Here is a 123,214-nt window from a genome sequence, read left to right as displayed (position 1 = left end):
ATGAGTCTTGGTTGGAGACTTGGGTATCTTGATGAGCATTCTCATTCCCCACTCTTGGTCTACTCGACGGTTTGCTACTTGAGAGGTATAGCCCATTGTTTCTCTCAGTTGCATTATATTTATGCTTATCTTTCATGGATATGGATCTTGAGCTATGGTGCATGAGTTAGTTCTGGAGGGTTCATTTGAGAGATGGTTTAGCATTGGTTATCTCCATGTGCATATGTTGTTATGCTGGTTGAGTTTGGGAGATGGTTTTATGTTGGGCATTTTCCTTGGATTAGGAATGGTTATTCCTTGGTGTAGGAATGGTTTTATTGAGTTTGATCTTCTTGTGAGAGGCTTACATCCATGATTAGTTATATGGTATGGTTTGGGTGTTGTTGAGGCTTCTTGTTGGGGTTTTATGGAGGAGATCATACTTGCACAGTTTACATCTAGAGGTGTGTGTAGAAGGACATGATACAGGTTATGATTTGCATGGTTTCTCTGGTCTTGGTTATCTTCCTAGATGTTCAGTTTTTCCTACATTGGATTTGAGATTTGTTGGAGATTGTGATCACTGGTTTGTGCTCATGTATGTCATGTGAGAGATGACATGGGTATTACTTTTTCTCTTTCCTCTGTTGGTTGTGGTGAATTTGGGAGAGTATTGGAGACTTGTTATGAGAGTTGTTCTTACAGGATATCAGTTTATGTATTGTGGATGTCCTTGATACTACATGGATTCACTTCTTTGAGATGTGTTGAGTGGATTGGTTATAAATTTGACATTATCTTTTGCAGTGGGAGCTTCTTGGTATATATGTGGCAGGTATTGCTCTTGAGGCTTGTGATTGCAGGTTATAGATTGGATATGTCGGTGATATAAGATTCACTTGTTATACCTTTGAGGTATGGATAGTTGGATGGGTTTGGCACTTGCTGTGGGTGCTATTTCAGCTATGGATATTTTGACAACTACGGATACATGTGATTACCTTTGGATCAGGTTATTTGTGCTTGGAATTTTAGTTGGTACAGGATTTTATGATCTTCTAATGCGACAGGTTGGGTGGTTTTCTCTTTGGATGGCTTCTATGTATGTCCAGTGGGAGTGGCATAATAGGAGGTGAGATCATTCATGTTCGAGATGCTGGATACTTTGATTTTGTTGCGGGTACCAGGATGGAGCACTTGGTGTATTTTGATCCATGATGGTGGATGTACTAGAAGGGATTGTTCCCTTGTTCATTTATGTGGCTACGGATTGACCCTATGCAATGTATACAACAAGTGGGAGATTGTTGAGATAATGGGTGTTGCACACATTGCATAATATTGTTATTTTATTATTTTATTTTATTATGTAATGTTGTGCCTAGATGGACGTGCAACATTTAAAGATTCCCATGGAATATTCTTGATGAGTTGTATTGTAACATTGTGATAATATTTTATGTAATTATTTAATATTGGGGAAAAGAATTAAATGCCCAATATTAAATGTGGGGTTAGTGGGTTAGGTAGCACATGGTTTTAGCACATGGTTTATGTAATACCACTTGGTGGTTTTGTGGGACTTGCTACTATATAAGCAGCCACAAGGGTAGTTGTTGTAGAAAGAGAAGAGAGAGTGACAAGGAGAAGACAAAAGGCAAGAGTCGAGCGAGACAAGGCTTGACAGGTTAGCCAAGGGAGCATTTGTGAAGGTTGAAAGCATGGCATGGGATGTGTGGATTCATGCTTGTTCACATAGTTTGCTCGGTTGTGGCTATGGCCATGAAGGCTTCCATGGTTGTATGGCAATGATATTTTTTGCTGAATAATACATGATGATGGATGCTTTTGGAGGCTGGGTTTTTCCCTCAATGAAGGTTTTCCAGGGTATATCTTGTGTCACAATTTTGTAGGTATGTTGTCTATTCTCTTGCATGTGGATTTTAATTTTGTATTTATTTTAGATCTATTATGGGTTATGTGGAAATGGTTATATTCTTTATTGCCAAGTTTCCTTACAAAAGGAGGCATGTGTTGATGATGATGGGCAATGCTCAAGGTTTTGGAATTTAGAGTAGAGAAACATAGGGTTCTCAATATTGTGAGGAATTGAGGACAATAGGAGTACATGTTATGTGACCATCGCCACTATTTCATAGCTAGGTCATACCTAGACCATATCCAAAGGTAGATGGTTCATCTCCTTCATATGATCAAGGATATGCCACATTTTGGGACTATGTATGATATATTGATGCCATGATATATATGTATACTTTTTAGGGTGCATACAATGATGTACTATATGATGGACTTTGTGGACCTTGGATGGAATCTTCATTATTTTATGGGTGGGAGGTATTCTTTATTCTTTGGTGTGTATATATAGTTTTGATTAGGTTGGATGTATACATGTTTATGTATCATGTTTATTTTATGCAGTTTATGAGATGCCTATGATTTTATGTGATGCCTATATGATGTTACTAATTTTTATGATGTAGGATGGGATGCTTTATATAATGCTTTTTATGATGCATCATAATACTAATACGTGTGTTCAGGATGTGATTTTGATGTATCCATGTGTGACAATGATTCTAAAATGTGAGAAAATTTATGTATGATGGATACACACATGTTTATATTTCTATTTATATGAGATGTAGATGTATGTATGCTATGAATGATATGAAAATTATTCAATGGTTATATGTGAGATGCATATGGTTTTATGTATTTATTATTTTATTCATATATATACGTTTGTCGATGCTAAACATGTATTATCTAGATGTAATGGAATGTAGAATGTAATGATATTCTTGTGGACCTAAAATAAATGGCAATATAATGATATAAAAGTGATGAACTGATAAAACTAATGATAATGAAAAATGAAAGAAAATATGTTTATATGATAGTAGAATGATATGTACCCGAGGAACATAAATGGAATGAAACAAATGTTAATAGAATGAAGTGAATTTAAAGAAATGAAACTTATGAATGTTAATAAAATGATAATGAATGTAAATGAGATGGTACTAAAAGGACCAATGTACCTAATGTGAAAATGTGTGGAAATTATTTGTAATGAAATGACACTACAAATTTTTTAATGAATTGAATTGAAATGAATAATATAATGAAAATGTAAGAATGAATGGATTTAAATGAAAATGAATGCAATGAAGATGAACAACAATGAATCTATGTCGAAATGTAGTGAATGTGAAATGCCATCACATACACATGGTGTAATGCAACATATCACTAACCAACCATTTCTCTTGGGTAGGGTAGATCACTTGCACAATTTAGACAGACTTGTTAAACCACGTAGGAGAGAGTATATTAGGGATATATGGGGGATTTATCTTTTAAATTAAACCCATAGTATGAGTGGGTATATGGGTAAAATTTTGGAAACTTGTAGGTATTTCAGGGATTTTTGGATAGGATTAATGGGATGTAGGATCGATGTTGATAGGATGATTTTTATAGGGATAAAATGAACTCTTTTTACTGTGTCCTTTTTGTGAATGGGGCATGAGATATAACAAATTTGAAGCTTGAGCATGGGATTTTTCATAAGGAGTGATGGAGGATCATTTTGCATCATATACAAAAGCGGTCATGATAAAAAAATGGAGTTAGAAAGTGATAGAAATTGGAGGAAGAAAAAAAAAAAAAGAGAAAAGAGGGAAAGGGAATTTAGTGTTTTCTGCCAAGATGACTTGTGTCTTGAGGGTTTATTTTATGTAAGGGTTTATTTAATGTAACTTTCTAGGACATCTCCTTTAGGAATTTTGTTGACTTGCACTACACAAGGTGGTATCAGAGAAGAATTCAATCTTGTTGTAGATATAGCTTTTTGGAGTCCTAGATATCTTTGTTATGAGGTAGTAGATTGTGGTTCTCACTCATAATTTTAGTGGACTTGCAAATGGATCTTGATATAAAGAGATGGTTATGAAGATGGAAGGTTGATCTTTTTGAGTAAAGATTGGATTTGGTTGGAGATTATTGTAGAGGGTTTACAAAAATCTTAGAAGATGCCTCCAAGAAGATTAGACCCTAAGATGATTGCAGATCTACATGATGTAGTGGAGAAGAAAATATTAGAGACACCAGCTTAGTTGGAAGCTATTTTGACCAATCAATTTAAGGAAGGGATAGTTGAGTTTTACAGATATTTCTAGAGCTAGAGTCTACTAGTTTGGAAGATAGTGGTTTGACTAGTTAAGAAGATTGTTTAGAGAAGAAGACAATTTGTTGTGAGGAAAAGGTAAACAATGACTTTGATAAAGATAAAGAGGTATGTGTGGTTGGTTTTTATGATCAGTTTGTGGAGTTTGATATGAAACTTGCAAAGCAACTTGTAGTCATTGTTGAGATACCTAAGATTACCGAAGAGATTCCTAACCTTGATGATACTTGAAAGGTGATTTGTTTTCATGACGAATTAGATGGATCTGACATGGAAATTATAAAGCATCTTATTGTGGATGTAGAGATTGTAATTACAAGGATTTGTATATGGTTGTTGATATGGATCTACATTCATATGTTGCTGCCAAGATGATTAAGAATGTACAAGTTACTGTTGATATGGTTGATATAGATTTCCATATTGTTGCTGATGTATATATGGTTTTGGAATCACATCTTGTTGTACATTATTTTTTTGAGGATATGGATGTTGGTACTAATGTGGATTTGGATGTTGCTAGTGTGGATTCACTAGTTGTTGATGTGGTTGAGGATCTACTTGATATTGTGGATCTATATGTTTGTGATTTTCCATTGGTTGACATGGATGAGGATTTACATGTTGCTCTTATTGTGGATTTCAACTTACATATTACTGAGTTGGTTTTGGATGTTACTAACATGGATTTCATGCTTGAGGATATTGTTGTTGTTGGTTGTGATCAATTACAAGGATTATTGGTGAAGCATTATATTTAGTTTGTTCATAGGAGTGAGCATGTTGATTGGGTTGTTGATATTCATATAATTTTGATGTTTGTATAGATGAAGCTGAGATGGTTCACGTGAAGATTTTTCTTCTATCCAGGATTGATCGAAAACCTTTGGTGAAGATGAAGGTGGTTGGAGAAATTTATTTTGACATCAAAGTATGGGACATACTTTTCTAACTACCTGGGGAGCCTGATGTAGGAGCATCTTGTATCATAAATAAAAGGGGATATGATAAAAAAAATAGAGGAGAGAGAAAGAGATAAAAAATAGAGGAAAATAAATAAATAAATAATAAATAATAAAAAATGGAGAAAAGACGGAAAAAGACATTTAATATTTTCTACGAAGCTGAATTGTGGCTTGGTTTGGTATAAGTAGAGGGTCTTGTCTTATCATTATCGAGTTTAGCATGGAGTAGTTGAGAGGAGTGAAGTATAGAAGAGCTAGTAGTTTTGTCTTGGGAAATGAGGAGATTACTTAGTGGCTTGTGAGCACAAGTTTAGCTCTTGTTGGAGGTTTCTACCAGAGTATTATTGTGCTATAGATCTGAACTAGCTAGGGTTTGGGTTTGATATTGAGGGATTTTGTAGAACTATTATTTGCTTTGTATTTGGCCATAACTGGGAAGGCCTTATAGCCTAACATATTGCATGTAATCAATTATTTTATGAATAAAGAGTTGAGTTTGGTATCAGATCTTGTATCTTGTGTTGTATTTCTATCATGTGCTTATTTTTTTGGGGGCTGGGACATATCCTTTGGGGATTCTCCTACCTTGCACTACACCAAGTGGATAAATTTCTTTTGACATCAAAGTATGGGACATACTTTTCTATCTACCTGGGGAGTTTGATTAGGAGCATCTTGCATCATAAATGAAAGGGGGCATGATAAAAAAATGGATGAGAGAGAAAGTGATGAAAATTAGAGGAGAATAAATTTAAAAATAAAATTGGAGAAAAGAGGGAAAAATACATTTAACGTTTTCTTCTAAGCTAACTTGTGGCTTCAGGGTTTATTTAACATAACTTACTAGGACATCACCTTTAGGGATTCTCCTACCTTGCACTAAACCAAGGAGAATCACCATGCAGCTGAGAAATTACTTTAATATAGAAATTTCAAGGATCTCCCAAGGTTACCAAGAAGCTCAAGGCCTTGTTGTTGTCATTTCTTAAGAATCAAAATAGACACACACAAATTACCCCAACATCACACATGAGTCCCAATAGGAGTTAGAGTGGAAACAATATTAGGTAACCCAAAATCAAGTGATATTTCCCAAGTACACCATGTAACCATAATGATCAAATTTTTTGGAATGCAAGGGTTATACCCGACTGACTCACATACAAAAAAGATAAGCAAATAAAAAATTGATCAAGAAATTTCTCTTAGAATACCCCATTTGTAGCACACCCCAATATGAATGACCATGGGGACCTCAAGTAGAGATAGCCAAATTGCTTAGAAAAGATAATAAAAACCAAAATTAAAATCTCAAATAAATAGAAATCAAATTAAAGTGTAAAATCCATGAAAAGTAAACTTTTTCTAGAGAGATAATTAGTAGGACATGATACCAATAGATCAAAATCAAACATTTGGAAAGATATATCCTTCAAGGAAATTTTGGTAGTACCTAGAGTCTAGATTAAATAGAAAACACAAACCTTTAGGAAAATACTTTGATGAATGAGAATCTCACATGAGGAATTTATGGAGTATATAAAAATGAGAACTAGAGGAACTTATCCAACATGAACTAACATAAGACTAGGCTATGTACAATGATACTGGAGTAGTGACTAATAAGTGATATGGGGGGTGGTATAAACAATTAAGTTGACTAAGATATTTATAAGGATGACACTATACATGAGCTATTTACAGAGGTAGAATATTATGTGGGATGTGTTGCATAGTACATGTTGAGAGTGTAGCATAGTGTGATAATGAAATACCGATATAGTACATGGGAAATAATACATTTGGATCTATTTATATTACATGCAAATATTTGGGATACTATCATACATGGTGGATCTTTTGGATATAGTACATTTGGATCTAGATATAATACAGTTTTTGGATACTTCTACAAGGATGGTGATTTGGTATAGGTGTTTCAATCATGCAATGTTGGAACACCTTGGGGATATGGGTAAGTGGATGGAGGAGTAATTTGAGGATTAGGAGTGAGTTGTGATAGATAATGGGAAGGTCCAACTACACTTGGTGCTTATTGCTAGGTTTTCGCCAAATGACCTAGCCAAGGTGCTTGAATTGCCAAGATTTCACCATTGGATGCTTCTTTTTTTGTTCTTTTCTCTTTTCTCTTTTGTCTCTTTTATTTTTGGATATTTTAATTTTTTTGGTACTTTTTTGGATATTTTGATGATATTTTTATACTTTTTTTAAGGACTAGTAGGGTACATTGAGTGGATCAAATGTATAACTTCTTGAGGTGAATGATATTGGTGGGATCATTCGAAAGTTCACCTTCTAAAGTGGATAATCGATATACTCCTAGGGTCTGGGGTTAGAGTGACCACTCCAGGGTAACTCAAGTAGTTTGACCATGTGATGACACTCCCTAGTATGTATCCTGAGTAACATCCATTGATTTTGTATTTACCTTTGGTGGTGTATTTATTGTGAGTTGTTTCTTATTGATTGTATTGTCATTTATTGTTGATAGTCAACTTTTATTGATGAGTTTCAATTATTCACTAATTTTTTTTTTATTGTAGGAGTTATTAATTGGTGATGTACTCTCTTTGATGATAATTTATATTTGTTAATTATTATGATTTTGACATTTGGCACTTGGTTTGGAAATGTATATTCTTTCTGTGATGATATATTCTTTGGTTTTGATAGTTTACTTGTACTTGCTATCTTAATATTGAATTTGATATGTGGTGTTGGGTTGGTTGATTGTCTTTTTGACTTTGGTCATTGTTCTTTGTCAATAGTTTATGTACCCTCAAGGTAGATTTGGCTATAAGGGTTCCTCTCCTAGGATTAATTTGATTACCTATGTGTGGATCATTCATTATCTTTCCTACATGATGGAAGTGGTGCCTGATTAGGTGGCCACAAGGTTGGGAGGTAGTGACTTCTTACCATTGGGTTTCCCCTCAAATTGGTAGTTATTGGATGTCCACAGATGCAACTATTCCTTTATCATTCTTGTTCTTGTCTTGGAAGTTTCTATTCATCAGATGTATCTATGTATCATGTATCTTGCATTTTGAGATCCTATGGGATGTTGTATTGTATATTTATGTACTTGTATATATTATTGCATACCTTATGACAATCTACAATGGATGATGTTATATCTATAGATGTACTTTATTGTATCAATTGTACTTATGTATTTGTTATTCATTTTATGTTATATACATCTTACTTAGAGTAAAAAATTATTAACAAAATGTATTGAAAATGAATCAACATTAAGGAACTCTTGAGGAATGAAATGTGTATTGTAATTGAATATGTGTTTATTGCTTTCACATTGTTACTTTGATGTTGTTTAAGCTTTCAAAAAATATAGTTTAGTGAATTTTTTTACATATTAGTTTTATTTCTTTTGGGGTCCCAAGTGGGGAATTACACTCTTGATCCAAAAGATGATATGACAACATATGGATCTAGCCATGTAGGCTTAAATTCACCCTTCTTTCTTAATCTATTTTGAACTTTCATGTTCTCTTTTAGTACCATGTCACCCACTTGAAATTGATGGGGTTGAAATTTTTTGTTGAAGTTTCTCTTGAGTCTATTTTGATATACCACTAGGTGGTCATAGGCCCATTTTCATTTCTCATCAAGTAGATCGATTTGGGTGAGTCTAGAAATTCTATAATCATCATCATATATTTCTCCTTGCAAATATATAGGCAGGGATGAGTTTTCCACCTCTATGGGTAAGACAATTTTGACACCATAAATAAAGGAGTATGGGGTTGTGCTTTTGGTTGTATGGAATGAAGTGTGATATACCCAAAGGGAAGCATTAATTTGTAGATGCCAATCATGGGAAAAATCATTGGCAACCTCCTTTCAAATTTTAAGGAGGGTTTTATTGGTTGCCTGTGTTTGATTGTTACCTTGTAACAAGTGTAGGCTTGAAAAGTGGTAATGGATGTGTAGGTAGGAGCACAATTCCTCCATATTAAGGTTTTTAAAACTTCCCTAATATTTTTTGAAGATAGTGGCTAGAACACTAAAGTGGTAAAAAATGTGGTAAGGATGAATTTAAAAAACTTAGACTCATGTGGCATTGACAAGTAGTATTACTTTAACCCACTTGGTGAACTAATCAATAGCTGTGATGATCCATTTGTGGCCATTAGAAGATGAGGGTATGATCACCCTAACAAGGTCAAATCCCCAACATAAAAATGACCATGGTGGTGTGGTGGGTTGAAAATGTTGTGTTGGTGCATGTGTTGGGTTGGCATCTTGCTAACATGGTAGAGACTTCTTGACAAAATCACAATCATCATGTTCTAATGTGGGATAATAATACCCAACCCTTAAGATTTGTCTAGGTAGGACCATACCACTTGTGGAAGAATTGAAAAGTTTGGTGTGTACTTCCTTTAGAGCCATAGTAGCCTTGTTTGAGTCTAAAAACCTAGAAAGGGTATCATGATAACCTTGTTGATATAAGGCATTTGCTACAATAGTATAGTGGGAAGATCTATGAATGACTTTTAGACGTTGGTGTTTTGTAAGATAAGGGGAGATGATACCATCTTTGAGGTAAGCATGAATTTCATGGTATCATAGGGATTATGGACCAACCAAGATGCAAACCATTATGGATTCATCATTTTCATACGTAGGATCATGCAATTACTCAACTAAGAATTGATATAGCATAGATTCACATGAAATGTCTAGGAGTGAGTTGATTGTAGCCATTGAATCAACAACCTTGTTATTTTATCTTGTCTACCATCTTTGATGTAGGAGCATCTTGGGTTACCTTTTCATCTTATTCATCTTTGTTTATTTTTCCAGTAAGTGTCGAGTTGTTGTCATTCCCAACTTCTAGTAGTTGTCGAGTGATAGTTGTTGTCCACTATTTGTTGGGTGTTCCTATATGTGTTGAGTTGTCTGGTCTTGGCTGAGCGTCTTCTTTGTGTGCGGCTATTTAGTTTTGGCTGAGTTGTTTAGTGTTGGCCAAGTTGTTTAGTATTGGATGAGTTTCCTAGTATTGACCATGTCCTTTGGTGGTTGAGTGTTCTTTTATGTACTGAGTGAACCTAATGTTTGGTGATGCTCAATTACTTCTTTGATTGAATTTGTTTGTGATTGGTTCCTAGTGTGAGCTAACTTATGTATTTAATTTAGGTTGTAAATTTAATGTAAAGATCATGTCTTGGGATGTGTGTAAACCATTTTTAAGCTCGACCTTCTCTTATGTAAAGATCTAGAATATTTTGTAAGTCATTTTGGCAAGTATGAGTGTTAGTACACATATGTACCGAAATTTTAAACTTGTAGTTTGAAGTCTTGAACCTTTTAGTTTTAGGTTTTGAACCTCTTTGAACTACTTTGAACTTGGTTCAAAGAAATTCAAAGTGGTTCAAGGGTTCGAAGTGGTTCAAAATACAAAACAGTTGACTCAGGAAAGTTCAAAATGCAAATTTGAAATGCAAATTCAGTTTCCAAAATTTGGAGTCCAAAGTATGAAATTTAGATTCACTGGTTTGAAAAATAGAATCAGAAGATCAAGCCCCATATATTTTTTTTCCAAGTTCAGACACATATGATTAATTAGAAGTCTAAGTTCACAATTCAAATTGCATAATTAAAATTGAGTTCAAGAGTCAAGGTTACTCTTACTCTGCTTCAATAGATCAAAGACTTGCATATTTAGTTTACCCTATCAGGTTTTCATGACCCACAATCTTGAATCCATGCACATGGAGTGAAATACCATGTTTCATCTTGAAAATGCATATGATTTTGGTGTTCAGGCATAGTGATTCATCACCCTCAACTCGAAAATCCCTTTCATTGAATGTGAAAAACACATATTTCAATCAACCTCACAATGGAAGGAAACATATATATTGAAAAGGAAACCATGAAATCAAGTGGTAAGTGCATGAGATCAACTCCCTTGGGAGAATACATGGCATGAAATTTTTCAACACTCACTCAAACACGGTCTTGGGTGGAGGCACATAAGTACACATGAAAGAATACAACCTGCAAGCATGGATTCTCTGATGATAGAAAAGTAGTCATATTTCAGGGGTCATATCTATCAATCCAAGCTTTGGATTGGAATAAATTTTGGATATGTATGGAAAAACCTAGTTCTCTACATCCTTTCAAAGACATTTTTTTCAGATTCATTATGGATCAAAAGTTAAAAGTTTATGAGTGCAACACTATCGGATCAGCAATGACAATCACAAATGTAGATGATAGAAAAATAGTCATATTGCAGGAGGTATAACTCATAATCCAACAATTGGATAAATCTAATTTTTTGATATATTTGAATAAAACTAATTATCTGAATCTTCTCCAAATATTTTGAAAATATTATTGACAAAAGGAAAGTTACACATGCTTTAATATAGTACTATTAGAATCATCCATGAGACCTAGAAAATGATGCCATAAAAATGGCTCCTATTTCGGGGGTCATAAATTTTAATATAAATATTGGATTGAATTAATTTTTATATATGTTTTAGAAATTCTAGTTTTCTAAAACCTCCCCAAACAGTTTTTCCATATTAGTCACAGATCAAAAGTTATGGGTTGATGAGTGTAGTGCTGTCAAAATTTCTTATGATTGTCATGAAAAGATGAAAAGACTTTACAACCAGCAAAGTGCCACCTGTCCCAATTTAATTAGATTGTTTGAGACTTTGGAGAGTTATATTTCCAAATTTTTCATTTTAAAAAGTTATAAAGTATGTGGAGATGAAGGAAGAGACAAAACGTTGGAGGAAAAGAAGAGATATAAGATAATTTAATGGGTAATATTTTCAAGAATCAGTTACATAACAAAAAATCAGCAAGAATGTTATTTATTGTAATGAAAGAGACATAGAAGGGGTTCCACTTTCTCTTTTTCTGATTATAGACTTTGTGCTACAGTAGGAAGGGAGAGTTTTTCAAATTCTTTAGAGCTTCTGAGGGAGAAAAAGTAGGGCTTTGATTATTTTTCTGAACTGTGTGTTGGAAAGGGGGGATATTTTAATTTTGAATGTAATCTAGGAGAGGGAATTCATGTTTCCTTTTTAGATAGTTCTCTTAATGTAGCATGTAAGGAGATCTTCATTTTCTTTCACATTTCTAGAGAAGGGAGACTCAGGAGACAATTGCATACCACAACTTTGTATTTGGGTGATTTTCTTTCCACTGATCGTTATCTTTGCATAACTTTTAGTTTCTCTAAATGCATTCAATATCATGGTTTTCTAAATATATTTGATTTCAAAGTGTCTTTAAATCTTTGATTCTTTGCTTTCTCAGACTTTCTTTCTCTTTGTAATGCAGCATGCAAATGGAATTTGTGTCATTTTGTGTTTACATTCTTGTAGTCATTTAGCTTTTCGTATCTACTTTGTGTTTATGGGTAGATGTTGGTAAACCTTTTATGCTTTTTGGTCAAAAGAATCCATATTTAATTCATTGTAAATCATATATAGGGAGCTCTACCTAATAAATTTAGAGGGCACTTACACTCTTTCAATAGTGAAGTGACCCAATTGTTAGTGTTGATTAGTCTTCTTACTTGGGCATTTGGAGTTATTTTATACATTTTCTTGGAGGACAATCTGTTCACTAACAATGAGTAGAGGTGTTCAGGATTAGGTTAAATGGGGGATGGGATATTTTGGATAGAGTACAAAGTGAGGGGAGCTAGAAGAGTTAGAATGAAGGATTTGAAAAAAATTCTAAGTCTGGAATTTTGTAAATCTTGTTGGCCATAACCTGGAAAGCCTCATAGCCAACATTTATGCTAACAATTTGCTGAATTAATAGTATTTTTTGTTCCTTCTCTCCTTGATGTTGTTTTCTTCCATGGTCCTTACTCTATAGGGTGATTAGATTGTTAGGTATGCCCCTAGCCCTAGCTTTTCAATTCCTCCTTGCATCAATCTCTTTATATGACAACAAATTTTCATCCTTTGTTTATCATCTAGGACCTATTTGATGATGATTTATGAATCACCAAAAGTTTATAATTTTGTGATGTTCCATTCAATGGATATTCCAAGTCCCATAATGAGAGCCTCATATTCTAATATATTTTTGGTGCATAAGAATCTTAGCTTAAAGGCTTTGGGGGTGTCGTCACCTTGAGGGGTGACCAAGAATATCCTTACTCTTGATCCATTAGATGTGTAAGATCCCTTAAAATATTTTTGTATGGAGATTGTGCTTCTATCATACATAGATATTCATCAGGGAATTATATAATCAAAGGATGACCATCTTCTAAGTGTGTATCTACCAATTGATCTACATATTGGATGTCAAACTCCCTAAGAAGAATGACCCACTTTGCTAGATTCCCTATGAGAGATGTCTGTGAGAGCATGTATTTAGTGGGCTAATTTTTGAGATGAGCTTTACTATGTGGCTAAGCATGTAATGTAAAATCTTTTGAGTGGAAAAGGCCATTTCCAAGCATGCTTTTTTCATGAATGAATAGTTGAGTTCATATATGAAAAGTCTACAACTTATGTAGTATAATGCACTCTCTTTTCCATCATCATCTAGTTGAGCTAATAGTGTCCATGGGGCTATTGTTGTAGCTATTATGCACAAGATCAATGGTCTACCTATAACTAGTGGAACTAAGATTTGTAAAATTACCAGACATTGCTTGAGTTTTTTGAATTTATGTTGATAGATATGATCCCACTTAAGGCTTTGATCCATTTTTAGTAGATGTGTCAACGTGTGACATCTATCTGCAAGTTGTGAGATGAATCTATAAATTGGTTGCAACTTTCCTTGTAGACTATAGAGATGTCTTAGTGTTCTAGGAGGAGGCATGTCCATTATAGCTTTGACCTTCTTGGGGTTTATCTCTACACCTCTCCTTGAAATGATGAATCCTATAATCTTCTCTAATGTGATATCAAAGACATATTTTTTTGGATTCAACATGAGATGATATTTTTTCAAGATAACCAAAGGTGTCTTCTAAGTGATATAGATGATCCAATTGTTAGAAATAGGGATTACTAAGAGGTGGGGGGGGTGAATCAGTAATCTACAAACTTTAGTCATTAATTGGATATTATTTCTTACTTTAGACCATGCATAACAAAGCAATAGAGCAATGTTGAACAGTAATAGTAACAATGCACAAAGATAACTCATAACTCCATATTTTGTTAACTAGGGAAACCCTAGCCAAGGGAAAAATCTAGTGGGGATGATACCCACTAGATAATATACTTATATATAAGTTCCTTGTTAGAGGATGGACCCTATTAGGAGTAAATGAGAAAATTCAATATAAGGAGTCCCTATTAGAAGACTTTGAATCCCTATTAGGATATTCCAACCCTATTAGGAGTTGTAGTATAGTAGTTGCAAGATGAGCTCACTGCCCAAACATGCACTTCTAATTACAAGAAGATCTCACTACTCAAACAAGTAATCGAATCAAATATAAGTACTATATCTTCTTCCTTGACTGAGCTCTAATCTTTAACTTGATCTTGGATCACCAAATGGCTCATATAAAACTTTTCATATATCACTTTCAATAGTTCACATATAATCACAATTACAAGATATCACTAATCATAAACACAGTCGTACAATTCATACTTCCACACTCTTATCGCAAAATGTCCTTTGCATAAATACCATACCTTTTCACAAATTGCTGCTGGGTTAGTTAAGACCATAATCTACTTTTCCAACTTATAGTAAACATCTAAGATGTCAACCCTAATTGGACAAGGAATTATCTTGTAAACAAAATAATCCTTTCCTTCAATTTTGTTATCTTGTTTCGCTTCAAACAATATTATCTTTGTTTTGTATAGTTCGTATTGACTTCTAAGGTTATACACATCATTATCAACATGTATACTATCTCCATCTAACTTCACTAGTCATAATATGATGTCAGCAATAAGTTATAAACAAAACAATATACTACTGTAAACTAAATTCTATACTTATACAATTTTCTGATTACCAAAAACTATCTTTATTTATGAGGTTTCTTGTAATCATGTACATCATGTGTTGCCATAAATGCCAAAAATTTCATATCACTATTAGCCAAATATCAACGCTCTCCCTCTTTGGTATTGATGGCAAAAAAAAAGGGAAAATTGATTAAGTGACAAAAACTACATCTAATCTATTATAATCTATTATTGTGTTAAGTTTTTATATATGCCCCCTCTTTTGACAATTCAATTTTCTATAATTACCAATTTTTTGCAATTTCTTCCCCTGTAACATCAATGAAAAAGGTCAAAATGTTAGAAATCTATCCAAAACAAAAATGTTGTCCTTCCTTATACTGATATGATATTCATGCAATCATCAAATTTTTCCTTTAGACTATCCATACCCTTAGTCCATGTCTCCTTGGTGGACTTAGGAAAGGTGAGAATTGCACATAAAGCATATGATGCAATCTCAACTGCATTAAGATATGAATACAGGAAGTTAGAATATGTGTCCTTGGCCTTGACACATTCCTCAAACTACTTCTCAACAAAAGATAATTTCAGAGCAATAGATCCTCTAAACTTAGATATCCTCTTCAAAACTTGTTCCTTTCAAAGTTCTAGATTTTGATATCATTGTGAATACTATCCACTTGTCCTTCAAAATCATCTACTTTGAAAGATAGATGCTAGATTTGGTTGGATAAAGCCTCTAGCTCACTCATCTTTCCTTCTATCTAACTATCAAATTCTTTAGTCAGTTTGTATGATAACATACACTTAATATATAGAGTTTTCCCATCTTGTTGGCATTGAACAGGTAACAAGATTAATCAAATAATTCTTGATGTTTTGCCAGATAGTGCTAAACAAGTTAGCATCATGGGAAATCTATTCCTTTGCCTCTACAACATTTAATAAATTGGTAAACTCTTCATCAAATGATTTCAGTACTTCTTGTGCCCTCTGTTCAGGATCTAAATCGTGTGTTGTACTGCCAAGGTATTGCATAATTTGTCACTAACTTCCATTAAGGTTATCTATAAACTCTTTACTTTCCTATTCTTCTCAGTAAGCATTGTTAGGGATGAGATCAAATTTGTTTGATCATCATCATTAGTAGCTAAACTGGAAAGAGAGAGCAAAGTGGATGAACTAAATGGTTTAGTATCATCATCCCTTTGTTTCTTAGGTGCCTCTTTTGTTCTTCTCTCCTCTTCTTCTTTCTTTTCTCTTTCCTCTCTTTCCTTTACTCTCTTCTCTTCCAAGTTCTTCTTCTCATCTTCCTCTATTTTCTTGTTTTCTTCTTCGAGTAACCTTTTTTCCTTCTTCAATTTGTCTCAAATTGTCCTCAATATCCTCGATGTTTGGTTCATTAGGTTTGGAACCACCAAATGGATTAGTATCATCAATGTTAATGGTAACATTGCTTTGATCAATTTGCATAGTGTCATTGCTCACCGACGCTTCCAAGGTTCTAGGTGCTAGAGAAGATGTTGCCTTTGATTTTGTCAACATTTGACTAATAGTAGCCACATTCTTACTTCTTAGTTTATCCTTTTCACCAACCATGAATATAAATTGTCTCAATTTATTCCTTAAGTATGGTGCGAGCTTATTCAACAATATTTTAATTTCTTCTTCATCATCAATCTTGCAAATAGTTCTAAGCATAAACTTCCAAAGTTCTAGATCTTCTTCCCTTGCATGAGCCTTCTTCTGAATGAGTCTATCATAGACTTTCTAGTTAATTATGCTCTCAAGATTCTTCAATTCTAGATTGTTTGCTATGATATATCTCACAGTAGATATATCAATCTGATCCTTTTCAAAATTGTTATACAAATCATAAAACTTGTTAATTTGAAAAAAGTTACCTTCATTAGCAATAGTAGTGTTGATCTTCTCTATCTTCAACTTCCAAGATTGCCGTGCTTTGCTTGCTGATTGTTTTGCTGGAGTCACTTTCTCTGCTTGCTTGGTTTCTTATTCCTCTACTTCTTCATCACTAAAATCAATTGTCAACAATGTTTTCTATATTTTTCCTAGTCTGGTGGCTTGTTGTTTAACCCTCTTGGTCTTAGTATTTACTACTTCCACCAATCTTTCATATTTTCTTTTTGGTTCACTAGGCTAAACATATGATACTACTGTATACAAAACACTCTGTTCTGAAGACGTTTCTACAATAAATACTGACAAAGGTTGAATTTTTAGTATTCCTTGTTTCATCATTTGTCTTATAGCCTCAAATTCACTCTTTTTCATTCCAGCCTCGGATAGTGCCTTCTTCATTATAGACTCTACTTTCTTGTGTGATACCTTCTCCACAGATGCTTGATAAGATAACTGTGTGATCTCATAATATGTACCAAATCTATATTATACTTTGTCTCTATCTAAATTCAACAATAAATCAATATAACCAAATGCTATATCATTATTTAATTCATAACCTAAGGGATCAAGAAATGTTTCCTGAGGTTCCACTGCTTGAATATAGGTATAATTTGTATCAACCAAAATATAAATGTCATCCTTAAATCTGTCCACGATTGCAGGTGCAATTCTAAATCTCTATTTCATTTCATTCTAAAATATTCTCATTATCAGGTTGCCATTGTCTAATATCTTATCTGTAGGATTCCTTTTGCATTCTTCTGCAATCTTCTCCATTATGCATCTATCACTACTCATTATGTCTTTGATTGATAGATAAGGAAATATTTTAAGTACATGAAATAATATGTGATTGATCAATGATTGGAATCCAAACACACCATTCTTTGTTCTCTTGAGCTTTTCTTGGTTTTCTAAGAGTTGCATTCTCAGTATTTCACTAAGATTCATTTGCTCTTTCTCTACACATATCTTATATGCTACATAGATGAATCCTACTGAAAGTTCATCAATCTCTGAACTTGCACAAACAAAATAGGAAATAATTCTACTCAAAAATCTCACATCATCTTGCTTGGTGGTGCTAATCACCATAGCCTTTCCATTATACACTACTTTAGTATAACTTTCAACTTTCTTCTTGACCAATTTCTCACCTATAGGTACACTACCTTGTTTACTAAGACCAGTTACCTCATGAATAAGGTCGGTAAAAATATCAACTATATTGTCTTACATCCATAATTTCCCATCATGTATCCTACTCAATATCATCTATGTCCACTCATCTATATCTAACTCACAGTAGAAGTGATATTTGAACAAGTCTAATTCCCTTAGATATTCAAATTTGGGTTTCATAGTCATGCCATGATTGAAAACCAATTCCATATCTTTGTTCATGATTTCACTACCAATTGATTCAAACTTACTATTCAAATAACTTCCTACATCTTCAAGATATACTACATTGTTTGGAGTGATAAACAACACTAAGTTAGGGTTTCCTTCAGTAGGTTTTATGGAAACAACTTTTAACTTAGGTCTATCCTCATTCTCAACACTACACACTATTGACATATCCATGATTTTATCAAACAAGAACTTTTATTGAACAAATTTGCTGACAAATGATATAATACCTCTTTCCAAAAATAAGGTTTTCTTCAAAATCACCTTAACAAGTTGCTTCTAAGTGATCTTCACTTCAAATGTGTTCATAATGAAGTGAAAATCAATTTTGTACTCTATTTATTCCATCCACTTGAACTTGCATTAATTGCATACTTTGCAAACACAAAAAAGCTGTCATTGTGCTTTGGAATTAGATAACTACTCAAGATCATCTATCCGATCTTCAAATGTCACATGAGGTTTTCCATAGCTATTTTCCATCATGAAAAAACTCTACTAAACTTTGCATCATGAAATTCTCTAAAAAAACATACTTTTCATCTTCTGTTATAGAATTAACCTTTTTTGTAATACCAGTAACTTTGAATTCCTTCATAACTTGTTCAGATGAGCTCCAAATTATAAGCAAGCTTAGGCATAATCCAAATATAACTAGATACACCTTTTCCAAATTTCACTACCTCTAATTTAATCTCTGGATGAAGTTCTCAAATTCTGATGCTGTGAACAAGCTTAATTCAACTTAGTTAAATCAAACTCAAAAACTGACTTTGATCTTCCTATCTCATCATCATCTATATTTTCCTTTTAGATATCTACTTCTTTTGCAAATGCCTCATTAAGTTCTTGAAGTCCACTAACAATGTTTCTATGTTTCTCATTATCTCTGTTGGTTGTGGAGTTCCTTTCATAGTTCCTTCTATCATTTTCGACATTATTTTCATCATTCCTTCTATTCCCAAAGTTTCTTCCATTTTTCCTTCTATCTTTGAAGTTTTTATCCATTTAGTAGTACTTTTCTACGTGTCCAAAGTTGTTGCATAACTAACATATAGCTATGCTACTTCTAGGATTCTACTGATCATTAGGTGCATGACAATTCTGAGCAATATGTCCTAAGTTGTTACACTTATAACACATGATCTATCTTCTGTCTTCATAAGATCTTCCTTCTTTCGATGTCCTTTCATTAGATCTTCTTCTATCTATAGGGTTAGTATTTCTAGACATTCTACTATTTCTTCTATAATTAAGTTTCCTACAATCAATTGCATTATGACCCATACCATGACAATTGTGACAATAAAAGTTTTTAACATGATTAAATGACTTATTAGTACAATCTCTTTCAAATGACCTATTTCATTACATAAAAATAACTTACCTCTAAATTCATACCTAATTTCCTTAGGAGATTCCACATGCTTTGGTTCATCCAAAATTTCAACTTCCTTGTTTTGCTCAATTTCTTTGGATTTTTTAAAAGATTGACTAGATTCAATCTTATCATCAGATTTTTCTTTTTCTTTCATATCTGATCTAATCTTGGGTTTCTTCATAGACATGTTAATTGGATAACCAAGACTAATCTTATCATAAGTAGGTTTGTATTGACATTGAATCATCAAACTTTTCTTTGCTTGAATAGAGCTTCTCAAGCTGCTGCTTGCACTGAGTTAATTCACCTTTCACAATGGTATTGTACTTATGAAGTTCTTCATGATCTTCTTTCAATTTTTCAAACTCATATGTTTTCTTTGCTAGAATTTCTCTTAGATCTACATTTTTAGTCTTCAAATTAGATTCAACTTTGCTAGGATCATTTCTCAAAGTCAATTTTAGATTTGTAATCTTTAATTCATGCTTCAATATCTTGTACTCTATCTTCAAGTTTGAATAATCATCATCACTAGTTCTAGATTCAATAGATTTAGGCTTGGATTTGAGATGTTCATTCTTTTCCTTCAATTGACCAATGTATACTTTGGAGTCTTCATATTTGTCCTTTAGCTTATCTATTTCTTTAGTAAGGAGCTTATCTCTTTCTTTAGTATGAAGATCAATTTGTTCAGGAGCTTCTTCAAGGTTCTTCATAAACTGTTCCATATCTATAGGGATCTTACTCAAGCTATTAAGCCTCTTCAAAGTAACTATGCTTTGATACTTGTTGCCCTTTTTTGCCCCGCCAAAAAATTGAATTTCAATTGCTGCCCTGCCCAACGGGTATTTCCCATCCTTTATATTATTTTAATGCCTGGGAAATACCAAAATAAAATGATAAAACCTTATGTTTTGTTTTGTTGGCCTGCAACTTTCTGCATCGTCAGATCTGGTACAGATCTATGGTGGGTGCTTTCCCACATTCTCCAAATGCATGGTCTTTAAATATTGCAGGAAAGCCCCTTGGCGACACGTGGTTTAGGTGGGCCCATCTTCTCTGAGCCATCATAGATAGGGTAGACAGGGTGGCAGGTCTAGCTAGCAGATCGATTAGTGCCTGCATTCCCACATTCTGAGCCTCGTCAGACTTCCTGACAATGTGAGGAAGTGCTTTGGTGACACACATCCAGGTGATATCACAACAGATGGTTGTAGAGGTTTAGAAGTTACAGATTCTAAGCACCATCCGATGTGATCTAATCAATGATTAGCGCATGCCCAGAAGATAAAGTTGCAGGGATGATAAACAATGCGAGGAAGCACCTGAAAGATACGTGTCCTTGTGAGCCTAAGGAAATACATCATGGTTAGGGTATTAATAGTTAGCATTAACAGTTGGGCTAGCGGTTATGTGACTATCATGGTCAAGATTTTAAGGAGGAGGCATAGTTAGTTGGTCAACTGCGTGTGGAATTTGCGAGGTGGCAGAATGGAATAAACTAATTGGTCCACGTGGCTTATTTTTCTTGCAGAGTTCGGTTGACTACTAATTTTTTCTTATTCATAGGCCAAAGATGAAGAGGGATCAAGTTTCCTCGTGCAATCTGATTCCTATGATGAATTCCAACCACCCTTGAATGAATGCTAATCCTAGGAGAACACTCTATCCCTCCCCAGTTGATACATCTACTTGGTCAAAATTATTTAATGGTACCATTTCTATCTTCTCAGGGCCTTGTTCCAATGAAGATCAGATATCATTGCATCTAGATCTGTACTCAGATAAGATTTTCTTCAGATCTGCATGATTATTCTCTATAAGACTTAATGGTAGTAGTTGTAGAGTAATTCAGTTGGAAAATATCTCAGTTATGCCTGAGCTATAAAGGCAATTTTTGTAGATTTTAAAAAGGTCGAATCTTCTCTGAATTTTCTATTATTGCTCTACAATTTCATGTGTAAATTCCCTTTGCCTATGAACTGTATGACATTCTATCTTATCTCCTTCAGCCATTAATGTGAAAGTGCAAGAACTATTTGCCTCTCCTTGGTGTTTTGTAGAGATTTGTAATCTGCATGACTGTATCTCTTTGGCCTGTGAATGATATATAAGTGAATCTCTCTTCCTTGTGTCATTCATCTAGGTTTTCTGATCTACATGTGGTTGCTAGGTTAAAACAAGTCTAAATGTGTATATCCTTTGGTGTCATGATGGTTCAATAGTGCATGTATGGGTAGAGATTGGTTTGAACACTCTATTTTGGTGCATCACCCCCTTAGATTAGAATAGGTAGATTTTCTTTCATGCATTCCTTCTCCCTTTTCCTCTCTGAGAGTAGTTAGGTGTGCCCTGATAGTAAAGGAATCCTACCTTCTCTGGAGACTCAACCTCATAGTTCAAGTCCCATAGCTTGGAGGTTGTTTCCATATTTCACAAGGTTGTCCTTAGGTAAAAACTTTGGATGTGGGTGCAAACCTCTGTGAAAACAATTTTTGGCACACCTGGTGGGACTATATTTAGAAAATTTCAAGTCTACTGGTGTCAAAAGGAAGATTTCAAGATTAATGCTGAGGAGATAGTACTAGCATTGGTGTTCAAGCCTTCAAGAGGCTCATTCTTCAAGTACTTGGTGACTCTAAGCTTCAAATACATTTGGTTTTAGACCAAAGTTACAGTAATTCATGCCCAAAGCTGAAACAAGGGCATCTTCTAGAGGTAAGTTTTAGTACCAAGAGCTTTCATTTTCAAATCCTAGAAGAAGGAAGACTAGAGTATCTTTATCACCAGTAAGGAGTGCAATAGTAACAAATACACCTGCAAGATCTATCTCTACTCCCCTTGCTGTTAGATCTCAGCCCAGATTACCATCAGCACATATCAATAGATCCCTAGTCTATATGGCATAGCCTAGAGCCCATACTTTTGCCACCTTTAATGGTGGACGTCCTCTTTTGTTGGCTCAAAGAAATGACATACCGATAGCTGCACTTAAAAGCATACCATAATTTACTGGTGAAACTTCTATCTCTCCCTCATAACACATTTAAGAAGTTGCAAATGTCTGCAATATCCGTAGTATTATAGAGGATGATGTTACAGTTAGGCTTCTAGCCTCATCCTTGAAAGGAAAAGCACTGCAATGGTATAGAGGTTTGGCTCATGGTTCTATAACAGATTGAGATGGATTAGGAGCAGGACTATGTAAACACTTTGAGGACAAAAGTGACCATTTGTCACTTTTAGAACAGTTGACTACTATAAAAAGAGCCCCCCATGAATGTATGACTGATTTCAACTATAGATTTCAAAAGACATGGGATAGAATACCTATTTCAATAAAAGCTACCCCTGGTAATGCCTTCTTGCATTACCTTAGAGCTTTTAACAGTGACATTGCCACTACAATCCAAACTATGGGAGGAGATACCTTGCCTAATGCTTATGACATAGCGATAAAGTTAGAAAACATCCTAATACAAGGAGGTAAGCTAGCTCCAAGGCCTCCCATGCCTTTCTTTCCTGATGTTCCAAATCACCAACCAAAAATGGCTCCTCTTCCCACAACTTCCACATCACAATCCCTTGCTCTAGTCCCTCAAGCTTCCATATCTTCAAATGGAATAGATGAAATCAAGGAGATGATGCAATCTATGATGCTAAACATAGATAAATGATTGCAAGGCCAAGAGAAGAAGCTGGAGGATAGTTTCTCCATGATGCAAAAAATGAGCAATAAGGTGGTCACTTTAGAAAGACAAGCTCAAGGTAGCAAGGCTCATCAGTTGCAAGGTCAAACTTTGAACAGTGGTAGGCCTCCAAATCATAACTTTGGGAGCAACTCTTTTGATTAGAATAGGCAGATTAGTCATGCTTCAGCCTCAAATGCAAATCAAAGTAGGGCCATAGTCCCCCAAAACAACATGGCCCAAGATCAGGACTTTTGTCCCTCTTGTAACTATTCTTATGCCTGTTGCATGTGTCAGAAGTTGAATCTTATTTGGCTTTGACCATCCAAGAGCCTATAGTATGACAACCATATAAGGAAGGTCAATTTAAAGATGCATCCTATGTGCAAGGGCAAGGTGATTGTTCCTTTATGAATCATCATGTGGAGGAACATTGTAATGTAAACTAGGATTCCATTGCCCACAATATTAGGAACAAAAGAAGAGCTATTAAAGATGCCACCCCTCCTCCTCCTAATCAGGCCACAACTTCAAATGCAATACCTCATGATCAATCAAAAACTTTTCAGCAGTAGAGGCAAGATAATGGTAGAAGGAATGTAAATGATCCTTAGGTTGTTCCATCTCAACCTCCTACAAATGCAGCTCCTAAGGCTTCTACCAAAACACCTACTATGCCATTTAGTGTGGTAGAACAAATGAAGAAGACAAATGTGAATATTTCCATGTGGGATGCTATTGCTACTATACCCATGCAAAAGAGGTCGCTGCAAAAAGAATTGGAAAGTATTGAACCAAAGGATCAACCACCCAGCATGGAAAGTGCCACTAGCCTAGTACAACCATCAAGGGAGGAAGAAATAAATAAAAAGGTTAGACCCCCTCCATTTTATGTTTCTTTAAACATAGGGGATAAACTAGTCCACAATTGCATGATTGATTCAGGGGCTAGTAGTTCAGTGATGCCTAGGTGTGTTGCTGATGCCTTGGAGATGAAATATGAGCCCATTGTTAGGGATGTGTTATAGTTGGATGGTAGTACTATCAAGACTATAGGGATCCTTAGGAATGTGGAAATGGCCTTAGATGCATGCCCTGGTTGTACTATGACTCAAGATATATTTGTTGCTAAAGTGAAGCCACATTTTTCCATCTGTCTATTAAGAGATTTCACTGCCCAAATAGGTGGTTACATATCTTCTGATTGGTCATATATGTTTTTTAGAAAAAGATATGGAGCTAAAGCTTTGATCAGAGTAGAGCCTCTAGCCCTCCATCATATCGAACCCTACACTCCTAATCTCATCAACATGAATTGCAATATCCTAGAGGTGGATGAGAATGACATAGTGAATGAGCCTACTACTTCCCTAGTAGAGATACCTAATTTTCTCTTAGATGAATGGGCTAATGCATATCAATTTGATCCTATGTTAGAAACACTTGAAACATGCCTCAGTACATATTGTATAATAGAGAAAGATGCTCTAGTCCCCAACCTTGTGGAGACTAAAGGAGATATGAGTGGGATGTGGAGTATGTACTTTGATGGATCAAGGAATAAGAATGGATCAGGAGCTAGCATGATGTTGATTTCTCCTACACAAGTAAGGTACTACTTCTCCTTTAGACTCCAGTTTAGCTGCACTAATAATGTGGCCGAGTATGAATCCTTTTTTCAAGGTCTCCTACTTGCTCAGAAAAGAGGAATTCAAGCCTTAAGTGTATATGGAGATAGTGAGTTGGTGGTCAATCAAGTGAGAAATTAGAATATCACCAGGAATGGTTTGCTCAAGTCTTATAAACATAGGGTATGGGATTTTCTTGAAGGTTTCAATGCATTTAATATTCAAAGCATCCCTAGAAGAGAAAATAAACATGCTAATAGACTTGTAGCAATAGGTGCATCTCATGATGTGCCAGGGAATTTTGAGGAGGAGAAGATGCAACAAATCAAGATGGTAGTAAGGCCTGCCGTTCCTGACAACAACATCCATTGGCAAGTGTTTGAATCTGATGACCAAATTGTAAGTTTCTTGCAGAATGAAGCAAAATTTTCAAATAGAAACTAGTCAAGACTGTAGGACCAATATGGTGATCAAATCATTAATCTTAGTTCCAACAAATTGCCTAAGGGTCTCTTACCTTAGAAAGTGGTTTCAATCCTGATGACCAAGGAAGAGACAGAGTCATGAACCTAGCTACTGATGAAGACGATCACATCCCAATCATGATTGCTGATGGAAAATCCTTAAACATAGGGAAGGTATGTTCTAAGATTGAACAAGAAAGTTTTATTCATCTATGTCAAGAATTTAATGATATATTTTCCTGGACATATGATGATTTAAAGGGTTTTCATCCAAGGATGTTTCAACACACAATAGATTTAATTGATAATGTCAAACTAGTAAGACAAAAATAGAGGCCAATGAATTCCAAAATTGAATTCTTAATGAGAAAAGAGCTATCCAAATCGATTGAGGCCAATATAATCTTCCCCATCAAGCACTCATCATGGGTAGCAAACCTTGTCCCTGTTAGGAAGAAGAATGGAGAAATTAGACTGTGTGTGGACTTTAGGGACCTTAACCAAGCTTCACTTAAAGATCACCATCCTCTCCCTTCTACGGAGCATATTTTGTCCAAGGTCAGTGGTTCAAAGAGGTTTTCATTTCTTGATGGATTTTTTGGCTATAATCAAGTGTTGGTCAAAGACTTTGATAGGTACAAGACTGTATTTACCACCAAATGGGGTACCTATGCTTATTGTAAGATGCCATTTGGGCTAACCAATGTAGGTGCTACATTTTAGAAGGCAATGGAGATGGCCTTCAAAAGCATGATTGAAAAGTTTGTATTAGTTTACCTTGATGATATCACAGTGTATTCAAAGAATGTAGAGGATCATTTTGATCATTTACGACAGGCATTCTTAAGGCATAGAGAGTTTGGGGTATCCCTTAACCCGAGCAAGTGTGTCTTCGTTACTAATCAAGGAAAATTATTAGGACACATTGTATCTAAGGATGGTTTAACCATTGATCTAGAGAGAACAAAATCAATACTTTCTCTCCCCCTTCCTAAACATAAGAAAGGATTGCAAAGTTTCCTTGGTAGGATAAATTTTGTGAGAAGATTTATCCATAATCTTGCTACCATGGTAAAACCCCTTACAACTATGCTCAAGAAAAGTATGGTCTTTGCATGGACCAAGGAAGGGAAAGAAAGTTTTGAAGAGATCAAGGTAGCCATAGCTTCAGCCCCTACTCTCATGAATCCAAACTTTAAAAAGGATTTCATCCTTTATACCCTAGGTGGTGAGTCGAGTGTTTCTACTATCTTGACTCAAACAAATGATAAAGGTGAAGAGGAACCCATAGCCTTCTTTAGTGAAGGGATTAAAGAGTATGAAGACAAATATAGATATGTAGAGAAGCAAGCCCTTGCAGTCATCAGAGCTTTAAAGAAATTTAGACACCTCCTATCTCACAATAAAGTTCATCTATTAGTACCCCATGCCAGTGTGAAAGATTTTCTTTTGAGAAAAGATATTAATGAGAAAAGAGCTGGTTGGATTACTAAAGTGATGGAATATGATGTTGACATCCAAATCACCAAGCTGGTAAGAGGGAAAGGGTTGTGTAAACAGATGATATCATCTGAAGAATCAGATGAGGAAGTTGCTATGATACTAACAGAGCAACATGAGGCAAAAAGTGATGACCCAAGGAACTAGATGGATGATATGAAGAATTTCTTATTAGGTAATGGATATCCTTAGGGGTTAGACAGAACTAAAAGAAGACATTATAGATTATAGTCAATCCTTTATGCCATAGTTGACGGTATCCTTTTTAGAAGAGATTTTAATGGAGCCCTATTAAGATGCATTGACATAGACCAAGCTGAAAGAATGATTAGAGAACTTCATGATGGTCTTGATGGTGGTCACTTCTCAGTGAGAACAACTGTAATAAAGGTCATGAGGGCTAGTTACTACTAGCCGTCCTTGTTCCATGATTGTCATAGGTATGTGAGGAAATGCGAAAAATGTTCTTTCTTTTTTGGTAAGCAAAAGCTCTCAACTCTTCCTCTTCATCCCATTTAGGTGGACCAAACTCTTACTCAATGGGGATTGGATTTCATAGGCCCTATCAATCCTCCCTCTAGTTTTGGTCACAAATGGATTTTAGCTGCTATAGATTGGACAAAGGTAGTTGCATTGAAGGACGCCACATAATCTTCAGTTGTTGAGTTCGTTGATGGAATTGTGACCAGGTTGGGTGCCCCTTCAACCATTATTTTAGATAATGCAAAATCTTTTATAGGAGCTCAAATTTGTGCATGGGCGGTCGACCATAATATTTACTTAAGCACATCCTCAAACTACTATCCTTAGGGCAATGGTTTTTTTGAGTCCTCCAACAAAAACTTGATTAGGATTATGAAAAGAACTACAGAGAATAACCAGAGGTGTTGGCATCAAAAGTTAAGGACTGCACTGTGGGTTGATAGAATAACACCTAAGAGGTCAATAGGGAACTCACCATTTATGTTGGTATATGGCAAAGAAGAAAGGCTTCCAATTTCATTGGAATTCCCATCCCTAAAGTTAGCTCATTAGCTTGAGTTAATTGAAAATGATGCCATGATAGTAAGAATGGAAGAGCTAATGGAGCTGGAAGAGAAAAGAGATCAAGCCATACAGACCCTAGAGACACATCAACAATAGGTAAAAAGGACCTTTGATAAGAAGGCTAGGGTTAGAACCTTCAGAGAGGGTGACTTGGTTTTGAAATGGGATGTAGATAGGGAAAAACCAGGGAGGCACTCAAAATTTGATGCACTGTGGAGTGGTCCCTATCTGATTGTCAGCTGCAAGCAAGCCAATGATTTTCAATTAAGCAAGCTTGGTGGTGAAATTTTTCCTATCCCAGTCAATGGGATCTATCTCAAGCTGTGTCTCTAATAAGTTTTGAAGTTTTGTGTACATATGTAGCTTAGTTTTGTTTCCTGTAATTCCTATTTTCTAAGAAGTGCATGAGCACAGGCTGTCTCTCTATGAGGCAGCCAGTTTTCAAAATTTTGAAGGTTGCAGAGGTAGAGGTTTTTGTGTTTTGTTCCTACAGAGGTAGGTTTAGGGTTTCATGATGCTTTGATTCACATTTTCCATGACTCTATAGCCCAATGGATGTTTAAGGCCACTGATCTTACACATAGCTGGCTTGCGTCCCTTTTGAGTCACCAAAAATGTTGCCATTTTTTGCCTCACCAAAAAATTGAATTTCAATCGCTACCATGCCCAACGACTATTTCCCATCCTTTATATTATTTTAATGCCTGGGAAATACCAAAATAAAATGATAAAACCTTATGTTTTGTTTCATCAACCTGCAACTTTCTGCGCCATCAGATCTGATTCAAATCTATGGTGGGTGCTTTCCTGCATTCTCCAAATGCATGGTCTTTAAATATTGCGGGAAAGCCCCTTGGCGACGTGGTTCGGGTGGGTCCATCTTCTTTGATCCATCATAGACAGGGTGGTAGGTCTAGCTGGTCGATCAATTGGTGCTTGCATTCCCACATTCTGAGCCTCGTCAGACTTCTTAACAATGCGACGAAGCACTTTGGTGACACACATCCAGGTGACGTCACAATAGATGGTTGTAGAGGTTTAGAAGTTACAGATTCTAAGCACCGTCCGATGCAATTTGATCAACAGTTAGCACATGACCGCAAGATAAAGTTGCAGGGATGATAAAAAATGTGGGGAAGTGCCTGGAAGACAAATGTCCTTATGAGCCCAGGGAAATGCATCATGGTTAGGGTATTACCAGTTAGCATTAATAGTTGGGCTAGCGGTTATGTAACAATCATGGTCAAGATTTTGAGGAGGCACAGTTAGTTGGTCAACTGCATGTGGACTTTGTGGGGTGGTAGAACGGAATAAACTAATTGGTCCACGTGGCCTATTTTGCTTGCAAAGTTTGGTTGACCGCTGATTTTTGCTGATTCACAGGCCAAAGATGAAGAGGGATCAAGTTTTTCCATGCAATCTAATCCCTGTGATGAATTCTAACCACCCTTGAATGAATGCTAATCCTAGGAGAACACTCTATCCCTCCCCAGTTGATACATCTACATGGTTAGAACTATTTAATGGCACCATTTCTATCTTCTCAGGACCCTATTCCAACCAAGATCTGATATCATTGCATCTGGATCTATACTCCGATCATATTTTCTTCAGATCTGCATGATTATTCTCTGTAGGACTTAATGGCAGTAGTTGTAGAGTAATTTCAGTTGGAAAATATCTCAGCTATTCCTGAGCTATAAAGGCAATTTTTGTAGATTTTCAAAAGGTCAACTCTTCTCTAACTTCTCTATTATTGCTTTACAATTTCATGTGTAAATTCCCTTTGCCTCTAAATTGTATGACATTCTATCTTATCTCCTTTAGCCATTAATGTGAAAGTGCAAGAACTATTTTCCTCTCATTGGTGTTTTGTAGAGATCTATAATCTGCATGACTATATCTATTTGGCCTGTGAATGATATATAAGTGAATCTCTCTTCCTTGTGTCATTCATCTGGGTTTTCTGATCTGCATGTGGTTGCTAGGTTAAAACAAGTCTGAATGTGTATATTTTTTGGTGTCATGATGGGTCAATAGTGCATGTATGGGCAGAGATTGGTTTGAACACTCTATTTTGGTGCATCACCACCTTAGATTAGAATAGGTAGATTTGCTTTCATGTATTCCTTCTCCCTTTTCCTCTCTGAGAGTAGTTAGGTGCACCCTGATAGTAAAGGAAGCTGACCTTTGCCAAAGACTGAACCTCATAGTTCACGTCCCATAGCTTGGAGGTTGTTTCCATGTTTCACAAGGTTATCCTTAGGTAAAAAATTTGGACGTGGGTGCAAACCTCTGTGACAACAATACCAATTGTTAGAAATAGGGATTACTGAGTGGGGGGTGGGGGGGGGGGGGGGGGGGGGCGGGTATGAATCAGTAATATACAAAGCTTAGTATTCAACTGGATACTATTTCTTACTTTAGACCATGCATAACAAAGTAGTAAATTAATACTGAATAGTAACAATAATAATGCATGTAGATAACTGATAGCACCATATTTTGTTAACTAGGGAAACCCTGGCCAAGGGAAAACCCTAGTGGGGATAATACCCACTAGATAATATACTGATATATAAGTTCCTTGTTAGATGATGGACCTTGTTAGGAGTCAATGAGAAAATTTAGTATAAGGAGTCCATGTTAGGAGACTTTGAATCCCTATTAGGAGATTCCAATCCTATTAGGAGTTGTAGTATAGTAGTTGCAAGATGAGCCCACTGCCCAAACACACACTTCTAATTACAAGAAGAGCTCACTACTCAAACAAGTAATCAGACTGAATATAAGTATAATATCTTCTTCCTTGACTAATCTATGATCTTTAGCTCAATCTTAGATCACCAAATGGCTCATAAAAAACTTCACATATATCACTTTAAATAGTTCACATATAATCACAATTAAAAGATAACACTTGCAATCATAATCACAATCTTACAATTTGTACTTCCACACTCTTACCACAAAATGTCCTTTGCCTAATTACCATGCCTTTTCAAAAATTTCTACTAGGTTGGCTAAGACCATAATCTACTTTTCCAACCTAGGGTAAACATCTAGGATTTTGGCCCTAATTGGACAAGTAATTATCTTGTAAACAAAAAATCCTTTCCTTTAATTTTGCTATCTTGTTTCGCTTCAATAAAGATTATCTCTGTTTTGTATAGCCTGTACTAACTTTTAAGGTTATAAACATCATCATCAACATGTATACTATCTCCATTTAACTTTTCTAGTCATAATATGATGTCGGCAACACGTTATAAACAAAATAATATACTGCTATAAACCAAATTCTATACTTAGACAATTTTCTGATTACCAAACACTAAGTATCTTTATTTTTGAGGTTTCCTATAATCATGTACATCATGTGTTGCCATGAATGACAATAATTGCATATCACTATTAGCCAATTTTCAGTACCAATATATCCAATAATTTTTCCAAGATATCTTCTACATAATCCTCAAGAGTTTTGTGGATTAGGTCATGGAAGATAATTGGCATTTCCCTTTTTCATGTTTCCCTTGCATTCTTTAATCCAAATGACACCATGTTATAGTAATAGAAGGTACCCCATGGAGTTGTGAATTATATCTTATGTTAATCTTCTTTTGTAATGCAAATATGGTTATATCCTAAAAATCCATCCATGAGTGACAACATATCATAATTGATTGTGAGGTCTACAATCATGTCTATATTTGATAAAGGAAAGTCATCTTTAGGATAAACATTATTGAGATACCTAAACTTGGCACAAATATTGATGTCATTTGATGGTTTGGTAGCATGTACCATGTTGGAAATCCATTCTAAATAATCAATAGGTCCAATTACTTTGGTATAAACCATTCTTTCCAACCTTGCTTTCACTAATAGGACTACCTTAGGGTGCATCTTTTGCAACTTCTATTTGATTGGCTTTTCCCTTGGATCTACTACCAAAAGATGTACAAATACTTCCACATCTAATCTTGGAATGGCTTGATATGACCATGCAAATTGACCAATGTTCTCTCTAAGTACTTCAAAAATTTGTTCCTCTTATGGTGCTAGTAAAGATGTTGAGATATGAACAAGCCTTGGGATCTCAATTGTACCAATGTTGATCATCTTTATTTCTTTCATTATTATAGATGACACTTTTGGTTAGTTATCGTGTAAGGGAAGGATCAAATCTCCACCCTTAGGTTCGTCAAGGAGATTTTCACCATCTAATATATCCTTTATTTCTATTTCTTTTTTGATTGAGTTTAGTAGTGTTCTAAAGGAGTTTTCACCAAGATACTATTTTGTTTTCTTATTTTTTATTTTATTTTATTATAATTTTTGTGACTAGATTCCCTCCTCCACAAATATCCATTTGTATCCAATTTTCATATATATAATAATGGTATTTTTACCTTCTTATGTGGTATTTTAGCTCCCATGTATCATAGGAGCATGGCCTCACTTGGATATTTGTCAATATGGAGCATGCTTGATTGGCCCCAACCAATGAATTCAAGATGTAGAAGTGGGAGGTCAATGAGGTTAATGAGTAGTTCAAAAAGTATACAGTGCTCTAGGAAGATGTCATAATGGGTATTGCCATAGGCTCTCTTTTCTACCTCTTCCAAAATATCTTTGACCTCCATAAGATTGTTATGGATGTTAAGGAAAGCATGGCTATTCTTATTAATGCCTTAGACATGGGTAGTCAAAAGCCAAGTCCTTTCTTATTTTTACATTTATATGCTTCTATAGGTTGTGTAATTCCTATTTCCTTTTGGCCTAAGCCTTTGCCTTGATAGTCCCATTGTTTGCCACAAGCTTGTGAGAATGACAATATTTGTCTTTTAGATAATTGAAAAGGCCTTTTTCCTTTGGAGGTGGTTCCTTGTATAACTAGGTGTTTATGTATGGTGCAATTTCTTCCCCATGTAATATGCTATTGGAGACAAATATGCAAGGACTGACATGTTTGAGATGAGAGTTTGTGTGCTATTTTCCTTGATGTGATGGAAACCCTTGTGTATGTGAATCAAGGGGAAAGGAACCAACTGCAAATGCATTTGTGAGGCTATATTCACCACATCCTTGGTGGTTGATATTAATGGTAGATAAGGTAGAGGAGAGCATAGTGTGTGGATTATGAAAAGTGTTGGAAGAAGTGAAGACAAAAGTGTTGATCTTAATCCCAAGACAATGATTATTGTAGTATGCTTCTACTACATTGAACTGTACCAATGGATCTAGATCAACATGGATGGTTATCTTAGTGCCATGATACATAAATTTATGCACTAATGATACAAAGATGAAATGACCTTCATTAGATGAATCCAAGGTCAACCAAGGAGGATATTAAATGGTAGGTTCAAATCAACCATGTAGCACATTATTTCTTGAATAACTAGACCAACTTCTATAGGCAATAGGATAGTTCCTTATGATATTCCTTCAAGGTTATCATATGTCTTGATTGTGATTATTTTGTCCATGATGTCAACCTTAGTGTTCCCTTCCTATTCGATGAATTTTAGAGTATATAATATTAGGGCCAAAAAATTATCTATCATGACTCTTTGGACAACAAAGTTGGCAATCATGATGGCTATACAAAGTGGGAGGATATGATCTAGCTCCAATAACCCAATATCATATAGTTTTATTTCTATATCTCTCATTAATGTTAGACAGTTTGGAATAGAGGATACATTATGTAGATACGTGTCCAACAAGGTTTTTGAATGTAGTGGCATTTATGTTTATGGGGACACAAGATTCTTGGAGGATGTTATTTAGGATTTCCTAATGGAGTGGAATTTTGTGAAGAATATCTAGGATGAAGATTTGGGTTGGTGTGTTCCCAAGATGTTCCAAGATATTGTAAAGGGATCTTGAGGAAAAAACAATAGATGGATCTCAAGTGTTGAGGTAGCAGTCGTAGGTGGTTCTACAAATTTTATTCGACCACGTTGAGTTGTAACAATACATTGTCACTCAGAGAAATTGACATTTATGATGTTGACTAAAAATTCTTGTTTGGATATACAACCAATTAGATAGTTCTAATTAATGTATCTTTCAATGTAATCCTTTTTATCTCAAAAGTTACCTTGCTTGTGTTTACCACTGTCATTGTCATTGCTTTTGTTGTTGTTGGCATGCACCTTTTCTATGTTGTTGTTATGGGGTGGGAAAGAATTTTGGTATATTAGTATGTTTGCATTTGGAGAAGTTTCTTCATTCCCTCGTATTGGTATTTCTTTGCATTCAATCAACTCTTACACACAGTCTTTGAGTTTCATGGACTTGAGAGTGGTGTGTCCTTTTGACAAGTGCAAAATTTAACTTCTTTTTACCAAGGTGGCTTAGGTATGTTGTCATCTAGTTGTTTTGTATCGACGAAGACCACTAGATTTTTTTTCACCATTCTAACAAATACAACATCCAGAGGTTCACTGAGTTTTGTCTAGTGTGGAGTCTAATCAGTCCCTAAGTGGGAGATTGTTAGTTTTTAGTGACTGATTAGGAAAGTACTATACATACTTCATAAATTCTTTGGGGTTGTAGCCCACATATGGCTGACATGTTGTAACCCTAAATAAACATAAAATTACTTGTATAAAAGGGCTTAGGGTTAGGTATTTTTATTAAGTAGGTGATGCAAAATTGGTTCTTGCGACGATATTGAGGTATAAGGGATTACAAATTGTAATTAGGTTGTAATCACTGGATTATAAAAATATTGGACTTGCTTTTTGGTGGACATAGCCCAGGGATTTGGGTGAATCATGTTAAATCTTGGTGTCTTGTGTTCTTTTCTCTGTGATCTATTATTTTCTGATATTGGTTATATTTGCATGCAATTTTTATTTTTGTCCGTGGTTTAATCCTAACAAGTGGTTTTAGAGAAAGGTTGTTTTTTAGTTATTCTCTGGAGGAAAGTCTCACAGTTGAGTGGGAGTCTCACGGTCAAGTGGGAGAAATGGTAGATGAGGGTAAGTTGAGGGTTGATAGGCTTAATGGGCAAAACTTTCAGTTATGAAAGATGCAAATGGAAGACTATGCAAATGGAAGACTATCTTTATCAAAAAGATTTATGGAAGCCATTGGAAGGAAAAACCAAGAATCAGGGATCTATGTCAAATGAGGACTGAGATCTTTTGGATAGAAAGGAACTTGGAAGCATTTGATTATGCCTAGCACCATTGGTGGCATTTAATATTACAAAAGCGAAGACAATAGAAGAGTTGATGAAAACCCTAGCGATACTGTATGAAAAGGTCTCTACTTCAAACAAGGTATTTCTCATGAATCATTTATTTAATATGAAGATGGTAAAAGGTGGATCTATTATAGATCATTTAAATAAGTTTAATACTATTACTAGTCAGTTATCTTCTGTGGGTATCAATTTTGATGAAGAAATTAGGGCTCTCTTGATATTGTGTTCTTTGCCTAAAAGCTAGAATAGCTTGGTAATGGTTGTGAGTAATTTTTTTCCCTGATCTAGTACCCTAAAATATGATTATGTGATTGGTGTTATTTTGAGTGAGGAAAATTGTAGGAAATCCTTAGGTGGATCTACATCTGGAAGTGCTTTGAATGCACACAACTAAGGTAGAATGACTAAGAGAGGAAGTAATTCTGGAAATCGTGGGAAATCAAGAGGAGAGTGAAAGGGGAGGAGGTCTCAATCAAGAGGACCGAACGACTGTTGGTACTATGGGAAACTAGGGCATAAAATAAAATATTGTTGGACTCAAAAGAAAAATGAAGGAGATAAACTAGACAGAGGCAAGGAGGAAAATGTGGTAAGTAAAAAATTTAAAGATGATGCTTTGCTTCTATCTTTATAAAGTATTGATGATTCATGGGTTTTAGATTCTGTTGCTTCATTTCATACTACACCTCATAGAGGTTATTTCATTGATTATGTCCAAGGGAATTTTAGGCTTATTTATTTGGGGGATAATGAACCCTATTAGATTGTTGGAAAGGGAAAAGTTAAAATTAAGTTGCAAAAGGGAATCATTGGCTACTACATGAAGTAAGACATGTTCCAAGGCTGAGTAGGAATTTAATTTTAGCAGGGCAACTTGGTAATTAAGGGTTGTGTAGTTACTTTTAATGATAATAATTGGAAGGTTACAAAAGGTTCCCTTGTAGTAGAAAAAGGTGTGAAAGTAGGCACCTTATATCTTTGTACGAGTCATATTGTTCCTTCTACTTTAATTGTTTCAAAGAAAAATGAATGCTTAAGAACAGTTGCTACAGTTGAGCAAGGGGAACAAATAGCTACTATAAATTTTGATATAGCACTGTGGCACAATAGACTTGGACACATGAGTGAGAAAGGTACGAAAGTAATTCATTCAAAGAATGTTTTACCATATCTAAAATGTGTTAATATAGATTTCTGTGAAAGTTGTGTGTATGAAAAAAAGAGAGAGTGAATTTTGTGAAGACTGGGAAGGAAAACAAAAAGGATAAATTAGAGCTTGTGTATACTGATGTATGGGGACCAGCTTAGGTATCTTTCCTTGGAGGCTCTCATTATTATGTTACATTTATTGATGATGCAACTAGAAAGGTATGGATTCATTTCCTTAGATAGAAATCTGATGTATTTCAAACTTTTAAGAAATGAAAATGCTTGGTTGAAAATGAGACTGGTAAGAAATTAAAATGTCTTAGATCTGATAATGGTGGTGAGTATTGCAGTCATGAATTTGAAGATTATTGCTCCACTAATGGTATTTTTCAACAAAAAACTATTCCAAGGACTCCACAGGAAAATGGAGTGGCTGAACGCATGAATAGGACTATAATGGAGCATGCAAGGAGCATGAGGTTACATGTTGGGTTGCCCTTATACATGTAGGTGGAGGCTGCCAATACTACTATATATTTGATTAATAGAGGTCCCTCTACTCCTTTGGGTTGTGGTATTCTAGAGGAAGTAGGGACTGGTAAGAAGGTGAGTTATTCTTTTCTCAAGACCTTCGGTTGTGAAGCATTTGCTCACATAGATTCTAAAAATAGAAACAAGCTAGAAGCTAAGTCAAAGAAATGTATATTTTTTGGATATGGCATTAATGAATTTGGTTATAGGATTTAGGATTTTTAAAATTATAAAATTGTAAGAAGCAGGGATGTCATATTCAATGATAAAGTGTTGTACAAAGATCTGTTGCAACAACATGAGAAGAAAGAAGATGATTATGTAGTGTTGGATGATACTCCAAAAGATGATGTTCTAGCCATTCCTCATGATGTACAACAACCGCAACAATAAATACCACACACACTAGTGAATGTTAGACGGTCAACAAGGCAAATTAGACCTCTAGAAAGATTTTCTCCATCTTTGTATTCTATTTTATTAATAGATGCTGGTGAACTTGAATGTTATGATGAAGCTATGTAGGTGGATATTAAGATTTAGTGGGAGTCTGTAATGAAAGATGAAATGGACTCTGTGATGAAGAATAAGACATGGGATTTATGCCAGTTGCCTACAAGTAAAAAGGCTTTATAGAATAAGTGGGTTTATAGGTTGAAAGAAGAGGAAGGAGGTAAGAAAAGATTTAAAGCTAGGTTAGTTGTAAAAGGATTTGCACAGAAAAAAGGAATCGATTTTGATGAGATATTTTCTTCTGTTGTTAAAATGACTTCTATCCATACTGTTTTAAGTATTGTGGCTACTAAAGATTTGCATTTAGAGTAGCTTGATATTAAAATAGCCTTTCTTCATGGTGCTTTGGATGAATAGATATATATGGCTTAACCATGAGGATTTGAGGTCAAAGGTAAGGAGAACTTAGTGTGCAAATTGAAGAAAAGTTTATATGGCTTGAAACAAGGACCTCGAAAATGGTATCTAAAATTTGACAGTTTTATGCATGAGTATGGGTACATTAGGTGTCATTCAGATCATTGTGTCTACTTTAAGAGGTTGGATGATGATGACTACTTTATTTTATCTTTATATGCTGATGATATACTTGTAGTTGGGTCTAACATGGATCACATTAAGGGGCTGAAACACTATTTAACACATGTATTTTCTATGAAGGATTTGGAGGTAGCAAAACAAATCCTTGGTATAAAGATTTGTAGAGATAGGAAGAACAAGAAATTAACACTATCTTAAGCTGATTATGTTGAGAAAGTGTTGCAACTTTTTTCTTTGGAGAATGCTAAAGCTATTAGCACACCTTTACCTAGTCATTTGAAGTTTACTAAGGAGATGTATCCCTAGACACAAGAAGAGGAGGATAAGATCTCCAAGGTACCTTATGCTTCAGCTGTAGAAAGCTTGATGTATGCTATGGTATGTACTAGACCAGATATTGCACATGTAGTGAGAGTTGTTAGCAAGTATATGAGTCATCCAGGAATTGATCATTGGAATGCAATCAAATAGATTCTTAAATATTTGAGAGGAACATCCAATAAGTGTTTACACTTTGGGGGTTCTACTACTAATTTACAGGGCTATGTTGACTTAGATTTGGCAAGGGATATTGATACCAGGCAGAGTACTACAGGTTATGTCTTTACTGTTGGTGGGGTAGCCATGAGCTGGGTTTCTAGGTTATAGAAGGTTAATGCTTTATCCACTATAGAGACATAGTATGTTGCTTCAACAAAGGCAACCAAGGAGATGATATGGCTTTAGTTCTTCTTGGGATAATTGGGACACCCTCAGAGGGATAATTATTTGTTTATAGATAGTCAGAGTGCCATTCATCTTGCAAAGAATTCAGCTCTACATTCTAAGACAAAACACATACAATTGTGGTACCATTTCATTTAATCAGTTTTGGAGGATGGATAGTTAACTCTGGACAAGATACACACAGATAAAATTCTAGCAGATATGTTTACCAAGGTAGTGACAAGGGAGAAGCTGAATTCTTCTTCAACTTTGGTTGGTCTTCTAGATTGAATAATGATCAATGAACATCATAGTATAGGGTGGTTTGATCCAGTGGGAGCCCCATGTAGTAGTGGTATTGCTACAGGATCAGTCCCCAAGTGGGAGATTATTATGTTGTGGTCAACATATGGCCGACATGTTGTAACCTTAAAGTGGCATAAAATTATTTGTATAAAAGAGCTTAGGGTTAGGTATTTTTATTAAGTAGGTGATGTGAAATTGGTTCTTGCGGTGGTATTGAGCTATAAGGGATTACATATTGTAATCATTGGATCATAGAAATATTGGACTTTCTATTTGGTGGACATAGCCCAGGGATTGGTTGAACCATGTTAAATCTTGGTGTCTTGTGTTCTTTTCTATGTGATCTATTATTTTTTGATATTGGTTATATTTGCATGTAATTTTTATTTCTGTCCATGGTTTAATCCTAAAACTAAGAGGAGTAAAAACTCAAATAGGATCATTTTGCGCACATGGTTTTTTTCTTGCTATGAAAGATATGGTGTTTGTTTGATTTATGTGCACCTACTATGAGTATACTCATGTATTTTGTTTGTACACCTTCTATTGATATGGTTGTTTCTATTGATAGGGTTATTGTTTCTAATGTAGTTATTATTGGTAATATTATTGTTTTTAATAAGAAATGTTTGTTTGATTTTGAGTGACACCTATCACATCAATATGCTTTGTATCAGTAGTGCCATTAGTTATTACATTCTTATTTTTGTTCAAGTATCTAGATTTTTCATTGGGATGACTATAATCTTGGGTGTTCTCTTTGTACAAATTTATGACGCTAGCTTTAATGAGTCTCTTTTCTAGATCCATACCTTTTTCTCTAACATCTTTGTATGTTTTTTGGTAGTTCATGCACATGTGATGCATAAGTTGTGGATGTGTGTTGTCAATGAGCATTTTAACAATTGGTTTTTTAGACAAGTTGCAAGATACTTGGGTTGTGAGAGTTTTCCACATCTATAAGAAGTTAGAAAGGTTTTTTCCTCCCTTAGTATGGACTAGGTCCACAAGTGATAACTCTGTATCAACTAAGTGAGTGCATTATGCAACAAATATCTTAGAAAGTTCAACAAATGTATTTATGATTCCATATGGTATATGGTAGGACCATTCTAGAGCATGACCCCCAAGACTTATAGGGAATAGATGCATGAATGATACATAATTGTATGCCACTTCTTGAAAATTCATGTAAAATTATTTTATGTGTATTATAGGGTTTCCCTTCCCCCTAAATTTGTCGAATTTGGACATCTCAAAATGCTTTGAGAAGGGTGTTTTTGTGATACATTTGTCAAAATGATAGGGCCATATAGTCTCAAATGTGAAAGTCTTAGCTTCATTTCCCTCTTTGAGTTCCTCAATGACATTCCTCATTTCTTCCCACTCTAGATTTACAAGCGTTGTGGGGAGTGCCCCCATTCCAAGTGCCCCTAGTGTATGATATGGATCTGATGGAGTAGGTGCAAATGGTAGGTTTTGTTGCACAAAGTGTGATATTTGAGATGATGATCTCCCTACTACTTAGAAATGATTCTATGTTTATTGTGAATAAGTTTGGATATACTAATGTGGTGGGGGTAGATTTTGTACATACTACGATATCAATGAGTGGTGCATAAATGAATGGGTTTGTGTTTGCACATATGGCATGTTCTAATGTTATAATTATTGTTGAGGTGAAGGAGGCTGCACATTAGTCTAAGTGGCTATGTTTTTCCCACTATATGATGGTTGTGTATTTGTATGAGAAGATACATGGGTATTGGGTAGTGTAAATTAGTTGATAACAAGGTCAATCTCATCTGTTTCTGATGTGGTAGGTGAGTCTTGTGTTTACTTCCAAGTGGTGGCATTAAAAATTAGTTGGTGATAGGTGGAAGTGTACTTGTTGGTGATGGTGGTGGTTGATGTTACATACCAAATTTTATTTGGGGTGGAATGGGAACAATGATTATGAAAGTAGGGATGCCTACAACATGCATTTGTGATTAACCTAATCCCCATGATGCAAATGGAAATAATGTGGACATTCTTAGATTTGTTTCAATATGGTTGATGGTAGTAATAGATAGTGGGATGGGTTGAAAAATGGGCCCTATAGATAGCATCCCTGTAGTGTATCAGGCTGTAGATTGTGAACCTTGCTGAGATGTGATGGTGGTAATGTAAGGAAACTTAGCAACAAAGAATATAACCATTTCCACATAACCCATAATATATCTAAAATTAAAATCCACATGCAAGAGAATAGACAACATACCCACAAAATTGTGACACAAGATATACCCTGGGAAACCCTCATTGACGAAAAAACCCAGCCTCCAAAAGCATCCATCACTATGCATTATTCAGCAAAAATACCATTGCCATACAACCATGGAAGCTTTCATGGCCATAGCCACAACCGAGCAAACTATGTGAACAAGCATGAATCCACACATCCCATGCCATGCTTCCAACCTTCACAAATGCTTCCTTGGCTAACTTGTCAAGCCTTGTCCTGCTCGACTCTTGCCTTTCTCACTCTTACTCTCTCTACAAAAACTACCCTTGTGGCTACTTATGTAGTAGCAAGTCCCACAAAACCACTAAGTGGTATTACATAAACCATGTGCTACCTAACCCACTGACCCCACATTTAATATTAGGCATTTAATTCTTTTCCCAAATATTAAATAATTACATGAAATATTATCACAATGTTAAATACAACTCATCAAAAATATTCCATGAGAATCTTTACATGTTGCATGTCCATCTAGATGCAACATTACATAATAAGATAAAATAATTAAATATAAAAATATTATGCAATGTGTGCAACACCCATTATCTCAACAATCTCCCACTTGTTGTATACATTGCATAGGGTCAATCTGTAGCCACATAAATGAACAAGGGAACAATCTCTCCCAGCACATCCACCATCATGGATCAAAATACACCAAGTGCTCCATCTTGGTACCTGCAACAAAATCAAAGTATCCAGCATCTCAAACATGAATGATCTCACCTCCTATTATGCCACTACCACTGTACATACATAGAAGCCATCCAAAGAGAAAGTCACCCAACCTGTCGCATTAGAAGATCATAAAATCCTGTACCAACTAAAATTCCAAGCACAAATAACCTGATCCAAAGGTAATTACATGCATCCGTAGTTGTCAAAATATCCATAGCTGAAATAGCACCCACAGTAAGTGCCAAACCCATCCAACTATCCATACCTCAAAGGTATAACAAGTGAATCTCATATCACCGACATATCCAATCTATAACCTGCAATCACAAGCCTCAAGAGCAATACCTGCCACATATATACCAAGAAGCTCCCATTGCAAAAGATAATGTCGAATCTATAACCAATCCACTCAACACATCTCAAAGAAGTGAATCCATGTAGTATCAAGGATATCCGCAATACATAAACTGATATCCTACAAGAACAACTCTTGTAACAAGTCTCCAATAGTCTCCCAAATTATCCACAACCAATAGAGGAAAAAGATAAAGGAATAACCTTGTCATCTCTCACATGACATACATGAGCACAAACTAGTGATCACAATCTTTAACCAATCTCAAATCCAATGTAGGAAAAACTGAACATCCAAGAAGATAACCATGACTGGAGAAACCATGCAAATCATAACTTGTATCATGTCCTTCTACACACACCTCTAAATGTAAACTGTGAAAGTATGATCTCCTCCATAAAATGCCAACAAGAACCCTAAAAAACACCCAAACCATACCATATAACTAATCATGGATGTAAGCCTCTCACAAGAAGACCAAACTCATAAACCATTCCTAAACCAAGGAATAACCATTCCTAATCCAAGGAAAATGCCCAATATAAAACCATCTCCCAAACTCAACCAACATAACAACATATGCACATGGAGATAACCAATGCTTAACCATCTCTCAAATGAACCATCCAAAACTAACTCATGTACCATAGCTCAAGATCCATATCCATGAAAGAAAAGCATAAATATAATGCAACTGAGAGAAAGAATGGGCTATACCTCTCAAGTAGCAAACCACCGAGTAGATCAAGAGTGGGGAATGAGAATGCTCATCAAGATACCCAAGTCTCCAACCAAGACTCATCTAAGAAAAATCTCCTCTCAAGTCCATATCAGGTGACTGCCCCTCAGACTTCCTGTTGAAACCATCAACTGTCCCAACAAATACATCTCTAATCCAAGAGAAATCAGCATCACCACTGTCTCTAAGTATCCATGAGCACCTACAATCAATTAATCCATGACAACTCCAAATGCAACATAGCAATATCATGAAGTATCTAGCTTATGATCAGTGTACTCAATACCAAGAAAATAAACCAAGATCAATGTCAAAGTTCCAACCATGGCCTCAGGAACATAAAAATGACAACATGATCTAACGATCTCAACCAAAGAGATAACATGCTCTACATGAACAAAATTTAACATGTCACAACTCTAAATGCGTATCAAGAGTATACCATGACATAATAATGAAACCATCCTCATACCAAAGATAACATGCCAAATAAAAGCATAAACCACACCTTTGCCAAGAACCCTGTGAGTCCTCAAGATGCAACCATCTCTATACACCATGAAGAAAAACCATCTCCACATACCAGGAAGAACCATCTGCATACACCATGAAGATAACCAAGAACTCCATGAGTCCTTAAGATCTATCCATCTTCACACACCATGAAGATAACCAAGTGCAGCATGCAAATGTCAAAGACGCTTCTGCAGCAACAAGATCTAAGACAAACCTCCAACATCTGCAAACACTCAATAAATATATCAATGCCAACAACTCCCACTCAACCGTGGTACCAAGTCTCCCATGGAATCATAAAATCCATCTCCTATATGAAGATCCAAACCAAACTAGGAACTAATCCTGCACTGTCACCTCATCACTATCACAAGCTCCCACTAAACCATGTATCATAGGTAATTCTAGTATGTAGAATGGTAGATGCATACATAACTTATTGGATGACAATATTTTGGCCAGATGTTTGGGTGATGGTAGGCCCTACAATATTTAATGACATGGATATGGGTTGTGTGAAAACACTACTACTGACATAGATACTAGTAGATGCAACTTTTGATGTATTGGTTTGTTGTGGCATAGTATGGATTATAGATTGTATGATGAAAGATGGGCTATTTTGGGGAATAGTAGTAGTAATTTTTGTGGATGTAGTAGTAGGGTCTATACTTCACTTTCTCTTCTAGGATATTCTAGATCTATGGGTCCCCATAGTGTTGATATTCCAAAAAGTGGATGAGAGGAATCTGCAATAGTGATTGGTGCTGACATTCACCCAAAGTCAAAGCATTTTCTCTTTATGAATTTTATATGATAGTAACTTTACTCTACTTAATGATGGCATTGATGAATGTTGCATTCTTAGATTGATCTAGGTGTTGGAGTTGTTTTCAGGTAAGAAACATATCAGGTGGGTTTAAACCTAATACCACGAAGCATAAGACATGGACAAGCTAAAGGATGAGCTAAATCCTTTATTTAGTAGGGCTAAATCTTAGTTCTAGGCAAACATTAATAGAGTTGTCAAGACTCACTTCACTTTAAGCTCTTTAGGGCCAAGGTGGGAAAACCTTAGGGATTGATCTTATTGACTTGATACTCTTCTCTACAAGACTATTCCGTATAGTAGAAATGGTCAATATTCTTCTATGATTTGCTAATAAAATTCTTCAGCATAGTAGCTAACTACAACCAAAAAGTAGATGCAAATAAGTAATGACCAATACTTTTAACTCTTAGTAAATGAAAAGGTAAATTGATTTTTTGTTATGAATGTACTGCAATTAAGTGAATCGTCAACTTATTCTTGAACTTTTAATAGACTAGTGTCTTATCCAATGGGATATAGAGTCAAAGATTAGTAGATTTTGAACCTTTTAATCAACTTGTGATTAATGTTAGCTTAAAGAATAAATTTGACAATTGAGTGTCAATACACTTAACCAAGATCAAGAATAGGTGCCAAGTGCAATAGATGCCGAAATCTTTAGGTGCCGAGTAAAGTGTAGGTGCCGAGTAAAGTGTAAATGCCGAGTGAAGATCAGGTGCCGAGTAAAGTTTAGATGCTGAGTAACAAAGTTTCGTGTAAGTGTTGAGTAACTTAGTAGAGCAGCATGTGTTGAGCAACAGAAATATTTCAGGAGCTGACTAATCAAAGATATCAGCATAAGAGTTTGGAATCGCACAAACTATGATGAAAATAGTCTTTATAGCCAACATAAGGAAATCTCGAAGGATTTAATGATCAGATCGAATCTTTTATATTTCCTATGTAATTTGCATGCAACCAATAAGAAAAATGATAAAGGCATGCAACCAATCAGCAAAAGATAAGTATTAAGCAGAAATGAAGATTGAATATGGATCATAGATCTAGACCTAACCCTAAATCCTCGAATGTCTTTATAAGGAAGATGATATCTCATAGAGAAGACATGATAGAGAAGGAGATGATGAAGATGATGATATAGAGGGGAAGATATAGAGTGGTTGATATACTATTTTCAGAAGCGAAAGATATCAGATCACAAAGGATCAAGATCAGACGAAGCAGAACAGAGCTAGCATTCAACAATCAAGGATTGTAAACTATCAGGTTCATTTTACCTAATACTTTCTAGCCATTGTATTAGCATGGAAATCCTATGGTGATAGGTTAGCTTAACAGCTATTTCATTGATCCTAGAGATAGGTGATTAAATCCTTTAACAGGGTGACACTTCATGTTAAGTGTTTGTAAATCCTCTAACCAGGTCACTATTGACACAGTGTAAAGCCTTTAACAGGGAAAACCATCAGAAGTGGTTAAACAATATTGCTGTAGTAATTTTTGTGGGTATCATCCCCACCCCAGTTTTACCTTCTTATTCCTGGAGGGTTTCTGGGTTACCAATTTCAGGTGTTATGTGTTATTGATGCATGTGTTAGTTTCATGTTTACTTAATGTATTTACATGCATGCAATTTATTTCCACATAACGGTTTTATAGGAAAAATTTTAGTACTTCTGATTCACCCCCCACCCCCCCCCCTCTCATAAGTACTCTTTCCACATTTGAATATTCCAAAAATTGGTATCAGAGCATTACCAGGTTCTCATAAGGAAAAGTTTAACAGCTTGGAGGAAAAGATCTAGAGATGGAAGCTTTCAAACTTGGAAAGATCATTGAAAAATCAGGTGATAGATGTGCAACTTGCTCTGCATAGCTTGGAGGAATTTAGAATCAATTTGAGAAACTCATTAAAAAAAAAGGAAAGATCTGGCCATAGCTAAGAATGATATACGCTACAAGGAAATTGATACCACCAACATATTTTCCAACGGAGATACCAAAGAGTTTGATGCAGCAATAGAAGAACTGATGGAGAAAAACAAAATTCAAGCAGAAGAGATTAGATCTCTCAAGATGGAACATGAATCACAGGCCATAATGATATGTGAAATTATAGAACAAAAGAAAAGAGTAGTTGATGATAAGGTCATGATGGAAAATGACAAAAGGAATCTTGCAAACAGACTTGAAGAAAAATGTACTGAACTGACAAGGATCTCAAACATGCAGATGGATACACTTGCTCAAATGATGAACCTTCATCATGAACTCAATGTGAAGGACATTGAGATCTCTACTCTGAAGATGCAGAATGAATTGAACAGAGAAAAAGAGGTAGCAGAAAATCTCAACAAGTCAAGTGAAGCCATCAAGTATTTTGAACAGTTGCTGAAAACTCAAAGATCTGCCCATGATACATCAGGACTTGGTTACAATAGCACTGAAGTTGGAGAATCATCAAAAAGTGCTGAACAAAGAAGTGAAAAAGGTAAGAATACTAAACCCACTTGTCATTATTGTAATAAGAAGGGACATACTGCTAATGTTTGCAGGAGCAGAAGATTCAATCAACCAAACACACCCAAGAGTAAGAGTTTCTGTCACAAGTGCAACATGCAAGGACATATGACACAAGATTGCAGATCCAATTTCACAAGGACTCAGAGATTTGATGGACATTGTTATAATTGCAATAAGTATGGACATAGGGCATTTGAATGTAGATCAAAACCTATGTACATCAAATCAACCAGCAAAAATAGAAGGAAAAGAAAGTCATCATCATTGGGATTACAATACCAGGTACAGTTGTCATTATTGTCAAGAATATGGACATACACCACAGAACTACATAAGAACACATTTCAGAGGGAACTACAAAAGATGGTTGAACCAAACCACATGTTTCAGTTGTTTGAAAACTAATCATATCAGCAAAAACTATCCTACAAGATCAAAGGCACCCAAGTCTGAAGAGAATAAAGGCAAAGAAAAGATTGATATTGAAAAGATAAGGGGGAAAATGAACAAGACTTGGAAAAAGAGAGATGAGTGCAATACATCAAGTGAAGGGATCACTTCACCCAATGGGTCAAGTGATCACACTTCATCATACTAAGCATGAGAAGTGTATGGGACTGATATACAAAGTTATATCAGACATCAGTCCCAAGAAAAAGAAGCAATTCAAAGTATAAATCTACATGAAACAAGATGTCAAGATGAAAACTAAATGTTGATGCCGAGCTACCTTTGGATATCGAGTCAAAACTCAAAACAGATTTCGAGCTCCCAACAACGACCGAGCTAATAACCGATGCCGAGTTAAAAAAAAAAAAAAAAAACTCCGATGGAAGTCGAGTAGAAAGGAAATTTAGTAGACGCCGAGTTAGGTTGAAATTTCTTCAGAAGCTGAGTTGGCAGTTGAGCATTTAATGCGATGAAATCAGGGTATATTATCGTGATTTCAATCAGTTTTTTGCATCGCAATCAAGAAGCAAAGCCAAAAAAGGAGCAGAGAAGATCAAGAAAAGTTCATAAGCAATTCGTGAAAGATTCCAACAATGATCTCGTCGATTCAAGGTATTTCTCTTAAGTGCCGAGCTACGTAGGTCTCACAAACTTGTTTGAATTATAAAACCCTAGTTTGGAAAACAATGGCATCCGGGTCAGGAACCACCAAGGGTTTAGAAAGCCATGAAGTTCAGTTGGTCAACAACGAAGTAAAACAACCTGAATTCAAGCCCATACCTGAAGTAGCATACAAGAATGATCCTGCAGGTGCATTATCAGTTATTCCGGATAAAGTTGTTATGGTAGAAGATGTTCGCAGATGCTACAATTGTAAAATTGGTGCCATAGGAGACTTAGAAATTCATAATGCATATGATAAATTATGTGAAAACAAAGTACTGAAAAATGAGTTTTCCATTGTAGAAAGAAAAGGATTAACCAAAACCCTAGCATTTCCGACTATCTTCAAAATAGAATGGGAACAGATAGTTTAGAGCTGAATACATAACGAAGCTTTTTGGTTAGAGTCAGGGCCAGTAAAATTCACCAAGAAAATCGTTCATAGGGTTACTGGTATTCCAACCCTAGATCGGCCAAAGACCCTGTGAAGTGACAAAAGGGAAGTAATTGAGAGAAATACAGGTGCAAAATGGAACAATAGAGGGATGACTATCGACACAGTCACTGATCCTCTACTAGACTTTGCTGTAAGAATTATTTCACACAAATTCTATCAATCAAGCAGATTAAATAGTGTACCTTATATAGCAGTTGATGTTGCATACAAGATAATAAAAAGGGATCACACTTATGATCTGGCAGAGCTCATGTTTCAACAGATTAATGAAAATTTGGGAGCTATAAGGAAGAGCAAATGAGCTCAATGTAAATTTGGATCAGTTTTGATATATATGTTTTTCTATCTGATGAAAGGATTTCCTTCTATAGGGAAAATTAAATGGAATCCAGACAAAAAAATTGTTGAACAAATTAATGGATACATTGAACAGATGGGTTAAAATTTTGATGCCCAAATGACTAGTTATTTTGAGGACTTCAAAAAGTCCATGAAACAAAGAATGAGAATTCCAGTTTCAATGACTGAGAAATATGAAAAAGATATTTTCTTTCTTGTAGATATAGATTATACTTATGTGCAAGCAGTTATACCTAGAATAATATGGCTTAGGCCACTAGGATATGAACTTGATGTTGATCAAGCCTCTGCAGCAATAACAACCTTACTTGCAGAAGAAGTAGACAAAAATGAAAAAATCTTTGGAACTTATGATGTTTTCAAATCAAAGATAATAATAGAGTTGAAGACTGCTTCAACAGTAAAGAAGAAAGAGAAAATGGTAAGACAAATCAAAAGAAAGTTTGGTGTAGAAGAAGAAGGGACAGCAGAAGAAGAAGGAGATGACATTAAAAAAGAAGAAGAAGTCATTCAAGAAGAAGAAGAAAAACTTCAGGATCAGACTCAAGGGCCAGAAGGAGACAAAGAGGAAAGTGTTGAGGTTGAAGTAGCCAAGGAAGCACCAGTCAATAAAAAGACCACAACTCCATTTGCTCCTAAATCCAAGGGGAGGAAAGTAGCTGCCCCAGCACCAAAAAGACCAACCACAAGGGCCACAACTCAAAAAGAAAAAGAAGAGGCTAAAGGGAAGAACAAAGACTCAAAGAAGACTGCTACTGAGTCAAAGAAGAGGAAGTTCATTCCCCAGCCTGAAACAGATGAGGAGGAAACAAAGTCAGAAGACAACAATCAATCTCAAGAGGTAAGACAAATACCCCAGATTGATGTTGATAAATTATGTATAGAAATTAGAAATAATGATTTGAAAGGATTAAAGAATCTGAATTTTTCTAAGCTCACCAAAGGAGAGCAAAATAAATTAGAGGAGTCTGTGTATGCTATGATGGATGAATATAAGCACACACCTCTAGAATTAGATGACTCTATGCCGAGAGAACTGTATACAATCATAGAGGATAAATGGCATTTTTGTTTACAAATGGAAAAAGAAATAAGGGAGTCAACATTGGCAAGATTGTTGCCTGATTTGACTAGAGATCAAATAATAAATGCCATAGAAAGGCATAATAACAGATTCACTCCCAAGTATAGAGCATTCAATATTCTACAGAATAAAATTGAAGAGGTAGTTACCAAATCCACAAGATTGTGGAAAATAGTTTACAAGAAGATTGAAGATGTATATAATGAGGAATATAAGGCAGAAGGAATTGCCAAGATAAAAGAAAAGGGAGCATCAGAAATAAAAGAGAAGAAACTAGTGGAGAAGGAGAGTAAAGGAGAAAAGGAAGGAGATGCACTCAATGAGGAGAAAAAGGAAGAGAAAGATACAGATGAGCCACAAGATCAAAGTATGCAAGACATACAGGTATCTCCTCCTAGTCCTCCTCATGCCACCATCACACCTGCAGATTTCATAAAAATAAAGGATGTTACAGAAATTTCAGTTCAAAACATCAATCCATTAACTGCATAGGATTTGGAAATCCTTGACCAATCATTTTTAGTAGCAAAATTAAGTTCAAATCCTATATTGGTCAGTGTTGATGAATTACAGAATCTAGAAGTCAAAGCAAAAGCAAGGGTAAAAGCACAAATTCCACCTTTGATCACAAAAACTATTGGTATTCTATTCCTTCCACCACCACCTCCACCAAGTATAAGTACTGATACACTCCAAGTGCCAAGTACAGCAACAGGGGAAACAAAAGAAAAATCTGAACAGCCACCAAGTTCAACCCCATCTAGCATTCAAAAAGGGGATACTCAAGCTGAAGAAAAAGAGACACAGAAAAAGGAGGAGACTACAATACAAACACTGGTTGCATTACCCAAATTTGGGACTCCAACACAAACTCTTCAGCAGCCGAGCACAGATGGATTACAGCTGAAAATCAGAACACCAGGCTCGAGTTCATCAAAAGCAGTCAGGAGACTTCACTATGGAGTTCCTGAGCTTGATGAAGAAATTAAAATCCCATATTATGAATCTAGCACTCTTATAGAAGAAAAGATTAATGAAATTTAGAGTGCACTAGACAAAAGAAGGAGACAAGAAGCACTAAGAAAGGAATACAAGCATAAGCGTACATTGAATGAAATTAAGGACATATTCACGGAAGCTTTTTGCTTACAATCTCCAGATGAGTCAAGACCAATCATGGAACAACTTTCTGATATAGTTGACCAGGTGACTAATGAAGACCAGGAAACAAATGTAAAATTACTTGAATGGTCAAAAAAGAAGTTCCAAGGAAAAGTAAACAGTAAAATATCCAGTGATATAGCACTAGCACAAGAAGAACTGGCAAAGAAAGTTACAACAGTTAAAATTGTACTAGGAAACATCTTTTCCCTGTACAACAAGTTGTGTGATTTTTCAACATTCACACAAGACACTAGCCAGAAAATACTGAGTTTGGAAAGCAATCTAAAAACTTCTAGTATGCAACTCCCTACAGATCCAGCTCAGAGTGAGAAGCATTTTGTCCAATCGCTTCACACACAAAGAGAGCTAGCCGTTTTGGCAGCAATGGAGGCGACTACAAAAGCCAAATTGATACAAATGCAATCATCAATTACTCCTCATTTGGGATTACTTCATAAGGAGCAAATAAATGTAGAGACAGTCCTCAGGAAAGACCCCAATCTTTCTTCATTTGATGGACATGTACACCTAGCAGCAGAGATTGCCATCCAACATAAGACATTAGATGTCGCATTAGCAAATTGGGATGCAGCTCTGAAGATACTCCTTGAAGTAAATAGCACATTTTTGGCCAAATATGGCATTTCATTGTAAAGACCCTTGACATAAGTGTCAAAAAAGGGGGAGAATAAGTAATTAAAGAAAGAAGTTGAGTACAGGAATGAAATGATAAGTATAATAAAAGGGGGAGTAAGTATAATAAAAGGGGGAGATAGCAGAGATAGCCAATTTTGAAATTTTGATAGGGAGATAATAGAGATAAGCAAATTTTGGAATTTTGGGGGAGAAAGCAAATTTTGGGAAGCAAAGTTTGAATGAAGGATTAATTACTGAGTCACATGGGTTAAGTGTTTTTGCCACTCATGTCAAAGGGGGAGATTGTTAGCTTAAAGAATAAATTTGACAACTGAGTGTCAATACACTTAACCAAGATCAAGAATAGGTGCCGAGTGCAATAGATGCCGAGTAATCCTCAGGTGTCGAGTAAAGTGTAGGTGCCGAGTAAAGTGTAAATGCCGAGTAAAGTGTAGGTGCCGAGTAAAGTGTAAATGCCGAGTGAAGATCAGGTGCCGAGTAAAGTTTAGATGCCGAGTAACATAGTTTTGTGTAAGTGCCGAGTAACTCAGTAGAACAGCATGTGCCGAGCAATAGAAATATTTCAGGAGCCAACTAATCTAGGATATCAGCATAAGAGTTTGGAATCACACAAACTATGATGAAAACAATCTTTACAGCCGACATAAGGAAATCTCGAAGGATTTAATGATCAGATCGAATCTTTTATATTTCCTATGTAATTTGCATGCAGCCAATAAGAAAAATGATAAAGGCATGCAACCAATCAGCAAAAGATAAGTATTAAGCGGAAATGAAGATTGAATATGGATCGTAGATCCAGACCTAACCCTAAATCCTCAAATGTCTTTATAAGGAAGACGATATCTCATAGAGAAGACATGATAGAGAAGGAGATGATGAAGATGATGATATAGAGGAGAAGATATAGAGTGGTTGATATACTATTTTCAGAAGCGAAAGATATCAGATCACAAAGGATCAAGATCAGACGAAGCAAAACAGAGCCAGCATTCAACAATCAAGGATTGTAAACTATCAGGTTCATTTTACCTAATACTTTCTAACCATTGTATTAGCATGGAAATCCTATGGTGATAGGTTAGCTTAATAGCTATTTCATTGATCCTAGAGATAGGTGATTAAATCCTTTAACAGGGTGACACTTCATGTTAAGTGTTTGTAAATCCTCTAACCAGGTCACTATTGACACAGTGTAAAGCCTTTAAAAGGGAAAACCATCAGAAGTGGTTAAACAATATTGCTGCAGTAATTTTTGTGGGTATCATCCCCACCCCAGTTTTACCTTCTTATTCCTGGAGGGTTTCTAGGTTACCAATTTCAGGTGTTATGTGTTATTGATGCATGTGTTAGTTTCATGTTTACTTAATGTATTTACATGCATGCAATTTATTTCCACATAACAGTTTTATAGGACAAATTTTAGTACTTCTGATTCACTCCCCCCCCTCTCACATAAGTACTCTTTCCACATTTGAATATTCCAACAATTAAAATTGTCGACATTGAACTCTAAGTTTCATTCTTAACATATCTTTTCACAAACCATAAATCTTATCAATTATAGAAAGAAATTACCTAATTTTTTAAATTACAAGCAATCAGTAAGAGATATACAATCTATACAAATTGTATTAAATTGAATGAAATTTGTTCATATAAGTCTCAAGATTATGAATATATGAGAAAGGAAACAAAAATCAAAGACAAAGATATTTAAGGGAAATTTCTTCTAATTGAGATGTTTATAATACTAATAGAGACTCATAATACAACTTAGAAAAAGAAGCCATTAGTACCAAATATTCACTTTTTATATTCAAGTATGCAATAACTGAACTCATTCACATAATCTCAGAACAAATGGACAAATTGAAAAATAAAACATGATAATCAAAAAATTCTATAGATGACTGAACTCTACTCTTCATCTTGGAAATCCATATGTAGGATTGCAACAAGCTACATATGAGAGGAGGGCACATGTCAAAACAAGAATGGATACAAAAATGTGGAAAGATGGGAACAAAAAGGTGAACAAAACATTCTTCAAAAGATCGATCAGAAAAAGAAAAGTAGTTGAGACAGTAAGTGGACATTTATGTCATGCTTTTTGATTTCTTCTTCTTTTTCCTTCACTATCCTTCATGAGAAATATCTCAACTTCTTCCTTCCAGTAGAGCTTTAATTTCTCCTACCACATTTCAAATATAAATTTCCCTTTTTGTGGGCCACTTTGTAGTTTTGACCTCTTGTGATTCATGAGTGGCTTTGGTCCACCTGGCATCCATAATTGCTTTAGATTCAATTATAAATTTATTCAAATCTATTTCTGCCTTAAAAAGGGATCAATTAATTTATTGTATGGACATTAGAAGTATCTTCAAAAATTGACAATGTAGCCTCCTATGTTAAAATGGCACCAAAGGAATTAGACCATTCCTACCAATCTATCATTGTGTTAGTAGCATCCAAAATTGATGGTATACAGTGTTGTATTCCTTGAGATAAAACCTTTAATTTTTGTTGTATAATTTGTAATTTTCTAGTGAAGAAACCAATCAATTCCTTGACTATTTCCAGACCCTCCTTCACTATGATTATTTTGTTAGGAAAATCTAGCTTTTTAGCCATTAGTACAATGAACCTCTCCAAAAATTGTACGTATGGCCCCCAAAGATTAAATGTGGGCAATAGTGATGAAAGTGCCTCATTACAAAATTGCTTAGCACTTTGTAAAGCAATGTAAAAATTATGAGCCTATTGTGACATATTTTTCAAAATTTCAATTCTATGCCTCATCAAACTCTTGAGGACAACTATCCTTATCTCATCTCTCTGTTGATTAGATTGAGCATCAATGCTCATTCTCTTAGGTTTTGTTTTTTCCTCTTCCCCAAAATCATCTGTTTGTGTTGTAGCTTTAGGTGTGTTCCTAGTTGGCTGTTGTTGATCTTCATGTTCTTGTCTTGTCCTATAACACTCACCTACTCTGCCCGTACAAGTTTCTCCCTAAGAGATGTAACTTCATTTTCAAGTGCTTGGACCTTGGCCTCAAGCTCTACAATCCTTTCTTTGTACACATGGCTCTTTCTAAGCTCATCTTTATAGAGCTTTCTTAAATCAATGTAATCATGTATGGACTTAAAAATTCTAGTCTCCATCTCCTCTACCTTGGCTTCATTCATAAATGAAAAATATTTTAATGCCTTAGAAATCTCTGTGCCAGAGGTGCCCTGTAGAGTCCATACAATCATATTACCTTGTTAAGAGCTTTGTACATCCATTAATTTTGGCTTATTTGATGATGGAGCCATACTCCAAATTGCCAGAGACTTGGTATCTATGTTAAAACCTATTCCCCTCTACAATCCATCAGCACCAAATATTTCATTTGAAATGACATTTTCTTTCCTTCTTATTTGATCAAGCATAAAAGCTTGTTCCAAATCCCATCCAGGAACTAATAACATACCACTCCTCTATACAAGATCTCTTGCCTCCTCTAGAGTCATGACTTTACTCTTAGGATCATATGCTTGTAGTTTCTCAACTAGTTCCAACTTCTTGTCATCTGATTCTCTTGGCTTCATCTTCAATACCAACTCACTCTATTTTATCTTGTATAAAAAACTTTTGAACTTAGTAGATTTGATGAATTCATCATCTTCTAGGAATTGTTGGGCCTAGACAATCCTATCATCTAGCTTTGTTGCTACTAGTTCTAAATCAGTGAGTGTACCCTTAGCTACATTAATCCTATCTTGGAGATAGTTCAACCTTAAATTAGCAAAATACTAACTATTGCTAGGTAAAATATGCAATTTCCTCTATTTCACCTTTGTAGGGATATGGGCAATCTTCTATCTCTTATTTCCCTTTGTGACCCATGATACTTTAGGGACATCATCTTCTTCTATCTCTAGGGTCACATTAGGTTCAGTATCGTTTGGGCATGCCCTATCCTCCTCTCCTATAGGTCCTTCAGGCATATTAGCCATAATATCACCATGGTTCTTGACCATCTTCCTAATCCTTTGAGGATAAGGGATATCCATATAAAATCCCATAAATTGGGGATTTTCTCTCTTTAGTTCTCTCTCTACCCTCAAGACATTATCTAGCTTTGCTATCCTGTCAGCTACCTCATCCTCTACAACTATGTTTGGAATAAAATCTTCATGGGGTAATTCCTTGGCGCTAGGTAGGACATAGTTTCTTATCTCCTTAAGGGTGACCCTCATCCAATTGTCAAGATCATACATTTTATAAGGACCAGTTGACAAATTGTAATGATGGAGGAAGGTATGGATTTGGTCAAGGGCCTCTTTTCCAATTGTAAAATCACCTACCCTAAAACATCTACACAAGAAAGTTTCCTTATGCACTTAGGGTCCTAGATACTCCTTATTGACCATAAACAATTGCCATATGAATTCTGTTATACCTAATCTAGGAGGGATAAACTTTGGTAATATATGGGGTGGTTGACAACAACTATAGAATCTCATTAAAGAAAGGGTTGGAAATAAGAAAATGTCCCCCCAATTATGGTCTAGTCTTTTTCCTTTAGGAAGCAGGGCTGGTCTCAAAAGGCTTTTTAAAATCTCAAGTGCCCTAAAGTAACCTAGATCTAACATTCTCATTATTACAACACTAAAATTATTAAAGAATGAAACTGAATTAGAAAAATGATAATTACTATCCCATACCTATGTCCACAACTGAACTGGTAGGTCTCCATTTGCATCTAAAGTATGATCAATGAAATCAAAACTCACATACCCTACATTCTTGAAGAGGATTAGGTGTATCAATAGTGAATAGTGATGGAACTTGAAATCTTTTAATTCTCCACTCTGAGCCTGGGCAATGTTTTCTTTCATTACCTTCAAAATGTAGTTAATATAGTCATACTCCCCCCCATGGTAGGAGTCTTACACATCTCTAGAAACTATGAATTCAGCTCCATAGACCATGTTAGTTCCATCTTTCCCAACCACCTTGTACTCTTTTTACAAAGTAATTTTTAAATTTGTCCAAAGGCATCATTTTTTCTACCTTCTTAGGGTAATCACCCACATTCTTTAAATCCATGGGAATATGTTGCAACATAGATTTCCCAGTGTAAGCCTTGGTATTCTCCTCAAACTTCCTCTAAAAATACTTCAAATCTATAGGTTGGCCAATGGTCCCATCTAATCCAAAAGCTTCAATAAATAATTCACGGTCAAGTGTACATAGAATAGTTCCATCTTTCTTATGGAAATATTTGGTGGCCAACTTATAGAAATGAAAAAAGGGCCTTCATCAAGTCCACATCCACAAAAACTTTTAGGAATATCAATTTAGCAAGGTTCTTCTTCCATGGATTACATACAAGAATCTTCTTCTCTTTGTTATAGTACTACTTGAAAAGCTCAGAACCAGTGAAACTAGGGCACATAACACCTCTTCAAAGAGCATATGGGTTGAAAAAGGCATGGTTGTCTACGACATTAGCATTAGAGGAACTAGGGCAAAGCTTAATCCATTATTCAACAAACCTATTAAGTTTCTTTTGTCATGATTTTCCTACCTTAGAAGTTGAAGTCTTTGCAACCCCTATTTCTGACAATTAAATTTCTTCCACCTCTTTATCAAACATCTTGATAGTATGTTGGTATAATTAGTATGCACTCCACTCTTTATCTTTGAAATAACTATCTATATATTGAAAACTCTACAACAACTCAAAGTCTTTTTCTCTGCAAATGGTGAATTGTAATTGTCAAATAGGAAAGCCTTTATAACTCAATGTATACAAATCAATTTTGATCTTTGCATTGATTTTTAGCATACTTGAAACATAGTATCGGTCCATTCTATCACCGTAGGGGAATGTCACCATTACTATCCAGCAATACACTTTTTGTACCATGTTCAAATTTGATTGTTTAAGAAGCTTATTGTTGTTTCCAGCTCAAAAAAATAACTAGCACATTTCATATTAAAATCAGGTCTATGATCTTACAATCATTACTGATGAAAAGACTCCTCATATTACCTTATAGCTGAAGAAAAAGTTCCTCAATGTTATGAAACCCTTTGAAAAACCCTTATTGAATAGTCAGAAGCCATGAAAAAACCCTTTATGATCTTACGGCTTCTTAGTTGTCATGACATCAACACTATTTTTTTCTTCCTCTACGATCTTATGGTAGACAACTTATGCTTAAATGGTGTAGAATCTTATTTCAATCCATTTTACCTCATGATCTTATGTTCATGATCATCTTATTACTTCATAACATCTCCAACCACCTTTCAAACTCTTACAATACTATAAGAAATTGTTATCCTTCTCTATCGTAGTATCGTGTGCCTTACCTTTTTTATTTACAATCTTACAATCATGGTTTATTCATTATATTGGAGTACATTATCTATTAGCTTGAGATTTTATGATAGACTATCTATCGTAAGATCAAAGATCTCCATATGCCACACAAAATTTAATATAAAATTCTTCTCTGGTCCCATTGGTCCAACTAAGCATCCATTGGCCATTCGTTTCACACTTTGGTCAATCAAAGCTGGACACTTGTCACCTGTTTGACAACATACTATTACTTTTCCTTTCCTTTTACCACCTTGTGATCCTATAATCATAAGTGTCCCATAATATCACACCATCCAATATTACCTTGATGACCTTATGATGTCCATATCTTTGTAACGTTATAATACCTTCTTTCCTTAGTCCGATGTCACAATTGCCCTCCTTGTCATAACATCATAGAAGATGATGTGGAAACTACTCAAATAGACATATGATCATATGATATAAAGAGAATCATAAGATCAAAGAAATTAAATTTCTTATTAATGACACTACAACAACTCACTTATCTTAAGCTTGGGAAACTTAAAAACATTTCACTGCGATCCTCCACTAACCCCTTTGTCATAACATTGCAGAAGATGATGTAAAAGATAAGTAGATTCCTACTCAACAATAAAACCTAGGGTTAGGGCCTAAAATGTGGTTTCTATGAAGATTTCTTGTAATATAAGATGGAACCAAAACCATAGGGCATCAAATTTCACACTTAGGGCAAAAATGAAAAATAATCTGATTAGGGAAAAAACATGTTAGGGTTCTCCTCTACAGATGAAAACAAATAACATATAACCCTAACATTACAAAATTGTTTTTCCTAATAATACATTCACCATAAATTTTTGAAATTTAAGCTTAGTGAAAATATGGGCTATTACCATGAATGTCTCTATGGAAGATGTCGTAGGATGTGAATTCATGATGTTTTCAATGCTAGGTTCTAGGTCCTGAGATGTTGGGTCCTACATGTTTATGGTATTCTCAAGGTTAAGTCATGCACTAGCTCTTCTACTATAGGGATATGGATCTATTTCCTTTTTCTTCCTTTTTCTTTTGCTAAGATGTATGGTTGGTGGCATGAAATGACACTATAATCTAGACGTGGGACACAAAGATGATACAATGGTAGATGGAAGCTATAAGGTAAAGTTTAAGATCTTCTAGTGATGATATGGATTTTTCTAAGGATCAATAGATGATGACCAAAGAGAAAAGATAGACTAATGGCTAAGTATTAGTTCTAAGGACATGATGTCTATAGGACCGTGAGGATTATCTTGGTACCAAGGGTAGATGTAATGTGATATGTGTGGAAGATTTAGGATATGGTAGATCTGTCAACCTATGGTATACTAAATGACCTTTTGAAAGATATGGGATAATCAAGTGTGGAGCCCAACCTATAGAATAAGGTGATGAGGGGTACAAATGACATAATAAACTACCTTGTAAAAGTGTGTTAGCCAATGGATAGTTATAGTGGTATGATGGATGCAAGATATAGGATATGTGGTTGCTATGATAGTGATACCAAAGATAGGATGTGGATCAAGATGTATCTGGATCAGGATTTTGGATATTTTTCCAGAGGATGATGGATCTAACAATGCTTAAAAAGATAACCTATATGATGAATCTAAATACGAACTATATGGTAAACAAATAGTTAAAAGTGTGTGAGGAATCTAAAAGGAATCAAAATGGTTCATAATTGAGTGGTTAATAAGCCTATGGTTTAATCCATTTCTAAAGGCCACGTTGTTGACCTTGCAATTCCAATCTACTTGTAATGCTATTCTAATGGTTTCTATCAATTAGGTCTAGTTTCAAAATTTTGGGATTGGGTACTATTATGTTATGTTATGCCTCTAGTTCTTTGTATGCTAAGGATGACCTAAGATTCACTCTCGTGAACTTTGGTTTTTGTTGGTTTGACATGAGGACTAAAATTTACTATGTTTCTCAATAGGACAACTTTCAAATCAATCGGTGACTATGGTAAGTAAATATTAGCTTAGGTTGGATGACACATTTCTTAGAAATAATCCAAGGTTGTTTTGAATGAATTGGATAACAACCTTTCAACACTTAATGGAAAATTTCTTACTGATAAGTAGGACAAGTAGACAAACAATATATTAAAAGGACAATGCATTAACTTAAGTTGACTAATAGGTTTCCTCATAAATAAACCTAGGGTTGCTGTGAATGAAATTACTAACAACATTTTAGTACTCAATGATAAATTTATTAATTTAAAAGATAGGGTATGTGGAAAAATAGTCTCTCAAAGGACACAACAACTCTAAGAGAGACAAGAAAGTGATCTCTTCTAGCAAAAGATGTTTGAAAATAGAAACAAAAATTGTGTATGTTTTACAAATGCTTTCCAAAAGGTCAAATCATAATGCAAAAGCTTTAGTCACATTATCCATAGGGTCAAATTCATTGCAATAAAATATTGATAGGCTTGCCAAATGGAGCCCTCATGATTGATACAGAAGCCCCATTTCTACGGGGTTGAAAACTCTTGGAGATGAAGACCAAGTAGCCTTATGCCTCTATCAAGGAAAACACATATGTTAGGTAACTTTAGGGAAGCCTTATATTTCCTTGCACTATGAGATAAAATATCATGGATAATAGTGTAGCTACTAGAGTGGTTTGTGATAATGTCTATGGAGTCCTACCAATCAATTTGTACATGTGTGACTCACTAAAGATCCTAGTTGACCATGTTAAAACCATAAGAATATTATCCTACCTCTCACTACCATCAACATGCATTACTCAAGCCTTAGGAATGAAGTGATATTTTTGTTCAACATTTTATTTATATACTAGATGGGAAGTTTATCAACTTGAGGTCATTCTTTAATGGGGACACACTTCCCAAAGGATAGGCCTCTCTAGAAGTACTCCTAGAGTTGTTGCAAATGATCTTGCTAATGACCTTTTGATACACATATCAATTAATTAATTAAATTCTAATGTGCATAAAGTAAATGAGCCCATGGAAGTATTTTTGAGAAATAATCCTCGAAACACACCAATCACTTATTCTTTCCAAATTGAAAATTTAAATTATCTATCTACAATAAAAGACACATGAGATTAGGATGCATTATTAATTCTAAAAAGTAAATGAATATGTTCTTAAAGTAAGAAATTGAAGGTCATATTAATAAATCAAAGGGTAAAACCATAAAAGAGTAGGGAATAAGAATATTTTTTCTTAAATCATTTAAGAGTTGTGTATTATTTTTAAGGCTAACACGAAGTGTGCAATTTGTAATGTTCATAAATGGTCAATGCACTCAAGATTGTGTGATTTCTTTATAAGCCCAAATTGAGATATTTATTGTCATGTTCATTTTCCCTTAATTATTCAAGATGGTGTGAGATGGAAGCATGCATTTTTTATTTGAAGTAACTAAATGAAGTGTAAGTTCAATTTTAACTAAGCTAATGTAAATCACGTTAGTAAAAATAATACCCTTCATAATGAATAAATGCGTTAGAAATTACAAAAAAGTATTCCCACAAGTCAAAAATGCATTCGTGTAGTCAAAGAAGCATTCTTAGTATCAAAGGTTCACATTCCCACAACTTTGAAAATTATGCCAAATACAGGTGAAGAAAAAATGAAAAGGAAAAATATAGACTTGTCAATGAATTCTACATAGAGTGTTCCTAAAGAGGCTTGTTTATGTAGGTTAAATACAACATTCTCACTGGGTCAACCCAAATTCCTACAGAATAAACTCATATTCCCATAAAGGAAGGATTGTGAAGAACTGTTAGAGGTCATATATATAGAAAAATACACATGTTTTATTTGATTAAGTTTGGATCTTTGTTCTTGTAGGTGCAATATAAAATTCCTATAGGTTAGTATGCATGTTCTCACATTTCTTATAATTTTTTTTTCTTGATTGATGTATAATTTCAGATTTGTATATTGGTGTTGTATGATATTCTTCCTATGTGATCAACCTATGAAACATGAAAACACACTTGCAGAAACACTCATAACATAAATGTTTGATTCAATAATTTGTTAACAAAATATAGTAAACAAATGTAGGATGGAGGAATGAACCATGAAATGGGGTCCCACCAGGCGTGTGAAAATGTATGTGGTTGAAACTAGTAGGCAAAGAATACAAATAATAAACTAATAATTGAAAAACTGATATCAAAGCAAACAAATAAGATTGATCATAAAGGAAACCAAACCATAGAATGTAAACCTTGTGTCTTAGTAGCCACCTTGATGCATAGATGTGGTCGAATGATTATCAATGTATACTCAATGGATGCTCAAGCTTCAAAAATGGATGAATGTATTAAAATATGAGTATAGTAATAACACTTTGATAGTGTTTGTCTCTCAAAATATAATTGAAGCAAGGAGGTTGTTGAATGGCTAGGGCCAAGGGCACACCTAACTTTCCAAACACCTTGTTGATTAAACACAACAAAAGAAAACATACAGAGAGTAGCACCAAAGAGAGAGAGGATAAGGACCTTTATTGATTCATCTAATTTTTAGCATAAATGCCCAACTGTAAGGCCTTTTGGGTTACACCTAGATGCAAAAAATACAACTTCAAGATCTATAATACAACTTCAAATTCACAACATCTACTCTGAACTCTCTAAGTCCCCCAACCTCCTAAGTTATACCCTAGACTAAACCAAATACTTCTACCTATACTTGCCAAAATGCCTTACAAGATATTCTCAAACATTACATAAAGAAAGGCTAACCTCAAAATGATCAACACTTATCCCTAGAAAAGATCCCATGACTAAATTCATGATCTAAATTAATTACAAGAGTCAACTCCAACTTTAAAAAAAAAAAAAGGTAACTTGGTCAAAGAAGAACCCAAGTATCTGCAATATAGGTTCACTTGGCGAACAAAGCAATACTTGATCAACATACGAAGAGCTCAATTTATATTGAAGGGACTCAGTTGACACTTGAAGAGCTTAGTTCACATTGAACTACTTGGTCAACATTGCAACTCGACAAGGTCTGAAAGAACTCGGTTAAAACTGCAACTTGGCAAGGGCTAAACGAACTTAGTCATAACAACAACTCAGCAAGGTCTAAAAGAACTTAGTTAAACTGCTAGAATGAACAAAAAGTGCAGGATATAAGGAAACTTAGGATGCTTCTGCATTAGACAACCATGGTTGAAAGAAGTGATTCTCCTAAATCATGCAAGTATCACAACTTGAGTTGAATCCAACTCAGATTGAGAAATTCATGTATCATCTCAACTAGCCTTCTTCCACTTCACCAAATACTCATAGTAATATTTTCCTCTTGTACTTTTACCAACACTCTAATCCAGTACCTGTTCAACCTCTTCAATCCTACTTCTTAGGATAATCATCTGATATAATAACTTCATCATCTGACTCATGATATACAAATTAGTAATACTGAATACTTCAACTTACTATATGTTCCAATAGGAAATCTACATTTCTTCAAATGAACCATCACCTCATCATCAACTTATTCTTTAATTACTTTGTTCCAACTTCATCTTTACTTCCTTATGCAAAGACTCCATAAAACCAACAAATTCTTTCCCTTCAACACTTCTCTTCTCTTCACCAACAACATCCCTCAAATCTAATATTCCTATAGGTTCATTCTAGCAACAATTTCAAAAGGTGTTTTCCCTGTACTCCTATCCACATAATTATTATATGCAAACTCAAATCCCAATTACTTTGTTTGTCTCCAACTAAGCATCTTAGAAAATTACCCAAGCTTCTATTCACAACCTCTATCTATCCATCTATTTGTGGATGAAATGTAGAACTAAATCTTAAGTCAATACCCATCTTCTTCCACAAAGTCCTCCAAAAATAACCAAAAAACTTAATATCTCTCTCAAAATTAATACTTTTTGGTAATCCATGCAATCTAACAATCTCTTTGAAGAAAATCTTAGCAACATGCACAACATTTGATGTCTTCTTACATGGTATAAAATGTGCTATCTTAGAAAATCTATCCACAACAACAAATATGGAATCATACCCTCTTGTTGTCTTAGGTAATCCAAGAACAAAATTCATACTGATGCCACTCCAAGGTTTCTTAGGAATAGAAATAGGTGTATACAATCCAATATTCTAACTCACTTGTTTTGCAACTTGAAAAACTCCACAACTCCTTACAAACTTTTGAACATCCTTATACATTTGTGGCCAATAATACTTATCCTTTAGCAAACTCAATGTCTTATCAATTCCAAAATGTCTAGCCAAACCATCATAATACTTTTCCTTGATCAAATTAATTTTCATAGAAATTCTTGGTATACACAACAAAATTCCTTTGAACAACATACTTTCTTAAATGAAATACTCATCATACTTACTCCAGTGATATGATATAAATGGTGCTCTGCACTCTCTCCATGCCTAAGAAAAATTAGGGTCAATATCATACAACTCATTCATTTCATCAAAACCAAGAACTTCAATCTTCATCTTGGTCAACAAAGAATGTCTTCTTCTCAATGCATCAAAAACTCAGTTAGTGACTCCTCTTTTATGCTTGATCACAAAGTGAAGCTCTGCAAGTATTCAACCCACTTCATATGTCTCTGATTCAACTTATATTGACTTCCCAAGTATTGTAAATCTTTATGATCAGTATACAACACAAAACCCTTAGGAATCAAATAATGTATAGAATTCTTTAAGGCTTGAACAATAGCATAAAACTGTTGATCATACATAAAATACTTCCTTTTAGTATCATTCAAATTCTCACTAAAGAAAGAAATATGTTTACCTTCTTGACTCAATACAACTCCTATTACACTACCATTTGCATCACATTTAACTTGAAATACCTTATTGAAATTAGGCAAAGCCAACACAGGTAACTCAACAACCTTTTGTTTCACTCAAAACTCTTATCATCTCCATGTGTCCACTTAAATTCCTTTTTATCTTCTCTCATTAGCTTAGCCATAACATTACAAACATAGCTGAAATTATTTATAAACTCCTTGTAGAAACTAGCCAAACCATGAAATCATCTTACCTTACCCACATTATCAGGTGTAGGCCATCAAAAAATTGATTTAACCTTCTTAGGATCCATTCTCAAACTATCAACTAAAATCAAAAATCACAAATACACAATCTCCTTTTGTATAAAATAACACTTTTAAAGGTTAATCATTAACTTCTCCTCTTTCAATCTCTTTAACACTTGTTTAACATGCTCAAGATGTTCTTCCTTAGTCTTACTGAATATTAGAATATCATCCGAATAAAAAATCACAAACTTAACCAAAAATCTTTCAAAACTTAATTCATCAACCTCATGAAAGTACTAGGTCCATTAGTCAAACCAAAAGGCATAGCCAACCATTCATAGAAACCATCTTTTCTCTTGAAAGTAGTCTTCCATTTATCACCTTCTCTGATTATGATATGATGATAACCACTCTTCAAATCAATCTTGGTAAAATCCCTTGGTCCATTCAAACAATCCATTATGTCATCCATCCTTGGCATAAGAAACCTATATTTCAGTGTGATCTTGTTAATAACTTTGGAATTAGTAAACATCCTCCATTCTCTATTCTTCTTAGTTGATAATACAATATGTACAATGCATGGACTCAAAGTTTATCTGATCAAATCTTTCTATAACAACTCATGCACTTCTCTATTAAATTCTTCATTCTTTGTAGATGTCAATCTATATTGTACTTTATTTGGAAAACTAGCTATAAGAATCAGGTCCATACAATGACTTATGCTTGTTACAGGTGGTAAACCATTAGGTATATCATCTGCAGAAACATATTTATACTAATTCAACAAACTTTCAATTTCCACTGGTACTCAGTCAATAATATTAGCTTCTTCTATCACTTAGTTACTACTAACCTCTATTAATCGATTATTACTGACTATCACTTAGTCATCACTATTTTTAGTCACTTGATTATGACTAGAACAACTTAGTATTCTAGGAATTGTGGAAAAACCGATTTGGTTCTTTTTCATTTCCTTTCCAAACTGTTTCCCATTAATCATGCAAATTTTCATGGTAGTACAATTAACCTCATCTAGACTTTCAATAAAAGGAAACAATACTTTCTTTCTCCCATTCACCCAAAGAGTGTATCAGTTCAATCTTCCATCATGTATAACATATCTATCATATTGCCAAGGTCTACCCAATAGAATATGACAACAATCCATAGGCATAACATCACATAGAACTTCATCAAAGTAGTTTCCAATCTTGAACTTCATAACACATTGTTCACTTACCAATACCTTATGCTCATCCTTTATCCAAGAAACATGATAAGGTTTATGATGCTTCAACCTCTGCAACTACAAATTTGTAACTAGCTCCTCTGATGCCAAATTTGTTGAACTTCCACTATCAATGATCACCTTGCAACATTTTCCAACCATCTTACATATGGTCTTGAAAATACATCTCCTTAGGAAAAGTTCCTCATCAATTCTCTTGTTACAAAAAGTTATTCTCACCATTAGATTTTCTCTAGCCTTAGGTCCCCTTGGTGAACCCTCAATGTCTCCTTGAATCATAGAATTTCTATTGCCTTGTTCATTCTCACTAGAATATATACACTCAAAGGAATCATTACACATCCTCCATTCTCCATTTTTATTGGGTGCTAATACAATAGGTACAACACATGGACTCAAAATTTATTTGATCAAAAATTTCTACAACAACTCATGCACCTGTCTATTAAGTTTTTATTCTCTGTAGGTGTCAATCTATATAGTGTTCTATTTGGAAAACTAGCTCCAAGAATCAGGTCCATACAATGGCCTATACTTCTTACTAGTGGTAAACCATTAGGTATATCCTCTATAATAATATCTTTATACTCATTCAAAAAACTTACCATTTCCACTGGTGCTTGGTCAATACTACTAGCTTCTATTGTTACTCAATTACTATTAACCTCTATCACTTTGTTATTACTAATTGTCACTCGGTTATGACTATCACAACTCATCCTTCTAGGAGTTATGGCAAAATAGATTTGGTTCTTCTATCCTTTTCAAATTGTTTCCCATTAATCATGCAAATTCTCATAGTAGTACAATTAACCTCATCTGAACTTTCAATAAAAGGAAACAATACTTTCTTTCTCCCATTCACCCAAAGAGTGTATTGGTTCAATCTTTCATCATGTATAGCATATCTATCATATTGCCAAGGTCTACCCAACAAAATATGACAACAATACACAGGCATAACATCACATAATACTTCATCAAAGTAGTTTCTAATCTTGAACTTCACAACACATTGTTCACTTACCAATATCATATGCTCATCCTTGATCCATGAAACATGATAGGGTTTAGGATGCTTCAACCTCTGCAACTGCAACTTTATAACCAACTCCTCTGATGCTAAATTTTTTGAACTCCCACTATCAATGATCACCTTGCAACATTTTCTAGCCATCTTACATATGGTCTTGAAAAGACATCTCCTTAGGATAGGTTCCTCATCAATTCCCTTGTTACACAAAGTTATTATCACCATCAAATTTTCTCCAGCCTTAGGTCCCTTTAGTGAACCCTTAATATTTCCTTGAATCATAGCATTTCCATTACCTTGTTTATTCTCTCTAAAGTATCTACACTCAAAGGAATTAGTACACATCCTCCATTCTCCATTCTTCTTAGGTGCTAATAAAATATGTACAACACATGGACTCAAAATTTATCTAATCAAACCTTTCTACAACAACTCATGCACTTGTTTGTTAAGTTCTTCATTCTTTGTAGGTGTCAATCTATATGGTGCTTTATTCAGAAAACTAGATCTAGGAATCAGGCCCATAAAATGACTTATACTTCTTACTAGTGGCAAACAACTAGGTATATCCTCTACAACAATATCTTTATACTCATTCAAAAAACTTGCAATTTCCACTAGTACTTGGTCAATACTACTAACTCCTGTTGTCACTTGCTTACTACTAACCTCTATCACTTAGTTAGCATTGACTATTACTTAGTCATCACTATTTTCTATCACTTGGTTATGATTAGCACAACTCAGTCTTCTAGGAATCATGGTGAAACAGACTTTGTTCTTCTTCATTTCCTTTTCAAATTGTTTCCCATTAATCATGTAAATTCTCATGGTAGTACAATTAGCCTCATTGGGACTTTCAATAAAAGGAAACAATACTTTCTTTCTCCCATTCACCCAAAGAGTATATTGATTCAATCTTTCATCATGTACATCATATCTATCATATTGACAAGGTCTACCCAACAAAATATGACAACAATTGATAGGCATAATATCACACAAAACTTTATCAAAGTAATGTCCAATCTTGAACTTCACAATGTATCTTTCACTTACCAATATCTTATGCTCATCTTTGATCCATGAAATATGATAGGGTTTAGAATGCTCCAACCTTTGCAACTACAAATTTGTAACCAATTATTCTAATGCCAAATTTGTAGAACTTTCACTATCAATGATCACCATACAACATTTTCTAGCCATCTTACATTTGGCCTTGAAAAGACTTCTCCTTAGGACAAGTTCCTTGTCACTTCCCTTATTACATAAGGTTCTTCTCACCATCATATTTTCTCTAGCCTCAGGTCTAATCATTGAACCTTTAGTGTCTCCTTGTATCACAATATTTCTGTTACCTTGCCAACTTTTAGAAGATCTACACTCAGAAGATCTATGCCCTTCTTTACCACATCTGAAACAATTACCATTATAACCACCTCTAGAATAAGAATTACCTCTTCATTAGTAAGAACTAGTACCTCCTTGATAGGAATCACCACCTTTCCACTTGGGCTTGCCTTTGTCATCATTCTTCCATTCATATTTGTCCTTATCTTACACTAAATTATAATATTTTCCACCTTCTCCATAAGATCCACCTCTACCTCTCTAGAATCTACCACCTCTATCTCTTTGTTTTTGTTCATGCTTCTTTGTCAAGATTTCCTCAAATTTCAAGGCATATTGGTATGCTTCTTCCATACTTTCCAATTTCACAAAACTTATTTCATCTTGAACTCTAGATCTTAATCTATTTAGATATCTTGCAACTTTCTTAACCTCATCATCTACATGTTTAGATCTGATGTCCAATCTATAGAATTCCTCAATATACTGCTTCACAATCATGTCCTTTTGTCTCAAATTTTGCATCTTTCTCAATAAGCTAACTTGGTAATTAGTAGGAAGGAACTTCTTCTTTACTTTGTTCACCATTTTTAGCTAAGTCCCTATCTTCTCCTTTCCTTTCCTTTGTCTATCAGTTTGCAATTGCTCCCACCACAGTAAGGCATGACCCTTCAACCTAGTAACTACAATTTTCACCTTCCTATTATCAGGAGTGTTTTCAAACTCAAAGAACTTCTCCATATCATAGATCCAATCCAACACAATCTTGGTGTCCAATTTTCCATCATAAGGGACAACTTCTACAACAGGCTTTGAATGTGCCCTAGACAATACTCTCAATAATCTTTCCTCATCTTGAACTTCTTCAAGTTCTAGATTAAGGTTTGGTGCTATTGCCTCATCATCAGTCACATCATCAAGATGTGCTCCTCTCCTCTGGGCTGTCTCCACAACATCAAATTTGGCTGTAATTTGTCTCAATGTATCCAATATGGCATTGTCAATATTTCCTCTATGTTGAACCATTTTTATAAGCAAGTTCTTGCAAGATTGTAACCCTCTACAAGTTATAGGTCAAATCCTCAAATCTGCCACCCTACAACCAAATTCACTTAGGTTTCTACATGATCCAATCTCAACAAGGATGAACCTCATGCTCTAATACCACCTGACATAAGGAGGTATATTAACAACTAGGACTAAGGGCACACCTAACTATCCTAACACCTCATTGAGTAAACACAACAAAAGAAAAAACACAAAGAATAACACCAAAGAGAGAGAGAGGAAAAGGACCTTTATTGATTCATCCAATTTTCAACATAAATGCCCAATTGTAAGGCCTTCTAGATTACAGCCAGATACAAAAATAAAACTTCAATATCTACAATACAACTTCAAATTACAAAAATCTACTCTAAACTCTCTAAGTCCCTCAGCCTCCTATATTCTTCCCTAGACTAAACTAAATACCTCTACTTATACTTTCCAAAATGGCTTACAAAATATTCTAAAACATTACATAAAGAAAGGTTGTCAAAACAATCAACACTTATCCCTAGACAATATCATATCATTAAATTCACAATCTAAATTAAATACAAGAGTAGGCTCCAACTAAAAAACAAAGCACAAGCAACTTGGTCAAAGAAGGACATGAGCTAGACAACATAGGTTTACTCAATGGATGAAGAAACACTTAGTCAGCATAGGAAAACCACAATTCATATTGGAGGAACTCAATTGGCACTTGGAGAGCTCAATTTACATTAAACTACTTGGTCAATACTACAACTTGACAAGGTTTGAAAGAACTTGGTTACAATTGCAACTTGGCAAGGTTTGAATGAACTCAATTAGAACTACATCTTGGCAAGGTCTAAAAGAACTTGGTTAAACTGCTAGAATGAACAAAAAGTGTAGGATACAAGGCAACCCAAGATGCTCTTGCATCAAGAATGATAAATTTTCTCAAATAGTGGATGATTTGTAAAGGATTGAGGATTTAATTTATAGGAAGTTGGGCAAGGAGGATATACAAATTTTTGATGAATAGTTAATTAAGTTGTGAGATAGGCTTTAGTTCATAGATATAGGTGTAGGAGATAGACATTTGTGTTAAGATGTGAAAGAGGGAGATGTGGTAGGGGAGTGGACTTGGGCTTGAGTTAGGAAGAATAGATCACACCTTAATTTGTGCAAGTGATATAGGGAGGGATTTTTGTAGTGTAAGCTATTGATCTGATTTACTCTTGTGATTTATTTTCAAGTCCCTAAGTTTGTGTCACAGTATTTATCTACAAGTGAGGTTTGGAATCTTCATACAGGTTGCAAGTCATGACACTTATGCTTTCTTTTAAGTTGTCAAATTGTGGATGCTGTCATTCCCTTTAGCATCTTGTCTAAAGTTTGTCCTTCTTCTGAAATATTTATGTATGAATGTGTTCTGAGATCAATATTGTACCACCCTTAACTATTCAAGAAAACCCCCTCACATCTTCTCAACAATATTTTCATCTTAATGTTTGGTGCATAACCTTAGCCTTAGGTATTAATTTCAAGTACTCTTTCTATCCCTTTCCCTCTCAAGTTTAATTTCATGTTTAAAGAGCATATAGGTGAAGAATCATAAGGAAGTGACCTATAACCCAAAGATTCACTCCTACCTTTGGTACACCCACTATCTCAAGAGTGTTTCCATGTTACTTGAAGTGACTCAATCTTAGGATCTAGTCGAGGCACAACTTTTAGAGATAAAATTACTCACTGGCCTTTTCAACAATGAGCCTTTTCAATAACTTTAAAAGATTTTTCCTCCTAATCTTTCATCTTCCATTTTTCTTTAAAAGGAGGATCTCCCCACTATCTCCATCTTTAGAGTTTAGGCTATTGTTATGCTACATGTTTCATTCTAGGGCTATCAAAGCACTTGAGCACTCTTCTTTACATTCTCATTTAGTTCATACTTACATGTTAAAGTTTACTTTTATTGTAGCTTAAATCTTACATGGTAGCTTAGTTTCCTTTTTGCACTAGATTACATCACCTAGTTCGATTAGGAGGTATTTTAATCTTAATCTTGTTAGAATAGAATAGTTCTTCTTTTGCATCTCATCTTAGCTTTTGCATTTTCAAACTCACTTGATTTTTGGATACTAGCACACTTTCTCTTATCTTTGAATCTTCTATTCCATACTACACCTTGCAAGAGTCTCAATTTGAGGCTTAGTTGAGAGCCACCAATCACACTCTATTTTCTTATTTTCTCTTGTACATCATAGATAGAAAGCTCTAAGTCACCATTCAAGGTTCCTAATCAATGAGAATTCTCAGATAGAATGTCTTAGAGAAGTGTGTCACATTTTTGCCAAACAATTGGTTGGTCTCCAATCTAGAAAAAATGGTTATGAATATTCTCAAAACAATCTTTATTAATTTTGGGTCATCAAACTCTCCATAATCCATGTACCGAAGAATTTTTAGGTTTTGTAGATGTCCAAATTTAGTTTTAAGTGTCTTGTCTTCATTGTAGATTTTACTTAGGTCTTTCCAAATGTCTTTACTTCCTATGATCTCAAATTTATAGTGTATGTAGCTCCTAATATCCTCTACATAAAATACACCTCCTAGGGTTTGCAAAAAATGCACCACCAGGGTCATTTTTCATTAACTTGAATGGGTACTCCTTAAATTGATAATGAGGTATATCTTTTACATCATAGATATGTGGCTTATCTATCCTTACACTACTTCAACAATAACTAAAAATAATTCAAACAAATACTTCACAATGCATAAATTACCTTGAAATTGATCATTTTTAGGGCTTTCATGAATGAATTTGAATTTAATAAAATCTCTTTCCAAATACTTGCCTCTATCTCTCTGATATCTCTAATAGCTCAATTGGTGACAATGATCTTCATTTTTCCCTTTAAATTCTTAACAATCACTTCTATCACTAACATGTTTAGAATATAGTACAAGAAGTTGATATCTTTTAATAGTGTATGCTCAAAGTCATGCTAAACATCCATAATTTAACATAAACTTCTACAAACAAAGATATAAGATGTTCATCATCTAGTTTGTAAGTGCTTGAATACAACTTGTCAAGATGTAACTTGGTCTAAACAAGATCATCTTTCATAATATTAGTGTACTTCTCAAGACCCTTGTACTTGAGCTTTGAATCATCAAATTTAAATTTTACCTTTGTAAGATAAGTATTCAAATCTTTGCATTAACAAGCTTTACCTTTTAGATTTGCATCAAGATTATCTTTTGCAAACTTTCTTTCATTTGCTATCTTAATCATCTAAAGTGATGAAACTTCAAGTTCATGCTTGAGTGCTTGATATTCATTCTTGAGTTTTTCTACTATGTATGATTCCTTAATCTACTCGGCTATCTCTTTTCTTTTTTTCCTTGCAATGTCATCTAATCCTTGAGCTTCTTAGTGTAAGCTTGTGCATCCTTGAGATTAATCTTTAGTATTTTTGTTTCATCATTTTTTGATCTAGTTATTCAAGTGTTCCATCAAAGTTTCTTTTCAAATCATCTTGTATCCATTGAGATCTTCTTCAAGCTATTAAACCTCTTATGAGTAACTTGGCTCTAATACCAACTATTTGAAATAGGAAATACAAAGAGAGAGAGTGAGTCAATATTCTAACACTTCTATCCCAACTATATATTTTAACAATAAACATATTGATGCACAAGAAAATAAACTAAAAAGTAAGTACACAACAATAAGAAACTCATAACACCATGATTATTTTTGAGGAAACCATGGCCAAGTGAAAACCTTGGTGAGGATGGTACCCACAAAAATGCACTAGTATGAAATTTCTTTGTAAAGAGAGTTGACCCTATTAGGAATCTATTACATACTTTAGTACATGAATCCTTACTATAGGACTTAGGTCTCAACCCTATTAGGAGTCGTATTGTAATGGAGCTCATTGCTCATACAATGATATATGATATATATATAATGAGTTATAGATACTATACCGATATCTTAAATAGCTAATTAGTCCTTTGTGTATCTTGTATCTAATCATGCCTATGCAATAATAGTTTACATCTAACCATCAAAACATCAATATATCATCATATATAAAGCTCATATGTATCATGTGAATAACATAACCATACTCCACATTATCAAAATGCCCTTATTATATACTCTTTTGTTTATCCTATCTAGTCAGCCTTGATGATGAAATGTGTAAACACTTATACAAAACTTGCTAACTAAGGGTTAACATATAGGATATGTCCCTACATTTCCAAGTAATTAAATTGACAAGACAATTCAATTTCTTGGGGGAAAATGCTCGATGTCTAACTCATACTTTATGCTCTGCGATACTAACTTATCCTCATATTAAACTTCTAAAACACATGCCAACTGATGCATTAACTATTGAATACAATTGATTAATTATGTATTGTCTTTGATGTTACAAAAAATATCATTTCATTACCAGTTTATGCCAAGGTCACTCAAGCATTGAAGATAGTTTTTTGTGGCTACAAATTAATACAAAGTTTTCCTAGTTTAGAATGTTGAAAATAGATTGAGGAAGATTATTTAAGAGTGAGATTGATACAAGTATGATCAATATTCTTCAATCATTATTTTGTCACTGATTTGAAACCTGCTATTTGCTGGCAAGACAATTGTTTATATGATTTAAGTACTATCACTTATTTGATTGATGAAGAGGATTTGATCAAAAGATGTAACAATAGCACCTAGAGGAAAGGTTGAGTTATGATTATGTAAGAAGTATAAGAATCAGTTAAGATAGTGATAAAATGATGCATTGATAATCTACTTAAGGTTACAAAGGTTGGTTACACTAAGAAAGTTTAGAAGAACAAGTTACACAAAGTTTGTCTGCCAAGCTTGACCGAGTGGATAGTAGGTGTCGGGAAAAGTTAGTGCAAGCCGAGAAGAAAATCAGTTGGAGTTGAGTAAAAATATACTCTAGTGTATGCTGAGGAAAATAGTGAATTTCGAGTAAAGTTTAGTTGATGTTGAGCACTCGTAAACTTTAGTTCATGCTGAGTAATTTTATAGAGGATGTCAAGAAAAATAGTATGTGCTGAGCATCATAAGCTAGATAATGCTGAGTGGCTACATTATTTCAAAGATCATGAATTCAATGAATCTAAGCTAACACATTTTTTTTCTTGGCTTGTGTGAACTAGGTGGAAGATAAGGTTGATGAGTTGGTGGCATAGAATTCAAGGTAAACTATTTTTAGGAAAATTCAAAGAGGATTCAAGGAGAAGTTTATAGAATAGATATGGAATGTGAAATAGATTCATTGTATCCTACCTAATCTATCCTAAACCTAAATTGGATGGTGAAGAATGAGTAGCAAAAGATCTTAATTTTCTATTTATAGGAATGGGTGGTCAAAAGCAAAGGTTGTCATGTGCAAGAACCTAAGGAAGATAAGGAGTCAAGATTTTTGCTTCATCAAGTGCAAGAAGGCTTAAGGGTATGAATGCTTGAAGGGTGAACAAGCTATCAGAGCTAAAATGTACGAAGGCCAAGTAGAATGGAAGACTAGAATAGAGATCTATAATCTACAAATAGAGTTGTAATTTGGTATCAGATCAAGCCTTACTTTTAATCTCTAATAATTGTATCAGTCTAGGGTAAATCTTTTGGATTAAGGTTGTAAATCATTTAATCAGGTGACATTCCAAGTGAATGGTCTAAAGTTCACTAACAAGGCTCACTCCTAACAGGGTGATTGAAATCATTTAACAGGGTCACATTTAACAGTGTGTATTGTAACCTTTAATAGGGTTGGCCTTTTATAGGGCATCACTTTAAAAGAGTGAAAAAGAGTAGCGTGTTAGTGGTGGTTTTTCCCAAATTGGGTTTCCATGTAAATCATTGTGTTGAGTGTGTTAATGAATTTTTTATGTTTCATATTTACATTTTTGCAAGTTGATTCGATAGTAACCTACAAGTTTTAAGCGATTGCATAATCTTATGGATGCATGCATGATGATAAAGGTTTTATGGGTTCACTAAGTTGTGAACAATTTTATTTATGCATCTAGACCTTGGATAACTAATTCAACCCCCCATCTTAGTTATTCTACAGTATTCCAACAATTGTTATTAGAGTCATATGCTTAAGAGGACTAGTTTGAAGGTACTAGAAGCACAAAGATCAAGATGTCAAAAAGAGAAGTACCCAAGCCTAATAGAGATAAATTTCCTGCATGAAAAAGTTTGATGAAGCTATACCTTGGAAGAATTAGAGATCATGCACAATCTACCATTACAACTGAGCATGTTGATCTTGCTGGAGCCCCAACAGCTAAGAATATGAAAAAGAAGAAAGAACATAACCAAGCAATTCTAGAGATTGCTTCTGCCCTAAGTTATGTTGAATTTGATGATATCAAAGGTCTTCATAGTGTAAAGAAAATGTGGGATTCCTTAGCCACCATATATGGATGAGACACCAATGTTCTAAGAGCCAAAGTTGAAAGTCTCAAAGGTAAGTTTGATGATATGAGAATGGAAGAAGATGAAAATATTGTTCAATATGTTGTAAGGACAAAAGAAGTTGTAAGTGCAATAAGAGGAGCTAATGGTAAAATAGATGATGATACTTATAATTTGTTTCAATTGCAATGAAGTTGGTCATATTGTTGTTAGATGTCTATAAAAGAAGAACTATAGAGGTGGTGACAAGTAAAAAAGTAGGAGAGATGAAGACAACAAGGACAAAGGCTAGAAGTCATGCTATATTGTTGAAGAGGAAACAAAAGATGAATCTGATAAACATGATGATGAAGTGATGTATGTTGCAATGAAGGAAAAATATAATGAAGATGAGGCAACTGCAATTGTAACTTGTGTGAACAAGAATGATAGATGGATCATTGACAATGGGTGTTCACATCACATGACTAGAGACAAAAGTAAGTTTATTACTTTGAATTGTTATGATGGGAATGGTGTAAGATTTGGTAATGATGCACCATGTTTGATAGAAGGAAAAGGTTCTATCAAAATCATAGATAAGATTGTATTGACAATGCTTAGTATGTTGAAGGACTTAATTATAATCTGTTGAGTGTGTCACAACTAAATAATTTGAGATGTAAGGTTGAGATTGAAAACAAGATTGCTAAGATATATGACACCAATGGGAAACTGATTAGAAAGGGTGATTGGACTAGGAGTAATCTATTTTATATCGACATAGAGGATGCTACCTATCTAGTTGTAAAATTTGATGATGTGTGCTTGTGGCAGAAAAGGTTATGTCATGTCAATTTTGATAACCTAGTCAGTATCAATAACATGAGAAAATTTAGAGGTTTTTCCAAGTTGAAGAAGCTTGATAATATAATGTGCAAATAATGTTAGTTAGGATAAATGAAAAATTCAAGTTTTAAGAGTAAAACTCGTACCTCTAAAAGTATACTAGAGATTGTTCATATTGACTTGTGTGGACCAATTGAAGTGCAAAGATACAAATGAGATAAGTACATTATGCTATTTGTTGATGATTATTCTAGGATGATGACAGTTATGTTTCTAAAATAGAAATATGATGCTTTCCAAATGTTTAAGTGGTACTTAGTGTACACTCGAAAGTGTCCCACTCTAAACCCTTCTATCCAAACGATTCCATGAGATTGGAATGTTCGGATGCCGGCTTAGAGCTCCCTATCCATGGAGTGCAAGAGAGTATATTTTAAGAATAAGAAGGCTCTCAGATGAGCCTTAGAGATACTCTTTTTGCTAGTAAACCATGCAATGGGAGGTTCCAAAGACAAGATGCAAGAATGCAAATGTCCCAAGGAGTTCCTCAAGGATGCAATGCAAATGAAGATTAAGCTAGAATGAGAATGTCAAATGCAGCTATGCTAAAACATGTATGAGAGTGTTACAATCCAAATATTAAGCTATGTGAGATAGATTATTGCGAAATAGAAGCTAAACTAACATGCAACATGAATCTAAGCTAAAATGCCATGGATGAGAGAATGTAGACAAGGAAGAGAAGTTCTCCACAAAGCTCCAAAGAAAACCTGTTAGAAAACCTGCAGCATAACAATGTTCAAAAGATGGATGGATTGAGGGGGAAAGCTCTCTCCCTTTTAAAGATGTATGGACGGTGGAGATCAAGATGAAGATGGTGGATGATCAACGGTGGAATTCGAAAATAGGAGTGATCCATGTGCACACACAAATCAACCAATAGAATATAAGTTGACTTGTCATATAAGACAAAAGTCACAAAGCCTTTTCTTTTAATTGCAAAATAGAAAAAGGACTTTATGTGTGCACTTTAAGTGGGTTAGAAGAATGAGGTCTTTTATTTAATTAAAAGGGGACATGTTCTTTTAATCAAATAATGAACTTAGGATAGCATAGTCAAACTATAGGTTATAATCAAATAAATTGATTATTAGCAATTTGGCTTAGGTAAGTGATTAAATTAATTTAGCCAAAATGTTGAAAAGGGGGCTAATAGTCTAGATGACCATTTTTAGGTGATTACACTTAGCAAGAGTTGAGTAGGAAATAAGTAAAATTTTGAAGTGTTTGAGATCTGATAGAGGAGGAGAATTCACATCAAATGAGATTGAGATGTTTAGTAATGATAGAGGAATCAAAAAATAGACATCTGACCTTGGAACCCCTCCACAAAATGGAATTGCTAAAAGAAGGAATAGATCTATAATAGACTATGCAAGAACACTCATGATGGAGAAAAATGTTGCTTTGAAATACTAGAGAGAAGCTGTAAGTACAACTGTCTATACCTTGAACCATGTACAAGTCAAGAAAGGTACTCATTCAACACCTTTTGAACTATGGTATGGATACTCACCCAATGTAAAATACTTTAAAGTATTTGCAAGCAAATGTTACATTCTTAAAGACTTTAGGAATGGTAAACTAGATGCAAAAAGTGAAGAAGGTATATTCATAGGATATTCCACAAGAAGTAAAGCTTATAAGTGTTTAAATACTAACACTAACAAAGTTGTGGAAAGTGCAAATGTAAACTTTGATGAATATACAAAAGTTCACGAGGTTGAACCTATGAAAGAACTAGAAGAATGCAAATCATTTCTATACTCTTATGAAGGTATGCCTATTGAAGAAGATGCTAGAAATCAAGCTACAAAGAAACAAGTTTCAATTATTGCCAAGTCACACACTATGAGTACTGAGTTCCATTTAGGAATCCAGTTACACTTAGATGTCGAGTTAAAAAATGAAGTTAAAGCACATTTAGATTTAGAGATTAGTGGAGATTTTGAGCTACCTAATAGAGATGTAGACAATGATTTTGAAGTTGAGAGATAAATTGAAGAAACCAGAGTTGAACCAAGATTGTCCAAATATGTCAAAAGACATCATCCTGATACACAAAAATTATTGGAGACAAAGATGTTAGACCAATGAAAAGAAATAGATTAAGAAATGATACATGTTTGCTAAGCATGAAAGAACTTAAATTAGTGAGAGATGTGTTAGAAGATGTGGATTGGAGTAAAGCCGTGGAAGAAAAGGATTGAACAAATTGAGAAAAACAAAACATGGACTCTAGTTCCTAGACCAGAAGACAAAAATGTAATTGTCACCAAGTGGGTATTCAGAAACAAACTAGATGGAAATGGTGAAGTCACAAGGAACAAGGAAAGATTAGTTTGGAAAGGATATGCACAAGAAGAAGAAATTGACTATGGAGAGACATTTTCCCCTATTGCTAGATTGGAAGGAGCAAAAACATTATTTGCATATTCTGCATACAAAGGTTTCAAGGTTTATCAAATAGATATTAAATTTGCATTTCTAAATGACATATTAGAGGAAGAAGTTTACATAGAATAGCTAGAAGGTTTTGTTGATGTTAACAATAAGAACATGGTATGTAGATTACAAAAAGCTCTATATGGTTTAAAATAAGCACCAAAAGCATGGTATGAGAGACTTCATAATTATCGTATGAAGATTGGATTTGAAAAGAATGATGATAACAACAATCTGTACATGAAGACAGAAAAATGCAAGGTATTTTCTTATCTGAAATCTTTGTTGATGATATCATATTTGGAGGTTAGAATGCTTTATGTAAGACTTTTGCAAATGAAATGAAACAATAATTTGAGATGTCTATGTTTGGAGAGATCAAGTTGTTTGTGAGTATGCAAATATATTAGATGAAATATAGCATATACATCACTCAGTCAAAATATGTCAAAGAAATACTAATTTTTTTTGGATTGAAGGGTTCCAAACTAGTAAGCACATCTATGGTGACATGACACAAGTTGTCAAAGAATGATGATTCAACTGAGGTGAATCAAATACTATACAGGTCTATGATTAGCAAGTTACAATATGTAGTGCATAGAAAACCCGACATTGCATTATGTATAGGGTAGTTGCAAGATTCTCTACTAATCCTAGGGAGAATCATTTGATGACTATAAAGAGAATAATGAGATATTTGAAAGGAACAGAGGAGTATGGTCTATACTATAAGAAAAATGAAAAATTTGAATTAAGAGGCTACACAAATGCTGATTGGGATGGAAACATTGATGACAAAAAAAACACTAGCGGAGGAGCATTTTTCTTAGGCAAGAGGTTAGTTATATGGACTAGCAAGAAACAAAACTACACCTCACAATCTACTATTGAAGCTAAATATGTCGTTTCTGCTATAAATTCTAAAAACATTGTATGGATCAAATAGTTACTCAAAGGTATGAAGGAAGAGATCATAGAACCAATAACACTTTATTGTGATAATACAAGTGATATCAATATATCAAAGAATCATGTGATGCACATAAAAACTAAGCACATTGCAATCAAGTATCACTACTTGAGAGAATTAGTTCAAGATAAAGAGGTGAAGATTGAATATGTTAACACAAAACAACAAATTTCTGATATCTTTACAAAAGCATTACCTAAGGATGCTCATTAGTATCTAAGATGTAAACTAGGAGTGATACCCCTATCAAAGGATATCTAAGTAACAAAAGGAGTGACCTGAATCAAACAAGTTGATGTTCATACGTTATAAATTGATGTAGAGGATCTTACTTTAGGAGCTACCTAAAATAATCAAAGAAATGACACTTCAAATTAGTTACAAGCAAGGTGACATAGGAAGAAACCAAAGAAGCTTATATCTTTATGTTAAGATGACAAGTCTTTGGCATTGTTGTCAAAGAGGGAGATAATTACTGATCAAGGGAATGATCAAGGGAGATAATTGCTGATCAAAGGAAAATATAAGTATGATGAGGGAGATAGTAAAATATAAGAAAAAGAGAGATAGATATAAGGTTGGAGATTTACCAAAGAGGGAGAAATCCTAACATCTACCTAGTAAGAGGGAGATATAGTAAGAGGGAGCCATGATAAGAAGAAATTCAGAGGGAGTTATAAGGAAGAATTTTGTAACCTACTATGAAGATGGAAGTTGTTGATAAAGGGAGAGATTTAAATACAAGGAATTTTGTTTTTTTGGTATTATCTTACTATTTTAACCTAGTTAGTTTGGTTGATTCGTTTGGTTTGTCATCAATGCCAAAGAGGGAGATTGTTAAAAATAGATTGAAGAAGATTATTAAAGAGGGATATTGTTGAGAATAGATTGATACAATTATGATCAATATGCTTCAATCATTGTTTTGTCACTGATGTCAAACTTGTTATTTATTGGCAAAACAACTGTTTATATGATTTAAGTACTATCACTTATTTGATTGATGAAGAGGATTTGATCAAAAGATGTAACAATAGCACCTAGAGGAAAGGTTGAGTTATGATTATGTCAAAAAGTACAAGAATCAGTCAAGATAGTGATAACATGATGCATTGATAATCTACCTAAGGTTACAAAGGCTGTTTACACTAAGAAAGTTTAGAAGAACAAGTTACATAAAGTTTGTCTACCAAGCTTGATCAAGAAGATAGTAGGTGCCGAGAAAAGTCAGTGCAAGCCAAACAAAAAATTAGTTGGAGCTGAGTAAAAATCTACTCAAGTGTATGTCGAGCAAAACAATGGATGTCGAGTAAAGTTTAGTTGATCCCAAGCACCAATAAACTTTAGTTCATGTCGAGTGATTTTATAAAGGATGCCAAGTAACACAATATGTGCCAAGCATCAAAAGCTAGATAATGCCAAGTGGCTGCATTATTTAAAAGATCATGAATTCGATGGATCTGAGCTAACAAGTTTGTTTTCTTGGATTTGAGTCGACGAGTATTCCAACACAGAAAGTAGTGTCTATTGAGTTCACTTGGGCATCAAAAGAAAGTTTGCGGAAGATGAGTGTTAACCGAGCTCACTCGGTTAATGAAGAAAATGTTGGATGGAACCAATATTAACCAAGCTCAATTGGTTACCAAAGAAACTTTGATAGTATGTAGTGTTGAATGAGTTTTAGTTGGTTAACATAGGAAAATCATTTATGAGTTAGTGTCTATTGAGTAGGGTCAGCTAATGAAGAATTTTCTTATTTTGGCATATTAAGTTTAATCTATTTATCTGATGCTTCTAGATGACTGAGAAGATAAATATTGATTATTCTAAGTTGTATTTGAGCCAACTTGACAATATGATAGATATAAATAAAAGGTCAAGTTGAGAATTAGAGATTGTGTGTGTGAATGCATGGAAGATTTTGAAGATCTAATGATGCAAAGAGGAAGCGAATTAGAAGGATAAGCATAATATCCTTGTGAAGATAAAAGGATACATTTGATCAATAAGGATAAAGTACAAGCCATAATTGAGATCTATAATCAACATTTCAGTTGCATCCAAATCAAGTCATGTCATTGTTCCTCTCTAACCATTGTAGCAGTGATCTAAATCTCTTAACAAAGTTGACTTTTAACAACTATTTGTAAATCCCCTAACAAGGTGGTAGTTCTATTGAATTATCTAAAGATCTCTAATAAGGCCACTCCTAATAGGGTGATTAAATTCTCTAATAGGGTCACACCTAACAATGTTTTTTGTTACCTTTAAAAAGGTTGGCTCCTAACAAGGCTCACTTCAGAAGAGTGAAAATAGTAACTAGTTGCAAGTGGTGGTCTTTCCCAAATTGAGTTTCCATGTTAAATCTTGGTGTCAAATGTGTTCATGCTATTTATTTTCTATATTTACAACTAAGTTAAAGTAATAAGTAATCACAAACAACATTTTAAGATTTGCATATAAGTAATTATCGAGCATATATAGTGTTTACCGAGTTACAATATTTCTTTGTTCACCGAGCATCAACAGAGTTTAGTTTTCAGAGTTTATTGTTTTGTTTAGACATCTAAGGGATCTAGGATTTATTTTTGTAGTAAATAATTCAGTGCTCTCCTCTCAGTTACTCCTCTTAAATTTCCAACAATTGGTATTAGAGCTTTTGGTGCTTGGCGAAAAGGTCTCAAGGAACTAAGCTAATGATCAGGATGTCTTATAGAAGAGAGATTCCCAAGTTGAATAGAGACAACTTTGTAGCATGGAAATGACTTATGAGATTACATCTCATGACTATGAGTGATTTAGGTTGAAAATATATTGATGCTGAATACAAGACTCCTATTGGAACATTATCAGTGGAAGAAATTGTTGAAAAGAAGAATCATAATATCATGATAATTAATATTGCACCTACTCTCAGTTATGTCAAATTTGATGAAGTAAAAGACCAAAAAATAGCTTGTGAAATGTGGACTAAACTAAAAGACATCTATGGAGGAGATGACAATGTAAGAAGAGCCAAAGAAGAAAGTCTCAAAGGTCAATTTGATCAGATGAAAATGAGAAAAGATGAAAACATTACAAAATATGTGGAAAGAATCAAAGAAAGTGTAAGCACAATCAAAGCATCTAGAGGAGACATTGATGACAAAATAGTTGTAAGAAAGGTACTTAGAACTCTTCTTCCTATTTATGTAATTAGAGTATCAACTATTCAAGAAATGAGATGTGATACAAATAACAAAATAAATTTGGATGCTCTAGTTAGAAGATTGATAGCTTTTGAGTTGGATAACTATGATAACTATGTGCTTAGTTCCAAAAATATTGAGTTTAAATTTGAAGCCAAACTCTCAATCAGAGAAAAGAGTAAGAAATCAAAGGCCAATCAATCTAGAAGTGAAGAAGAAATGAAAGAAAGTTTTGATAGTGATCCTGAAATTGTTGAAGCCCTACTTGCAAAGAAATACTCCAAAGGCAGAGGAAAGTACAAAGGCAAGATTCCTCTAATCTATTTTTCTTGTGAAGAAGTTGGTCATATTGCTGCTAGGTATCCAAACATAGAAAACAAGGATGAGAAGAAAAGTAATAAGTAAAAAGGCAAGAAGGAATTCAAGAGGTACAAGGACAAAGGTAAGACATCTTGTTTTATGGCTAAAGATTCTGATAATAGTGAAGATGAAATGGTATATATTGTTGCAAAAGATGAATCTAATTGTGATGGAGATAAGATGGCACTTATCTCTCATGTTAGCAAAAATGATACATGGATTATTGATAGTGGCTACTCACATCATATGACTAGAAATAAAACATAATTTGAACACATGGAACATTATGATGGAGGTAGTGTAAGATTTGGAAACAATGAACCTTGTTGCATAAAAGGAAAAGGTCATATCTCATTAACCAATGAACTTGTATGTGATAATTCTTATTGAGTTGAACATCTAAAATATAATCTACTGAGTGTGGCACAGTTAAATAATATTGGATTCAAGGTAGAATTTATGAATGGGAAGGCCAAACTGTTGGATGGAAAAGGAAATCTAGTTGGATCTGGTAAGAAAACAAAAGGTAACCTATTTTATCTTAATCTCAGTGAAAGTTCATGTTTTATTGCTTAAGTAGAAGAAAGTTGGTTGTGAGACAAAAGACTATGTCATGTAAACTTTGATAATCTGGTTAAGATAAGCAAATACAAAAGAGTTAGAGGTATTCCTAACTTGAGGAAACTTGATATGGGTCTATACGAGAATTGCCAAATTGGTAAGATGGGAAAGCCTAGTTTCAAAAGCAAAAACTATCATTCTGAAGAAGTCTTAGAGCTTGTGCATACAAACTTATGTGGACCTATTAGAATAGAGAGTTACAGTGGAGAAATTTTTTTCATTGTTTTTGTTGATGATTATTTTAGAATGATGACTATAATGTATCTAAAAGAAAAATTATAAGATTTTCAAAAATTCAGGTGGTATCTGGCAAGAGTAGAAAAAGAAACTACAAAGAAATTAAAATGCGTGAGATTAGATAGAGGTGGTGAATTCATCTCCAATAAATTCAATGAATTCTGCATTGAAAAAGGAATTAAAAGACAAGTATTAGCCCCTAGTACACCAGAGAAAAATGGTATAGCTGAAAGAAGAAACAGATCTATCATAGATTGTGTAAGAACATTGATGATAGAAAAGAATGTTGTAATCAAATACTGGAAGGAAGAAATTGGCATTGTAGTTCATAACTTCAATAGAGTACAGTTGAAGAAAGACTCAAATCAAACTCCTTATGAACTATGGTATGGCTACAAAACTAATATAATTTACTTTAAAGTATTTGGTAGCTAATGTTTTTGATTAAGGAAAATAGACTTTAAAAGGGCCTTGAAACCCCATACATAGTTAAAATAGTAAATAGTTTAAATGATATTTGGTAGCAAATGTTTTATCTTGAAAGAATTTAGAAAAAGAAAATTTGATGTCAAAGGTGATAAAGAAACATTTCTAGGATACTCCTACAGAAGTAAAGCATACAAATGTTTGAATTTGTCTCATCGTAAAATCATAGAAAGTGCACATGTGAGAATTGATGAGTTTGTAGAAAAGACTGAAAAATAAAGTAGTAAAGAGCCTAAGGATTACATAAGATTTGTTTACTATGAAATTGATACTCTGCCAAATTTATCTAAAAGAAAGGAAGCTTCACCTCCTAAGTCCCCAAAATCTCCAGTAGCTACTGAGTTGCAAACAATGCAACCCGAGTCAGAATCTGAAGGACCCGAGTCGTAGTCAGAAGCTACCAAGCTACTTCAAGAGTAAACTAAGTATGATGGACCTGAATCATAGACAATAGGACTCAAGCTTGACACTGAACTTCATAATGAAATCAATAAATCCAAAAAACCTATATTAGCAAGATATGTCAAAAGACATCATGCACCTGATCAAATCATTAGAGACAAATCTGATGGAAAAATGAAAAGAGACAAATTAAAAGGTACATGTTTACTTGTTGAATGTGAACCTAAAAATGTTAAAGATGCTTTGGAAAATGAAAGTTAGATTGAAGTAATGAATGATGAAATAGAACAAATAAAGAACAACAAAACCTAGACTCTTGTTCTTAGACCCAAATATACAAATGTAATTGGCACAAAGTGGGTGTTCAGAGATAAGCTGAATGAAGATGAAAAGGTATTTAGAAACAAAGAAAGGTTGGTATGTAAAGGCTATTCTCAAGAAGAAGGTATTGATTATGGTGAAACTTTTGCTCCTATTGCAAGATTAGAAGGTGTTAGAACTTTACTAGCATATGCAACATACAAAGGATTTAAAGTTTATCAAATGGATGTAAAATCTGTATTCTTGAATGGAATTCTTGATGATGAAGTCTGCATTGAACAACTATAATGTTTTGTAGATCCTAGAAAAAGGGACATGGTTTGCAAATTACATAAGACATTATATGGCCTCAAGCAAGCTCCTAGAGCTTGGTATGAAAGACTTAATAACTAGTTGATACAAATTGGTTTTCAAAGAAAAAATGATAAAAATAGTCTATATATAAAAGAAAGGTTGGGCAACAAGATTGTGTTGGAAGAAATATTTGTTGATGATACCTTATTCATAGGAAATGATGACTTGTGCAAGCCATTTTCAGAAGAAATGAGTAAGGAATTTGAGATGTTTATGTTTGGAGAGATAAAATTCTTTGTTGGATTATAGATTCAATAGAAGAAAGATGATATCTACATTACTCAATCTAAATATATCAAGGAGATACTAAAAAAAATTGAAATGGAAGACCTAAGACTAGTTGGAACCCCTATGTATATTGGACATAAGCTTTCGAAAATGATGATTCCAAAGAGGTAGATCAGACTAAATATAGATCAATGATTGGAAAATTGTAATATGTAGTGCATAAAAGGCCTAATATTGCATTAGCAGTTGGTATGGTGGCAAGATTCTTAGAAAATCCCAAAGAAAATCATTTGATGGTAGTCAAAAGAATCATGATATATCTGGAAGGTACTGAAGAATATGGTTTATGGTATAAAATAAGAGGCAATTTGGACTTAAAAGTATTTATAGATGTTGATTGGGCAAGAAGTATTAATGACAAAAAAAGAACTAGTGGTGGAACATTCTTCCTTGATGAAAGACTAGTGTCTTGGACAAGCAAGAAAAAAAATTGTATCTCTCAATCCACAGTAGAGGCAGAATATGTGGCAACAATAGTTAATTATTCTAACATTGTTTGGTTCAAAAAATTGATGACAAGTTTGAAGGTAGAAATGAAGGATCCAATAGTCATATACTATGATAACACCAGTGTAATCAATATATCAAAGAATCTAGTAATGCTTACCAAAACAAAACACATTGTTATAAAATATCACTTCTTAAGAGAGTTAGTGCAAGATAAAGAAGTTAGACTAGAATATGTAAATACAAAAGAACAAATTGCAAACATATTCACCAAGCCATTACCTAAGGATGCATTTTTGTATCTAAGAGGTAAGCTAGGAGTCATTCCTTAATCTAAAGCTCACTAAATGAAATTCAGTGATGCATCAACAAAAGCATATTGAAGATCAATCAGTTGATGCAGAATTGGCAAGGGCATATTGCAAATGAATTAGTACTTGAGGTACATTAATAATCACCAAGTATTATCTTTGGCATGAAATGTCAAAGAGGGAGAAGTTTACTGTCATATCTCATAATTTTTTTGTTTTTGTTGAAAAGAGGGAAAAGTTTGCTATCATAGAAAGAATTGTCAAAAAGGGAGAATGAACTTGGCAGAAGTTCTAGTAGACATAAGTTTTTTGATAGAGGGAGAAACTAAAGGCAGACATAGTTCACACTGATAGAGGGAGTTCTCATGGATGCGAATCAAAATGAAACTAAGGATATGTTCCTTACTTTATTCTTTCCATCAATGCCAAAGAGGCACTAATACATTTGGCATTGATTTGCGATGGCTATGTGTCACAATTGCGACAGCAATGTGTCGCCACTATGACAGTAATAGACATCATTGTTTTTTAGTTGCAAATTATGACATCTCTCCATCACCATCACAATTATGATGCCAATCTGTCACTATGTAGCCGCTTTATTGTGACACCAACCCCGTCACAATTCTTGTCCTTGACGTTGCAATTGCGATGCCCACCACTAGAATGGTGATGACATTTGGCGTTGTAGCGACAACAACCCTATTGCAATTCTATTGTCTATCGTCGCAATTGCAAAGACATTCCATGGCAATGCTCGAGGCTATCATTGCAATTGAGACGGACACCCTAGCAATTGCGATGGAAGTTGGCGTTGCCTCTACAGAAACCCCATCGCAATGCTAGAGGTAGACATCGCAATTGCGATAAGAAAAAAGTAAAACAAAAAAAAATATTTGGAGATTGGATTGGGCATTTGAAAAATTCACCAAAAAATGAATGTATTTGCTAGCAGGAGAACATTATTCTTTGTTTCACCAAAAAGCAATAAAATGACTTAATTGGTTGTAGATTTCAACCATCTACTAAGAGAGGATGAGAATGGGAAACCCTAATCGTCTCTTCCAAAAGCAAATATGAATTCCACAATTCTATGAATTCAAACAGAGAAATATGAACAAAATCATATCGTTAGAAGCCTTCTTGTAGTTTTGAAGTAGCCCACTTTGTAAAAGGATAAAGGTTTCAAAATTATTCTTAATGCTTTCTTTTCTACAAGTACTAGTAATGGAACAATAATTTGTGAAAAAAATGCACAACTTGGAAAAAGAAATTCAGAAGTAGGAAACAATCATACTTTGACTATTGGTATTGTAAAAATGAAATATTTTTAGTTTCATCATCTACCTTCTTTCATTGTTCATTTTGAATCATTCCTTTTGTCTAGCATTGCCATGTGTAGCTGATGTCAAGCCTCTACCAATATTTCATTTGTAGGATCACCTCCTGCTGATAATTTGATGAAATAAGGACTTTGCATACTAGGTTTTACTATTAGCTAGAATTTATTAGAGTGGATAAATATATGGTTTTCATACTTGTATATAATGTTTTTATAATTTATTAAAACCTATCACTACTAGAACCAGCTCAGTTCATTTTTTAGTTATCAGTCACTTTTGTCCATCAATCTAGATAACTCATGGGTCATCTATACTACAAATGATTCTGAAAACTAAAGTATGATATTCTCAACTTCATTTACCCAAATTTTTCTCTCAAATGTCTACAAATAGCCCTAGACAATATTGTAATTCTATAAATTTAAAATTATAACAGAATAATCACCGATATCCTACATTAGTGATGACATTGTCTATTATGCTTGTTATGAATTGTATGCTTACAATCTATCAATGAAACCACATAGACAATCAATAAAACATGATATATTATTTTGAAAAACTATTATTTCATCACTTTTTGTAATCCTAAAATATACTTCTCGTGGCCAAAAATAAGAAAATCAAGGGACAGAGTGGGAAGTTCTATGCCAACAAAAGTAAGAAGTGAATAAAATTTGGAGATTGGTAGATAATCGTCCTCATTGATTCATGTTTCATCATACCAAAATTGTGTATGTGAACTTTCGTCCCCTCAAAGACGAAGGAAACTTTAGCATATTTAGTGCAGAGCATTACAAATTAAAGCACCAATTTTCAACTCCACTTTCCAACCTACGCAAAACGAGGAGGAGATTTCAATCCTTATATAAGAAATTTATTAGATAATTTCTTCCTATATTAGGAACACTTAAGATTACAATAATCTTAGACTAAGAGCAAGCAAAATATGGTGAGGAGTTAGTTCTACCAAAAGTGCATATGCAAAGTAGGGAGGATCATTCAACTCCAAAATGGAAAACATTTGAACTCCAACAAGAATATACACATACAAAGAAAAATAACAAATTTGCAACCTACAACTATGGCAAGCATGGCCTTATAAATGGCACTAGAAAACATCCCAAAGATTTACAAGATGTGTTGATACAACCAAAATAAAATAGTAGCCTAAAAAGCAATAGGACCCAAAATATATTTCAATTAAATGTCGGGGCCATAATATTTAATTATATTATAAAGTTATTTAATTGCATCAGGGACATTACAATGTGACACTTGGAGTTTCTGTCTACTATGAACAGAATACAACAAACAAATATAGAAATGATAGTTCTTCTTACAATATGTAATTATTGTATTACAACACAACTACTAAACTGGTCATTTCCTCCTTGTTACAACACCTTTGATCAAACCATGGATCAAATACATCTGCAACTGATTGCAATCTTTTTGTCACTCAGCTATTTTACTTAACCAATTATACTAGAATATTTCAATGTTGAAATGGTTCCTTGTCTCAATAAATCTTCATAAATTTTGAAATTAAGTGGACTCCATAAATCTTCTGAAGTACTGGAGATTGTGAAGGTTAATTCAAACCAAATGCTACTAAGTGTATGTTCTACTTCTAATCTTGTTGATCATGTTAGTGGCAAGGTGAGAAAGCTAGATCTTGCACAATCACAAGTTCAATCAACTTTAACAAGAATTAATGACATTGTGGAAAGGGGAAATTGTATTGATGGGGTTAAATAGGCACTTAAATCTAAGGACTATGAGGTTGCTACCAAATGTGCATAGACATTCATGAAACTTGATGATAATTATGTTGCTTCTAATGTCATGGGTTCAAAAGGTAGGGCGACTACAACTGAACAGACTAACCATCTTCTAGCATCTAAGAAAAAATTGGAGGGTATAGTTAGAAAAATAATTTCCTCTGCTACTGAAGAGAGGGACCACCCTTCCATTCTGAGATTTATCAAGCTTTTCCCTCCTCTGGGTCTGTAGGAAGAAGGGTCGTAGTCATATGTTTTGTACCTAACAAAAGATGTTTCTTTAAGGTCGAGATTAGAATTTGAAGGTTTAATGGAAACATCAGAATAGTCCATGGCGTAAATAGGGGCGTAGACCCAGGATAACATTGTTGGTTGTTTAAAAAATCTTTTTAAGCATATATTTCTCACTATTGAAGGGAATGATGGGATTTTGAGGAATCTTTGTTGTGAAGATGGAGTTGTACATGCGATCTAGGGATTGCAGGAAGAATGTAATTCAAGAAGTGTTGTGATTTTGAAGAAGTACATTGATTATAGAAATCTAGCAAGGTTAGCATTAGAGATCAATTTACAGGATGAAAGTTTGATATCAGTAGTAGAAGCTCAAGAAGAGCCAAATTCTATAGAGATTGATATTTACTTGGAGGAAATGTTTTCATTTATGATAACCAAGTTGATGGAAGTTGGATCTATTGAAGCTCAATTGAGTCCTCAAGCCATCAAATGCAGTTAGAAGCGGGGCATTCAATCAAGCTGCAAAGGACTTGATAGGATATTATGTTATCCTTGAAGAGTTTTTCATAGTAGAGAATGTGAGGAAAGCTATTAAGATTCATGAAATTATTCTTGATGGCCTCACCATTTCAATGGTAGATGATGTATTTTATGTACTGCAAAGTTGTTGCAGAAGGGCTATGTCTACTTCTAATGTTTCATTTGTATTTGCAATTTTGAATGTTGCTATTAATTTGTTGAACAAAAAATTTATGGAGACTTTACAGAGAAATACAAGAGAACCAAACCTGGGTAGCAAACTATTTTTAGGGGATGCAGGGATATCTAAGATAGGCACAAAAATTGCAACTTCTTTAAATAATCTGGACATTAGCCGTGAGCATGTACTGAAGCACATACATGAAATTGAAGAGTATTGTGTAGAGGTGAGTGATCTCTTGTTTCTTTCTAATCTCATTCATGAGCTTCATTTGGGTGGATACCAACACATCATTTCATAAATTTTTGTTTTTTATTTAACCAATAGAGTACCCATTGTCTTTACTGGTTATTTTACTTCTATTTGAGATGCATATTACACAAGTCACTTGAAAGTTAAAATTTTATTGTTGAGGTTTTATTTTTCTATTTGATTTTGAAATCTATACTTCACAATTTTGATATATAATATTAAATATATAAAATAATAAATGTCAGTTATATTGGTCATAGGGATTTACTGTAGTAGCTGATAGGGGAAAAGGCAAGTCACGTTTGTCTGAGCTTGTAGAAACAAACAATGTTTTCAAATAAGTATTAAAGGCAGGTCTAAAGTAGTTAGCTAGCAGCATAACACCCCTTCTTCAACCAATTTTGGATACTATTTCCATAATAAGCTATGAGTCATCTAAAATGCAGTGTGCTGAAAATGAAATTAACAATCCATGGGTACAGAAAATATTGCATGCAGTAGAGATAAATGTGACTTGGTTGCAACCAGTCATGACAACAAATAATTATGATTCTCTTGTGCATTTTATCACTAACTTTATTGTCAAAAGAGTGGAGGTGATAATGACTCAAAAGAGATTCAATCAGTTGGGTGGCTTACAACTTGATCAAGATGCACGAACTTTGGTGGGCCACTTCTCTAGTATCACACAAAGAACTATTAGGGATAAGTTTGCATGAGTTATACACAAATGGAAACCATCTTGAACCTAGAAAAGGTCTTAGTGATTTTGGATTACTGGGGAGTGAACTCTGGGCCCATGACATGGAGATCAAACAACTATCCTCCATAGAAACATCCACAATATTAGAAGCCGAGCTTGTGTGTCCCGTGCTTTTCTAGTCTTGCCTTTGTTGCCTTTGATGTGTCAGGCAATCTATGAAAAGTTTGAAATATGTTAGATAGTAGAAATATAGAGGTTAATTAGTACATAATTACATTCTCAACAGTATCACATACCTTGTTGTACTCTCTACTGGTGTAATATTATTTTTCTTGTCAGCTTTATACTTTCCATCCAAAATCAAAGCCTAACACTTAGCCTCAGGAACATAGGGCGGACGCTCATACCTGGGGTTATCCCGTAAATTTTTTTTGTACTGGTCCCTAATATACTTCAAACATAAACAAGCTTTTTCAAGGAGCTTGTTTCTCTCGAATGCACAAGGTCCAAAGAGTTGGGTCTTGCTCTCTATAAGATCATCCTTCAATGGTTTGTCTTGGTTATTCCACCTTTTAAGTAAAAAAAAAACATGTTAGACTCATAAATGAAGTGAAGCTACCTTTAATAAAGTTCAAGAAATGGATGAAAAGGAAAACTATTCTAGCAATGATATAAAATCAAAATAGTGGTTTAGGGTTTTAGTTAGGATATGATGTTCCACCAGGTATGTAGGGTGGGCCCGAATATTCACAAACACTCATCACCAAGTTTTCTCCAAAAGACATCATTCCCAACAAAAAAATCATGGGATCATTAGTTGATCAAGAGTGATAAAAAACTAAATTACTATTATATCACTATAGAATAATAATAACTTTAAAGTACCTGGAACTTTGGCTACTTTTAATGGAATGCCTTCATCGTCGCTAACGATCAATATGATATCCTTCACCATTCTCATACTAGGAACATAGGAACATCCAAGAAATGATGCTGTAGCTCCTATTGTAAAAAGTTTCATAAGTCCTTGTCACAAAGTATAAAAGAACAAATGATAATTGATGTTAAAATGTTGTAAAAAAAAACCTATTTGTTGCTGTCATAAGAGAGAAAAAGAGGGATTTGTGTACTAGTAGATGGTGCAACAGTCGATGCCTGTAAGCTACATGTTGTCAACTCAGCAGTCGAAAAGAGATTTGTGGTTGTCTTGGATGGAGGCGACATCATCATAGGATACAATTGATTTGAAGCTAAAGAATAAAATTGTTAAAGCATGCATAAATATAGAACGCGTGGACTAGCATGGACAAGATTATGATTATTCCAATATATATTTAGTGGAAAACACAAGTGGGGAGTGGAACATGCGATATACCCGAACCACCTACAACACCCTCATCATGGGAACAAGGCTTGAAATCACACAAATTTTTTTGTAAAGACAACACATCCATATTTTAATTAATGCCATAAAAGAGCATAATATAAAAACCATTATTTAACTCTTGTTATAATTAAAAATTTCATTAATACTTACTTTTAAGGTTTCAGAGGTGTGCAACAATTCAGATCCCCTATCTTTTATTTCCTGAGTAGTAGGCTTTATGGTTGCCAAACGTATAATTTCTCTTCCAATTTTCTTTAGCACCTTTTTAATTGAACCGACCGGGTCATCGATCTCTACTAAATCAATATAGAAAGGGTCCTCCTCAGGGGGGGCTACTGATCACAGACTGCAGGTTCCTTTCCCTCCCTCTGACCATTGGCCCTCTGTGATAACAATAGTATTAGTATTATCAAAATTACTCCAAAACAATCAAGAAAACAACATTAAAAAAATAACATTTTGCTTCTATCTAGTTTGCACAATTACAATGAGTTTTACCTACTCATGTGTAGATGAGCCAAGAACATCGCCAACATCTCCTCTGAGTGGTTGCTCCATATTGTGCCCCTGTGTCAAAGATCAAGTATAAAAATATTAGCCAAAAATTTATTGACTAAATGGTATGTTGGAGTCATTGATTAGAAACTGGTTTAATAGTATGTACCACCCCCATGATAGTAGCCTCATTTGTATCTATGCGGTTCAAATTGTAATCAATAAGAAGCTCTTCCCCTACATGTATTAATTTTATCGCACAGATGAATACACGATTTCCCTCGCGGGCCTCAAATATGCAATTGGGTTGCTTTATAGTTGACCCAGGTCATGTACTATTTATAAAACCCACAATATTCCCTGTTGCTTTTGGCCCTCCATCAATGTATATAGCCACACTTTTACTTTGATTATTGTCTTGCTATTGTATATAATTTGCTGAGAGGGCATACCTACGCATACTTTTTTTATATTGAACAATATGCATCCAACTTTTGTAATCATAACATGGTCCAACATACTCCATCAATTTAGAAACTTTGTTGTAAGACACCTTTATGCTGTCCATAGAAAATAGGCCCAAACCATGTAATGATGATGGTGCTATGTGATATATCCTCTCGTTAACACAAAAATTAGTGTTTATTGGAGGAAGTTCCTTTGGTACCCAATGTTTTTGTAGATGTTGGTACCTCAAGGGTACCTCAATGTCGCCTTTCATCTCATCATCATAAGAACATGACCCCCCTTGAGCAAGGAAAAATTTCATGCATTTATTGAATTTCCTTCTAGTCCTTTGACCTCTAGTTAATCTCCCTGTTCTAGATAAACTACATGTCTCACTTTCCTCCTCTATTCCTATATTTCCCTTGCTCGAGGAAGACACTTCTGACAAATACCTATTCACTAGTACCTGCAAATGGGAGAGATCTTAGAAGACATCAATCTTACTATTGATAAGTGTATTAAATAGACTATCTATAAGGAGTATTGACTTATACCTGTCGATCCATGAGACTGTGCGAGATGCTCCTGAAAGGGGTTCAGTTTCCTGCAAATGTAATTCAATTATCCTGAGCATAATCACATCATAATCATAATCACATCCATCATAAGCATCACATAAAAATTAAAAACATTAAAAGGTACACAATATAACACTTAAATCAAGCTCACATTATAAGCCTACTAGGGAAGTAGGCCTAGTGAAGGGCTAAAACTGGGTTTTTGTATCAACTGATGAGTTGAGGGTTTAGTCACCTTGGGGACATGCTATTTGAAGTTTTTTGATGTGTGTGGAGGTGGAGGAAACACCTAGTTAAGGTGAAGTCAAGTTTGGTGCCTATTGAGGCATTGTGAGCATTTGATAGTTTGTTGATTAGATTGCTTGGATGAATCCATTGGATGGATTGAGGGACATTCATGGGATTATTCCAAAGAAGTAGAACCTAAGGTGGCATAAGAATTTGGTGTGCACTTTGATAGATTATGGAGTTGGCTTGGATCAAGGAGAGGGATCTTATGAAGATGCTTGGTTGGTGTTGTGAGAACACTATGGAAGTCCCTCTTGTTATGAATGATTGCAAGTCCACCTAGGGTCTCTGCATCACCTATAGAGGTAGAATTATTAACCAAAAAATTGGGTAAGCACTTATATTATGTTTTCCCTATGAATTTTATTCTAGGTACAACTCCCTTTTATATATATTTAATGAATTCCCTTTTCTAAACTAAACATTTACAAATGCTTTTGACCTGAAAGAAAATAAGGCTCAATACATTCACACATCAATATGTGTTTTAAATAGTTTTATTTAATTAATTTAGATTAGCATTATTCTAGTTTTAGTTGTTACTTGTAGCTTTTAAATAGATAATGAATAAACTATGTAACCATAAAAGACAAATATATTTCTATCAAGAAATGAATATCAAATAGATTAAGGATTGATGGCATACCTCTAAATTTCATCATCATCATCAATGTCATCATCATCATCATCATCATCCTCCTCCTTTTCATCATCATCATCGTCATCATCATTATCATCATCGCCATCATCATCATCATCATCATCGTCATTGTCGTCGTCATCATCATCATCAACATCAACATCATCTTCATCATCATCATCAGTAGCAACATCATCGTCATCATCATCATCTTCTTCTTCATGAAAATTTATGTTAGGAACATCATCCAATAATCGTCGATCATGATCACCATCTACATCATCTTCTACTTCTTTGATATCTTCTTCTTCCATCGCATTATACTTTATTAGCCTTCCTCTTGGTTCATGTCTAACAAGAAATGACCAACCTAGTTTATGTGGAACCTCTGAGTAAAATACCTGCTCACATTGGCTTGGAAGAACATAGGGGTCATCCCCAACTGGCTCAAATGACTTTGTATTAACCATTGTAAATCCATTATCATGTTCAATAACAGTTCTATTAGGATCATTTGGATTAAGTTGTAGCCTGTACCATTTGACAACAAAGAGTACTAAATTGAAGGAACTAAAGTCACACTCAAGTATATCATCCAAAATGTCATAGTATCAATTTTTAGACTCTTGAGGATGTAAGTCATTTCTAGATGAAATATTAGTCACTTGAAAGACTGCGGTTATTCCTGAATCACAAGTTTTCTTCGTGTCATCCAACACTTTGACGCAAAATTTTTGACCATTACAGAACATAGCCTTGTGGTGTTTAACTTGCAATAATATGTGAAACATGTCAAAATTATTGTATCGTGAGTTGATAAACATACGGGTGATTAATAAATTTTTATGTACCTGGAAATCTCTTGAACCACATGCTAAATCTATTTCCCTTTGCGTAACATTGGAATCTCCATTATGATGAGCTTCTTTAACCAATGAAGATACACCTTCCCATGCTAATGTGGGACCATAATGTTGACATCGTTCAATCCATACCGTCATCCAATCAAGATTGTTTGCAATATACAAATGTAGTGCATCCCACTCTCGAGCACCTGTCCAAAAAAAATAGACAACTTACAACTGATTTATTTTGAAGATTAAGAAATAATTTATTACAATCACATATTATAATTTATTACCCCTCACTTTCCTCAATGTACCTTTCCCCATCAAGCACTCTCCTTCTAATTTTTTAAAAGGCTTGAGATCCCAAATGCGATCTACATGGATATTTGATGCAAACTTAGGAAGATATTTAGTAATGTACACCATAGTCTGGTATACCATATATCCCTCTACCATAGAACCCTTAAGATGTGCTCTTTGTTGAACCAAAGCCTTCAAATATTTCAAGTGCCTCTCAACCATCCACACCTAGTCTATACAGGTCCACACAATTCAATCTCCTCAACTAGGTGTATGAGGTAGTGTTCCTATGCATTGAAAAAAGTTGGAGGTAGACACTTTTGCATTTCACACAATAAATGAGGAATTCTTCTCTTCCAATAGTTTATATCTTCTTTATGGATTTCTTTAGATGACAACCACCTACATTAAGAGATTCAAGTCACAAAAAGTATATAGATACGAGACTTTACAAAATAATATACAATAGATTACATATCAAGAAAGAAAAATCATGAATATAATAAATATATACAACAAATTGAACAGATATTACTGCTTACCTCATGTATTTTCCAAGATCATATATCACTTGTTTAATGTTATTGTTGAAGTGCTCTGGGAGAGATAGAGGAAGCACGTACTGCAGTAATTATAAACCAATCATTTCATTGTTTTCTAACATAACATAACGAATAGTACACACAATTTATGAATATATTGTAAATACAAAAGAACATAACTTACCTTGATGAAAGTATGCCAATCATCATTTTGAGCCCTGGCCCAAATTCACTTTTTTTTGATATGAGATTGTTTATGTTGGCAGCAAATCCTGTGGGAAATCAAATTTTTTGTATGACTTCTTTTATGGCATCACTTTGTTGCTCCGTTAATAACCAAGGAAGGGCACTTATATTAATCTAATCTTTGTTGCTATTTGAGTGAATGAAATTCTTCAATGCATGATTGGATTCATGAATGTCATTACAAATTTTGACAATTTTTTCTTTGTCACGCCTTCCATCCAATATTTTTCACAATGTCTCTGTTATATTCTTTCCAATATGCATAGTATCAAACACATGCACAATCTGTAAGTGCTCGTAGTAGGGCAACCTACTAAATTGTCTGGGATAGCTTTTTAGTCCCTTTGGAAGGTTGTCAGTACTACCTTGACGACCTTCACAATCATCAATTACACAATTAGTAAACAAAAATCACAATAGAAATATATAAATTACAAACATAAACCATTAGGTAGAACAACATTACCTCAATGATTAATTCTATTATATTTCAACTTCCATAGGCGAGGTGTCATTCTTCGTGGCTTTGATGTAGTCTCTTCTTTCTATTGAAAAGATATTTTTTCGTACTTTGATACTTATGATTCCTATGGAGGAAGTGTCTACACTCATCAAACACCTACTTTCCTAAACTTTTTGAATGACGAGATTTCATCTTTGGACCACAAACTGGACTTGCAAATTTTCCCTTTGTTTGAAGACCTACAAGATAATGATATAATTGGATTATTAAATATGTTCATTTTTATAATTAGAATTATCGTGCACAACTTGAATTCACTATAACATACCACAAAAATGTGTTAGCCCTGGGGCAACATGTATTGTCCATGCAAGTATTGCATGGAATTGAAATTGTCTTTGTACTATTGGTCTAGACACGTCATACATAGTGACATCATTCCATAACTCCACCAACTTGTCGATAAGAGGCTCAATATATACATTCATATCTTTTACTTGATATTTACCTACTTGAATCAATAATAACATTACATAATTATTGTGACCATTTTACTGCAAGATTTGTAAGTACATGTAAATTAATAACTATCAAATGATAAGATACCTGGAACAATCATTGCCAACATAATGTGCTCCCTCTTTATTGACATCCACAGAGGAATGTTATTGTTGATAAAAAAAATAGGCCACACCGAGTAAACAAATCTCATCTCTCCAAATGGATTGACACCATCCACTGCCAATTAAAGCCTGAGATTACGAGGTTCTTCTTTGAAGTGTTGCCACTTTTCCTCTATGTGCATAAATGCTAAACCATCCATAGGGATTCGAATAATGTCATCTCGACTTCTATTGCATGCATGATAATCCATAAATTTAGCCAAGCTACTACACCTGAATAATTGTCGCATCTATGGAATAATGGGGATGTAACAAAGAACCTTTTGAGGCACCTTGTTTGTTAGTTGATTTGTTCGATATCTACTCGTATGACATACAAGGCATTGTGTTGCAAATTCATGTTCTTTATAATATATAATATTATCATTGGGACAAGCATGTATTGCTTCATACTCCATTCTAATATCTTTCATAACAACAGATAATTCTCGATATGAGTGAGGTAGAATATTTGATGGTGGTAACAGAAACTCGCCTATCAATCTACAACAAAAAATATAAATTGTTAATATAAACAATATTAGTGGTACATTATTCACCCTTTGTTAACTATAAAGACATATATGACATACCTTAACATACGTGACATTATTATGTTGGATAAACCATTCATAACCTTCAAGTTCAACAACAACAATGTAGCAGAGAGAAGAGTTGTTTGGGAGTCTTTGTATAGCGACTCGTATGCCTTGTCAAGTAGAGGTACATCGAAGCTATCATCATCATCATGATCAGATACACTTGGACTAAATGTGTCATGGGTCAATGTATTTATACCATCATCTTCAATTGTGTTTTCTAATGCATGATCGTCATCTTCCATGGGATCATTATCTTCACCTTGGATATTCGCACCTCCATGTTCCTCCACTTTGAAAACCATATTCTTCGGATTGTTGTGGTTCATATCATGTACTTCCCTGGGGAGATCAACCTATATAAAATTGATTAACATAAATAAACCATGATAATAAACTCATCATCAAGTGATTTCATATGTATATAAATTGTTAAAATGATATAATGAACAACTTACCAGTGGATGATAGTCATGCCCCCCTTCAATGTGACCATTCTCCCTACAATGTCTCTTAACTGTTTTGATTAGCAGTCTTCTATAGTTTAAGCCCTTACAAATTTTGCAAGGACAATAACATTTTTCATCACCTTTTCTTTTCAAGTTAGACCACAATCTAGCGATTGTCTCCCTATTTTGTTCTTCACTTATATTATCTGACATGATTGTTCTTTGTAGGAAGCAAAAATTGGGCTATGAAAACTTTGGTCTACAACTTTCACAAACTAAGAAAAACTGTCAAAAGTACACAAATATTCTTAGACCTAGCTAAATACTTTAATATTTTAAAAATACTTTCTTTGACTTTATTCCTAAGACATTTAACCCAATCACCTTTTATAACATTCAGTCAATTGCTCTAGGAAAATTTGTGGATAAGATTATTTGTAAAACTTTGACCAACCGCTTGAAGGTCTTATTTCAAGAGACCTTACAACATTAAGCCACTAAAAGAAATTTCAAAACATATAAGCTAAAAGTCTAGTTAAAATATACATTAGATTAAAAAAATACAATTTTCATACCCAGGCACATGGCTATAACTCGTGCAATGGCCTTCTTGCTTAGCTGTAGAGGATCTCTAGCAATCAAATTATACAAGCTACAAGGCCTAACAACAATTTCAAAACATATAAGCGATAAGGAAAGACATATTACATGACATGGCAAAAGGAACAAAATTTACAAACTTTAGCAAGACATATTAAATGACATCATAGTGCTAGAGAGATCACAATTATATGAGTTGAACATAGTCATGAAAAAGCACATAAATTAGTTATTATATGCAATTAAAAGATAAATAGTTAGATAGGGACATCCATAGGGCATATTGAAAATATGAAATGGTCATATAGATTTCATATAGGATTTTGAAGATGATAGTGTTCTAAGGCAAAGAATCCATTCATATAACCATAATGACATTAAATGTTTAAGCATGGACAATCATCAAATACCAAAATAGAGCAGCAATAAATCATTAGCAATAGTATTTGCTTGAAAGTTTCTAAAGCCTTTTCAAAAAATCCATTTTGTACATATCATGCAATCATGGCATTCCATGATACCATGTTTCTTAGATGAATTTGTTCAAAGAGTTCATGTGCCTCGTCTATATTTCCACATTTTGCATACATGTCGCAATTGGTTTTGGTTCTATGATGACTACTAAGGGGGATGTTGGTCTCAACACAATAAATAGAGGTATTATAAAGAAAAATAATAAGTGCGGTGATAAACAATGTCAAGACCATTAGGAACTTTAACAAAACTTCTTCCAAGGGGAATTGGAAGCTAGTAGTACCATAATTCCAGATAAATGTGTAAAATAAATTGAGTCAAAAAAAGGAATAAAACAATATACTATATTCTTTTTATGAAAATTAGTGGTTTTTAAGAAATCAATTTGGAGGTTTTCAATTACCATGAATTGGATTGAGAAAGCCTAAACACCTATATCTTATGAGACTACATATAAAAGGTGTCAGGAATCTACATCCAATCAAACGAATTAGAGGTTCCTACAGGATCTTGGGAAAGTATGGAGAAATTTTTTACAAGTTGTTGTAACCACCTTATATAGGTCTTTCTCCTATATTTAATATCTAAGATTTGACCATGTTCAAAGATTTTATGGATGAAGGTGTTAAACAAACATATTCAACTCTAAATGACGAAGACTAGGTGTTTAAATTACCATTGAAAAAGGAAAAATAGATTAAAGCTATTGTGGATACTAGAGAATCCAAAATGATAAGGCATAAGGTGCAATGGGAAAAAATAATTGATAATGGATCAGACTATAAAACTTGGAAGCCACATGGATGCTAGAGGAAGAAATTAGGAAGAAATGTATTGATTTGGATCAATTTTTCTGTAAGAGGACTTTAGACTTCTTCTCTTCGGGAGTATCATGCAAGAACACCTCAAGCTTAGATTGAAGGCCAAAACTAATTAAGTTCCTAGCAGGGCATAATAAGTATAATAAATTACATTGATAATTTAGACCAATGATGTAATGGAAAACAATATTTTTAAGCCAAAGTTGGCATGGATTTATACTTTAGGACCAACTAGGCAACATTGTGCATATTTGGTCAAAGAGAGTCGAATGTGATAAAAACCATATCATCATGTTTTTCATGATATTCAAGGTCATCATCACCATTTTATATTTTCTTGGGCCTTAGAGTGTATATGAATCTTCATATTGCAAAACTACAAAAATGTTACGATGTCGTCAATGATAACATTGAAAATATTTGTGTTGGTCTTCTGGATCCTGTTGGCTTTTGGGATTCTGTTGGTGCTGAGCCTTCTACAAAGGCTAGAGGTGATTTTACCTATAGTGTAGATGTTGGTACCTTTTGTGGATGTGTGTTTTGAATTAGCATCCTAATATGAATCGTATGTACAGGGATATCTATTATCAATTTGCAGCTGAGAACAAAAATAATTGGTGCTTCTTGTTTAGCCTCCAATTAAAATAGGGCACAAAAATTGCATTAAACTTTCTTGTTTATGACCTATTTGAGATAGATTGGGCTATAGTTTATGCTGACATCTATGAAGCATCCTGTCACGTGATCAACATCATCCAGAATAATCAACAAGTTTAAAATTTTGCTCCTTTGGATACGATCGCTGAGACAACTTTTGCCATCCTCTATGCTTGAAAATCTGAGATGATCTTCATCAAAGATATCACTGAGAAGCTTCATTTGTAAAGAGGGCACATTGCATTTCATAGAGGAATCTTGAACATCAAATAAAAAATAGGATTGACTGTATTTAGAACGCTTTCTGTTGAAGAATTCTTTGTAGAGAACTGTCTTGCTAAGCCCACCCATCCCAAAAATGGCAACAATCTTAGCTTCCCCTTCTCCTCGTTCGCTTATTCTGCACTCCCTTTCAAAATCATCTACAACCTTATTCATACAATGCTTTTCAAAAATTTCTACAAACTTATGAAGTCCAATTGGATGTTTGCCAACATATAGTGTTTTCTTCTTTTCTACTTCCGTTTATACTGTTGAAACTATCTTCTCACAGTCACTGAAACTTTATATATAGAAGGGATATTCAATGAGATGAAAAATAAGCCCCTTTAACAGGAGAAAAAACTTATGGTATGAAGGAACTACACTAGAACCATAAAAATATTACCTATTAATAGCCAGTTGTCTTTGATACAAGATGGACTTTTTAATTCAGCTGATAAACCGAAGACAGAATCGTCTGCAAAGTCAAAGTCTTTGCATTTTTTAAGTGATTAATGTAGACACATCTATCTCATCTATCTGGTATTGTTGAATAATATTTTTCCCATATATCAGATATTTGTTTTAATAGCATTACGAATGAACAGATTTTAAATTAAAATTCAATAATCACGATGACTTTGATCGTCTTGCACGCCTCTTGTACGCCTTCGACATAATCAATTGTTCATAAAATATTTTTATGAGTGTCCTTAATTGCTTGCTTACTATTTCAAAAAATAGAAGCAATTTTATGTTTTCACCAAGAGCTTTGCTTAAAGTCAATCCTAATTATCCTTTCCCAAATCAAAAATTTCGCAGATTATTAAGGAATACTAAAACTGATGTAGTCACGTCAAAAAATTCTACTATAATCATCTAAATGCACCTAAATAATTTCATGTAAATCTTCATCCGCTTTATTTATTTTGTCTAGTTCAATTTCATATTCATGCTTCTTGTTTTGATTTTTCTTATTACAAAGATAAAAAAATCCTCTTATCCCTATGTTCATGAACTTTTCATCATTTCAAGCAGTTTACTATACTTGAGTCATATCAAAAGGAATATAATTTTGAACACAAACTTATAATTGATATATTGATGTTTTTACCATTGTCAATGGTCTAAGAAACAATCCAACATCAATCTTTGTAATTTCAAGCATTTTGTATGCAAATAGTAGTATGACTTATTCTTGATGTATTTGATGCTTTCGGTCTAAGAAACAATCCAACGTCAATCTTCATAATTTCAAGCATTTTGTATGAAAATAGTAGTATGACTTATTCTTGATGTATTTGATGCTTTCACTCTTATCAATGGTTTTTTGTATACATACAATCTTCTTTGGATTTGTTATTTCATAAATAAGCTATTTGGCTTTCTAGACTCACCCTTTCTCTTAAGGTTGTAATTAATGTTAACTTGAGAAACTACTACAACCATGAAATCTTTCTTGATTGTCCTTCTCCTTTTACTCATTTGAGGAAGAGTAACCTTCACTAGTGAAGAAATGAATCAATTGTATCATCTTCATTATAATGTTTCTCATTGCATTATAACATGGGTTAGGATCATGTTCAGTAGATCAAGCAACCATATGTTGCAAAGGAGAATGAAGCATTTGAAAAATCATGCACCACAGAGTCTCAATGACCATATTAAAAAAATTTCATAGAGGATTAGGTGTTTGTTTACTACACTGACCCTTTCAATAGTTTTGGTTCTTTGGACCTATGCCCTTTTCTATTCTAACAACTTTATACCTTAAGCCTTTAAGGCATTCATCACTTTGTCCTATTTATTCTCAATGTTGATGTATTGTATTGAACTTTGCATTTGCATTGTATTAAAATTGTACCTCACCCATTTTGTTCAATTACCTGATGATTTTATGTTATACTCAATAATCATTGCAATCCCAAAAGCATCACTTGAAGACATGATGCTTTTGTCATTTAGCTCATGCCCTATTTTACCATCAAAAGGTCATTAGTATACAATGTAGGACAATATTCCACTCTAGGCGCTCAAGGGCCACGTAGCGTAAGGGGGTCATCTGTCTCACTAATGAACAGGTCCATCACTATCACTTGCCTCTAGTGTTTGGTGTTTGGATAAACTTTGTAAGTTTGAGGTCTTCAGTTCAGTTCACTTTGGTTCTACCAAGAAGACTAAAATGATTGTAAGAAATTGTAGAGATTGTGTATATTATTTATCATCAACATTGTTTTATCACACTCTGTGATCTATTATCAGAATGAAAGAGAATCACAGAATGTAAGAGAATCATAGAGTGTGATCTGAAACCTTAATGCTAAAAAGTATACACATCAAATAAGAAACAAATATCGAATTGCAAAAATCTAAAGTTATTAATTCTTTGAAATTTATGTTGTGGGCTGACCCTTTCATGGTGTTCTTCAGATGACAAGTATTGGCTCTGAATCTGGGCATGAGCAAAATGGAGGAAATATTCGTAGTAATGAAATGAGGTTTTTCAGCTTAGGTTTCTACAATTTGTGAGGATTAGAAAGCTGTTTATGATTTTAAGGTTTCGTAATCGAGACAGCTACCATTTTTGGTCTGAGCATCACCATTTAAGTAAAATTAGTGTCAAATGCTCCTCTAATTTTTTAAACTATCTAAAAAATTGCCTATTGAGTTTTACTATTGACATTGATTGCATTCCGCGCAAAATCATTGGATCTGCACTATTTCCCTTTGTTGGACTCAAATTTGATGTTAGTTTTTCTGTGGCAAAGAAACTCACCATTTTAATATTCATACAGACTCCAATATGCAAACTTGCCTGGAGTGGCAATGACAAGGAAAGTTTGAAGTTTTAGGTAAAACTTAATAAGATATTTGGGCTAAATAAGGGACCTATCTAGCATTAGCGACCCAAATTTGATCCTAATTTTTCTCACTAATATGAATGCTTTGTGGGATTTAATGCACTATCAACAGTAATGCAATCATGCTGGGAAAAGAGAAGATTGCATATGTGGCAATAAATGCCCTCACACGAAAGTATGATTGGTCCAAAAAATTTTGATAGAGAAGTCAAACTTGGGACTCTAAACTAACACTGTGAATACACCTACCATAGATTACAAATGCATGTTTTCCTTGCAGATTGGGAAATGTACTTGGATAAGGACTTGCTCTACCCTTTGAGACATATAAGATTAGTTAGTATTTGTTTTTGTTTGATTAGACTAGTTTGAACTATATTTTTATGTAAATTTGGGTTGCACCAGAATGCCCTAGACCAACATAACACTCACTGCCAGTATTAACTCTGGATGTCTTTCCCTAATTTATGATTGATAATAGTTCACCTCCACCTATATGAATAGTGTCCTATATCCTGTAAACTTGTTTTTGCTTCCATGGCAATCAGATGTTCAATTTAGAAACTAAGAATGTGTGGATATTTATTTTGAAATTTGAATGTGTGAATCTATAAACAAAATAGGAGTATCACTCTCATAGCTATACAATTGTTACAAATGATTCATAGGTTTTTAAATACTGCCTAATGAGAAACACCCTTACCTTTCAACTCCTCTATGCTTGGAAATGCCCCTTGAAAATCCATTGGTCCTCCTGTAAAAGATCCCAGCAACCATTAACAAACATCCCATGACCCACATCATAAGCCCTGGCTGTTGAATCCATAGAAGAAAAGAGAAAAAGGAAACCAACCTTCTGAAACCCTTATGCACTCTAGAGATGGATTCTAAAAATGACCAACGTGCCTTTTTTTTTTTTCCTTATATCTCGTTAACGTTGCAACTCGTTAACATCGCAATTGTGACGTTATCGGGTTATAATTAAAAAAAGAAGAAGCCAAAAACATATTACATTTGCCCGTCTTTGCCAATTGACATCACAAATTTACCCCTAATGTATTAGTGAGGGAGATGGTTGAATACAATTGGTTAATTGTATATTGTCTTTGATGTTACACAAACTGTCATATCATTACTAGTCAGTGTATGCTAAGCTCACTCGGGCATTAAAGACAGTTTTCTGTGGCTACCAAACAATTGAGAGTTTGCCTAGTTTATAAGGTAGTGTCTATCGAGTTCACTTGGGCATCAAAGTAAAGTTTGTGGAAGATGAGTGTTAATTGAGCTCACTCAGTTAATGAAGGAAATGTTGGATGGAACCAGTGTTAACCGAGCTCACTCGGTTACCAAAGGAACTAGTATGTAGTGTTGGCCAAGTTTTAGTTGGTTAACACAGGAAAATCATTTCTGAGTTAGTGTCTACCAAGCAGGGTCGGCTAACAAAAGATTTTCTTATTTTGGCATATTAAGTTAAATTGATTTATTTGATAGTTCTAGCTGATTGAGAAGATGAATATTAATTATTCTAAGTTGTATTTGAGCCGACTTGATAATATGAAAGATATAAATAAAAGGTCAAGTTGAGAATTTATGTGTGTGTGTGTGAGAGAGAGAGAGAGAATGCATGGAAGATTTTGAAGATCTAATGATGCAAAGAGGAAGCGAATTAGAAGGATAAGCAAAATATCTTTGTGAAGTTGAAAGAATACATTCAATTAGGAAGGATCAAGAACAAGCCAGAATTGAAATCTGTAATTAGCAATTTAGTTACATCCAAATCAAGTCATGTCATTGTTACTCTCTAACCATTGTAGCACTGATCTAAATCTCTTAACAAAGTTGGCTTAACAACTATTTGTAAATCTTATAACAAGGTGGTAGTTCTATTGAATTTTTTAAAGACCTCTAACAAGGCCACTCCTAACAAGGTGATTAAATCCTCTAATAGGGTCACACCTAATAGTGTGTTTTGTAACCTTTAATGAAGTTGGCTCCTAATAGGGCTCACTTTAGAAGAGTGAAAATAGTAACTAGTTGCAATTGGTGATTTTTCCCAAATTGAGTTTCCACGTTAAATCTTGGTGTCAAATGTGTTCATGCTATTTATTTTCTATGTTTGCAACTAAGTTAAAGTAATAAGTAATCACAGATAACATTTTAAGATTTGCATGTTAAGTGATTACCGAGCATATACAATGTTTACCAAGTTACAACATTTCTTTGTTTACCAAGCATCAACAGAGTTTAGTTTTCTGAGATTGTTGTTTTGTTCTGACATCTAAGGGATCTGGGATTTATTTTTGTAGTAATTGATTCACCCTTTCCCTCTTAGTTACTCCTCTTCTATTTCCAACGTTAACTTCAATGAACACAATTACATCATATACAAACTCTATGATATCATTATTGTGGTCATTAATGCTTATCCTGTGAATCTTACTGACTAAAATGATACCCCAGTCGACAATATTCTTGAATTGTACTTAGGAAAATTTCATGTGAACATCCAAAACCAAAACTATACTTAGGTCCATGTGACCTTACCTTCTGATAGTGTTTCCATAAATGACAACATCCATGCATTCATATTTGTTAACTTGCCAACAATGAAACTACCTACAATCCCTAGTGTTATGTCCATCAATCAACAATACCAATAACTCCTAACATTTAAACCTACTAAAGTGATACCCCAGTCGACAATATTCTTGAATTGTACTTAGGAAACTCTCATGTTCATCCAAAACCAAAACTATACTTAGGTCCATGTGACCTTACCATCTGATAGTGTTTACATAAATGACAACATCCATGCATTCATATTTGTTAACTTGCCAACAACCATTCCATAAACCCTCAAAGGAAACTACCTAAAATAAATTGTGTTATGTCCATCAATCAACAATATCAATAACTCCTAACATTTAAACCTACTTACCAACAATCACCTTTCCAAGAATTGATAAAATCTACTAAACCATCCATATATCTTAGATTATATCCTAGTAGATTTTGTCACATACACTCAACAAAGGCAAAAAGGGATTATTCACTATCACCGTATACTGCAAAACAAGAGAGATTACTGTCATAATTTGTAGACTCTGATAGAATGCATAAATCTTTGTCATTGTATGAATCAACACTATCATATCAAAAAGAAGCAAAAACTACATAGATAATGAAGCAAGACTTTCACTTAAGGTATCAATGTAAATCCACCACATAAGTGGCTTAATAGTATATATTTATTTATTGGTTCTTACAAATTCTATCATGAAATGATCATTTATAGGTATATTATCCTTGTGATCTCTTTGAAGTACAAGTACTCCATAAAAGTCACTTAGTACTTCTTATTGTATTGCTTTTAGCATTCAAAATAGTTCCTTAGATACTCTTCACCACCTTTCCTTTAATGGGATACTTGAACTATGATTTGTTAACAACATTTGTGCACTACGTATACATCAAGTAACAAGTTATTTAATACTTATAGATAGGTTCTTCATAATTACTAGACCATTGAATATCTTGTTATGAAAGTAGGATGCCTAATTTGTATCCATTGTTTCATCAATTATACATATTATAGAAATGGGATAGTTTATTTATGATATATTGTAGATTATAGATTAAGCAATGGTATGTTGTCCAAATATGAACAATATCAAGAAGATATAATGATTGAATTGATATATTAGTTTATTCTTGGTCAATATTTCTTTCGTGGTAGATTCTTTTCTTAAATAGTTTTTTCAAAATCACAAAGTATTATATATTTAGAATCTACAATTTGTCAACGAAGTCAAAGAGTTGCAAGAAAGTCACAAAACTTGAACAAAACATTTGATTACAACAAGAAACAGTCAAATAATTTGGATGTGTTTAGATTCAAATAAACATATTTTGGCATGATTGAGGAATCCATCAAACTAAATAGAATCGGAGTCCTTGAAGGTCTGTGGCCATGGAAGCGGTTGTTTCTTCTGTAAAATATAATCAAGGTTTGTTGGTATCAATCGTATATCACTTTTTAGGAGTAGTCAAATAATAGCTCTCAGGTAATGATAAGGCCAAGTCCACTCAACAAGTATGAAGCTTCTACAATAACTCAATGTCCAGAGATTTACAAACAAAAATGTACAGCCCAAATTTATGTGAGAAAATAGCAGACTCACATTGCATATCTGCTTGACAATGTACATGCATCGTTGATGATATAATAATACTCGCATAATGCTTCTCTTCCCCTCATGATGACTTGCAGATGCACTTAGACTTGATTGATAAACGAATTTTTATGGATCCGGATTAAGCAAATACAGATTTTGAAATGCTGATACCAATTATTGATTCAAAATACGCTATATAAGTAACCGTTTCAGAGAATTGATGATTCTTTTGATATTATTTACTTGCTAATCATTTCGCACAACCTTACAATTTATTTGCATCAATTATTGGTCATTGGGTTTTTATGTATAGATCATTTCAACAATTTATTTTTTTAGAAAAAAGTTACATTCTTTAATTTTTACAATTGAAATAAAAATTTATATCTTTTGATATGTTCTACACAATGATTTTAATAAATACTGCTATACCCTATTTTGGCTAAATGAAAGTAACAAGTAATTTATATTCATGAGATATCCTAGGTTATGATTTGATAGCCTTATGAAAAAGTGAAGGCAGAATATTAATGAACAATATAAGATCCACAATTCAGTGAAAAATACTCAAAACTGATTATGCTTATAATGTTCAGTGCTAAAACAATTTGTAATGAGTCAGAATCTTGAAATATGTAATTGACCTCTTTCTCTGAACCAATTTCAAGACAGGTAATTGTACATGTCACGATTTTCTTAATCTCTCTCTAAGAACTCCCTATCTATCAGATTTTCAATTCTTCGTTTAATTTCTTTCATATCGGGCCTGAACCAGTCTTTAACCTGTTCAATGCATTGCATCACTAATTCCTTATGAGATAATACATTTCTGCTCTTCATAGTTCTTACAATGGAAGCATCACTTATATGACGTCTAGCTTGAAACACATTCTTCTCAACATCTTCTTTTACATTGTCTGTGGCCGCTTGAAGTCTGATCATCCTCTCATTACAAAAGAATCTTGCATTGAATTCATAACAGTCTGTTGATACCACAGATTGGGTATCTGGTAATTTTCTTAGAATTTTGTACTTTGAGCATGCGAGGGATTTCAGCAATTCAACTGCATCTTCAACTTCCAAATTCAACTGGGATTTGACTTGTGAAAAACTTAACCTCTCTGTTTCATTGAACAACAATAATGCACATGCATGACAAGGGGTTCCATGTATTAGAATTTCACCTCGGTCGAATCTTCCAACAATAATGCATGTTCCGAGAGAATATTTCCATGTTAGCTTTCTGTTCATATTTCCTCTGTTATAGAACTCTTTGAATGACTCTAAATGTCTCGCCATTTCAACAGGAAGGACAAGTGAATCAGGAGACTTATAGCTTGGCCAAAATCCAGATGTCAAAACTGCCGCAGAGAATTCTATTCCGGCATATGGACGAAGAGGATTCTGCCCCAGATATTCATCATAATCTGATTGGGGTTTCATTGACAATGTCCAATCACTAAGCATGCCCTCCATTTTAGAAGTAAATTGTCTTCCACAATCAGCCTTCAACTTAAGTATCATGTGTTTTTCACAATCAGAATTTAAACTTCTATAGGAAAGAAGTCTATCTGCTAGCTTCTTCCTATAAAAATCTGCAACCAAGTCTTTATCACAGAGGCAGGGAAAGATCTCTGCAACATTGTTGAGGGCATCTATAACCTCTGGATATGTAATTTTTATATTTGTCAAAATACTGTCACAATATGTGACCAACAATTCCCAAATGCTGTTTCCTGCAACTTTTTCACTGCAAAGACTCTGGAAACCTGCCATGATTGCATTTTTGAAATTGTAGTGATTCATAAAATTCTCCTCCACACATCGCAAGAAGTTCTCATCTAATTGGAGAGCGCTTCGCGCAAATTGATCTTTTTCACTTGCAATAACTTCTTTCTCATTACTTTCTTTTATTGCTTCTGCCACCATTTGCCCTTGATGTTTAACAAATGAAATACCATGCCTGGTAACATGGTGTACTCTGAATATTTTGGCCAGGAGCTGAATGCCTTTATCTAGTCCACAAAACAACTTAAACATCTCTGAAAGATCATCCATCTTGCCATTTCTCAACAATGGATGACAATCTGACTCTTCCTTCAAAAGTTGACATTCATACTTAGCAAGAAGTACATTTTGTATTATTTCTAGATATCTATTTTGGCTACTCTGATGCAAACAATGCATTGCAATTGTCTCTTTCTCCAACCTCAAGTACTTAACAACATTCAACAAGTAGTCTTGACATGAATACTCACATACCCATGAAGCAGCCTTTTTGAAATAGTATGCGGAGGCATCTTCAAAAATGCCCGGTTCTAAATCTTTATACTGGACCATCCCGAAATCCAATATCATGCTTGCAACATTCTTCAATACAGTCCCATCATGAATGCTCTCAACCTCACGTATTTTATTAATTTGAACCAACATAACCGACAAAACTTCGTTGTTAACTATTTCATGGAAGCATCTCTGAGCAAGTTCGTTGGGATTTAAATCCCATCTTTCAGTATACTCGCCATTATAAAGAAGAGTCAGCATTCGGGATAGAATTGAAACCATATGTTTGTAATTTTCCCATTGCTTTACAACTTCAGTCAAAATCAACTCATCTTCTTTCTTCCTCAATGCGGGCAGAAATGTTGACTTGAGATGATCTTTTAAGGCTTTCTCATATTCAGATTGGAATCCCTGCGAAGACACATGATGGGTTCTTCCATAGATTTCAGTATAAATCATCATACGCACATCAACACCATATGGGATCTTCCCTTCGACGATTTGTTTCACTTTTTCTACTGTATTTTGCAACGAATTTACTTTCTCCATCTCCATCGCTGTAATGTCCCTCCTACCTAAGAATTGCGAGGAAATACCTTGTTAATAATCCTTTTATCACGAAGTTAATCACCTTAATCTATATTTTTCAATAGACCTGTTTATGGATTATGGTTGCTGTGTTCAATGCTTGTGATATAATTCTGGTTATGCTTTATCTCTTTTTCTAGGAATCTTGGATTATACAAGGTCAAGAATGCATCTCTTATAGTGTACTTGACTTGTAAGGATAATATCTGCAATATTGGTAACTGATATTTATGATTTGGCCCTTTTCTGGATTAGTAATATAACCGTTGAGAGTTGGAACCCAAAAGTAGTTTCCTTTCAAACCTAACCACATACTTTTTCATTAGTATAGTAACAAATTGCTAAATGATTTGTTAAGAGCAAAGGAAGGAGTTTCAAATTTTAAACATAGTCACTGTATGACACGAAAAATCAATTTTTGTTGAAGAGAGAATAGAATATTTCTGATATTTTATTTTGTTTTGTCTCTGTCATAAAACATACACTACCAGGTAGTTAGGTGATTACAATCATAATGATATTCATTAGGGTGCTTCTAAAAAGTTTGAATTTGTTAGCTTTTAAGTTTTCCTAAGTGAAATAGCTTGGATAATTAAAGTTTACATTCAATTAATATTTTTTCACTTATTTTTCACTTGATTTTATTTTTAGTTGTATATAGTTCCAAGAAAATTCTGATTACACTTTCTCTATAAAAGCAGAGTATATTGGAAGGGCTGTTTCTCTAGAAAAACTTAGAAGAAATTGAGAGAAAAATGAATTCAGTTTAATGCAATCAAGTTGGACAAAATGTAGTCCTTTACAAAAGTTTAGAATCTCAACTAAAACAAAAGTTTAAGAATTTCAAAGTAAATTTGAATTGTATAAACATTCAAAAACAATTTGAAAATCTCTATATAAACAATGTTTATGATTCATTTTTTAAGCCACAAAACTATCTTGTCAGTCTGCACAGCATAATGGAAAGTATGACCAATGCTACTAGCTCCAATAGTTTAAGAGCTATTTTCAAATACTTTTATTTTATTCTTTTACTTTTTCCCCCTTGTCTTGCTTCTTTTTTTTTATGATGAATAATGGAATTTGATATGAAAAATGTGAAGAAAATAAATTAATATATTTTACACTAGAAATTATACATAATAATAATATAGATAGTATAAATTGCATGATTACAATACTTCTAAGTTTATTTGATATTTTAAAATTTTTTAAAGTATAATGCTAAGTTTCTGGAATAGATTGTGTAGAGATTTTTCATCAACGTTCTGAATCACACTACGTGATCCATCATCAGGAAGAGAGAGCAAGAGGTGTCAAACAATGTAAGATGCAGATTTGGCATAAGGTCACTAATTAAAGAAGACATGGAAGAGAGGGACTGCACATGCCCCAACGCAAGTCAAAAGAAGTAAAATAAAAATAACCAAACACGGGGGAGAGACTAAACCCACCAAGACACAAAGTGAAAGCACCAAGAGAGATAACAAAGAAAATAAATAGGACAAGACAATAAACTACAAAAAGGAAGCAAATGGTAAGAGTTAGTATATGTACAAATATAAATATATAGTAGAAAAATATATTACCTATATAAGAACAAAACTAAAACCTATACATAGTTTATACCATATAATACTACCAATTAATAATAAGAAATAAACTTTAAAAAGGTGCAAAAATAAATAAATTAGAATATAAAAATAAAAGTAAAAATAAAAAGATAAAATTAAAATTAAAATTAAAAATAACAACATAAAAAACACAAACAAACATGCATATATATATATAAACTAGCAAAACTAATACATACACATGTCAACATGTAACATATATATATATATATATATATATATATATATATATATATATATATATATATATATATATATATATATATAATGTGCCCATATACACAACTAGATGAATATATATGCAAAAATAAAAATAAAAATAAACAACCCCATACGTAACCAACGTATGGAAATAGATACATATGATACAAAAAGCAAGAGAATGCTAAACAGATATATATATATATATTATCATATATGCAACAAGAGAAAATTGTATAAATGTGCGAGTGTATTTTGAATAGAGAATATAAGGATGGAAACCCAAAGAAAGGAAGAACTCCAACAAAAGAACGAAGGATGAAAGAGCAACACAAAAGGCGAAAAGGCAAGGAGGTTGGCGCAACTAACCCAACAATGAAGACCCAAACTCTGAAGGAGGAGAAGAGCAGTACCAAGGACCTAAAGAAGATTAGAGAAAAGGGGGGGGGGGAATCATACATCTCACAAAGAGACAAAAACAAATAAGACAGGAAAGAATGAGGAGGAGAGAGGAAGAATCACCAAAGACACAAAAGAAGTGGCCAACCTGGGGGAAGGGTGCAAGGCACCATAGGAGAGGAGAGGGGGAGAAAGGACAAGAACCGAGGAGAGGGGGAGCAACCAAGCAAGAAGGTACGGAGAGAGAAAGAGATTAACCAACACAATGAAGGTGTTTCTCCGCAGAAGTCAACAAAGGATGCCACAAGGGGTTGAGAAGCCATCCATCATCACGATTGAGGTTGATGGGGTGGTTAATAATTTCAACAGCTTCTTTAAGCTTCCTCTTAAAATAGTTGTCCTCGTAGGAAATGATTTGCGTCTCCTCCAAACATATGTGATGTTTGGTCAAGAAAGAATGTTTAGCTAGTGCTGATTTGTAAACCCTATCGTGTCTAATGTCCGCCACATGCTCCTTGATACGGGTGTGGAAGGAGCGACCTGTTTCACCAATATAGGGTGTGCCACAAGAGTAGACCACTTTGTAAACCCCTGAGTTGGAATACATATCTATGGGGTCTTTGATTGGTGGGACATGATTCTTGAGCTTGAAGAGGGGCTTGAACGCAACATGCAAACCATTTTTAGACAGGATCTTAGCAATTTTATGGGAAATGCCTTCCACAAAAGGGAGGAAGGCATGGAGAGCCCGAGGGGTGGGAAGAGAAGGGGTCGAGGAGGCAAGGTGGAGGGACCTAGCTTGGTTGAGGGCCCTAGAAATTTGCCTGGGAGAATAACCATTAAGCCGAAAGACCTGGCAGAGGTGGTTGAGCTCAAGGCTTAGATGATCATCATCACAAATTCTATGGGCTCTAAGAGCTAGGGTCTTAAGAGTGCCAGTTTTATGGCTAGGATGGTGGTGGGAGGAAGGATGAATGTACAGGTCGGTATGGGTGGCCTTTCTAAACACTCGACGACCAAGGGAGCCATCCGGTTTCTTGATGAGCAAAACATCAAGCAAAACTCTTGCTTTTTGTATCATATGTATCTATTTCCATACGTTGGTTACGTATGGGGGTTGTTTATTTTTTTAATTTTTTTTTGCATATATATTCATCTAGTTGTGTATATGGGCACATTATATATATATATATATATATATATATATGTTACATGTTGGCATGTGTATGTATTAGTTTTGCTGGTTATATATATATATATATATATATATATGCATGTTTGTTTGTGTTTTTTATGTTGTTATTTTTAATTTTAATTTTAATTTTATCTTTTTATTTTTACTTTTATTTTTATATTCTGATTTATTTATTTATCTATTTATTTTTGCACCTTTTTAAAGTTTATTTCTTATTATTAATTGGTAGTAATATATGGTATATATTTTTACATTTATGTGGCATATTCATAGGTTGACACTATGTATAGGTTTTAGTTTTGTTCTTATATAGGTAATATATCTTTCTACTATATATTTATATTTGTACATATACTAACTCTTACCATTTGCTTCCTTTTTGTAGTTTATTGTCTTGTCCTATTTATTTTCTTTGTTATCTCTCTTGGTGCTTTCACTTTGTGTCTTGGTGGGTTTAGTCTCTCCCCCGTGTTTGGTTGTTTTTATTTTACTTCTTTTGACTTGCGTTGGGGCGTTTGTAGTCCCTCTCTTCCAGGTCTTCTTTAATTAGTGACCCTATGCCAAATCTGCATCTTACATTGTTTGACACCTCTTGCTCTCTCTTCCTGATGATGGATCATGTAGTGTGATTTGAAACATTGATGAAAAATCTCTACACAATCTATTCCAGAAACTTAGCATTATAAATCATGGATTGTGGAAATCTGATTGCATTAATAAATTTTTGAGTAATTTAATAATAACTTCTTTTAATTTATATAATATCTGCCTTGTTACTATATACTGTAATGAAAAGAAAATAGATGAATATTGTGTAATTTACAACCAACAAGAATTAGAAATTGTATCAAAATGTTTTATTTCCTGCATATATGGTTTTAAGTTGTTTCTTGAACTTTTTAATTTTGTAACCAATTTTTCTTTTGTTCTGTTATAATTAATTTGATTGGTTGAAAGCATTCTTTAAGAGACAACTAATTTAAGAATCTTTAATATTCAATTAGCTTGCACCTCTAGTCTAGCAAAGTTGTATAATGGTGGGTAATGCTTAGCTGTCCAAAGTTGTATCATGATAAAGCTTAGCTATAATTTACTTATGTACAGGTAGGGCAGGAATGATAAGGAAGTTGTAAATGCTTCTTGAAAGTGCTAAAATATAAAATGATTGATTTTATTGATTCAGATTTTCATTAGATACATCCAGATAAAACTGAATGATTTACATTGATATGTGAACAACTTTATATAGCCTTCTTCTCCCTTATAAAAACTAATTACGGGAATAACAACTATTAAATATCTACTTATTTATTTATTTAATCTAAACATAGAAACTAACCTAATTAATGCAATTGACGCAAGGGAGGAAGGGAAATAATGAGGGCCAAAGGCACACCCAACTTGTAGTGCCTCTCCCATTTGACTTTTGTAAGTCATCCTGATAGATGCAACCTTGCTGATCTTTTGTTGTGATGGGATCATGATTGTCACCCTAAGTGGTCTACACGTCGAGGTGTTTGGATTTTTGTTTCTGTATTAGTTGCTTTGATTATGCTTTTGACTGATCTATGAGATTATGATGTGATATATGGTTCTCTAAGGTTTGTGCCAGTGCTTACTAGGATCGATGTGGTATTATGATGTTGTTTCGTGACTACTCTGAGATGTGTGCAGAGATTGCACTGTGTACTATTACCATGCTACATTGGACTAGGTTCCTGTATCAGTGGTTAGTCATGTTTATGACTATGGTTGCTTATGTGTTTTAAGTGTATTTTTATGTTGTTTTAACAACTATTATTAAATGCTTTAGTAATTAGAAATGGATTGTTCATGTTGGATTATTTGGTTATGTGCTGCAGACATTTACCTTGTTATATTTTGATTTGAGAGATATCTGTTACTTATGTGATGTTTTATATTTGAGAGGACCTGAGGGTCAGATGTTATACTTTGATTTCAGTATCATAGATTTTAAACTACTATGCTATTCAGTTGATCATATTGCATGACGATACCATTTTGAGATGGCAGTGTGTTTTATGATGATATTTGGTTATCCAATATTTGGGCATATTATTGATTATGTTATGTGATGGATTTAATGCTATGGTTATTTATTTCATTCCTGCGTTGTTATGCTTTATGCGAACATGAGTGATGTAAATAAATCATTTTAATATAATTAAATAAATGGTTAAATTAGGTGATTTAATGCATTTATTGCTTCGACTATGTTATTATATGCAATTACACTTGATCGTGTTGTTTAGTGTGCAAGATTTATATCCCTGGCAGTGGCACATGGAGTTAATGATTCAACCATTCATATTTTACCAATGTCGTCCTTGTATGGTCGACGTATCCTTATTTTACTTATTTTATTAAACTTTTTAGTGATTATTAAATCCGAACTCATTTTCATTATGTGATTAGACCAGTGAGTGTGTCTATGCATTTAGTGTTTCGCATTGTCACGAAAGTTGTTAAGGAAATTTTTGTGTTTTTGGGCTTTTGGGCTTTTCAATTGTTTTATTTTAATTTCTGGCAGCTTTGCCATAGATGAATTCCTATTTATAGGAATAACCTATTTTTGTTTGGGTCATTTCGGGGTTTAACTAGGTTGGCTAGTTATTTTCCTTAATCGATTATTCACTCGAAAAATGAATAAATATCCAAAAAAGAATTTAATTCCTCACTTCTCACTTTTGAATTTGAAAGTTGGAGAGTAAAACCCAAAATCCTCTTCATGAGGATTTACTATTTTGTTCATTGTGGGAGCTACAAGCATGGGATCGTCGCAAGGTTGAGCTCATTGGATCCAGCTCGGGGAAACCTTGGATTACTACAATTTTTAGCTACTTCTATGGGATATTTATTTTATGGTTCAGATTCCCATTTTGCCCTTTTGGCTGTGAGGTAGGGCTTTCTTGTTTTATTGTTTCTGCTCTGTTTCTAATTATTTTTTTGGTAGCTATTTGTTTGGAGGCTGAGAACTAGTGTTCCCCTCCATTTTTGTATGCTAGTTCTACCCGGTTGGGCAGGTATGAACATTTTCCTATTTTTTAGGATGAGGGTTTGGAATTTTACGCCATTATGCTGGCCATTTTTGCATATGATGTTCAAACTTGTTTATTGTTGGATTTTTGGGGTTTTTGCACCCAAAGGCCAAATGGGTTTTAATTTTGAAGTTTTCGAAAATTTTGGGGTTTTTTTTCTCATTTTGCGTGCCACCTTGTTTTATCGAGTTTTCTTGGCACAATGTGGGTCGTGGACCTTGAAGATCTATTTGGATATCATTCAAACCACTATTACACTTTTATGTTGCATTGGGATGTATGTCACATCCATAATCCTGACACTGTGGTTGGTTGAGTGATTTTATACTTGATTTTATAGTTTTTTTTGGACCTTTGCTTTTGTTTTGTGGACACTAGGATTCATGTAGAATTCATACTCTCAGATTGAGGCTGGTTGAGTGAGTTCATGATGTTTGGTCTTGTTGCATCATTGGGATTCATGTAGAATCCATACTCCTGGATTGAGGCCGGTTGAGTGATTTCATGATGTTTGGTTTTATTGGCTTTGAGATTCATGTTGAATCTATCTTTCCTATGTTGCTTTCAGTTGGGTGTTATCTTTTGCATTGTGTTCTCATCTTGTCCTTGTGTTATGATCTTTGTGATGGTGGTGCACCACACACGAGTACATTCATGTACATTTGTCGGGTGAATTGCGAGGCCCTATCTTTTGTGGTTTTTTTGGAAGTTATGATCATTGGGGTTGGGTTGGGAATATGCATGCCCACGAGAACTTTTTGTAGGATGAGCATGGGTAGGGTAGGGTAGCATATGGAGGGGGCTTCTATCTCACAGCCCAACGATCATGATGCCATGGGTATGGCAGAGAGGAGTTTGATTAAGTGATAACTAAAGAAAATGTGTGAATGGTAATAAAACTTAAGATAATAAAACTTCATGTGATGGTTCCAAGGGAGTACCTTGAGAGGGAAGTACCTTGAAAGAGTTTCCACATGTGATTCAAGCTTGGGCTTGTTGATGCCAAGCAACTCTCTATGATGTCAGCCCCTACTTAGTAGCCTACTGAGTGTCTGACTAGGACCTGTACTCCTTGCATTGTCTTAGGTTCTTGGTTACAACCATCATACTATTTGGTGTGAGTGTTAGCCTTGGATGTTATTTTTGTGTGTTTGTGGTTGGGTCATTTTCTCCATTAGCACGACAGGTGTCGACCTACAGGGGCCATGTGGTTGGGAGGCATAGCTACCTTCACCATTGCTAGGGACCGGTGTATAGAGATGGTCTCGTCCTAGTGTGACCATTGCTAGATGTTTTCACTTGATGCTTCAGGTTTCAGAGTATGCTTTCTTGTGATTTATGCTTTCATTGGAATGCTTGGATATCATGTTTAGATGATGTTAGTTTATTTGATGCATTCTCATATTATGATGTTTAGCATATGCCTAGATGATGTGTATTGTTGTATTAGAGTATCTATTGCTTATTGGTTTAGCATGTTAGATTTCTTTATTATGATGTTTAACATGTAATAGGTGATGTTATCTACTTGTAAGATTATCTGATGCTTTACTACTAGCATGTTAGATTTTCTTATGCTTATGTTGGTAACATATTTAGTAGTGATGTCCCTATTATGATAGTACCGATGATTGGATTGGTGGCTCGAGATGTTACATGCAGGGAATGGCTAGGATCCATAATGGTCTTATGATGCTATTGACAGTTGGGAGGAACCATGTGCTTAGTTTGGTTGTTCAGTTATTGCATTGTTATTTCTATACATTGTGATGTTATTTTTCACTGCAATGTTTCATTTAGTATGTTCTTTACTTCTTTGGTTTAGATGGTTAGACGTTCCTCTATCTTGTTGTTTATGCTCTCGAGTGTTCATTCCTCGATTTATGTGGATCCAGTACTCCTCAGTGTGGAGGTTTTCATTTTTTATGCTTTTTAGTCTTGTTCTGTTGTTGCACTGATGTGTTTTCTCATGTGGAAAGGTAGTTGCTCATGTGAGAATGCAAGTCCTCATGCGAGAATGCAAATCCTCGCATAGTGTGCAGCAAATCTTCGTGTGAAGCCATGCACTTTCTCGCATGAAGTGATGTAAGATCTTGTGCAAAATTTGAGACAATGCACTTTCTCACATGAGAAATAGGGGGCAGTTAGGCTTGGCCAAGGAAGTTTTGAAAGTTGGTTTTGGACACCCTTTTGGATTTTGCACCTTTTCCAGTTGAAAACAGTCTTTCTAAGGGGTTTAATGTATATCATTTAAGTATAAGGAAATGTATATTTAATTCCTTATACTTAAGATATATTTTAAATAAATGCGGCAAATCTTTTGAGATAGGTTTCAGACCTCTCCAAGATAAGATAAAGATTCTAGGAAATTTTAGGGCTTTAGAAATCTAGACTTAGCCAATTTTTAGGGCTTCAAGATCTCAAACTTAGCCAAATTTTAAGATTCTGCATTTTACCCCAACTTGGTGTTTTGTTGATGAGCGGTTGTTCCTTCGAGCCCTCGTCATGTGTGTTTTCATTGTTGTCTTTATTTGTGTGTGTCAATTTGGTAGTGGTGTTCAGAGGTTCGTTGGTTGTTGGGATTGTGGTAAAGTCTTCCATTGCAATCTTTGTGATCCCTATATGATGTTGTCATGTGCATTCATACTTGTTTAAAAAGAAAAATCTGGCTTGTATTTCATCCTTGTTTCCAAGGATCTCCGGGCGGGGCATTACATCTGGTATCAAAGCCCATGTTCAAACATTGGGATCTCTGTGTATATGTTGCCCATATGGTTGTTGCTGTATTGTGTGAGTGCAAGTGTCTTAGTGAGAACTCGTGATCTTTTTTGCTTTGGTATCTACTCGTGATGGACTTGCTTGTCTAGTAGATGCAACTAGATCAATATGTGGAGAAGGGAGTGAATCTTCATGGTTTTGTTAGCAGTATCCATGTGCCTTTATTTGGTTGGTTTCATGTGTGACCCTTTTTGGATGAAACCACTGATTGGTGTCCATGTGTTGGCTTTGAGTGCCTTCTTTTGTTCTCCTTATGGAGTTAGGTGCATTGTTCCTTGTTTTCTCCTTATTGTAAGTAAATAGATGAATCTTATTTGTGATTCTTTATTTTCTTGTTATAGTAATGAAATGGTTTCTTTCATTGAAAATGAGTGTTATGGTGAATCATTGCAAAGGAGTAGGTTTGCATTATATCCTTGGGTTAA

The 123,214-nt window shown here is 34.2% G+C and overlaps 2 pseudogenes; one reads left to right on the top strand and one right to left on the bottom strand.

Moving 5' to 3' along the window:
* The first annotated feature begins 4,521 nt into the window (after window positions 1-4,521).
* On the top strand, window positions 4,522-92,988 carry LOC149577592 (conserved oligomeric Golgi complex subunit 4-like; annotated as a pseudogene).
* Window positions 92,989-111,348: 18,360 nt separating this feature from the next.
* On the bottom strand, window positions 111,349-113,490 carry LOC149577591 (cullin-1 pseudogene; annotated as a pseudogene).
* Window positions 113,491-123,214: the final 9,724 nt, after the last annotated feature.

Source organism: Cupressus sempervirens, chromosome 1 (assembly GCF_028749045.1).
Source record: "Cupressus sempervirens isolate cs-2001-9-10 chromosome 1, ASM2874904v1, whole genome shotgun sequence".
Classification (NCBI taxonomy): domain Eukaryota; kingdom Viridiplantae; phylum Streptophyta; class Pinopsida; order Cupressales; family Cupressaceae; genus Cupressus; species Cupressus sempervirens.
This window is presented reverse-complemented; position numbering and strand designations above follow the sequence as displayed.